The sequence below is a fragment of the Bufo gargarizans genome, chromosome 3 (genome assembly GCF_014858855.1).
Source record: "Bufo gargarizans isolate SCDJY-AF-19 chromosome 3, ASM1485885v1, whole genome shotgun sequence".
NCBI lineage: Eukaryota > Metazoa > Chordata > Amphibia > Anura > Bufonidae > Bufo > Bufo gargarizans.
The window spans coordinates 547,341,622-547,485,800 of record NC_058082.1 but is presented as its reverse complement, the minus strand read 5'-3'; the positions used below and the strand labels follow the sequence as shown (position 1 = coordinate 547,485,800).

The 144,179-nt window shown below is 41.6% G+C and overlaps 2 protein-coding genes and 2 long non-coding RNA genes across 5 annotated transcripts; 3 read left to right on the top strand and 1 right to left on the bottom strand.

Moving 5' to 3' along the window:
* The first annotated feature begins 39,794 nt into the window (after positions 1-39,794).
* On the top strand, positions 39,795-45,132 carry LOC122932743. The gene is made up of 3 exons (XR_006388336.1): positions 39,795-40,686; positions 44,492-44,606; positions 44,738-45,132. It is a non-coding gene; the product is annotated as an uncharacterized LOC122932743 (long non-coding RNA).
* Positions 45,133-46,106: 974 nt separating this feature from the next.
* On the top strand, positions 46,107-58,871 carry LOC122932742. 2 transcript variants are annotated; one of them, XR_006388334.1, is made up of 4 exons: positions 46,107-46,380; positions 47,639-47,706; positions 55,853-55,891; positions 58,177-58,871. It is a non-coding gene; the product is annotated as an uncharacterized LOC122932742 (long non-coding RNA). The 2 variants fall into 2 exon arrangements; XR_006388335.1 differs by lacking the exon at positions 46,107-46,380 and adding an exon at positions 46,483-47,334.
* A 3,593-nt stretch (positions 58,872-62,464) lies between these two features.
* Positions 62,465-100,291, bottom strand: LOC122931783 (gastrula zinc finger protein XlCGF8.2DB-like). The gene is made up of 4 exons (XM_044285842.1): positions 100,148-100,291; positions 95,694-96,138; positions 95,217-95,408; positions 62,465-62,523 (listed from the first exon to the last, which is right to left on the bottom strand). Exons 1-4 carry the CDS (start codon positions 100,289-100,291, stop codon positions 62,465-62,467), a joined length of 840 nt encoding a protein of 279 aa, XP_044141777.1.
* A 20,057-nt stretch (positions 100,292-120,348) lies between these two features.
* LOC122931781 (gastrula zinc finger protein XlCGF17.1-like) lies at positions 120,349-121,602 on the top strand. Its single transcript, XM_044285841.1, has 2 exons — positions 120,349-120,416; positions 120,558-121,602. Exons 1-2 carry the CDS (start codon positions 120,349-120,351, stop codon positions 121,600-121,602), a joined length of 1,113 nt encoding a protein of 370 aa, XP_044141776.1.
* The last annotated feature ends 22,577 nt before the right edge of the window (positions 121,603-144,179 follow it).

Here is a 144,179-nt window from a genome sequence, read left to right as displayed (position 1 = left end):
AGAGATGTCCCCTTCCTGTCATACTCAGTCCCAGGACAGTGCAGCGGTCCCATTCTGTGCGCAGGGGTCTCAGTCGCCGTCAGCCCCTTCTGAGCAGGAGCCCATGCAGCTGGGGTTGATTGCTTCTGACAATAGAAGATTCAGCTCGCATGGGAGGGTTTGTTTTTGTTGTGGAGGTATAAATCATCTGGCAAATATTTGTCCCTCTAGGAGATTCAGGCAGTTTTCTGGGAGTAATAAAGAAACAAACAGGAAAAAATCTTTTAAAAATGTTCCGTCTGTTACTATTGGCAGGGTTGAGGCGGAAATTGAAGGTTTTCCGTTTGCTTGTAGTTCCCGTTTTGTCCTGCCGGCTAGGGTGGCGCTAGAGAGCAAGAACATTTTTTGTGAGATTTTTGTAGATAGTGGAGCAGCGGTCAATCTCATTGATAATCAATTTGCGATAACTCATGGTTTCCAGGTGCGCACTTTGGGAAAGGATATTCCGGTTTTTGCTATCGATTCCGCTCCACTTTCTCAGAAATCATTAAAGGGCATAGTTCACAATATCCGTTTAATTGTGAGTGATGCTCATGTTGAGGATGTGTCATGTTTCGTCCTTAGCGGTTTGCCTACCCCTCTGGTGTTGGGGCTGCCCTGGCTCACTAAGCATAACCCCACCATTGATTGGCAAGCGAGGCAAATAAATGGTTGGAGTGACTTTTGCAGAGAGAATTGCCTCATGACATCTGTTTCTGAGGTTGCTACTAAGACTGTACCATCTTTTCTCTCTGAATTTTCGGATGTCTTCTCTGAGAGTGGAGTTCAGGATTTGCCCCCGCACAGGGAGTACGATTGCCCTATTAATCTCATCCCAGACGCCAAGCTGCCTAAATCTCGTTTATACAATCTTTCCCAACCTGAGAGGATCGCTATGCGTGCTTATATCTCTGAGAGTCTGAGAAAAGGACACATACGACCCTCGAAGTCACCTGTTGCCGCTGGTTTTTTCTTTGTTAAGAAAAAAGATGGTTCTTTAAGACCTTGTCTGGATTTCAGGGAGCTGAACAGTATTACAATTCGTGACCCTTATCCGCTTCCTCTGATTCCGGACCTGTTTAACCAGGTTGTTGGGGCTAAAGTCTTTTCCAAATTAGATCTAAGAGGGGCATACAACCTGGTCAGGGTCAGAGAAGGGGACGAATGGAAGACGGCCTTCAATACCCCTGAGGGCCATTTTGAAAATTTGGTTATGCCTTTTGGTTTGATGAATGCCCCAGCCGTTTTTCAGCATTTTGTGAACAGCATTTTTTATCATTTGATGGGAAAATTTGTATTGGTGTATTTGGATGACATTTTGATTTTTTCTCCCGATTTCAAAACTCATAAGGAACATTTACGTCAGGTCTTGCTCATCCTGCGGGAGAATAAATTATATGCGAAACTGGAAAAATGTGTGTTTGCGGTTCCAGAAATTCAATTTCTGGGGTTTCTTCTCTCCGCTTCTGGTTTTCGCATGGACCCCGAGAAGGTCCGCGCTGTGCTTGAGTGGGAGCTTCCTGAGAATCAGAAGGCGCTGATGCGTTTTTTGGGCTTTGCCAATTATTACAGGAAGTTCATTTTGAATTACTCTTCTATTGTTAAACCACTCACTGATATGACCAGAAAGGGGGTAGATTTTTCTTCTTGGTCAGTAGAGGCGCGTAAGGCTTTTTCTGATATCAAGGAGAGTTTTGCTTCCGCTCCCATCTTGGTGCAACCTGATGTTTCTTTACCCTTCATAGTTGAGGTTGATGCTTCTGAGGTGGGTGTGGGGGCGGTCTTGTCTCAGGGTTCCTCTCCTGCCAATTGGCGACCGTGTGCCTTTTTCTCAAGAAAACTCTCCTCCGCAGAGAGAAATTACGATGTGGGAGATAGGGAATTGTTGGCCATCAAGTTGGCTTTTGAGGAATGGCGCCATTGGCTAGAGGGAGCCAGACACCCTATTACCGTATTTACTGACCATAAAAATCTGGCCTACTTGGAGTCAGCCAAGCGTCTGAACCCGAGACAGGCCAGATGGTCTTTGTTCTTTTCTAGGTTTAATTTTGTTGTCACGTTCCGCCCTGGAGTTAAGAATGTGAAGGCAGATGCCCTGTCACGTTGTTTTCCGGGAGGCGGGAATTTTGAAGACCCGGGTCCCATTTTGGCTGAAGGTGTGGTGGTCTCTGCTCTTTTTCCTGAATTGGAGGCAGAGGTGCAGGCAGCCCAGTCAGAGGCTCCTGATCTTTGTCCTCCTGGGAGGTTGTTTGTGCCTCTCGCTTTAAGACACAAGATTTTTAAAGAACACCACGATACGGTCCTTGCTGGGCACCCGGGGGTAAGAGCCACACTGGATCTCATCGCTCGGAGATTCTGGTGGCCTGCGCTTCGTAAGTCGGTTGAGGGTTTTGTGGCAGCCTGCGAGACTTGCGCTCGTGCCAAAGTCCCTCATTCACGGCCATCAGGTCCTCTCCTTCCCTTACCCATTCCTTCCCGTCCTTGGACACATCTGTCCATGGACTTCATAACGGACCTGCCTCGTTCCTCGGGGAAGACTGTGATTCTGGTGGTGGTGGACCGTTTTAGCAAAATGGTGCATTTCATCCCTTTTCCTGGTTTGCCCAATGCTAAGACGCTGGCGCAGGCATTTATTGATCACATTGTCAAATTGCACGGTATTCCTTCAGACATAGTCTCTGATAGGGGCACGCAGTTTGTTTCCAGATTCTGGAAGGCTTTCTGTTCTCGCTTGGGGGTTCGGTTGTCATTCTCTTCTGCTTTCCACCCGCAGTCGAATGGCCAGACAGAGCGCGTCAATCAGAATCTGGAGACATATCTGCGCTGTTTTGTGGCGGAGAATCAAGAGGATTGGTGTTCTTTTTTGTCCCTTGCTGAGTTTGCTTTAAATAACCGTCGTCAGGAGTCCTCTGATAAGTCACCATTTTTTGGTGCATATGGGTTTCATCCGCAGTTTGGGACTTTCTCGGGAGAGGGGTCTTCTGGTTTACCTGATGAGGACAGATTCTCCTCGTCTTTGTCATCTATTTGGCAAAAGATTCAGGATAATCTAAAGAGCATGAGTGAGAGATATAAGCGTGTGGCAGATAAGAGACGTGTGCTTGGTCCGGACCTGAATGTTGGTGATCTGGTGTGGTTGTCTACCAAGAATATCAAATTGAAGGTTCCCTCCTGGAAGTTGGGTCCTAGGTTTATTGGGCCTTACAAAATCCTGTCTGTCATCAATCCTGTTGCATACCGTCTTGATCTTCCTCAGACTTGGAAGATCCATAATGTTTTTCATAAGTCCTTATTGAAACCTTATGTTCAACCCATTGTACCCTCGCCTTTGCCTCCTCCTCCGATTATGGTTGATGGGAATCTTGAATTTCAGGTCTCTAGGATTGTGGATTCTCGTCTTGTCCGCGGTTCTCTTCAGTACCTTGTTCATTGGGAGGGGTATGTCTGAGGATGTGGGTCCCAGTGACGGACATTAAGGCCTCTCGTCTCATCAGGGCTTTCCATAGGTCCCATCCTGAGAAGGTGGGTTCTGAGTGTCCGGAGTCCACTCGTAGAGGGAGGGGTACTGTCACAACCAGACAGCTGAGAAGCTCTGACAGAGGCCTTTCAGAACCTCCTCCTTGAGTTCTCTTGTTGTGCTGTTCAGTTGCTCATCTCGTTAGCCTCTCTCAGCTGTCAATGTGTTGGACTAATTGCTTCCCTTTAAATTCCTCCCCAGAATGCTTTTCTGGGCGGCTTATACTTCTTCCTGGAGTGTGTGTGCATGCTGGTCTTGTTCTCCTGTCTGCTACAAAGCTAAGTGTTTGAACATTTATCTGTTATTTTCTGTTTGCTGGATCCCAGGTGACCCTGACTCCCTCCGTATCTTGTGTAGGGAGCCGGTGGTCGTGTCCCCTCACTATTGTAGGGTGCTCAGGGATTATATAGTCAAGGTACGTGGATATGCAAACTTCCACCATTCGGATCTTTGCATAGGCTGAGCAGCGAGGGAAAGTGCCAGGTCTTCTGCAGGGGTCTCCCTTTTGTTCCTTAGCTTTTGGATCCAGCGAGTCATTTATGCTTGTTGCTTTGCCTTGTTCCCTGTACACCGTCCGTGACAGTGTCCTGTCAGCTCCAGCATGGAGTCTGAACTGGAATAATCTAGAACTGCCATACCTCCTTCTGGTAGCAAGCAGGACTCGCCCACTTCTGCCTAAAAGTGGGGAGAATGGAATAGAGAGTTCCATTCTGTCCAAGATAGCTCTGTCAGAAACACTGACACCTGCTGGTAAACCAGGCATATTACATGTATAACAGTTGCATAACAATATTATAGATGCACATTGTGGTGAACCTGGAACAGAATTACAAAGATGACATTTATGTTAGACCATTAAAGACAGTAGCAGGGTGCGGGAGTGGTGTGATGCTTCGAGATCTCAGGAATACGAAGAAATCGCAAATGCATCCTGTTTTTAAATTACAAAAATCACAAGAGCCGTCTCATTTACACAAAGAGTTAAAACTTTCAGTTACAGCTCACAGAGGTAAATTCGCAAATCCTTGCCAAAGATTCTTCCTGACCCCATGCATTTACACATCCATCAATCTGATATTATCTTGACAAAACCCCTTAAAAGTGCCCTGTCTCTAGTCTGAATGGCCCCAGCACGGCAGGGGTCCAAACACCCTAAGCCTGGTCAGAAACTTCAGAAGAGAATGACAGATCCTTATCATGCAGTTGGTTGGTACAAGAAGGAAGGTGACCTTAAAGTCACCTCTAATCCATAGATATATTTTTTCAATATTTTCTTTATATTTCATGGGTTAGGAAAATACGGAATGAACAATCTCTTCAGAGGTTGTTCAGGTCATTCCAACACACCATCCAGGGAATCCGCAAGCAAATTGGAAATTCACGCTTTGAGATATAAGTCTGTGAAGGTTCTCATTTATCCAGGTCATGGTATATATCTATAAAGAATAAATCAAGGCAACTGGACGTACTGTAGATTTCTTGAAAACGTTTCACTCGTTCTTCCAACGAGCTTTCTCAATTCTGAGTGATTGTACAGAAATTCTGGGAATAAATATGTAACTGAATCCACATCTGGTAATTATACCCAGCATTGGGTCAAAGGTGTTGATTTCATTATCCTAATTGGAGTCAGTAGGTGATAAAGACTTCCCAGAAAAAGGTGTCAAGACATCATTATATGTGGCAGACAATAGATGTCTAACCCCCCCACCTCTATTCAAGCTTGACTTCTCCATTTTTACGTAGATGGCCTCCTTCACGCCTCGTTTGTACCAATTTATTCTTTACAGATATATTTGAGATATAAGGGTTCTCAGACACACTGTATTGTCTTCCAGTCATATTTGGTATCAGATGATTCGTAAAGTTCTGCTGATTATAAATATGATCTTTATTTCTTGATTTGACTTACGGGCACTGAGAAACTGGCAAAGAAACGATGCTGCCAGATTTTCTCTATCTGGGACAAGAATGGCCCCCTGTTCCAATTACACAAGGCTGGACTTGTGCGTGTCATAGCCACTCCCAGCTCCAGAGTGGGTAAAACACAGTGATCCACTCAGGTCCTGGTCCTTCATCTGCCATCTGAAGTCGAATAACATCATGACCGCCGGACACAGGCACCTTGGATCTTGGATTATTCCTTGCAAAGACTTTTCCTGGACTCTACCACGGTAATTCTAAACTTACAGACATTCTTTTCCCTTTTATCTCTTACTTAATTCTATCCAACCAATCTGTTCGACTGGCAGGTATATTTATACGTCAGTTTTAATGTATATTTCAGTGTATCGTTTTTATAATAAAACTAACAATATAAATATAATCGTTACAGTTTTGCCCTTGTTACCTGACTATCTGGTCTATGCTAAGAGCTCTGTCCTCAGAAGAGACATACTACCGCATTGTCCTATTTTTATAAATTGTTGATTTATTAGCTAGGTTGCAAATAACAGTTTCTTCCCTTTAGGAAAAGCTAGCCGGGGTCTCTTCGCCCCGATTCAATACGAAGAGTGGTGGCAGCAAATGTATTTGATTTCCAGTGCGAAATATGTAATTTTATTTTACCGATTGTACATACAGTCACGATTGTATTATGTATGGGCAGGCACACCACTAATCTTAAACGTTTACTGTACTCACAGTTGATTTGCCTCCAGAAGTCTCTAGTGGATGTGACTTGTATGGCTACTGTGGCATTGTACGACGGGATTGGCGGGTGGTTGTCACAAGTGATAACACCACTCTGGGGTGTTACAGATGCTATCTTGGAGTACCTCAATGAAAAAAAGCAAAATAACGCCATCAGCATGGTTTCATGAGGGATCACTCATGTCAAACTAATTTAATCAGTTTCTATGTGGAGGTAAGTTTTAGACTTGACTGTGACAAATCAATTGATGTATATCTTGACTTCTCCAAAGCATTTGATACTGTGCCACATAAAAGGTTAGCATTAGCGATGATCAAGCACCAAAGTATTCAGGTGTTTGGCCCGAAAACACATTGCTATATTCGTGTGCTCGGCCGAGCACCAGAGTATAATGGAAGTCAATTGGAGACAACCAGGCACCCCCTGCTCTGAAGAGGGAAGGCTGCCTGGTCTATTGTAAAAAGTCAGAAAGTGACAGAAACACCACCGAAATGGATCGGGAACAGCATGGGGACGATGTCTGGATGCATCTTAGACTCCCAAGTCGCTGCTGAGAACCATGTTGTCCGAGTTGTACGCCACTTTTACAGACTGATAAAAATACACACAACCCCCCCCCCTGGGCGTGGGTAGCACCTGTGCCATCCCAGGGTACGACTCACTCTCGGCCTCCACAACATTCACCCAGTATGCAATCAGGGAAATGTAGCTTCCCTGGCCACCAGCACTTGTCCATGTGTCCATGGTTAAGTGGACCTTCCCAGTAACTGCGTTAATCAGGGCACAGGTGATGTTCTGGCACACATGCTGGTGTAAGGCAGGCACGGCACACCGTGAAAAATAGTGGCGGCTGGGGTCTGTGTACCGAGGAACGGCCGCCAACATCAGACTGAGGAAGGCCTAAGTGTCCACAAGCCTAAATGGCAACATTTCAAGGGCCAGTAATTTTGAAAGTTGCACATTTAGTGCTATGGCCTGTGGGTGGGTATTTGCGTTTGCGTCCAAATGACTGTGTTATGGACATTTGGATGCTGCGCTGGGACAGGGAAGTGGATGTTGTTCCTAATGGTTCATGTGAAGGTCCGGGTGCAAGGCGAGGGGCATCCGGGCCTGTGCCTTTGACAGGGGGTTGGCCAGCAGTGCATTACACAGGGAAAGAGGAGGCAGTGGTGTGACCCGCAGACCCAGATTGTGGACCCAGGAGTTCGGCCCACCTATTAAGTTGCTTGGATGCCATGTGGTGGATCATGCTGCTGGTGGTGTGGTTGCTAGTGTTCACGCCCCGGCTCATTTTGGTACGGCACAGGTTGCAAACTATCATTCTTTGTCATCTGCACTTTCCTCAAAAAAGCACCATACAAGGTAGATTTATGAATGGGGGTGCTCGGTGTAACGGTTGCAGGCCTGTTTGGTGTGGGCCGACTTCTCACTTTTGCAACCCCACTGCCTCTCTTCCAGCCTGTTGTGGTGCTGCAGATCCCTCCCCCTCTGTACTGCTGTCCTCGCTCGGCTTTTCACCTTCCCTTTTAGGGACCTCATCAACCACTACCTCCTCTTCCACTTCCTGACTCAGCTCATCCTCCTGACTTGACATAATCACAACCTCAGTGATTGGTAACTGTGTCTCATCATCATTCACCTCGTGAACGGATGATTGCCGTTCACCACCGTCATCTTCTTGAGACTGTGAAGGCTCAAGAGGTTGGGAATCAGGGCACGATATCTCAGGTCCCTCTTCATGTGTGCTGGGCGTGAGGACCAAATGTAATAGTGGCGCTGGAGAGAGCTCCTCGGAATATTCGAGTGTGGGATCACTCGTTTGGCAAGCCTCTGTAATGGTGGGAGGAAGGATGATCAGAGAGAGTATTCGGCTGACCAGACTCTTGACTACAGAGACTGCAGATTAGTTAAATTTTCCCTAAAGAAACAGTTTTCGGATGGTGTAATGTACAGTCGTGGCCAAAAGTTTTGAGAATGACACAAATATTAGTTTTCACAAAGTTTGCTGCTAAACTGCTTTAAGATCTTTGTTTCAGTTGTTTCTGTGATGTAGTGAAATATAATTAGACGCACTTCATACGTTTCAAAGGCTTTTATCGACAATTACATGACATTTATGAAAAGAGTCAGTATTTGCAGTGTTGGCCCTTCTTTTTCAAGACCTCTGCAATTCGACTGGGCATGCTCTCAATCAACTTCTGGGCCAATTCCTGACTGATAGCAACCCATTCTTTCATAATCACTTCTTGGAGTTTGTCAGAATTAGTGGGTTTTTGTTTGTCCACCCACCTCTTGAGGATTGACCACAAGTTCTCAATGGGATTAAGATCTGGGGAGTTTCCAGGCCATGCCTTTTTCCTGTTGCCCCAAACAATCGGAAAGAGGCTTCATCGGAGAATATGACTTTCCCCCAGTCCTCAGCAGTCCATTCACCATATTTTCTGCAGAAGATCAAGAGCAAGCTCTGCACTGGTGGCACTCCGCCCACAGCTGAATCCTCTTTAGGAGATGATCCTGGCGCTTGCTGGACTTTCCTGGAAGTCCTAAAGCCTTCTTAACAAGAATTGAACCTCTTTCCTTGAAGCTCTTGATGATCCTATAAATTGTTGATTGAGGTGCAATCTTAGTAGCTACAATATCCTTGCCTGTGAAGCCATTTTTATGCAACGCAATGATGGCTGCACGTGTTTCTTTGCAGGTCACCATGGTTAACAATGGAAGAACAATGATTTCAAGCATCACCCTCCTTTTAACAGGTCAAGTCTGCGATTTTAACCCAATCAGCCTGACATAATGATCTCCAGCCTTGTGCTCGTCAACATTCTCACCTGAGTTAACAAGACGATTACTGAAATGATCTCAGCAGGTCCTTTAAGGACAGCAATGAAATGCAGTGGAAAGATTTTTGGGGATTAAGTTAATTTTCATGGCAAAGAAGGACTATGCAATTCATCTGATCACTCTTCATAACATTCTGGAGTATATGCAAATTGTTATTATAAAAACGAATATTGTAATATGTAATTCTCAAAACTTTTGGCCACGACTGTATATGTCACAGAAAGCCACACACTATGGACACTAGATTAGGCCCAGATTTTTTGAATTTGCAATACAAACTCAGTTTTCGGATGCAGGACAGTATATGTCACAGAAACACACAGCATATGGACACTATATTAGGCCCAGATTCGTTAAATTTGCACTAAAGAAACAGTTTTCGGATGGCGTTCTATATATGTCACAGAAAGCCACACACTATGGACACTAGATTAGGCCCAGATTTTTGGAATTTGCAATACAAACTCAGTTTTTGGATGCAGGACAGAAACACACAGAATATGGACACTATATTAGGCCCAGATAATTAAAATTTATGCTAAAGAAACAGTTTTTGGTTGGAGTACTGTATATGTCACATATGTGTATTACGCTCACACAGTACAGAGACAGTAGATGAGGACTGGCCCCTGATTATTTAAATTTACGCTCAAGAAACTGTTTTCGGATGGCGTACTGTATATGTCACTGAACACCAAAGAATATGGACACTATATTAGGCCCAGATAATTTAAATTTATGCTAAAGAAACAGTTTTTGGTTGGAGTACTGTATATGTCACAGATGTGTATTACGCTCACACAGTACAGAGACAGTAGATGAGGACTGGCCCCTGATTATTTAAATTTACGCTAAAGAAACTGTTTTCGGATGGCGTACTGTATATGTCATTAAACACCACAGAATAGGGACACTATTTTAGGCCCAGATTATTGGAATCTGCGGTACAGACAATGTTTTCTGATGTACAGACTCTTTCTGATGAACAATTAAATTGCTGCCACCACACACAATAGTCCTTAAAAGGACTTTTGGGTCTTTGAAACGTTATTCACTGGAATAAATTGCGATCACAGTCTCTCTACACTATCCTGTCCCTTCCTAAGTGCAGCTCTCCCTGACTCGCAATGAGACAAACCCGGGTCATAGGGTGCCATATAGCACCTGATGATGTGTTCCAGACAACCAATCACTGTAATGCCAGCAGCCAACATGGCTACTGACATTACAGTGATAGCAGTACTTACCTGCACGTTTATTGGCTGCTTAGCAGCCGCAAAACGTGCGGGAAGGAGACTCGAGCATGGCGCTCGAGCACATGAGGTACTCGGCTGAGTACCGCCATGTGCCGAGTATAGCGATGCTCGAGCCAAACAGGTATTCAGCCGAGCATGCTCGCTCAACACTAGTTAGTATATAAAATGACAATGCTTGGACTGGGAGAAAATGTCTGTATGTGGGTAAGTAACTGGCTGATGGATAGAAAACAGAGGGTGGTTATTAATGGTACACACTCAGATTGGGTCATTGTCAGTAGCGGGGTACCACAGGGGTCAGTATTGGGCCCTATTCTCTTCAATATATTTATAAATGACCTTGTAGAAGGCTAGCACAGTAAAATATACATTTTTGCAGATGACACTACTGTAAACTGTGTAAAGTTATTAACACAGAAGAGGACAGCATACTGCTACAGAGGGATCTGGATAGATTGGAGGTTTGGGCAGAGAAGTGGCTGATGAGGTTTAACACTGACAAATGTAAGGTTATGCAAATGGATAGAGAGTGAAGTTGTTGAAAATTTGATTTGGCTGCTTCGCCAAATTTGACAAAAAAAATCAGCTTTGTGCCGAATTACTTCGTCACGAAGCATATTTCTTTGTAACTAGTGGGTGCAATGACAGGGAGCAGCGATTGCGCCGTTCCCGTTATTGTACCCCTCAGATGCCACGATCATACATGATTGCGGCATCTGATGTAAAAGACAGTGAAAAAACAAACAAAAAAATAATACCTGATCCCTTTTCTCGCGACGGGCCACCTGCCGCCATCTTGCTTGAAGATCCTGGCCGAAATACTGCACGGCCCGAGATGATGTCATATGTAGCAGCACGGGATTTCGGATGGGTTCTTCAATCAAGATGGTGGCGGGCGGCCTATCACAAGCAAGTGTTTTTTCTGCATAAGTGACAGAAGATTTGCAGGAAGAGCTAGAGGGCGATGAGGAAGACCAGGCAGATGACCCCGACACACCGTGGCAGTATGCAGTTGTCTAGGCTTTTTAACATTGATGACTAGAGATGAGTGAAGTTCATCAAAGTTCAATTCGGCTGTTTCACAGAATTTTACCCAAAAATCAGCTTTGTGACGAATTGTGTCGCTCCTCGTCATTGTAGCCCTCAGATGCCACGTTCATACATATACTTGCCTGATCCATTTGCTCGCGACGTGCCACCCGCTGCCATCTTGATTGAAGGTCTAGTGCGAAATCCCGTTTGGGGCCCCAATGACGTCATTACGCCGGCCAGCACGGTGATGTCATATGTTGCCGTGCATAGGATTTCGGCTGAATCCAATGAAGATGGCGGCGGGCAGCCGATCATGAGTAAATGGATCAGATAAGTATAATGTTTTTGTTTTTTTTTGGAACATGAGCGCAGACCCCCCCCCAGTCAGATCTTTGTGAGGATGAGCGATCGCGCAGCGGCCAACTGACTACATAGGATGTCTCAACAGTAATTGAGCTGATCCTCCCTCTCAGCGGGTGGGAAAAAGGCCCCCATTTTATAGTGGTAGCAAAAGTCTAACATGGTGTGGAGCCAGTAGTCATCCCTCTGCAAAATTGTGATAATACAGCTATCATTATACAAACAACTCAGCAAGTATCTGGCCATAAGCGCAAGGGATTTGGATGGGCTCCATGCCTCCATCTCCACTGAATACTGCCACGGTATGTCAGGGTCATCTGCCTGGTCTTCCTCATACTGTGACGCCCAGTCACAGGATGAGGAAGACCAGGCAGATGACCCTGACATACCGTGGCAGTACTCCTCATGCGGTTGCCACCTTACCACTCTGTGACTTGGCCATTATTTTGACTCCTTATGTGCATGCCACCTCACCACTCTGTGACTTGGCCATTATGTTGACTCCTCATGCGGTTGCCACACTCCCCACACTGTAACTGATCCACTGTGTTGACTTTCATACGGTTGCCACCTCACGACTTTGTGACTCACTACTATGTTGACTCCTCATGCGGTTTCCACCTCCCCACTCTGTGAATGACTACTGTGTTGATTCCCCATGTGGTTGCCACCCTCCCCACTTTGTGTTTGGGCCATTATGTTTACTCCTCTTGCGGTTGCAACCCTCCCTATTCTGGGACTGGGCCACTAGTATCTCTCTTTGGCATTGTTGATATCATGATTTATTTTACCCTTTTTCTGATCTGTCAGAAGGACAGAAACATGAAAAACACAACGGATCCTGTTATTGGAGCATCCATAAGGCCTGTATCATGTGGTCATTTGCATCACAATACGCTCATGATTTGGAAGCCAAAAGCAGAAGTGGGTACCAAACACAGAAGACATACAAATATTCCAATCATGTGTCATTTCTGTTTTGGATCCACTCCTGTTTTTTTTGGCCTTTGCAATACTGAATTTTGGTATCTCTTTTTTTTAGTCTAACCAGACTGTTTATTACTCTGTAATTTCTCTAGCGCCGTTCTATGGAAACAGTAGGTTTAAAGAGCACACCAAATGCTTGAAATAACTTCTTTATTAACTTCAACTTTTCTTCATATATAACACTGTCGCCTCCGCAGCAGATAGTCCATGTACAAAACACGTATTGCATAAAGTATCACAAAATGGCGGTATGCATAAGATGGTTGTTCAACTACTGTTCAATCTTGTCATTCAACATAAAATGGTGGATATATTTCTCTTTTGAGTATCTGTACTCTCACTTTAAGTTATTTAAGCACTTTATGATCTCTCAGAGAGGTATATCTGAGATTTAACAGTTCTACTGGCTAAACTGGGTTTGCAGTTTGCAGTAACTATTTGCAGATTGGTTGAGTATGATCTGGTATGGTTGTATGCAATTTGGATTGCAATATGGAAATTTAATTTGGATTGTGAACTTTTGTAGTTTGCAATTGTAGCTTGCAATTTGTATGGAATCTGGTTTGTATGCTTGCAATTTGTATTTGGCATCTGGTTTGTATGCTTGCAATTTGGTGGATCTGTTAAGTAAACACATATATCTAGTTAAGTATACCGTTCTAATCACAATAATAACAATATGAACATTATAAACCTGTACTAAATCCCTATTTTGGCCTCTTGTTCCCATAAGAACACAGCTCTCAGTGGAGTGAATGTCTCTTCAGCTCCTGTCTCTGGTGAATTGTCCTGCGGGACAATAAATTATATGCGAAACTGGAAAAATGTGTGTTTGCGGTTCCAGAAATTCAATTTCTGGGGTTTCTTCTCTCCGCTTCTGGTTTTCGCATGGACCCCGAGAAGGTCCGCGCTGTGCTTGAGTGGGAGCTTCCTGAGAATCAGAAGGCGCTGTTGCGTTTTTTGGGCTTTGCCAATTATTACAGGAAGTTCATTTTGAATTACTCTTCTATTGTTAAACCACTCACTGATATGACCAGAAAGGGGGTAGATTTTTCTTCTTGGTCAGTAGAGGCGCGTAAGGCTTTTTCTGATATCAAGGAGAGTTTTGCTTCCGCTCCCATCTTGGTGCAACCTGATGTTTCTTTACCCTTCATAGTTGAGGTTGATGCTTCTGAGGTGGGTGTGGGGGCGGTCTTGTCTCAGGGTTCCTCTCCTGCCAATTGGCGACCGTGTGCCTTTTTCTCAAGAAAACTCTCCTCCGCAGAGAGAAATTACGATGTGGGAGATAGGGAATTGTTGGCCATCAAGTTGGCTTTTGAGGAATGGCGCCATTGGCTAGAGGGAGCCAGACACCCTATTACCGTATTTACTGACCATAAAAATCTGGCCTACTTGGAGTCAGCCAAGCGTCTGAACCCGAGACAGGCCAGATGGTCTTTGTTCTTTTCTAGGTTTAATTTTGTTGTCACGTTCCGCCCTGGAGTTAAGAATGTGAAGGCAGATGCCCTGTCACGTTGTTTTCCTGGAGGCGGGAATTTTGAAGACCCGGGTCCCATTTTGGCTGAAGGTGTGGTGGTCTCTGCTCTTTTTCCTGAATTGGAGGCAGAGGTGCAGGCAGCCCAGTCAGAGGCTCCTGATCTTTGTCCTCCTGGGAGGTTGTTTGTGCCTCTCGCTTTAAGACACAAGATTTTTAAAGAACATCACAATACGGTCCTTGCTGGGCACCCGGGGGTAAGAGCCACACTGGATCTCATCGCTCGGAGATTCTGGTGGCCTGCGCTTCGTAAGTCGGTTGAGGGTTTTGTGGCAGCCTGCGAGACTTGCGCTCGTGCCAAAGTCCCTCATTCACGGCCATCAGGTCCTCTCCTTCCCTTACCCATTCCTTCCCGTCCTTGGACACATCTGTCCATGGACTTCATAACGGACCTGCCTCGTTCCTCGGGGAAGACTGTGATTCTGGTGGTGGTGGACCGTTTTAGCAAAATGGTGCATTTCATCCCTTTTCCTGGTTTGCCCAATGCTAAGACGCTGGCGCAGGCATTTATTGATCACATTGTCAAATTGCACGGTATTCCTTCAGACATAGTCTCTGATAGGGGCACGCAGTTTGTTTCCAGATTCTGGAAGGCTTTCTGTTCTCGCTTGGGGGTTCGGTTGTCATTCTCTTCTGCTTTCCACCCGCAGTCGAATGGCCAGACAGAGCGCGTCAATCAGAATCTGGAGATATATCTGCGCTGTTTTGTGGCGGAGAATCAAGAGGATTGGTGTTCTTTTTTGTCCCTTGCTGAGTTTGCTTTAACCACTTCAGCCCCGCTAGGTGAAACCCCCTTCATGACCAGAGCACTTTTTACACTTCGGCACTACACTACTTTCACCGTTTATCGCTCGGTCATGCAACTTACCACCCAAATGAATTTTACCTCCTTTTCTTCTCACTAATAGAGCTTTCATTTGGTGGTATTTCATTGCTGCTGGCATTTTTACTTTTTTTGTTATTAATCAAAATGTAACGATTTTTTTGCAAAAAAATGACATTTTTCACTTTCAGCCGTAAAATTTTGCAAAAAAAACGACATCCATATATAAATTTTTCGCCAAATTTATTGTTCTACATGTCTTTGATAAAAAAAAAATGTTTGGGCAAAAAAAAAATGGTTTGGGTAAAAGTTATAGCATTTACAAACTATGGTACAAAAATGTGAATTTCCGCTTTTTGAAACAGCTCTGACTTTCTGAGCACCTGTCATGATTCCTGAGGTTCTACAATGCCCAAACAGTAGAAAAACCCCACAAATGACCCCATTTCGGAAAGTAGACACCCTAAGGTATTCGCTGATGGGCATAGTGAGTTCATAGAACTTTTTATTTTTTGTCACAAGTTAGCGGAAAATGATGATGATTTTATTTTTTTATTTTTTCTTACAAAGTCTCATATTCCACTAACTTGCGACAAAAAATAAAAAATTCTAGGAACTCACCATGCCCCTCACAGAATACCTTGGGGTGTCTTCTTTCCAAAATGGGGTCACTTGTGGGGTAGTTATACTGCCCTGGCAATTTAGGGGCCCAAATGTGTGAGAAGAACTTTGCAATCAAAATGTGTAAAAAATGACCGGTGAAATCCAAAAGGTGCACTTTGGAATATGCGCCCCTTTGCCCACCTTGGCAGCAAAAAAGTGTGACACATCTGGTATCGCCGTACTCAGGAGAAGTTGGGGAATGTGTTTTGGGGTGTCATTTTACATATACCCATGCTGGGTGAGAAAAATATCTTGGTCAAATGCCAACTTTGTATAAAAAAATGGGAAAAGTTGTCTTTTGCCAAGATATTTCTCTCATCCAGCATGGTTATATGTAAAATGACACCCCAAAACACATTCCCCAACTTCTCCTGAGTACGGCGATACCAGATGTGTGACACTTTTTTGCAGCCAAGGTGGGCAAAGGGGCACATATTCCAAAGTGCACCTTTCAGATTTTGCAGGCCATTTTTTACACATTTTGATTGCAAGGTACTTCTCACACATTTGGGCCCCTAAATTGCCAGGGCAGTATAACTACGCCACAAGTGACCCCATTTTGGAAAGAAGACACCCCAAGGTATTCCGTGAGGGGCATGGCGAGTTCCTAGAGTTTTGTATTTTTTGTCACAAGTTAGCGGAAAATGATGATTTTTTTTTCTTTCTCTTTTTTCCTTACAAAGTCTCATATTCCACTAACTTGCGACAAAAAATAAAAAATTCTAGGAACTCGCCATGCCCCTCACGGAATACCTTGGGGTGTCTTCTTTCCAAAATGGGGTCACTTGTGGCGTAGTTATACTGCCCTGGCAATTTAGGGGCCCATATGTGTGAGAAGTACTTTGCAATCAAAATCTGTAAAAAATGACCGGTGAAATCCGAAAGGTGCACTTTGGAATATGTGCCCCTTTGCCCACCTTGGCATCAAAAAAGTGTCACACATCTGGTATCGCCGTACTCAGGAGAAGTTGGGGAATGTGATTTGGGGTGTCATTTTACATATACCCATGCTGGGTGAGAGAAATATCTTGGCAAAAGACAACTTTTCCCATTTTTTTATACAAAGTTGGCATTTGACCAAGATATTTTTCTCACCCAGCATGGGTATATGTAAAATGACACCCCAAAACACATTGCCCAACTTCTCCTGAGTACGGCGATACCAGATGTGTCACACTTTTTTGCTGCCAAGGTGGGCAAAGGGGCACATATTCCAAAGTGCACCTTTCGGATTTTGCAGGGCATTTTTTACACATTTTGATTGCAAAGTTCTTCTCACACATTTGGGCCCCTAAATTGCCAGGGCAGTATAACTACCCCACAAGTGACCCCATTTTGGAAAGAAGACACCCCAAGGTATTCCGTGAGGGGCACTGGCGAGTTCCTAGAATTTTTTATTTTTTGTCGCAAGTTAGTGGAATATGAGACTTTGTAAGGAAAAAAGAAAAAAAAAGAAAAATCATCATTTTCCGCTAAATTGTGACAAAAAATAAAAAATTCTAGGAACTCGCCGTGCCCCCCACGGAATACCTTGGGGTGTCTTCTTTCCAAAATGGGGTCACTTGTGGCGTAGTTATACTGCCCTGGCAATTTAGGGGCCCAAATGTGTAAGAAGTACCTTGCAATCAAAATGTGTAAAAAATGGCCTGCGAAATCCGAAAGGTGCCCCTTTGCCCACCTTGGCTGCAAAAAAGTGTCACACATGTGGTATCGCCGTACTCAGGAGAAGTTGGGCAATGTGTTTTGGGGGGTCATTTTACATATACCCATGCTGGGTGAGAGAAATATCTTGGCAAAAGACAACTTTTCCCATTTTTTTATACAAAGTTGGCATTTGACCAAGATATTTCTCTCACCCAGCATGGGTATATGTAAAATGACACCCCAAAACACATTCCCCAACTTCTCCTGAGTACGGCGATACCAGATGTGTGACACTTTTTTGCAGCCTAGATGCGCAAAGGGGCCCAAATTCCTTTTAGGAGGGCATTTTTAGACATTTGGATCCCAGACTTCTTCTCACACTTTCGGGCCCCTAAAAAGCCAGGGCAGTATAAATACCCCACATGTGACCCCACTTTGGAAAGAAGACACCCCAAGGTATTCAATGAGGGGCATGGCGAGTTCCTAGAATTTTTTATTTTTTTGCATAAGTTAGCGGATATTGATTTTTTTTTGTTTTTTTCTCACAAAGTCTCACTTTCCGCTAACTTAGGACAAAAATTTCAATCTTTCATGGACTCAATATGCCCCTCACGGAATACCTTGGGGTGTCTTCTTTCCGAAATGGGGTCACATGTGGGGTATTTATACTGCCCTGGCTTTTTAGGGGCCCTAAAGCGTGAGAAGAAGTCTGGAATATAAATGTCTAAAAATGTTTACGCATTTGGATTCCGTGAGGGGTATGGTGCGTCCATGTGAGATTTTATTTTTTGACACAAGTTAGTGGAATATGAGACTTTGTAAGAAAAAACAAAAACAAAAACAAACAAAAAATTTCCGCTAACTTGTGCCAAAAAAAATGTCTGAATGGAGCCTTACCAGGGGGGGGGGTGATCAATGACAGGGGGGTGATCAATGACAGGGGGGTGATCAATGACAGGGGGGTGATCACCCATATAGACTCCCTGATCACCCCCCTGTCATTGATCACCCCCCCTGTAAGGCTCCATTCAGACATCCGCATGATTTTTTACGGATCCATGGATACATGGATCGGATCCACAGAACGCATGCGGACGTCTGAATGGAGCCTTACAGGGGGGTTATCAATGACAGGGGGTGATCAGGGTAATCAGGGTGATCACCCCCCTGTCACTGATCACCCCCCCTGTAAGGCTCCATTCAGACATCCGCATGATTTTTTACGGATCCATGGATACATGGATCGGATCCACAAAACGCATGCGGACGTCTGAATGGAGCCTTACAGGGGGGTTATCAATGACAGGGGGTGATCAGGGTAATCACCCCCCTGTCACTGATCACCCCCCCTGTAAGGCTCCATTCAGACATCCGCATGATTTTTACGGATCCATGGATACATGGATCGGATCCACAAAACGCATGCGGACGTCTGAATGGAGCCTTACAGGGGGGTTATCAATGACAGGGGGTGATCAGGGTAATCAGGGTGATCACCCCCCTGTCACTGATCACCCCCCCTGTAAGGCTCCATTCAGACATCCGCATGATTTTTTACGGATCCATGGATACATGGATCGGATCCACAAAACGCATGCGGACGTCTGAATGGAGCCTTACAGGGGGGTTATCAATGACAGGGGGTGATCAGGGTAATCAGGGTGATCACCCCCCTGTCACTGATCACCCCCCCTGTAAGGCTCCATTCAGACGTCCGCATGATTTTTACGGATCCATGGATACATGGATCGGATCCGTAAAAATCATGCGGACGTCTGAATGGAGCCTTACAGGGGGGTTATCAATGACAGGGGGTGATCAGGGTAATCACCCCCCTGTCACTGATCACCCCCCCTGTAAGGCTCCATTCAGACGTCCGCATGATTTTTTACGGATCCATGGATACATGGATCGGATCCACAAAACGCATGCGGACGTCTGAATGGAGCCTTACAGGGGGGTTATCAATGACAGGGGGTGATCAGGGTAATCAGGGTGATCACCCCCCTGTCACTGATCACCCCCCCTGTAAGGCTCCATTCAGACGTCCGCATTATTTTTACGGATCCATGGATACATGGATCGGATCCGTAAAAATCATGCATACGTCTGAATGGAGCCTTACAGGGGGGTGATCAATGACAGGGGGTGATCAGGGAGTGTATATGGGTGATCACCCGCCTGTCATTGATCACCCCCCTGTAAGGCTCCATTCAGACGTCCGTATGCTTTTTGCGGATCCGATCCATGTATCCGTGGATCCGTAAAAATCATACGGACGTCTAAACGGAGCCTGACAGGGGGGTGATCAATGACAGGGCGGTGATCAATGACAGGGGGGTGACCAGGGAGTTTATATGGGGTGATCATGGGTGATCAGGGGTTTATAAGGGGTTAATAAGTGACGGGGGGGGGTGTAGTGTAGTGTAGTGTGGTGTTTGGTGGGACTGTACTGACCTACCTGAGTCCTCTGGTGGTCGATCCTAACAAAAGGGACCACCAGAGGACCAGGTAGGAGGTATATTAGACGCTGTTATGAAAACAGCGTCTAATATACCTGTTAGGGGTTAAAAAATTCGGATCTCCAGCCTGCCAGCGAACGATCGCCGCTGGCAGGCTGGAGATCCACTCGCTTACCTTCCGTTCCTGTGAGCGCGCGCGCCTGTGCGCGCGCGTTCACAGGAAATCTCGCGTCTCGCGAGAAGACGCGTATATGCGTCCAGGAGGAATAAAGCAACCACCTCCCGGACGCATATACGCGTACAGCGGTCGGGAGGTGGTTAAATAACCATCGTCAGGAGTCCTCTGATAAGTCACCATTTTTTGGTGCATATGGGTTTCATCCGCAGTTTGGGACTTTCTCGGGAGAGGGGTCTTCTGGTTTACCTGATGAGGACAGATTCTCCTCGTCTTTGTCATCTATTTGGCAAAAGATTCAGGATAATCTAAAGAGCATGAGTGAGAGATATAAGCGTGTGGCAGATAAGAGACGTGTGCTTGGTCCGGACCTGAATGTTGGTGATCTGGTGTGGTTGTCTACCAAGAATATCAAATTGAAGGTTCCCTCCTGGAAGTTGGGTCCTAGGTTTATTGGGCCTTACAAAATCCTGTCTGTCATCAATCCTGTTGCCAACCGTCTTGATCTTCCTCAGACTTGGAAGATCCATAATGTTTTTCATAAGTCCTTATTGAAACCTTATGTTCAACCCATTGTACCCTCGCCTTTGCCTCCTCCTCCGATTATGGTTGATGGGAATCTTGAATTTCAGGTCTCAAGGATTGTGGATTCTCGTCTTGTCCGCGGTTCTCTTCAGTACCTTGTTCATTGGGAGGGGTATGTGGGTCCCAGTGACGGACATTAAGGCCTCTCGTCTCATCAGGGCTTTCCATAGGTCCCATCCTGAGAAGGTGGGTTCTGAGTGTCCGGAGTCCACTCGTAGAGGGAGGGGTACTGTCACAACCAGACAGCTGAGAAGCTCTGACAGAGGCCTTTCAGAACCTCCTCCTTGAGTTCTCTTGTTATGCTGTTCAGTTGCTCATCTCGTTAGCCTCTCTCAGCTGTCAAGTGTTGGACTAATTGCTTCCCTTTAAATTCCTCCCCAGAATGCTTTTCTGGGCGGCTTATACTTCTTCCTGGAGTGTGTGTGCATGCTGGTCTTGTTCTCCTGTCTGCTACAAAGCTAAGTGTTTGAACATTTATCTGTTATTTTCTGTTTGCTGGATCCCAGGTGACCCTGACTCCCTCCGTATCTTGTGTAGGGAGCCGGTGGTCGTGTCCCCTCACTATTGTAGGGTGCTCAGGGATTATATAGTCAAGGTACGTGGATATGCAAACTTCCACCATTCGGATCTTTGCATAGGCTGAGCAGCGAGGGAAAGTGCCAGGTCTTCTGCAGGGGTCTCCCTTTTGTTCCTTAGCTTTTGGATCCAGCGAGTCATTTATGCTTGTTGCTTTGCCTTGTTCCCTGTACACCGTCCGTGACAGTGTCCTGTCAGCTCCAGCATGGAGTCTGAACTGGAATAATCTAGAACTGCCATACCTCCTTCTGGTAGCAAGCAGGACTCGCCCACTTCTGCCTAAAAGGGGGGAGAATGGAATAGAGAGTTCCATTCTGTCCAAGATAGCTCTGTCAGAAACACTGACACCTGCTGGTAAACCAGGCATATTACATGTATAACAGTTGCATAACAATATTATAGATGCACATTGTGGTGAACCTGGAACAGAATTACAAAGATGACATTTATGTTAGACTATTAAAGACAGTAGCAGGGTGCGGGAGTGGTGTGATGCTTCGAGATCTCAGGAATACGAAGAAATCGCAAATGCATCCTGTTTTTAAATTACAAAAATCACAAGAGCCGTCTCATTTACACAAAGAGTTAAAACTTTCAGTTACAGCTCACAGAGGTAAATTCGCAAATCCTTGCCAAAGATTCTTCCTGACCCCATGCATTTACACATCCATCAATCTGATATTATCTTGACAAAACCCCTTAAAAGTGCCCTGTCTCTAGTCTGAATGGCCCCAGCACGGCAGGGGTCCAAACACCCTAAGCCTGGTCAGAAACTTCAGAAGAGAATGACAGATCCTTATCATGCAGTTGGTTGGTACAAGAAGGAAGGTGACCTTAAAGTCACCTCTAATCCATAGATATATTTTTTCAATATTTTCTTTATATTTCATGGGTTAGGAAAATACGGAATGAACAATCTCTTCAGAGGTTGTTCAGGTCATTCCAACACACCATCCAGGGAATCCGCAAGCAAATTGGAAATTCACGCTTTGAGATATAAGTCTGTGAAGGTTCTCATTTATCCAGGTCATGGTATATATCTATAAAGAATAAATCAAGGCAACTGGACGTACTGTAGATTTCTTGAAAACGTTTCACTCGTTCTTCCAACGAGCTTTCTCAATTCTGAGTGATTGTACAGAAATTCTGGGAATAAATATGTAACTGAATCCACATCTGGTAATTATACCCAGCATTGGGTCAAAGGTGTTGATTTCATTATCCTAATTGGAGTCAGTAGGTGATAAAGACTTCCCAGAAAAAGGTGTCAAGACATCATTATATGTGGCAGACAATAGATGTCTAACCCCCCCACCTCTATTCAAGCTTGACTTCTCCATTTTTACGTAGATGGCCTCCTTCACGCCTCGTTTGTACCAATTTATTCTTTACAGATATATTTGAGATATAAGGGTTCTCAGACACACTGTATTGTCTTCCAGTCATATTTGGTATCAGATGATTCGTAAAGTTCTGCTGATTATAAATATGATCTTTATTTCTTGATTTGACTTACGGGCACTGAGAAACTGGCAAAGAAACGATGCTGCCAGATTTTCTCTATCTGGGACAAGAATGGCCCCCTGTTCCAATTACACAAGGCTGGACTTGTGCGTGTCATAGCCACTCCCAGCTCCAGAGTGGGTAAAACACAGTGATCCACTCAGGTCCTGGTCCTTCATCTGCCATCTGAAGTCGAATAACATCATGACCGCCGGACACGGGCACCTTGGATCTTGGATTATTCCTTGCAAAGACTTTTCCTGGACTCTACCACGGTAATTCTGAACTTACAGACATTCTTTTCCCTTTTATCTCTTACTTAATTCTATCCAACCAATCTGTTCGACTGGCAGGTATATTTATACGTCAGTTTTAATGTATATTTCAGTGTATCGTTTTTATAATAAAACTAACAATATAAATATAATCGTTACAGTTTTGCCCTTGTTACCTGACTATCTGGTCTATGCTAAGAGCTCTGTCCTCAGAAGAGACATACTACCGCATTGTCCTATTTTTATAAATTGTTGATTTATTAGCTAGGTTGCAAATAACAGTTTCTTCCCTTTAGGAAAAGCTAGCCGGGGTCTCTTCGCCCCGATTCAATACGAAGAGTGGTGGCAGCAAATGTATTTGATTTCCAGTGCGAAATATGTAATTTTATTTTACCGATTGTACATACAGTCACGATTGTATTATGTATGGGCAGGCACACCACTAATCTTAAACGTTTACTGTACTCACAGTTGATTTGCCTCCAGAAGTCTCTAGTGGATGTGACTTGTATGGCTACTGTGGCATTGTACGACGGGATTGGCGGGTGGTTGTCACAAGTGATAACACCACTCTGGGGTGTTACAGATGCTATCTTGGAGTACCTCAATGAAAAAAAGCAAAATAACGCCATCAGCATGGTTTCATGAGGGATCACTCATGTCAAACTAATTTAATCAGTTTCTATGTGGAGGTAAGTTTTAGACTTGACTGTGACAAATCAATTGATGTATATCTTGACTTCTCCAAAGCATTTGATACTGTGCCACATAAAAGGTTAGCATTAGCGATGATCAAGCACCAAAGTATTCAGGTGTTTGGCCCGAAAACACATTGCTATATTCGTGTGCTCGGCCGAGCACCAGAGTATAATGGAAGTCAATTGGAGACAACCAGGCACCCCCTGCTCTGAAGAGGGAAGGCTGCCTGGTCTATTGTAAAAAGTCAGAAAGTGACAGAAACACCACCGAAATGGATCGGGAACAGCATGGGGACGATGTCTGGATGCATCTTAGACTCCCAAGTCGCTGCTGAGAACCATGTTGTCCGAGTTGTACGCCACTTTTACAGACTGATAAAAATACACACAACCCCCCCCCCCTGGGCGTGGGTAGCACCTGTGCCATCCCAGGGTACGACTCACTCTCGGCCTCCACAACATTCACCCAGTATGCAATCAGGGAAATGTAGCTTCCCTGGCCACCAGCACTTGTCCATGTGTCCATGGTTAAGTGGACCTTCCCAGTAACTGCGTTAATCAGGGCACAGGTGATGTTCTGGCACACATGCTGGTGTAAGGCAGGCACGGCACACCGTGAAAAATAGTGGCGGCTGGGGTCTGTGTACCGAGGAACGGCCGCCAACATCAGACTGAGGAAGGCCTAAGTGTCCACAAGCCTAAATGGCAACATTTCAAGGGCCAGTAATTTTGAAAGTTGCACATTTAGTGCTATGGCCTGTGGGTGGGTATTTGCGTTTGCGTCCAAATGACTGTGTTATGGACATTTAGATGCTGCGCTGGGACAGGGAAGTAAATGTTGTTCCTAATGGTTCATGTGAAGGTCCGGGTGCAAGGCGAGGGGCATCCGGGCCTGTGCCTTTGACAGGGGGTTGGCCAGCAGTGCATTACACAGGGAAAGAGGAGGCAGTGGTGTGACCCGCAGACCCAGATTGTGGACCCAGGAGTTCGGCCCACCTATTAAGTTGCTTGGATGCCATGTGGTGGATCATGCTGCTGGTGGTGTGGTTGCTAGTGTTCACGCCCCGGCTCATTTTGGTACGGCACAGGTTGCAAACTATCATTCTTTGTCATCTGCACTTTCCTCAAAAAAGCACCATACAAGGTAGATTTATGCATGGGGGTGCTCGGTGTAACGGTTGCAGGCCTGTTTGGTGTGGGCCGACTTCTCACTTTTGCAACCCCACTGCCTCTCTTCCAGCCTGTTGTGGTGCTGCAGATCCCTCCCCCTCTGTACTGCTGTCCTCGCTCGGCTTTTCACCTTCCCTTTTAGGGACCTCATCAACCACTACCTCCTCTTCCACTTCCTGACTCAGCTCATCCTCCTGACTTGACATAATCACAACCTCAGTGATTGGTAACTGTGTCTCATCATCATTCACCTCGTGAACGGATGATTGCCGTTCACCACCGTCATCTTCTTGAGACTGTGAAGGCTCAAGAGGTTGGGAATCAGGGCACGATATCTCAGGTCCCTCTTCACGTGTGCTGGGCGTGAGGACCAAATGTAATAGTGGCGCTGGAGAGAGCTCCTCGGAATATCCGAGTGTGGGATCACTCGTTTGGCAAGCCTCTGTAATGGTGGGAGGAAGGATGATCAGAGAGAGTATTCGGCTGACCAGACTCTTGACTACAGAGACTGCAGATTAGTTAAATTTTCCCTAAAGAAACAGTTTTCGGATGGTGTAATGTACAGTCGTGGCCAAAAGTTTTGAGAATGACACAAATATTAGTTTTCACAAAGTTTGCTGCTAAACTGCTTTAAGATCTTTGTTTCAGTTGTTTCTGTGATGTAGTGAAATATAATTAGACGCACTTCATACGTTTCAAAGGCTTTTATCGACAATTACATGACATTTATGAAAAGAGTCAGTATTTGCAGTGTTGGCCCTTCTTTTTCAAGACCTCTGCAATTCGACTGGGCATGCTCTCAATCAACTTCTGGGCCAATTCCTGACTGATAGCAACCCATTCTTTCATAATCACTTCTTGGAGTTTGTCAGAATTAGTGGGTTTTTGTTTGTCCACCCACCTCTTGAGGATTGACCACAAGTTCTCAATGGGATTAAGATCTGGGGAGTTTCCAGGCCATGCCTTTTTCCTGTTGCCCCAAACAATCGGAAAGAGGCTTCATCGGAGAATATGACTTTCCCCCAGTCCTCAGCAGTCCATTCACCATATTTTCTGCAGAAGATCAAGAGCAAGCTCTGCACTGGTGGCACTCCGCCCACAGCTAAATCCTCTTTAGGAGATGATCCTGGCGCTTGCTGGACTTTCCTGGAAGTCCTAAAGCCTTCTTAACAAGAATTGAACCTCTTTCCTTGAAGTTCTTGATGATCCTATAAATTGTTGATTGAGGTGCAATCTTAGTAGCTACAATATCCTTGCCTGTGAAGCCATTTTTATGCAACGCAATGATGGCTGCACGTGTTTCTTTGCAGGTCACCATGGTTAACAATGGAAGAACAATGATTTCAAGCATCACCCTCCTTTTAACAGGTCAAGTCTGCGATTTTAACCCAATCAGCCTGATATAATGATCTCCAGCCTTGTGCTCGTCAACATTCTCACCTGAGTTAACAAGACGATTACTGAAATGATCTCAGCAGGTCCTTTAAGGACAGCAATGAAATGCAGTGGAAAGATTTTTGGGGATTAAGTTAATTTTCATGGCAAAGAAGGACTATGCAATTCATCTGATCACTCTTCATAACATTCTGGAGTATATGCAAATTGTTATTATAAAAACGAATATTGTAATATGTAATTCTCAAAATTTTTGGCCACGACTGTATATGTCACAGAAAGCCACACACTATGGACACTAGATTAGGCCCAGATTTTTTGAATTTGCAATACAAACTCAGTTTTCGGATGCAGGACAGTATATGTCACAGAAACACACAGCATATGGACACTATATTAGGCCCAGATTCGTTAAATTTGCACTAAAGAAACAGTTTTCGGATGGCGTTCTATATATGTCACAGAAAGCCACACACTATGGACACTAGATTAGGCCCAGATTTTTGGAATTTGCAATACAAACTCAGTTTTTGGATGCAGGACAGAAACACACAGAATATGGACACTATATTAGGCCCAGATAATTTAAATTTATGCTAAAGAAACAGTTTTTGGTTGGAGTACTGTATATGTCACAGATGTGTATTACGCTCACACAGTACAGAGACAGTAGATGAGGACTGGCCCCTGATTATTTAAATTTACGCTAAAGAAACTGTTTTCGGATGGCGTACTGTATATGTCATTAAACACCACAGAATATGGACACTATTTTAGGCCCAGATTATTGGAATCTGCGGTACAGACAATGTTTTCTGATGTACAGACTCTTTCTGATGAACAATTAAATTGCTGCCACCACACACAATAGTCCTTAAAAGGACTTTTGGGTCTTTGAAACGTTATTCACTGGAATACATTGCGATCACAGTCTCTCTACACTATCCTGTCCCTTCCTAAGTGCAGCTCTCCCTGACTCGCAATGAGACAAACCCGGGTCATAGGGTGCCATATAGCACCTGATGATGTGTTCCAGACAACCAATCACTGTAATGCCAGCAGCCAACATGGCTACTGACATTACAGTGATAGCAGTACTTACCTGCACGTTTATTGGCTGCTTAGCAGCCGCAAAACGTGCGGGAAGGAGACTCGAGCATGGCGCTCGAGCACATGAGGTACTCGGCTGAGTACCGCCATGTGCCGAGTATAGCGATGCTCGAGCCAAACAGGTATTCAGCCGAGCATGCTCGCTCAACACTAGTTAGTATATAAAATGACAATGCTTGGACTGGGAGAAAATGTCTGTATGTGGGTAAGTAACTGGCTGATGGATAGAAAACAGAGGGTGGTTATTAATGGTACACACTCAGATTGGGTCATTGTCAGTAGCGGGGTACCACAGGGGTCAGTATTGGGCCCTATTCTCTTCAATATATTTATAAATGACCTTGTAGAAGGCTAGCACAGTAAAATATACATTTTTGCAGATGACACTACTGTAAACTGTGTAAAGTTATTAACACAGAAGAGGACAGCATACTGCTACAGAGGGATCTGGATAGATTGGAGGTTTGGGCAGAGAAGTGGCTGATGAGGTTTAACACTGACAAATGTAAGGTTATGCAAATGGATAGAGAGTGAAGTTGTTGAAAATTTGATTTGGCTGCTTCGCCAAATTTGACAAAAAAAATCAGCTTTGTGCCGAATTACTTCGTCACGAAGCATATTTCTTTGTAACTAGTGGGTGCAATGACAGGGAGCAGCGATTGCGCCGTTCCCATTATTGTACCCCTCAGATGCCACGATCATACATGATTGCGGCATCTGATGTAAAAGACAGTGAAAAAACAAACAAAAAAATAATACCTGATCCCTTTTCTCGCGACGGGCCACCTGCCGCCATCTTGCTTGAAGATCCTGGCCGAAATACTGCACGGCCCGAGATGATGTCATATGTAGCAGCACGGGATTTCGGATGGGTTCTTCAATCAAGATGGTGGCGGGCGGCCTATCACAAGCAAGTGTTTTTTCTGCATAAGTGACAGAAGATTTGCAGGAAGAGCTAGAGGGCGATGAGGAAGACCAGGCAGATGACCCCGACACACCGTGGCAGTATGCAGTTGTCTAGGCTTTTTAACATTGATGACTAGAGATGAGTGAAGTTCATCAAAGTTCAATTCGGCTGTTTCACAGAATTTTACCCAAAAATCAGCTTTGTGACGAATTGTGTCGCTCCTCGTCATTGTAGCCCTCAGATGCCACGTTCATACATATACTTGCCTGATCCATTTGCTCGCGACGTGCCACCCGCTGCTATCTTGATTGAAGGTCTAGTGCGAAATCCCGTTTGGGGCCCCAATGACGTCATTACGCCGGCCAGCACGGTGATGTCATATGTTGCCGTGCATAGGATTTCGGCTGAATCCAATGAAGATGGCGGCGGGCAGCCGATCATGAGTAAATGGATCAGATAAGTATAATGTTTTTGGTTTTTTTTTACACTATTTCAAGTTAAATCGATAAAGCATGAGGAAATTCTGCTGATGGAGCTCTTTCTGCTCCTGCCCCTCCTCATTCCTTTCCAGCAGTCATGGCAGTGGAACATGAGCGCAGAGGCCCCCCCCCAGTCAGATCTTTGTGAGGATGAGCGATGGCGCAGCGGCCAACTGACTACATAGGATGTCTCAACAGTAATTGAGCTCATCCTCCCTCTCAGCGGGTGGGAAAAAGGCCCCCATTTTATAGTGGGGGCCTTTTATAGCAAAAGTCTAACATGGTGTGGAGCCAGTAGTCATCCCTCTGCAAAATTGTGATAATACAGCTATCATTATACAAACAACTCAGCAAGTATCTGGCCATAAGCGCAAGGGATTTGGATGGGCTCCATGCCTCCATCTCCACTGAATACTGCCACGGTATGTCAGGGTCATCTGCCTGGTCTTCCTCATACTGTGACGCCCAGTCACAGGATGAGGAAGACCAGGCAGATGACCCTGACATACCGTGGCAGTACTCCTCATGCGGTTGCCACCTTACCACTCTGTGACTTGGCCATTATTTTGACTCCTTATGTGCATGCCACCTCACCACTCTGTGACTTGGCCATTATGTTGACTCCTCATGCGGTTGCCACACTCCCCACACTGTAACTGATCCACTGTGTTGACTTTCATACGGTTGCCACCTCACGACTTTGTGACTCACTACTATGTTGACTCCTCATGCGGTTTCCACCTCCCCACTCTGTGAATGACTACTGTGTTGATTCCCCATGTGGTTGCCACCCTCCCCACTTTGTGTTTGGGCCATTATGTTTACTCCTCTTGCGGTTGCAACCCTCCCTATTCTGGGACTGGGCCACTAGTATCTCTCTTTGGCATTGTTGATATCATGATTTATTTTACCCTTTTTCTGATCTGTCAGAAGGACAGAAACATGAAAAACACAACGGATCCTGTTATTGGAGCATCCATAAGGCCTGTATCATGTGGTCATTTGCATCACAATACGCTCATGATTTGGAAGCCAAAAGCAGAAGTGGGTACCAAACACAGAAGACATACAAATATTCCAATCATGTGTCATTTCTGTTTTGGATCCACTCCTGTTTTTTTTGGCCTTTGCAATACTGAATTTTGGTATCTCTTTTTTTTAGTCTAACCAGACTGTCTATTACTCTGTAATTTCTCTAGCGCCGTTCTATGGAAACAGTAGGTTTAAAGAGCACACCAAATGCTTGAAATAACTTCTTTATTAACTTCAACTTTTCTTCATATATAACACTGTCGCCTCCGCAGCAGATAGTCCATGTACAAAACACGTATTGCATAAAGTATCACAAAATGGCGGTATGCATAAGATGGTTGTTCAACTACTGTTCAATCTTGTCATTCAACATAAAATGGTGGATATATTTCTCTTTTGAGTATCTGTACTCTCACTTTAAGTTATTTAAGCACTTTATGATCTCTCAGAGAGGTATATCTGAGATTTAACAGTTCTACTGGCTAAACTGGGTTTGCAGTTTGCAGTAACTATTTGCAGATTGGTTGAGTATGATCTGGTATGGTTGTATGCAATTTGGATTGCAATATGGAAATTTAATTTGGATTGTGAACTTTTGTAGTTTGCAATTGTAGCTTGCAATTTGTATGGAATCTGGTTTGTATGCTTGCAATTTGGTGGATCTGTTAAGTAAACACATATATCTAGATAAGTATACCGTTCTAATCACAATAATAACAATATGAACATTATAAACCTGTACTAAATCCCTATTTTGGCCTCTTGTTCCCATAAGAACACAGCTCTCAGTGGAGTGAATGTCTCTTCAGCTCCTGTCTCTGGTGAATAATGATTCTAGCATCTCCTGCTAGGGGAATTCCCAGACAGGCCGTGTGTGAGGCTGGCTGTGATTGGTGAAAACTCTTGCTGTGTAAGAAGCTGGCTGTGATTGATCTAGCTATATCAAAAAGAGGCTGGGCACTCGCTATACCTGGAGTAAGTGGTACTTTATTCAATAACTATAAAACCACAATAAAGATAATTGCAATAAATACATATGTAGAAATTGGTCTGGCCAGACTGATAATAGTGGTGATAATAAATGATAAATAAATATTAAATAATAAATAAATAAATATAATTGGAATAAAAAATATATAGGTTCCCCAGTAGAACCTGATCTGTGATGAACTGATGGAAGGATTCGGCACAAATATATTCTGACTGCAATCTAACTTTAGATCCAATAATCGCATGTGCTTATTTCTTACATACAATTTTCTTGCATTTTCATAATTATAGCAATGTTCGCAAAAATATTCGCATACAGTTTTGTGTGTTTCCACGATTGTTAATGTTCACAAATATGTTCGGATGCACTTCTATAAATGTCCACCATCAATATTTAGAAATTTTTCAGAACCGTATCGTTCAATTGGAATATCGATTTGTAATGTTCGAATTAAACTAAACAATCGACTTGACACCCGACACAGTTATTTTGATTATCCTCTATATAGTGTATCTACTCACAAGCCAGGTCGATTATGGGCGGAATCCGGTGAATGCACCGTGGCGTCCCGCGTGGTAGTTGCACCAGGCCCCCCACTCCTGCTTACTCGAGAGTTTCACTAGAGGTATGTGGTATCGAAGAATGTTGGTTTCTACTGTGATGTCGAAGGCGTCCCGATTGTGATGTTCTTTATTATCATCCACTTTTAGCGAATGTGAATGTATCTCACTGGCGCCAGTGACTTCTTTACCTATTTCCGGTTCTTAGGATGACACAAACTTTAAGATCTAATTGCGATTTTTCTACCCAGAGTAAACGTTGCTGTAGATTACGGTGGTCTTTATATTTTACAGGAGGATCCAAAACCGAACACGTTTCGGGGCTCTAGGTGGAACTTTTCTTCTCCTGATGAAGGGGACTCATTCTGTGCCCTGAAACGCGTAGAGCTCTCTGTTCCTGCTGTTTTATAAATAAAAGGAATTTGCAAGAAGTACCGAGTTTAGAACTGCCACCTCTTCCTAAGACCATTGAAGCGATCCAGGATTGGGAGGAAACTTTTTTGGGTGTCTTGAGCTTTATCCCTCAAAATTTCCTCCCTGTGAAGTGAGTGGAGAATACTATTATTTATTTGATTTTATCAAGTATATGCAATTTTATTAATTATATACTGTTTTATCCGCTTATATACATAGGCCCTTACGGGTCCAAAACCTGGTAGTACCAGTTTATACCTGCACTTTCTGATCTCTGTGCAAGACATCCACTCAGGAACTGAGGGTTTAGGGTTTTATTTCGTTTTACTGCTATTACCACGATCCAGTAAACAAAGAACTGGTCCTAATACCTATAGACTTCCAGTGCAACGTTTAATTCTTATCACTGATCCGCACGGGTTGAATATATATACCTCATAAATATGGCTATTGTCTCCTTTCCCTTTTGACTGGCGCCGAACATTGTGGTTTCTTCAGCCTACTTTTTTCTTCTATACCCCATGTATGTGTTGAACTTGTTCACACCATTGACCACATCTGTCTGCCTATCAAATACCTGACTTTACTCTTTGACCTACTTCATCCTATTCTTACCTCCTCTGGCGCCCTGCAACTAATTATATAGACTCCTTGGATTTGGTCCCAAGTAAGTCTTGTGATTAACCCTCTACATTTTTTTCTCTTATACCTGTACCACTGAGGAAGCCTCTTTTTGATATATTTAGCTTTTTATAGATTGGGTGAATCTGTTGGCTGAGAGCACCCGTCCAGGAAGTGCTACCTATATTGATTATTCAAATCCATTTTTTCTGTGATTGATCTAGTCTTCTGCCCAGCAACAACAGATTAACACTATGCTTTCTGTTGTTTCTGCTGTGTCACTGAGCTTACCTTACATTACAAAATGAATCTTAAATACATATTATCTTTTTCTGCTTCTGTGAACACAAAATATAACAGTTATATGACAACCAAATAAAATGTCACAGCAAATAACTCTGCTTTTGTCTTTGACACGTAAACATAAGAACTATATTAAGGTAACTAGCAGGTTTAGCTGTATACACATATAAGCTATACTAGCAACTTAGGACAGGTCCTAGCTGGCCAGCTACAGACCATGTAAAGGAAGAAGCTCAAAAGACAGGACCTGATTTTTGGAGTTGTTCCTCTGACGAATGAGAAGAAGGGAAAAATAGCCAGCGACTTCAACACAAACTTACTGCTGACACCCTCTCTACTCTGTCAGAGGGACACTACTTCTGTCAGCGTGTAATAGAACAGGTTTTGTAGAAATCTATGTGGAATCAGCTGACAACGGTGTAAAAGGAGTGCGCTCTTTCACGCTATAGTAGAATCTTGGGCTGCTGCACGGTTCTTTATACCTGGCGCTAACATTGACCTGTAAGGCTGAGTTCACACTTGAGTTATTTGGTCAGTTTTTGGCCCCATAACTGACCAAATAAGTGAAGTGTGAAGTGATACTAAGAGCGACGCCTCAAAAAGCCTTCACTTTCAATCTTTTTTGTCCAGATATTGCCCCATATCACTTCTTCCCTTTGCCTCAAAGCTACTTGAGCAACATGTCCATTCTGAACTGTCCTCTCACTTCTCCTCCTGCTGCCTGCTTGACTAGCTACAATCTGGATTCCGACCCCACCACTCAACTGAGACTGCCCTTACCAAAGTCACCAATGACCTACTAACAGCCAAAACAAAAAAAAATATGACTCTGTCCTCCTTCTCCTTGACCTGTCCTCTGCCTTTGACACCATTGACCACTCTCTTCTGTTACAAACCCTCATCTCTTGGCATCACTGACCTGGCCCTCTCCTGGATCACATCTTACCTCACAAACCGGATGTTTAGTGTCTCCCACTCTCACACCACCTCCTTGTCTCATTCCCTCAAGGCTCTGTCCTAGGACCCCTGCTCTTCTCTATCTACACTTTTGGCCTGGGACAGCTTATAGAGTCCCATGGCTTTCAGTATCACTTTTATGCTGACAACACAAAAATCTACCTCTCTGGTCCAGACATCACTACCTTACTATCCAGAATCCCACAATGCCTATCTTCCATATCCTCCTTCTCCTCTCGCTTTCTAAAACTTAACATGGATAAAACAGAATTCATCATCTTTCCCACATCTTGCTCATCCTCTCCAACAGACCTATCTATCACGATCAATGAATGCACACTTACCCCGGTCAACCAAGTCTGCTGTCTTGGAGTGACCTTGGATTCTGGCCTCTCCTTCCGACCACACATCCAAGCCCTTTCCACCACTTGCCGCCTTCAATTCAAAAACATCTCCCGCATCTGATCTTTCTTCAACTTTGAGTCTGCGAAAATGCTTGTACATGCCCTCATCGTCTCCCGCCTAGACTATTGCAACATTCTCCTCTGTGGCCTTCCATCCAGCACTCTCGCACCCCTCTAATCTATCCTCAACTCTTCTGCCCGACTAATCCACCTCTCACCCTGTTACCCCTCTGCCAATTCCTTCTCTGGCTCCCCATTGCCAAGCAAATTCAGTTCAAAATACTAACAAATACATACAAGGCCGTCCACAACCTGTCCCCTCCCTACATCTCTGAGCTACTCTCCTGATACATCCCCACACACAACCTCTGATCCTCACAAGACCTCCTTCTCTCCTCTCCTCTTATCACCTCTTCCCACAATCACCTCCAAGATTTCTCCCGTGCATCCCCCATACTCTAGAACTTGCTAGCCCAACATATCAGACTCTCACCGACAGTGGAATCCTTCAAATTAAACCTAAAAACCCACCTCTTCAGACAAGCCTACAACCAGTGACCCTGCTGCCTCTATACCGCCATGACCAACTCAACCCGCACCTACTGTGTCCTTCTCCCATACCTTGTAGATTGTAAGCCTCGCGGGCATGGCCCTCTTCTGTACCAGTTTGTAACTTGTCTTGTTTATGATTAGTGCAATTGTCTATATTATGTATGTGCACCGCTTATCATATGTACAGCGCTATGGAATGAATGGCACTTTAATAATAAATAATAATAATAATCTGCATGTCATACGGACTCACAGTATTATTTCACTACCATAGAAGACCCCCTATGTGTGTTACTGCAAGGCTCAGTGTTCTACCCCACTATAAAGGCTCTTTGCAGCCAGGAAATAGCTGTTTTTTAAAGGGAATCTGTCACCTATTTTGACCATATAAAACCGTTAACATAGCAATGTGCAATAAAGTACCTTCTTACCTACATGTGTCTTCTTTCTTTTATTCAACTTTTCATTCTTATAAAAAAGTGATTTTTCTGATATGCAAATGAAGTCTCAAGGTGCCCAGAGGGGCGTTATTACTCTGCTCTAGTGCCCAGCAACGCCCCCCTGCAGTGCCCAGCTGGCCTCCTAAGAAATAAATGTCCTCCCGCATACTTGCCGAACGGTGCCCCCCCCCCCCCCCTCCCCACTACGTCATTTAATTTATTCACTGCACGCACCGGCTTTATATGGTCAAAATAGGTGACAGATTCCCTTTAACATACATTGTCGCAAATAAATACTGATGGAATAGAATTTTTTTAATATTTGCTCATTTCTAATTGTTATATAAATTCTGGAAGAAACAATATCTAACATTCAGAGATTAGATACAAATAGATGTTGCGGGCATTAGGCTGATTATAGAACAAGCCTATCTATTACTGTCATATAGAAATACAAGGTACATGGGGCAGAGAGCAAAATTAGTGTCAGTTTTGTCAGTTGCGTATCATTTTGGTGCATTTTTTGCTGTGATTTTTGTATCTATATTTTTTCATCTGCACAATGTATCATTTTGTGTAAGATGTTCTTGTGGTGCATGCGGTCCGCCCCGGCAAACTCCATTGTATGCATTTTTTGCTGGGGATTGCCGTTGTCTGCGGACCGCATACGGAGGAATTGCTCACCCGGTTATAGACACGCTACAGTGTCTGGGTTTGGAGCATTTTCACCCGTTTAGGCCACTTTTTTCTGTGAGTTTTTGTTCTATAATCAGACTAATGCCCGCAACATCTATTTGTATCTAATCTCTGAATGTTAGATATATATACCAAATTTTTCACCCTATAAGACGCACCTAGGTTTTTGGGGAGGAAAATAATAAAAAAAAAATTGAACCAAAAGGTGTGCTTTTGGTGGTTTTGGAACTAATGGTGGTCTGTGGGTGGCACTATTACTGGGGTTCTGTGAAGGACACTGTTATGGGGGGAACTGTGGATGACGGACACTGTTATGGGGGGATCTGTGGATGACGGACGCTGTTATGGGGGGATCTGTGGATGACGGACACTGTTATGGGGGGATCTGTGGATGACGGACACTGTTATGGGGCGATCTGTGGATGACGGACACTGTTATGGGGGGGATCTGTGGATGACGGACACTGTTATGGGGGGGGATTTGTGGATGACGGACACTGTTATGGGGGGGATCTGTGGATGACGGACACTGTTATGGGGGGGATCTGTGGATGACGGACACTGTTATGGGGGGATCTGTGGATGACGGACAGTGTTATGGGGTGATCTGTGGATGACGGACACTGTTATGGGGTGATCTGTGGATGACGGACACTGTTATGGGGGGAACTGTGGATGACGGACACTGTTATGGGGGGATCTGTGGATGACGGACGCTGTTATGGGGGGGATCTGTGGATGAAGGACACTGTTATGGGGGGATCTGTGGATGACGGACACTGTTATGGGGGGATCTGTGGATGACGGACACTGTTATGGGGGGATCTGTGGATGACGGACACTGTTATGGGGGGATCTGTGGATGACAGACACTGTTACAGGGGGGGGATCTGTGGATGGCACTGTTACAGGGGGGATCTGTGGATGGCACTGTTACAGGGGTGATCTGTGGATGACGGACACTGTTATGGGGTGATCTGTGGATGACGGACACTGTTATGGGGGGAACTGTGGATGACGGACACTGTTAAGGGGGGATCTGTGGATGACGGACGCTGTTATGGGGGGGATCTGTGGATGAAGGACACTGTTATGGGGGGGATCTGTGGATGACAGACACTGTTATGGGGGGATCTGTGGATGACGGACACTGTTATGGGGGGATCTGTGGATGACGGACACTGTTATGGGGGGGATCTGTGGATGACAGACACTGTTACAGGGGGGGGATCTGTGGATGGCACTGTTACAGGGGGGATCTGTGGATGGCACTGTTACAGGGGGATCTGTGGCTTGCACTGTTACAGGGGGGATCTGTGGATGGCACTGTTACAGGGGGGATCTGTGGCTGGCACTGTTATATATGTGCCATCCACAGACACCCCACCCCATAACAGTGCCATCCACAGCCCCCCAGCCCATAACGGTGGCATCCACAGACCCCCCCCCTTAACTGTGCCATCCACGGATCAGCCCCCCCCCTGCCGCCGCCCCCCCAGTATTCAAATATAAAATGTCTTATTCAATTAAAATGTATTAGATATGCCCCCTCACTCCTAAATTCCTAATAATACCTTACATCCTATTCCTAGGTTCTGTAATGCCGGCAGGCCGGGCGGGCGGCCGGCGCGTCCCTCACTGACATCACTTGCCTACGCCGCCTGCTTCATTCATAAAGTAGGCGGCGCAGGCACGTGACATCAAGGAGTTACGCTGCCGCCCGCCCGGCCTGCATTACAGAACCTAGGAATAGGATGTAAGGTACTATTAGGAATTTAGGAGTGAGGGGGCATATCTAATACATTTTAATTGAATAAGACATTTAATATTAGTATACCGGAGCGGCGGGGCTATAGTACACTGACTGCACTGCCCCGCTTCTATTCCCGGCCCCCAGCTCCTCCTCCCAGCTCTCTCTACATAGCATCCAGCGATGTTAAATTGTCAGCATTCGCCCCATAAGACACAGGGGCATTTCCCCCCCATTTTTTGGGGGGGAAAAGTGCGTCTTATGGGGCGAAAAATACTGTAATCTATTTTTGGTTATGTAATTTATATAACATATAATCATATATACGTGTGATATGTGTTACTAACACTCAAGTGGATTATGTTCATGTTATCATTTTTCTGTGCATGCTGTCATAACAAATGTATAGGTTTTTCCTCCCACTTTTTGCACTTTCTCTTATTTTTTCATCTCCCTTTTTTTCCCCTCCCTTTTTATATCAATTGATTCCAATTCTCTACATCTATACCCCCCCTTTGTGTACACTTACACACATACACCTACACACTGCTGACCACTATTATATACACACACATCCACATCCTAATAAGTACATAACACTCACTATTTCAGCATTATATACAGGCCACACCTCCATTTTATTCTCCATTTAATCTATAGACATTTCCTTTCTTTCTCCCCTACATATAATATTAGTGGAACATTTCCCCCCTTCACCACAAGATGGCAGTGTGTGACCATAACATTGTGTATTCTCCTCCTACTGGAGGACGCACGTGACGTGCCCCTACTGCCAGAACTACGCTGGATTCCGAGTGAAACAACACGCATGCGCTCTGCACGTGTGACCTCATCACGCTGTGCACTGCAGCGCCGCCCACATGCTGCACGTCCTTCCCTCCCTCACAGATCAGTGCAGGTAAGCGCCTCATGGATGCCTGCCCTCCTCCTTTAGATGCTACTTGTGGTTTCTGCCCCATGTCCTGTCTATACAGACTGTCACCTCTATTTCACCAACTGCCCCCCCAGTAATTATCCAAACCAAAGGGTGTGTGGCTTAACATTGTGTCAAAATGTGGCTCCCAGTATTAAGTGCCCCACATTAGTGCTCCCCAGTAATAGCAATGCCTCTATTAATGCCCCCCAGAATGCATAATGCCCTCTCATTAGTACTCCCAGTAATAGTAATACCCCCCATTAGTGCCCTCAGTAATAATAATGCCCCCTAGTAATAGTAATGCCCCCATTAGTGCCCTCAGTAATAGTAATGCCCCCCCATTAGTGCCCCCTAGTAATAGTAATGCCCCCCTAGTAATAGTATTGCCCCCCATTAGTGCCCCCTAGTAATAGTAATGCCCCCATAAGTGCCCCCTAGTAATAGTAATGACCCCATTAGTGCCCCCTAGTAATAGTAATGCCCCCATTAGTGCCCCCTAGTAATAGTAATGCCCCCATTAGTGCCCCCCTAGTAATAGTATTGCCCCCTAGTAATAGTAATGCCCCTAGTAATGCCCCATAAGTGCCCCCTAGTAATAGTAATGCCCCATTAGTGCCTCCTAGTAATAGTAAAGCCCCCATTAGTGCCCCCTAGTAATAGTAATGTCCCCATAAGTGTCCCCTAGTAATAGTAATACCCCCATTAGTGCCCCCCTAGTAATAGTATTGCCCCCATTAGTGCCCCCTAGTAATAGTAATGCCCCCCATTAGTGCCCCCCTAGTAATAGTATTGCCCCCCCATTAGTGCCCCCTAGTAATAGTAATGCCCCTAGTAATGCCCCATAAGTGCCCCCTAGGAATAGTAATGCCCCCATTAGTGCCTCCTAGTAATAGTAATACCCCCATTAGTGCCCCCCTAGTAATAGTATTGCCCCCATTAGTGCCCCCCTAGTAAAAGTATTGCCCCCATTAGTGCCCCCTAGTAATAGTAATGCCCCCTAGTAATAGTAATGCCCCCATAAGTGCCCCCTAGTAATAGTAATGCCCCCATTAGTGCCCCCTAGTAATAGTAATGCCCCATTAGTGCCCCCTAGTAATAGTAATGCCCCCATAAGTGTCCCCTAGTAATAGTAATGCCCCCATTAGTGCTCCCCAGTAATAGTAATGCCCCCATTAGTGCTCCCCAGTAATACTAATGCCCCCATTAGTGCCCCCAGAATGCATAATGCCCCCATTAGTGCACCCAGTAATATTAATGCCTCCATTACTGCCACCCAATATTAATAATGCCCCCATCTCTGCTTGTGTAAAAGAAGAAAAAAAGCTCACCTCCTCCACTTAATGGCTGGAAGCTCAGGACAGGACCAGTGCTCCAGCGTGATGTGGCCCTGACCTGAGCTTCCAGCCATCAAATGGTGGAGGTGAGTTTTTTTATTTTCTTAAGACTGGTGTGGGGCGGGGGTTAAAGGCTGTATGATCCCTCATCATAGGTGCACATTGTCAGAAAGGGCACACTGGTATCTCAGCTCCGGCCTCTCTGTGCAGCAGTCCCCGGAGCGCATTGACTTTTATCTCAGCTCCGGCCTCTCTGTGCAGCAGCCCCCGGAGCGCATTGACTTTTATCTCAGCTCCGGCCTCTCTGTGCAGCAGCCCCCGGAGCGCATTGACTTTTATCTCAGCTCCGGCCTCTCTGTGCAGCAGTCCCCGGAGCGCATTGACTTTTATCTCAGCTCCGGCCTCTCTGTGCAGCAGCCCCCGGAGCGCATTGACTTTTATCTCAGCTCCGGCCTCTCTGTGCAGCAGCCCCCGGAGCGCATTGACTTTTATCTCAGCTCCGGCCTCTCTGCGCCGGCAGCCTCCGGAGCGCATTGACTATTATCTCAGCCCCGGCCTCCTCATCGCAGCAACCCCCGGAGCGCATTGACTTTTATCTCAGCCCCGGCCTCCTCATCGCAGCAGCCCCCGAGAGCATTGACTTTTATCTCCACTCCGGCCTCTCTGTGCAGCAGCCCCCGGAGTGCAGCGACTGTTATCTCAGCCCCGGCCTCTCTGCGCAGCAGCCTCCGGACACATTGACTTTTATCTCGGTTGATCTTCAGCCTGATTGTCTCAGGTGAGGAGGCTCTCCCTCCTCTCTATAAAGGTAAACTCAACAGTGTTACTGAAACAGTCACGAGTAAGGGCTGAGATTGAATTGCGCCCGAAACATGTAGACTCTGCTTTTTGTACCTGGATTTTATTGAATATCGAATAAAGCCTTTTTGGATTACCACAACCTGGACAAAACCTCTTTTTCCATATTTTCGTCATTTCTCCTGATTCGGGTGAAGGAGTTGTTCCGTGCTATAACAGTGGAATCCTTGGCAGGTGAGAGCTGTTCAAATCTTTGATTTTTTCACACTATTAAAACATTGTATAAAAAATTGAAAAAAATACATTGAAAAAATAAAAATGGAGGTAATAGTAGGCAATAAAAATGAGGGTAAGGTGACCCTATGTAGGTGATCTCGGCTTTGTGGCAAATGTTTAGGAGTGACTGAAAATGCTGATGAACTGTAGCTGGCAGTTGATAATGTTCTACAGCATCGCAGGATATAGCTGTTGGTGTATAGTGCTTTCCTGGATACTTTGTTGCAGTTACTGTTAGTAGTCAGAGTCTCCTCCCGATAGGTTTATTCCGTAGACCAGGCATGTCCAAAGTCCGGCCAGGAGTAAAGTGGCCCCCCAGAGGTTTTATTGAATCGTTGGTATTCCAGCCCCCGGCCCCTCTCACCAGTCACCGCCAGCTCACCGGGAGCCCACAGCTTACAGGAAGAGGCTGCATCAGCAAAGGCCAAATCTCGCGGCGACGTCCGAGATCACGCAAGATTTGGTCTTTGCCTTCACAAAGAAGGAAAGCCGAGATCTCACAACGTCCGAGATCTCGCGGGATTTGGGCTCAGGGAGAAGGAAAGCCCAAATCGCAGATGTCACGAGATCTCGGACATCGAAAGATCTCGGCTTTTCTTCTCTGTAGTAAGGCCAGAATATATATGTCTTACAGAATAGGTAGGATTCTCTTTGTTTTACATTGTAAATTATGGGAACTATCTTATAAATGTCTACACTATGAGGCCCATATCCAAAGAGTTCTCCTCACAGTCTAGATTGCACCCTTCTCAGGTTGGCCTCTCTGATTAGGTCAGTTACATAAATGGCTAGGCCAGGCCTGCTCCCCCGCTCCCCACTACACTTTACCATGGCTACCAGGACTTTAGCGTCCCGGCAGCCATGGTAACCATTCAGAAAAAGCTAAACGTTGGATCCGGCAATGCGCCGAAACGACGTTTAGCTTTAGGCCGGACCGGATCAATGCCTTTCAATGGGCATTAATTCCGGATCCGGCCTTGCGGCAAGTGTTCAGGATTTTTGGCCGGAGCAAAAAGCGCAGCATGCTGCGGTATTTTCTCTGGACAAAAAACGTTCCGGTCCTGAACTGAAGACATCCTGACATCCTCATTCTCTCCATTCAGAATGCATTAGGATAAAACTGATCAGGATTCTTCCGGCATAGAGCCCCGACGACGGAACTCTATGCCGGAAGAAAAGAACGCAGGTGTGAAAGAGCCCTAACTGCACATACACTATCTCACTCTGACTGAATGGCCAGGAGGATGGCAGCAAATCCCCAATACAGTTCAACCTCAACCTTGTTGCATAGTTTTCTACACAGAACCTATAAGAGAGAAAAGGAAACATGTCTTAGCTCTAGCAGCACACACAGCACAAGGCATGTATGTTACATTGCAGCTTTTCTCTGCAAGTACATGCAAACAGTACAAAAAAACAGTATAAAAACAGAATATATTAAGCGGGTTGTGCAGGCAGTATATGGTATATTGATGACTTATCCTCAGGATAGGTCATTAATATCTGATTGGTGGGGTCCCACACCTGGAACCCCCGCTGTTAGGCAGTTTGAAGAGGAGGCAACGCTCCATGCCAGCTCTGCTTCCTCTTCATTATACTGCATGTTGTCTCCATTGCAGCGGTGAAGGAAAGAGTACTTGTAATTACACTGGGCCTCCAAAACTTTCAAGACGATGGGCAGTGTAATGAAGGGGCTGACTCCTTGGAATCCCACTGATCAGATATTGATGACCTATCCTGACAATAGGTCATCAATATATACTGCCTGGACAACCCCTTTTAAGATTTGTTTAACATCACACATTTTAAACTCTTTGTTCTCTAGAAGTATCCTAGTGGGACACTACAAGACACCACAGCTTACAGGAAGAGGCTGCATCAGCAAAGGCCAAATCTCGCGGCGACGTCCGAGATCACGCGAGATTTGGTCTTTGCCTTTACAGAGAAGGAAAGCCGAGATTTGTCTCGGGATTTGGGCTCAGGGGGAAGGAAAGCCCAAATCTCAGATGTCACGAGATCTCTGACGTCACGAGATCTCAGACATCGCGAGATCTCGGCTTTTCTTCTCTGTAGTAAGGCCAGAATATCGGTCTTTAAGTTCATCCCCTGTATCTCAGCTCAGATTTTTTGGGGAAGCCAGGGTCACAGAGTTGTGGGTGGCTGATTCATTTACCCACCGTTTTAGTCACACTTTTCATACATCACGTGCCCTTCTCTTTGTTTATAGGAGTTTTCCTGTTCTTTTATATTGGTGGCCTATCCTTGTACCTCCAATGTTGGAAGCAAATGGGAGCAGTGCTACAGCATTTTTACTAGTTCCAACCACTACACAGGAGAAAGAGCTCTGAATTTCCAGCACCATCTGCAGCTATAAAAAGTACTGGAAAACCCTTTTAAAGTGTTGCTGGATTTTTTAAAATATTTTTATATGTCCCAGCGACATATGAAAGGTTTTCATTAGTGGGGGTCTGAGTGCCCCCACTGATCACTATAACAGGAGAGTGAGGCACTCACATTAAGTTGCAGTTTGTTGAGGTCTCCTACCTCCACGGTCACATTACCCCCAGAGGACATTTATACAGTGTGAAAAAATGTATTAAAACATTTCTGGCTGCGTTCTAGCGCTGAGTTCCAGGTCCAAACATCATAATCAAAGTCATCACCAATTAACGTTGCCTTTCCTTCTCCCTGCGCCTCCACACTTACAGCCACAAGGCCAGGGCGACCATAAGGGCTATTGAGCCTATTTGAGTCTATTGAGGAAAAAAAACACACACTTGCAGGCTGGGCTGTGAACTAAAGCAGAAAAGGGGGCATAATCCGAATCAGTGGTAGCAAGCTGTCATACCCTTCATTAACCCCTCACTGTACGTCACTGGGCTAGAATCTGATTGTGCTCCTAGTACTCTCTACAAATAACTTCTTATCTGGCCAATTTTTATAATGGCAACTACAAATAAGAAACGAAAAGTTGACAGTGAGGGACGCCGCTTCTAGGACAGGTGGAAAGTGGAATATTTTTTCACTGAAATACGGAATCACTGTGTTTGTCTAATATGCCAAGAGACTGTGGCTGTTAATAAGGAATTTAATGTCAAGAGACACTACCAGTCGAGACACAGCACATCCGACAAGCTAACAGGGCGCGACCGCAGTGACAAGGTGAAGCAACTTGAAGCTGTTTTAATGTCACAACAGCGATTTTTTACAAGAGCCCTTGACGCTGGGTTCACACCTAGGCGTTTCTCAGACGCGCGTTTCTATGCGCGTTTTTGTCGCGCGTTTTATGCGCGTTTTTTTTAATAGTGAACGCGTGTTTGACGCGCGTTTGGGTGATTGACAGCAGTGTTGTCCAAAGAGTCTATGGCCCAAACGCGCGTCAAACGCGCCAAAAAAAGCTCCTGTACTTGTTTGAGCGTCGGGCGTTTTACAGCGCGATCGTACGCGCTGTAAAACGCCCAGGTGTGAACCCTTCCCATAGGGAATCATTGGTTCTTGCCTATTGTGCGTTTTACAGCGCGTGGGAACGCGCTGTAAAACGCTCAGGTGTGAACCCAGCGTGAGTCAAATGAAAATGCCACAAGGGCTAGCTATGAGGTAACAACGTTAATTGCTAAAAATTGCAAATATTTTGCTGAGGGTGACTTTATTAAAGAATGCGTTATGAAAATGGTGCAGAATATCTGTCCCGAGAAGAAGTCAGAGTTTTCCAACATTTGCCTGGCTCGTAACACTGTGTAACAGATTTATTTGTTTCTGTTAGTTCTGCCATAGATTACATGAAACTGCCTTGGAACAAAGTTACTGGGATAATTACTGATGGGGCACCTGCCATGGCTGGTGAACGAAGTGGATTATCAACCCTAATCTGTAACAAGGTGATCAAAGAAGGAGGCAAAGCTATTAAACTGCATTGTATTATTCATCAACAAGTTCTCTGTGCTAAACATCTCAAATATGACCATGTTATGAAACCGGTGCTAAAGACCATTAATTTTATTCGCTCTAGAGCCCTGTGCCACCGCCAGTTTAAACAGTTTCTACTGGATATCCAGGCTGAATACGAAGATGTTTTATATCATAACGATGTAAGATGGCTCAGTCGAGGGTCTGCACTGCAGCATTTCTACTCTCTCAGCAAAGAAATTGGAGAATTCTTGGAAACAAAGGGACAACCGATGCGAGAACTATCTGATCCTATTTGGCTGGCTGATTTAGGGTTTCTAGTCGACATAACAAAGCATCTGAATGTACTGAACACGAGTCTTCAGGGCAAAGATGCAGCGGTGAACCAGCTTTATTCACACCTCAAAGCCTTTGGAACAAAGCTGCAACTTTTCCAGAAGCATTTGTCACAAACACCGCCCAATACCATTCATTTTTCAGTGTTGCAGGAAATAATTAACAGTTTTCCACAGGATATCAGTGTGCAAACTAGCAGGTATGCAGCAGACATCGTATCTCTTGCTGGGGAGTTTAGACGGCGCTTTCAAGATTTTGCAGCTATTGAAAAGGAGATCACCCTTTTCTCCTCTCCATTCTCTGTTGACCCCGACAATGCTCCAGATCAGCTGCAGCTCGAGCTCATTGACCTGCATTGTGACAGTGAGTTACGCAGTCGGCACCAACAGCTCTCTCTTGTGAAATTTTACAGCCAACTGGATAAGAGCCGTTTTAAAGAGATTCGAACATTGGCGAAGAAAATGCTGAGCTTGTTTGGCTCAACATATTTGTGTGAGAAGACATTCTCTGTTATGAACCTTAACAAGAATCGCATGCGGACAAGACTAAGTAACTCTCACTTGCGTGATATTTTGCGCATCAAAACCACAGCCTTTGAACCAGATCTAGCCTATCTGCTGCAGTCCAGATCTCAGTTTCACCCTTCACATTAGTGCAGCAAGATTTTTTTCAGTTGAAATGAATACATTGTAAAATCTCAGTTAAAGGGAACCTTTCATCAACTTTATGCTAATCTCACTGAGGGCAACATAAATTAGTGACAGAAATGCTGATGTCAGCGGTGTGCCCCTCATGAGCGAAAAGTAAGTAGTTGCTGAGAACCAGCATCATAATCATTGCAGCCCAGGCCTTGAAAAGAGTCAAATCTACCTGAGAAGAGTCCTGGTTATTCATAATCTCCTGCTCTCCCTGTCCATCTGCTGATGACTGACAGTTCTCTCCTAGACAAAAAGGGAACTTGGTAGAAGACGGTCAGTCATCAGCAGGCGGGCGGGGGAGCAGGAATCTATGACTAACCAGGACTCTTCTCAGGTGGCCGGGACTCTTTTCCAGGCCCAGTCTGCAATGATTGTGATGTTGGTTCTTGGCAACCACTTACTTTTAACTTATAAATGACAGACCGCTGAAATCAACTCACCTGTCTCTACTTTATTCTGCCTTTAGTATAGTATGGGCGGAATAAAGTTGATAACAGGTTCCCTTCAATGTCAGTTGGTCAATGAGTTATAAATATGTTTGAACATATGAGTATACTTGGTGTTATGTTCCAGTTCACATTTTTGGAATTTAAAAGTTAACAGACAACCTTGTAATGTACTGTTTCTGACATTTCTGCCTCCTGTTTTTTATATTGAAGGCACAGTGATTTAACACCTGTTTAGATTTGTCATCCAAGTCACAAAATAAAAGGTATGCCGTTTGCAATAAAATTTGCATAAAATAGTTAATTTGCATGTAATTTTAATGGTTCAAGAATGTTGGGCAAAATGGTCGGCCCTCGCACATGTTCACTTTATCAAATCTGGCCCTCCTCGAAAAAAGTTTGGACACCCCTGCCGTAGACAGTTACACAGTAGGGTAAAAGGTACTGCGGTCTAGAGCAGATGGAGCTAGCCGGCCATGGGTGAGAAAATCAACAGAATTCACAGACCATCGTGTTGTACAAAAAGGCTAGTGTGTACTGTAGATTACAGGCCCACGTGTATGGCGTTGAATGAGCGCCGGTATTGGGCAGGCTTCTGGCGTTCTCGGGCAAGTGGGTGCTCCTGGGAGATCCTACTTGGTTGGAAGCGCCTCCAAGACAATGCCAATTTCCCAACTATTAAGAATTGGCCTAAATTTCCACACTTATCAAGTCCTTTACTCTTTCACACAGGCGCCATTTATTTTGCCCTCTATTGACGGAATCTCATTCCTGATTTTTGATTGTGGATGCGTCATTCAGTTTCACTTTTTCTCTAACTGTTTTCTATTTTCAACTTTGGCCATGAAATATGTTACTCATATATATTTACCCACATTTAGAGAGATTTTATTTCTTTGCTCCTGCACACCAGCACTTGGTATCTGTTTACTGCGCTTGAGGTAACTTCAACATTAATATTGTTTCATTGCAATCCTCCTGTACTCCAGCGCATTATTTCTGACAGGTGCGGAGGTTCCCTTGAATCAAATGCCACTTTTATTGTTTTTCCCTTAGCGCTTTAGCATTTGATATATGCTTAAAACTTGATAATCTATGGCGCATGTCCGTTCTTTTATCATTGGGATTTTCCCACGGGAATTTCTGCCTTTAGTGCATCATCCCGAACATGCATAGAGGTCTTTCCTACACGCCGAATACCACAATTACAGACATGTGCAGTAAGTGATCTCTCTCTTCCTGTTTGTTAATTAGCTCTTTATTTTTGGGTTACATAATAGATGCCATTTCATCTTCCTTCTTTACCCCTAAGGAAGCTGCATGTGAGGTCTGTGATATGCATTGGCTCTTTTCACACAGTGCTTCTAATCATTAGATATTCTCGGAGGTTGTATGTATGCCTATTCATTTATCTATTATTTATATATGTACATTATGCACTTTACTTTATTTATGAATTAGTGTTCATTTTTTGGGGATACAGAATGTTTTATGTGATTTTGACTGCTTCATATTGCTTTTTAGGTGCACAGTTTTGCAAATCTTGACATATTCCGGAATTGTGATCTCCTAAGAATTTTTCAACCTTTAAGGTCAGTGCATGCCGTCGGTGGTTTCCTTGTTTTTTTTATTATGCTTAGGGACACCCCGGTATCTTATACTGTTTTAATTGTTTTTAATTATGTTGGTCCAATACAACTTAAACCGATTTAGAATTCTACCCATGGTGTGCCACTTACGTTGCTGCAAACTCTTTTTTTAGTTTCATTACATTTGATTGTATTCATACCCTTGGCTGATATGTTTTTGTGGTGCACGTTTAATTTTTGTATTTTACTCCTAATCCCTTGCGATGTTATGTGTGGGGAGCACAATCACCATCTGAATGACTGGAGTAGTGGTCATTGTGAGGCTAATGTCCAGGTGAGGATCTCTGACTCTTGTTGTGTGGACAATCACATGTCTCTGTGAATGTGGTAGACGATACACAAGGCGCGGCCTCATCTACACATTCTTGCTTGGCAATGTTTATATGATTTTTCAAATCTTTTATTTGCATTTGTTTTGTAAGGACACTTTTTTTTCTATCTACATTTTGAAAGAGATAACAAAACAGTGATTCCATCATCGTTATGCCATTAGTTACATAATAACTAGATTTTTTGGGTCAGTTCAATTACAAAAATACCAAACATACATTTTTTGTTACTTTTTTTAAATTTTGGAACATTAAAAAAAATTACATCTTTTTTTTGCATCCTTGTCTTTAACGGCCATAACATTTTAACTTTTTTACAAATCCAGCTGCATGGAAGCTTGTTTCTCTGGGACACATTACTGTTTCCATTGGTACTTCTTTGGGGGTACATGCAACTTTTTGATTGCTTTTTTATTTCATTTTGCGGGTTATGAGTTTTGTGATGTGCAATCATGTTATAGTATGGATTATTAGATATGTGATTTTAAATACATACATTATTTTTCATGTTGTTACATAAATATATTTAAATTATAAAGATGTTTAATTTTTAATTGTTCCTGGGGGAGCCCTGTGGCGTCCATGCTAGGCTTTATTGAACGTTTAAATAACAATACGTTTTTAATTATTTTACCTACAATAGCCACCCATATGAAATTCAGTTTCTGGTTCCCTGATTGGAGATTCTGGTCATTATCGGGATATTACCAAGTTGTCGAAAACCTACAGCATGTGACACTATTTTGGCCGCAAGCATCTGCCATCCCAATCACCCAATTCGCAGCATCCCGACAGGGGAGTACAACAGGGCGTTACGTGTCTGTTTAGACATCAAGGATTTTCACAAGGAATATGTCATCATTCATAATCGCCTCAAATAAGCAGGCTATCCCATTTGGTCTCTCAATTGTGTCAAAAATATTGCGATCACCAAAAATAGAGACTCTTTACTCAGAGATGGCACTGTCACAAAAAAATCCCCATCAAAAAAATGCAACACTACTAATCGTAATTCTGATTTAGTTACTTTTTCTACCAATTATTCTTTAGAATATGATCAGATTGTTCATCTCCTTAAAAAATATTAAGCCAAACGGGCCGTTACACTAGGTAATACTTTAGCTCCCTCCATGTATGCGTCTCATTGGCAAAAATGCAGAACATTGGCTCACATGCAAAGGCCTATATAATGTGGTCACAACAGATGTAATACATGTAAATACATCAAACCCTGTAAGGGCTCTTTCACACGAGCAGATGCCGTGCGGGTAATCCACTGCATGAAAGGAAAAAGAGCCAAGCCCTGTTACGGATAGCAAAGACACAGAACATTAACATGATTGATAATTCTCAGCGCCTCTCTGTGATCTTTTTACTACAAAATCACAGTGAGATAAAGTTGTCACTGTGATTTTGTAGCAAAAATGTCACAGAGAGGCACGGAGCATTATCAATCATGTTAGTGCTCTGTGTCTCTGCTGTCCGAAACAGGGCTTGGCTCGCTTTCACACAGCAGATTACCCGTATGGCATCCGCTCGTGTGAAAGAGCCCTAAGGCCTCTTTCACACGAGCGTGGTGGATTGGCTCCGTATGCGTTCAGGGTGCATTCTGTGAAGCTTGCACCATTTTGCAAGCAAGTTCAGTCAGTTTTGTCTACAATTGCAGTCTGTTTTTTTTTTGCATGGGTGCAATGCGTTATGATGCATTTTTCATGCGCGTGATAAAAAACGGAAGGTTTACAAACAACATCTCTTAGCAACCATCAGTGAAAAACACGTTGCATCCTCACTTGCTTGCAGATGCCATGTGTTTTTCACGGAAGCCCCATTTACTTCTATGGGGCCAGAGCTGCGTGAAAAATGCAGAATGTAGAACATGCTATATAGAAAGCAAAATATAGAACATAGAGCATTGCAAAGTATAGTATAGCCATCGGCCCCACTCGATCTTCAAGATCCAAGTGGGACTTAATAAAAAAGTAAAAAAAAAAAATGTAAATTAAAAATAAACAATTGCCTTTTCCTATATCTTCTCATTTATAAGAGATTAAAAAATGAAAAAATAAACTACACATAATTGGTATTGCCACGTTCATAATGACCTGATCTATAAAATGATCATGGTACTGTTTCTGCGTGGTAAATGCCGTACAAAATAAAAATTTATAACAATGGTGGAATTGCTGGGGTTTTTTTGCCTCGCAAAACAATTGAATATAAAGTTATCAAAAAGTCATATGCATCCCAAAAACAATAGCAATAAAAACTACAGCCCATTAAGCAAAAAATAAGCCCTCATACAACTATGTTGACAGAAAAATAAATAAGGTATGGTTCTTAGATTTTGGTGATGCAAAAAAACTGTTTAACAAAAAGGGATTTTATGAAATAAAAGTTATAGAACATTAAAATAAACAATCCAAATGTGGTGTCGCCATAACCCTATCAACCGACAGAATAAAATTATTATATCAAATATACCACATGGAGAACCCTCCCCCCCCCCAAAAAAAACACTGACAGAAATGCAATTTTTGCCCACGTTCACCTCCTAAAAAATGGATTAACAAGCTGTCAAAAAGTCAAATGGACCCCAAAATTGTACCAGTAAAAAATTACAGCCAGTCCTGCAAAAAAAAAAAGTTTCACAAAGCTACATTGACGGAAAAAATCTAACAATTAGGGGTCTTTGATTTGATGATGCAAAAAAATAAAAAAGAATAATAAAAGGTGATTTTATGATATAAAAGTGATATACCATGTATAAAACAATATACATTTGGTATCACCATTATCATATCAACCCATAGAATAAAAGTATCTTACCGAATATACCACACAGAAAACCCCATAAAAAATAAAATAAAAAAAAACACTAGCAAAATTGCAATATTAGCCCACTTCACCTCATAAAAATGAAATTAAAAGCAATCAAAATGGTACTATTAGAAACTACAGCCCATCCAGCAAAAAATTAGCCCCAATACAGCTCAGTCAACTATGAAATAAAAATGTTATGGCCCTTAAAATCTATTTCAGCAAATTCCATGTTAGAAAATGCAAATGCCTCTCCTTTGCTTTTGAATTCTGCCATCTGCTCATACAGCAGTTAATGACCACATATGGGGTGTTGCCATATTCAGGAGAAAATTGGTAACAAATTATGGGGTGAATTTGTTCCTGTAAAAAATTTGGCCTTAAGTGATTTTTTCTTGCAAACAATATAATTTTTCATTTTCATAGCCAAGTGTTTCTAAATATTATGAAACGCCTCTGAGGTAAAACTGGTCAGTAAACCCCTCAATTAGTTAATTTAGGGGTGTAGTTTCCAAAATGGGGTCACTTTTTGGGAGTTTCTACTGTAGGGTGCCCTACTGTGCCTTCAAATATGACATGACACCCAAAAGCCGTTCCAGCAAAATCTGCCCTCCAAAAAACATATGTTGCTCCTTTCCTTCTGAACCCTGCCATGTTCCCATATAGCTTTTTACAAACATAAATGGGGTGTTTATGTAAACTGCAGAATCAGTGTAATAAATTTTGAGGTTTGTTTTGCTGTTAACCCTTGCTATGTTATAGGAAAATTTGGATTTAAATTAAAATCTGCACAAAACAAAAAAATAATTTCACCTCAATTTTCCTGTAAAATTAAAATCTGCACAGAACTAAAAAATAATTTCACCTCAATTTTCCTTTAATTTTTGTGGAACACCTAAAGGATTAACAGTTTATAAAACCAGTTTTTAATAAATTTAGGAATGTAGTTTCTAAAATGAGGTCATTTATGGGTGGTTTCTATTATATAAGCACCTCAAAGTCACTCCAAAACTGAATTGGTACTTGAAAAAGGTCGGTTTTGAAAATGTTATAGGACATTTGAAAATTGCTTCTTAAATTATAATTCAAATGTAATTTTCAAAATGATGCCTACATAAAGAAGACATATAGGGAATCTTAAGTAAAAACTATCTAATGAGGTATCACTATCTGCCTTTAAGGCGTAGAATTTCAAATTTAGAAAATTATTATTTTTTCCAAATTTTCTGTAAATTTTACAGTTTTTATAACATAAAGGTAAAACATACCGACCTAAATTTACCACTAACATGAAGTACAATTTGTCACGAGAAAATTTTCTCAGAATGGCTTGGATAAGTAAAAGCGTTCCAAAGTTAATAGCACATAAAGTGACATATATCAGATTTGCAAAATAAGACCTGGTCATGAAGATGAAAAATGGCTTGGTCTTGAATGGGTTAAGACCGATATATCATACCTATTTTGATAACCTTATTCACACTGCATTTTGCCTTATTTTTAAGTGCACTATCTGCAATATGTGTCTGTACTGGGCTTGGTATATTATATAACTCTCTTTTATTAAGATGTTTGCATTCCAGCTCCTATTCCTTTCACACCAGATTTTCTGTCTTACTGCTTTTCCAGCCTGACTGTCAGTATATATATTTTTAGCATGTTATATGTCTTGTATGCTGTGAGGAAGGGCTTGTATGCCTGATTAATGTCTATCTGAATAAATGCATACACATTTGTCTGAATTTCTATAGATCAAATAAGAGCAATGATCAGAAATGATTTACTTCCTTAAGTTCATTAATTGTTATAAGGCATCAAACATTTTATAGACTTAAGACAATAAATGGACTCAATTGTGTAAGTATCAGCTAATGAAGGAATAATCACAGTCGGGAGAAAACCAAGCAGATGACCTGAAGAGGTTTTGGTTCTCAGAACTGGAGATGACACAGATATGTGAGAATCCAGTGAAGACAACCTGAACGTGTATCATGGTGATGGCCACAAGTGAATTACAGAACATATAGTGTGGACCCGGTAGTGATGGTGTCATATACAAAAAATATATCTGTCATAGAGCAGCAGAAAATGCTAGCAGAATGCTTGGGTGTATAGGGAGAGGAATTACCAGTAGAAAGAGGGAGGTGCTCATGCCGCTCTACAGAGCACTAGTGAGACCTCATTTGGAGTATTGTGCGCAGTACTGGAGACCATATCTCCAGAAGGATATTGATACTTTAGAGAGAATTCAGAGAAGAGCTACTAAACTAGTACATGGATTGCTAGGATAAAACTTACCAGGAAAGATTAAATGACCTTAACATGTATAGCTTGGAAGAAAGACGAGACAGAGGGGATATGAGAGAACTGCTAAATACATAAAGGGAATCAACAAGGTAAAAGAGGAGAGAATATTTAAAAGAAGAAAAACTACTACAAGAGGACATAGTTTTAAATTAGAGGGGCAAAGGGTTAAAAGTAATATCAGGAAGTATTACTTCACTGAGAGAGTAGTAGATGCATGGAATAGCCTTCCTGCAGAAGTGGTAGCTGCAAATACAGTGGAGGAGTTTAAGCATGCATGGGATAGGCATAAGGCCATCCTTCATATAAGATAGAGCCAGGGACTATTCATAGTATTCAGTATATTGGGCAGACTAGATGGGCCAAATGGTTCTTATCTGCCGACACATTCTATGTTTCTATCTATGTTTCTATATGATATTTATAAATTGAACGTTTGAGCAAACAGGAAATATAGAAATGTCTGTGATTGTAATAATTAACACAAGTATTACTTCACAGATCTTGACAATATGCTAATAGTTGTCTGGTAATTGTATGATTTCAAGCCTAAAAACAAAAACAAAAAAAATTGTCAAAGAGGATTCATCCTGTGTCATTCACCCTCCAGATGAAATCTGTAAGAAATAAGTATATTTGAATAACAGAAGTCTTATAATCTGCTATACTGGATATAATATGGAGTATTTCATATGTGAATTATAGATGGAGAGTCGTGTGGTTGTAGGTCTTGATGGAACGTATCAGGGTGTAAAATGCTCATGGTATACACTGATTATCACATGAAAAGGTCTTGGAGAATCACAGGAAACTCTTACAGATGCTAAATAGGAGTGTGAACAATAGGTCTCTACCCTGCAAATACAATGTGTAAATGAAGAGCCATCTCAGGAGGCCAGAAAATGCTAAACTGGAGAAGGTGGCACCATTATTCTGCCATTGTATATGGTAATGATGGAAGTCAGATCTGATCATCATAGGTTTCATTGATAATGAAGGTGGGACTGGGCATCTCCTGGGGGAAGAGGAGGAGCAGATAGCTATAGCCACCAAAGGGGTATAAAAGACCCAAACATAGCTCAGAAAGCTGGAATTTACCAAGGAATTTACTTGAATCACTGACTTGCTGAGGAGAAGACACTTGCTGAAGATAAAGTCCTGAGTGTGTGGAGGGTCATTTGTCTGGTAAGTATCACCGAACTGATTGTAAATGGAAGGAATTGTAAGATATTGTAATCTGTGCTGTGTATAAGGGCAATGTGTCTCTGTATTGTCTCTTGTGTATATCTCCATTTAGATTTTCATATATATGAGTCTCATCATAACTGGACACTGATTTTCCAACTTTTACAATACACATTTTCTACACTTCTTCTTGTATTTCATTTTTTGCACTGAACCTTTAGAATCAGACTCAGTAAAAGGGAGGAAATTCTTACAATGGGATTAACTAAAAAGATTTCAGTTTGTTTTTCAATTGAGTGGTACAGTTTATAGGTCTGCTTATAAAAATGTTGTACTACACAATGGCAATATTAAAATGTACAAATAATTTCCAGTCGACATCCACTTAAATCTTTGCCTTTCATAAATAGGCAAAAGATCCAAAAAGGTTCAAACTGATCAATAGGATGCGATAATTCATATATTAAGTCCAATACATATATAGAAGTGGCATTCATAGATAAATAAAAAGGAATATGATGCGTTCAAAACCAATCTATGTGGTGCGATAATTCATATATTAAGTCCAATATATACATATAAACTAGTATAAAATAATAGTAGTGTCACTCTTTCATCATTTGCTGTATAAAAAATGCTGTAGTATGAGGTTCTGTAAAATAAGATCTGTCCATTCATACACCTGGTGTATAAGAAAGAAGGATCCTTTTTCAATTGTAAGTGCCTTCCTTTTCTTGCAGATATGCATGAATATAGATATATATATATATATATATATGTTTCCACTCACTTTATAGTTGCTTCAACGTCTACACCAGAGGCATCCCTCGTGGTGTAGATACACTCACCCACCCTCGTATTGATGTGAGGCCTGTGTGTGTCGGCTCTCTGTGTAGCGGTCGTGTTCCTTCGGTCCAGTGGTAAAACTGTCTTCTCTTGTGTCGTGACTCTTGTGTCGGAGCTTGTGATTCTCTTTCTGTCACGTGATGCCTCGGGTGGGTGTTGAATAAAGCGTGAGAGGAAATCTTTTTAGTTTGTCCTGCAATCCTTTTTTAGATATTGCAATTAGATGGACAATGTGAACGGGTAATGGTGGGTAATAACTAGTAACTAGAGACCGCAACTACCCACCATTACCCGTTCACATTGCCCATTTTGAACTCATCATATTCCTTTTTATTTATCTATAAATGACACTTCTATATATGTATTGGATTTAATATATGAATAATCACATCCTATTGATCAGTTTGAACCTTTTTGGATTTTTTACCTATTTATAAAAGGCAAAGATTTATGTGGACGTCGACTGGACATTTTTTGTACATTTTAATATTGCCATTGTGGAGTATACCATTTTTATAAATAAGCAAATATATATTTATAAGTTGTTTTTTTTTGTCTTATGTGTGAAATAATCTGTACTTAACTCTCCTATATCATTTTCTCTATAGATATCGTTATCTGCTCCCCTAACTAAAGATATAATACAGGTCAGTACATATAACACATATTGTAGACAGTACATAGTGTAGATGATGGTGGAGCACAAAACATTTCTTTTGATGTTATTTTGTGCTCTTATGACTTCTATAAATGACTTCTTGAGGTCATGTCCTATTTGGGGGCAATCTTCTAATGTGTAATTATATAATAAGGAGATGAAGGGTATATAGTAGAAATGAACAGAAAAAAAGATGTTACTCTCGTATATTACATGGTTGCTGTGTTTCTGCAGATTTTCTAGTAAATTGTATCAGTTGATTTCCATATGTTGACTTCTGTAAGACTCAGTGGAATTTGATATTTTTTACACTGACTGTACATCACTTTACAACTATTAGTTTTAACATTTTAATTAGTTTCCATCAGTTCCTTTGGGATATGTACAATATGATATAACATGTGTAAAATGCTGTACAAATCTAATTATACACTACTTTAGATGACCCACTAAACCCAGGAGGTCAAATTAATATACACACTCTTTAAAATGTATATGGAGGGCTTGGACCTGTGGGCTCAGTATTCGTATTTGCTGATTAATCAGAGGGACATTCTCTCATAGATATCATGGACTTCTCTGTATTTAATTGTGTAATGACACTTCAGTGCCTGTAGGTGTCAGCCGACACCAGGCACACGCCGTACTTGGTAATAGTGTTACGTCCTCCACTATGTATCTATTGTTGTGTCCCTCACTGCTAATTACACAGTTGCTATATTGATTTCGTCTTTCTAATCTGGCCCTCACACAGGTTCGGCGTCTGCAGATCACCTCTCCCTAGTCCATCCTCAGCCCTACCATAATATTAAATGTAATATTTTAACAAGGATGGTAGGGCTGAGGATGGACTAGGGAGAGGCGATCTGCAGCCGCCGAACCTGTTTGAGGGCCAGATTAGAAAGACAAAATCAATATAGCAACTGTGTAATTAGCAGTGAGGGACACAACAATAGAAACAGGAATTATAGTCAGCAGACTATTGGAATACAGATCTAATTACACCCAGGAATCGGCTTATTGTAAAAACAAAAATTCAGAATGAAGGTTAATGATATTAGGGAGAGTTTTCAGTCCTTAAGGCATAATGTGGTCCATGTTTCAGTCCCCAAGGGGTTATTGGGATGTAAGTACCAGTTAGGGATTATTTAATACGTTAATGTGATTTGGGGTCCACATGTCAGTTTTTTACAGAATTTTTGCATTGACTACATCGTACGTATTGAAAACACACCACAGAGCATCATCATAGCCTTGAAAGCACATGGTGACTGATTGTGTCTTAGATATATGTAGGGTGCTTTAGAGGTCAGGTTTAACTTATCAAATTAAGTAATCATTTTGTAGGGGGATTATAGAGGAGAACTTTAACCACTACAGGACCGCCATACGCAGGATTGTGTCCTGGCGGCGGCCCTGTTATTCCTCCTGGACGCGCCATCTCGCGAGACGCGAGATTTCCTGTGAACGCGAGCACACAGGCGCGGCAGGTAAATGAGTGGATCTACAGCCTGCCAGCGGTGATCGTTCGCTGGCAAGCTGTAGATGCAATTTTTTTTTTAACCCCTAAAAGGTATATTAGACGCTGTTTTGATAACAACGTCTAATATACCTGCTATCTGGTCCTCTGGTGGTCCATTTTGCTTGGATCGACCACCAGATGACACATGCAGCTCTGTAAAGTAGCACCAAACACCACTACACCCCCCTGTCACTTATTAACCCCTTATTAACCCCTGATCGCCCCATATAGACTCCCTGATCACCCCCCTGTCATTGATCACCCCCTGTACGGCTCCATTCAGACGTCCGTATGTGTTTTGTGGATCCGCAAAACACGGACACCGCGGATCCGCAAAACACAGACACCGGCAATGTGCTTTCCGCATTTTGCGGATCCACACATTGCCAGAACTATATAGAAAATGCCTTTTATTGTCCGCAATTGCGGACAAGAATAGGACATGTTCTATAGGCTCTACAAAAAGGCTCTATATAAAAATAAATAGAGGAACATAAGTCCCTGAATGTGACATACAAGGAGAGAAAATCTCTATACAAGACCATTCAAGACGAGGTGTGTAATGACCCGGTGTAGCATGGAGCTCTTATCTATGTGTATGACTGATAAAATGTGGAGCTTAGTCTGAGGATGTCAGCAGTGATAAGTGTGGGGAAGCAGGTTACATATATTTATGTATTTGTATCATTAATTAATTAGTAGGAAGGAAAATAAGGACCTTTTATCTTATAAATCTTTTCTTCTTTCTCCAGGTGAGGACAGCATAAGAGGCTACTAGAAATATATTTTCTCTTCCTCTTATGAAGTAGAAGATAATCAAGTGCGACTTGTTAGTAATAGAACTAAAAACAGACTGGGTGAAATGTCTGCAAGATCTGAATATAGTAAACTTTTTGAAAGGACATTTCAGGAAACTCAACAAAATGAAAGGTTATTTAAATGTCCAGAATGTGAGAAATCATTTACTACAAAAGCATATTTTGTTGAACATCAGAGAATTCACACAGGAGTTAAGCCATATTCGTGTCCGGAATGTGAGAAATGTTTTACTTCAAAATTACAATTGGTGAGACATCAGAGAATTCACACAGGAGAGAAGCCATATTCATGTCCTGAATGTGAGAAATGTTTTAGTCAAAAATCATGTCTTGTTGTGCATCAGAGAATTCACACAGGAGAGAAGCCATTTACATGTCCTGAATGTGAGAAATGTTTTAGTCAAAAATCATATCTTGTTGTGCATCTGAGAATTCACACAGGAGAGAAGCCATTTTCATGTCCTGAATGTACAAAGTACTTTAGTCGGAAATCACATCTTGATGGACATCAGAGAATTCACACAGTAGAAAAGCCATTTTCATGTCCTGAATGTAAGAAGTGTTTTAGTCAGAAATCAGTTCTTGTCCGACATCAGAGAATTCACATGGAAGAGAAACCATTTTCATGTACTGAATGTGAGAAATGTTTTAGTCAGAAATATCATCTTATTCAACATCAGAGAATTCACACAGAAGAAAAACCATTTTCATGTCCTGAATGTAAGAAGTGTTTTAGTCAGAAATCAGGTCTTGTCCGACATCAGAGAATTCACATGGAAGAGAAACCATTTTCATGTACTGAATGTGAGAAATGTTTTAGTGAGAAATATCATCTTATTCGACATCAGAGAATTCACACAGAAGAAAAACAATTTTTATGTCCTGAATGTGAGATAGGTTTTAGTCAGAAATCACATCTTATTCGACATCAGAGAATTCACATAGCTAATTTTATGTCCTAAATGTGAGAAGTGTTTGTCATAAATCAGATCTTGTCAAACATCAGAGAATTCACACAGAAGAGAAGCCATTTTCATGTCCTGAATGTGAAAGGTGTTTTAGTCAAATATCAAATCTTATTCGACATCAGAGAATTCACACAGAAGAGAAACCATTTTCATGTCCTGAATGTGAGAAGTGTTTTAGTCAATAATCGGATCTTGTCCGACATCAGAGAATTCACACAGAAGAGAAGCCATTTTCATGTCCTAGATGTAAGAAGTGCTTTAGTCAGAAATCATATCTTGTTGGACAACAGAGAATTCACACAGGAGAGAAGCCATTTTCATGTTCTGAATGTGAGAAGTGTTTTTTCCAGAAGTCAGGTTTTGTTAAACATCTGAGACTTCACACATGGGAAAAGACATTTAAATGTCCTAAATGTGATAAGAGTTTCAGTCAGAAAACAAATCTTGTAGAACATCAGAAAATTCACAAAGGAGAGAAGCCATTTTCATGTCCAGAATGTAACAAATGTTTTATTCAAAAATAAAGAAGCCATTTTCATGTCCAGAATGTAACAAATGTTTTATTCAAAAATAAATTCTTGTTAAACATCAGAAAACTCACACAGAAGAGAAACCATATTTATGTCCTGAATGTAAGAAGTGTTTAGCAATAAAACAGATCTTGTCCGACATCAGAGAATTCACACAATAGAAAAGCCATTTTCATGTCCTGAATGTGAATAGTGTTTTAGTCTAATATCAAATCTTATTCGACATCAGAGAATTCACATAGGAGATCTGTTCATACAGCAGTTAATGACCACATATGGGGTGTTGCCATATTCATGAGAAAATGGGTAACAAATTATGGGGTGAATTTATTCCTGAAATCCCTTGTTAAAGTAAAAAATTTGGCCTTAAGCATTTTTCTTTCTTGCAAACAATATAATTTTTCATTTTCATAGCCAAGTGTTTCTAAATATTATGAAATGCCTCTGAGGTAAAACTGGTCAGTAAACCCCTCAATTAGTTATTTAAGGGGTGTAGTTTCCAAAATTGGGTCGCTTTTTGGGAGTTTCTACTGTAGGGTGCCCTACTGTGCCTTCAAATATGACATGACACCCAAAAGCCGTTCCAGCAAAATCTGCCCTCCAAAAACCATATGTTGCTCCTTTCCTTCTGAACCCTGCCATGTTCCCATATAGCTTTTTACAAACATAAATGGGGTATTTGTGTAAACTGCAGAATCAGTGTAATAAATTTTGAGGTTTGTTTTGCTGTTAACCCTTGCTATGTTATAGGAAAATTTGGATTAAAATTAAAATCTGCACAGAACTAAAAATTTTAAATTTCACCTCAATTTTCCTTTATTTTTTGTGGAACACCTAAAGGATTAACATAGTTTATAAAACCAGTTTTGAATAATTTTAGGAATGTAGTTTCTAAAATGAGGTCATTTATGGGTGGTTTCTATTATATAAGCACCTCAAAGTCACTCCAGAACTGAATTGGTCCTTGAAAAGGGTCGGTTTTGAAAATTTTATAGGACACTTGAAAATTGCTTCTTAAATTATAATTAAAATGTAATTTTCAAAATGATGCCAACATAAAGAAGACATATAGGGAATCTTAAGTAAAAACTATCTAATGAGGTATCACTATCTGCCTTTAAGGCGTAGAATTTCAAATTTAGAAAATTATTATTTTTTCCAAATTTTCTGTAAATTTTACAGTTTTTATAACATAAAGGTAAAACATACCGACCTAAATTTACCACTAACATGAAGTACAATTTGTCACGAGAAAATTTTCTCAGAATGGCTTGGATAAGTAAAAGCGTTCCAAAGTTAATAGCACATAAAGTGACATATATCAGATTTGCAAAATAAGACCTGGTCATGAAGATAAAAAATGGCTTGGTCTTGAATGGGTTAAGACCGATATACCTATTTTGATAACCTTATTCACACTGCATTTTGCCTTCTTTTTAAGTGCACTATATGCAATATGTGTCTGTACTGGGCTTGGTATATTATATAACTCTTTTATTAAGATGTTTGCATTCCAGCTCCTATTCCTTTCACACCAGATTTTCTGTCTTACTGCTTTTCCAGCCTGCCTGTCAGTATATATATTTTTAGCATGTTATATGTCTTGCTGTGAGGAAGGGCTTGTATGCCTGATTAATATCTATCTAAATAAATACATACACATTTGTCTGAATTTCTATAGATCAAATAAGAGCAATGATCAGAAATGATTTACTTCCTTAAGTTCATTAATTGTTATTAGGCATCAAACATTTTATAGACTTAAGACAATAAATGGACTCAATTGTGTAAGTATCAGCTAATGAAGGAATAATCACAGTCAGGAGAAAACCAAGCAGATGACCTGAAGAGGTTTTGGTTCTCAGAACTGGAGATGACACAGATATGTGAGAATCTAGTGAAGACAACCTGAACGTGTATCATGGTGATGGCCACAAGTGAATTACAGAACATATAGTGTGGACCCAGTAGTGATGGTGTAATATACAAAAAATATATCTGTCATAGAGCAGCAGAAAATGCTAGCAGAATGCTTGGGTGTATAGGGAGAGGAATTACCAGTAGAAAGAGGGAGGTGCTCATGCCGCTCTACAGAGCACTAGTGAGACCTCATTTGGAGTATTGTGCTCAGTACTGGAGACCATATCTCCAGAAGGATATTGATACTTTGGAGAGAGTTCAGAGAAGAGCTACTAAACTGGTACATGGATTGCAGGATAAAACTTACCAGGAAAGATTAAAGGACCTTAACACGTATAGCTTGGAAGAAAGACGAGACAGAAGGGATATGAGAGAACTGCTAAATACATAAAGGGAATCAACAAGGTAAAAGAGGAGAGAATATTTAAAAGAAGAAAAACTACTACAAGAGGACATAGTTTTAAATTAGAGGGGCAAAGGTTTAAAAGTAATATCAGGAAGTATTACTTTACTGAGAGAGTAGTGGATGCATGGAATAGCCTTCCTGCAGAAGTGGTAGCTGCAAATACAGTGGAGGAGTTTAAGCATGCATGGGATAGGCATAAGGCCATCCTTCATATTAAGATAGGGCCAGGGGCTATTCATAATATTCAGTATATTGGGCAGACTAGATGGGCCAAATGGTTCTTATCTGCCGACACATTCCATGTTTCTCTCTATGTTTCTATATGATATTTATAAATTGAACGTTTGAGCAAACAGGAAATATAGAAATGTCTGTGATTGTAATAATTAACACAAGTATTACTTCACAGATCTTGACAATATGCTAATAGATGTCTGGTAATTGTATGATTTAAAGCCTAAAAACAAAAACAAAAAAAATGGTCAAAGAGGATTCATCCTGTGTCATTCACCCTCTAGATGAAATCTGTAAGAAATAAGTATATTTGAATAACAGAAGTCTTATAATCTGCTATACTGGATATAATATGGAGTATTTCATATATGTGAATTATAGATGGAGAGTCGTGTGGTTGTAGGTCTTGATGGAAAGTATCAGGGTGAAAAATGCTCATGGTTTACACTGATTATCACATGAAAAGGTCTTGGAGAATCACAGAAAATTCTTACAGATGCTAAATAGGAGTGTGAACAATAGGTCTCTACCCTGCAAATACAATGTGTAAATGAAGAACCATCTTAGGAGGCCAGAAAATGCTAAACTGGAGAAGGTGGCACCATTATTCTGCCATTGTATATGGTAATGATGGAAGCCAGATCTGATCATCAAAGGTTTCATTGATAATGAAGGTGGGACTGAGCATCTCCTGGGGGAAGAGGAGGAGCAGATAGCTATAGCCACCAAAGGGGTATAAAATATTGTCAAAGAGGTATAAAAGACCCAAGCATAGCTCAGAAAGCTGGAATTTAACAAGGGAATTTACTGGAATCACTGGCTTGCTGAGGAGAAGACACTTGCTGAAGATAAAGTCCTGAGTGTGTGGAGGGTCATTTGTCTGGTAAGTATCACTGAACTGACTGTAAATGGAAAGAATTGTAAGATATTGTAATCTGTGCTGTGTATAAGGGCAATGTGTCTCTGTATTGTCTCTTGTGTATATCTCCATGTAGATTTTCATATATAAGTCCCATCATAACTGGACACTGATTTTCCACCTTTTACAATACACATTTTCTACACTTCTTCTTGTATTTCATTTTTTGCACTGAACCTTTAGAATCAGACTCGGTAAAAGGGAGGAAATTCTTACAATGGGAATAACTAAAAAGATTTCAGTTTGTTTTTCAATTCAGTGGTACAGTTTATAGGTCTGCTTATAAAAATGTTGTACTCCACAATGGCAATATTAAAATGTACAAATAATTTCCAGTCGATGTCCACTTAAATCTTTGCCTTTCATAAATAGGCCAAAAAGTTTCAAACTGATCAATAGGATGCGATAATTCATATATTTACCACCTCCCGACCGCCTAACGCACCGATGCGTCCGGGAGGTGGTTGATTTGTTCCTCCTGGACGCATCGGCGCGTCATCTTGCGAGACGCGAGATTACGTCACAGCCGGCCCGCGCATGCGCATCGCGGGCCGGCATTTCGCAGCAGAGTATTTCGTCAGCAGCCTGCCGGCCACGATCATTGGCTGGCAGGTTGCTGATTTTTAAAAAATCCAATCAGCAGCCATTTAACCCATCATATTAGTAAATATGATGGGGTTATATGGCTGCTGTGCTCCTCTGCTCCTTCTTTTGGTCGGTTGGTTCCAGCAGAGGAGCACACATCACTGTGAGTACCCACTACACCACACTTAGCCCCCAGATCACCCCTATTAACCCTTTGATCACCCCTTTGATCGCCCCTGTCAATCACTAGTGAAAGGAAAAAAGTGATCAGTGCAAACTGTCACTTTTTTTTTCCACTGGTATTGACCGTTAGGTTTCAGTATAGTTTAGACCCCTTGGTTAGGTAGTTTAGGGATCGGTTAGCGCCCAGCCCACCGCACCGCAGTCCGTTATTCGCTGATTAGCGTATCGCTAATCAGCATTTGTACTTTTATAGTATCTGGAAGTGATCAAAACTGATCACGGTCAGATCTATAATTGTATTAGTGTCACTTTAGTTCTCCCTCCACCCAAAACGCAGTGTTTGCCCGATCAGGCCTGATCGGTCGCCCACACGTGCGTTCGCCCACGCCCGCCCCACCGCAGTGACAAAAAAAAATTTTTTTTGATCGCTGCACATTCACTTTACACGCACTGCGGCGATAAAAAAATCTGTTTTGATATTTTTTATCAACCGCAGCAGCCTCCGGTACTTCGCTAGCCTCTCCTTTGTAAGACAGGCTTGATTTTTTTTTCTTGGGTAGTCTCAGGGAATACCCCTAAATTTAGTTGCCCACATGTCAAACAGGGGGTATTCCTCTGAAGAGGCCTACAGGCTTCTGACCCAGTCGGATGAGGAGTGGGAACCCTCATCTGATGAATCCAGCGGGTCAGAATACGAACCTGTAGAAAGCAGTGGCTCTCTGACCCAAAGTTCGGACGAGGAGGCTGAGGTCCCTGATAGCAGCAGGCGTACCCGGCCCCGTGTCGCTAGACCGCAGGTTGCGCAGGATCCGCTTCAAGGGCAGCAGAGTGGGGCTGGTGCTGTCGGATTACGTGGTGAGGCATACACCAGCAGCCCAGCCCTTCCTGGACCTAGTACCAGCACTGCCGTAGAACATGGTGAAGTAGCGAGCACCAGAAGGGCAGTTGAAGCTGGTACGGTGGCACGTGCAGTAGTGACCCCGTCGCAGCCACCGCAAAGACGTGCCCGTAGAGCCCCTAGAATCCCAGAGGTGCTGGCAAACCCTGATTGGCAGTCCCCAACTTCAGCCGCACCTGTAGTTCCCCCTTTCACAGCCCAGTCTGGAGTTCGGGTTGAGACAGCTCAGATCGGTTCGGCCCTGGGATTTTTTGAGCTGTTCTTGACTGCGGAGCTCTTAGACTTAGTTGTGGCAGAGACAAACCGGTATGCCACACAATTTATAACCGCTAACCCGGGAAGCTTTTATGCCCAGCCTTTCCGGTGGAAACCAGTCCAAGTTTCCGAAATTAAAACTTTTCTGGGCCTCCTCCTCAACATGGGCCTGACAAAAAAGCATGAATTGCGGTCATATTGGTCCACGAACCCGATTCATCACATGCCCATGTTCTCTGCTGCTATGTCCAGGACACGATTTGAGACCATCCTGCGTTTCCTGCACTTTAGTGACAACACCGCCTCCCGTCCCAGAGGCCACCCTGCTTTTGACCGGCTCCATATTCCAAAGTGCACCTTTCGGATTTCACCGGTTATTTTTTACAGATTTTGATTGCAAAGTACTTCTCACACATATGGGCCCCTAAATTGCCAGGGCAGTATAACTACGCCACAAGTGACCCCATTTTGGAAAGAAGACACCCCAAGGTATTCTGTGAGGGGCATGGTGAGTTCCTAGAATTTTTTATTTTTTGTCGCAAGTTAGTGGAATATGAGACTTTGTAAGAAAAAAATAAAAATAAAAAATCATCATCATTTTCCGCTAACTTGTGACAAAAAATAAAAAGTTCTATGAACTCACTATGCCCATCAGCGAATACCTTAGGGTGTCTACTTTCCGAAATGGGGTCATTTGTGGGGATTTTCTACTGTTTGGGCATTGTAGAACCTCAGGAACCGTGACAGGTGCTCAGAAAATCAGAGCTGTTTCAAAAAGCGGAAATTCGCATTTTTGTACCATAGTTTGTAAACGCTATAACTTTTACCCAAACCATTTTTTTTTTTTTGCCCAAACATTTTTTTTTTATCAAAGACATGTAGAACAATAAATTTGGTGAAAAATTTATATATGGATGTCGTTTTTTTTTGCAAAATTTTACAGCTGAAAGTGAAAAATGTCTTTTTCTTGCAAAAAAATCGTTACATTTTGATTAATAACAAAAAAAGTAAAAATGTCAGCAGCAATAAAATACCACCAAATGAAAGCTCCATTAGTGAGAAGAAAAGGAGGTAAAATTCATTTGGGTGGTAAGTTGCATGACCGAGCGATAAACGGTGAAAGGAGTGTAGTGCCGAAGTGTAAAAAGTGCTCTGGTCATGAAGGGGGTTTTAGCTAGCGGGGCTGAAGTGGTTAAATCCAATACATATATATAGAAGTGTCATTCATAGATAAATAAAAAGGAATATGATGCATTCAAAACCAATCTATGTGGTGCGATAATTCATATATTAGTTCCAATATATATATAAAAACTAGTAAAAAATAATAGTGTCACTCTTTCATCATTTGCTGTATTAAAAATGCTGTAGTATGAGGTACTGTAAAATAAGATCTGTCCATTCATACACTTGGCATATAAGAAAGAAGGATCCTTTTTCAATTGTAAGTGTCTACCTTTTCTTGCAGATATGCATGAGTATAGATATATATATATATGTTTCCACTCACTTTATAGTTGCTTCAACATCTACAGCAGAGGCGTCCCTCGTGGTGTAGATACACTCACCCACCCTCGTATTGATGTGAGGCCTGTGTGTGTGTCGGCTCTCTGTGTAGCGGTCGTGTTCCTTTGGTCCCGTGGTGAAACTGGCGTCTCTTGTGTCGTGACTCTTGTGTCGGAGCACGTGATGCCTCGGGTGGGTGTTGAATAAAGCGTGAGAGGAAATCTTTTTAGTTTGTCCTGCAATCCTTTTTTAGATATTGCAATTAGATGGACAATGTGAACGGGTAATGGTGGGTAGTAACTAGTAACTAGAGACCGCAACTACCCACCATTACCCGTTCACATTGTCCATTTTGAACTCATCATATTCCTTTTTATTTATATATAAATGACACTTATATATATGTATTGGATTTAATATATGAATAATCGAATCCTATTGATCAGTTTGAACCTTTTTGGATTTTTTACCTATTTATGAAAGGCAAAGATTTATATGGACGTCGACTGGACATTATTTGTACATTTTAATATTGTGGAGTACAACATTTTTTTAAATAAGCAAATATATATTTTTGTTTTTTTTTGTCTTATGTGTGAAATAATTATTAATTTTAACTGATCTTTTTGTATCCAATTGGTTTTAGAAGTGATTTATGATTTTTGAACCATAATTTATTACTGGGTGAGTCATTTTTAAACTAAGCACCCCTACCATAGTTAAATGAGATAGTAGATACAAACTATATACTAATTTTGTGAAAGAGTTTTACTGACAGGGCTAAAATTCTGTAATTAACTCTCCTATATAATTTTCCCTATAGATATCGTTATCTGCTCCCCTAACTAGAGATATAATACAGGTCAGTACATAACACATATTAGGGACAGTACATAGTGTAGATGATGGTGGAGCACAAAACATTGCCTTTTGATGTTATTTTGTGCTCTTATGACTTCTATAAATGACTTCTTGAGATCATGTCCTATTTGGGGGCAATCTTCTAATGTGTAATATAATAAGGAGATGAAGGGTATATAGTAGAAATTAACTGAAAAAAAGGATGTTACTCACGTATATTACATGGTTGCTGTGTTTCTGCAGATTTTCTAGTAAATTGTATCAGTTGATTTCCATATGTTGACTTCTGTAAGACTCAGAGGAATTTGATATTTTTTACACTGACTGTGCATTACTTTACAACTATTAGTTTTAACATTTTAATTAGTTTCCATCAGATCCTTTGGGATTTGTACAATATGATATCAAATGTGTAAAATGCTGTACAGATCTAATTACACCCAGGAATCAGCTTATTGTAAAAACAGAAATTCAGAATGAAGGGTAATGTTATTAGGGAGAGTTTAGTCCTTAAGGCATAATGTGGTCCATGTTTCAGTCCCCAAGGGGTTATTGGGGTGTAAGTACCTGTTAGGGATTATTTAATACGTTAATGTGATTTGGGGTCCACATGTCCGTTTTTTATTGAATTTTTGCATTGCCTACATCATGTGTATTGAAAACACACCACAGAGCATCATCATAGCCTTGAAAGCACATGGTGACTGATTGGTGATAGATACATGTAGGGTGCTTTAGAGGTCCGGATTAACTTATCATATTAAGTAATCATTTTGTAGGGGGATTATAGAGGAGAACTTTAACCACTACAGGACCGCCGTACGCAGGATTGCGTCCTGGCGGCGGCCCTGTTATCCCGCCTGGACACGCCGGGGCGTCATCTCGCGAGACGCAAGATTTCCTCTGAACGCACGCACACAGGCGCGCACCTTCACAGGATCGGCAGGTAAACAAGTGGATCTTCAGCCTACCAGCGGCGATCGTTCGCTGGCAGGCTGTAGATGCGATTTTTTTTTTAACCCCTAAAAGGTATATTAGATGCTGTTTTGATAACAGTGTCTAATATACCTGCTACCTGGTCCTCTGGTGGTCCCTTTTGCTTGGATTGACCACCAGAGGATACAGGCAGCTCTGTAAAGAAGCACCAAACACCACTACACTACACCCCCCTGTCACTTATTAACCCCTGATCACCCCATATAGACTCCCTGATCACCCCCCTGTCATTGATCACCCCCCTGTAAGGCTCCATTCAGACGTCCGTATGTGTTTTGCGGATCCAGACACCACGGATCCGGACACCGCGGATCCGCAAAACACGGACACCTATATAGAAAATGCCTTTTATTGTCCGCAATTGCAGACAAGAATCGGACATGTTCTATAGGCTCTACAAAAAGCGCAGTGTTCGCCCGATCAGGCCTGATCTTGTGCGCACACTTGCGTTCAGTCCGCCCCACCGCAGTGATAGAATTTTTTTTTTCTGCAAAAACACCGTAAAATCGCTGCAGCGCTATAAATAGATCACTTTTGAGGGGCATGGCGAGTACATAGAAGATTTTAATTTTTTTTTGGCACAAGTTAGCGGAAATTGATTTTTTTTGTTTTTTTGCTTTTTCTTACAAAGTCTCATATTCCACTAACTTGTGACAAAAAATAAAAGCTCACATGAACTCACCATACCCCTCACGGAATCCAAATGCGTAAATTTTTTTTGACATTTATATTCCAGACTTCTTCTCACGCTTTAGGGCCCCTAAAATGCCAGGGCAGTATAAATACCCCAAATATGACCCCATTTTGGAAAGTAGACACCCCAAGGTATACGCTGAGGGGCATATTGAGTCCATGAAAGATTGAACTTTTTGTCACAAGTTAGCGGAAAGGGAGACTTTGTGAGGAAAAAAAAAAAAAAAAAACAACAATTTCCGCTAACTTGTGCCAACAAAAAAAAAACTTCTATGAACTCGCCATGCACCTCATGGAATACCTTGGGGGGGCTTCTTTCCAAAATGGGGTATTTATACTGCCCTGGCATTTTAGGGGCCCTAAAGCGAGAGAAGAAGTCTGGAATCCAAATGTCTAAAAATGCCCTCCTAAAAGGAATTTGGGCCTCTTTGCGCACCTAGGCTGCACAAAAGTGTCACACATGTGGTATCGCTGTACTCAGAAGAAGTAGGGCAATGTGTTTTGGGGTGTCTTTTTACATATACCCATGCTGGGTGAGAGAAATATTTCTCTATAATGACAACTTTGTATAAAAAAAATGGGAAAAGTTGTCTTTTAGAGAGATATTTCTCTCACCCAGCATGGGTATATGTAAAAACACACGCCAAAACACATTGCCCTACTTCTCCTGAGTAATGCGATACCACATGTGTGACACTTTTTTGCAGCCTAGGTGGGCAAAGGGGCCCAAATTCTTAAAAGCACCTTTAGGGTACATGCACACGTTCAGGATTCATGTGCGGAGAATCCGCACTGAAATCCGCAGGTGTTCACAGGCAAATCCGTGCGGTCAATCGGCATTAATTGGTGCGGATTTGCATGCGGATTTGCATGCGGATTTTTTCAACATCTCTCTAGAACAAAAATACACCCTTTTTTAACATCATTTCCTGTGACATCATTTGAGAATCGGATTTAAGAATTACTGTACGTTGAAATCGTGATGCGATTAATTTAACACGAAATAATCGCATGGCGATTTCAACTTAAGCACTGTTATGTTCCATATTCGTTAATTCTAGCCTACTATGGAATATAGCAGTGCTAAGTAGAAATCGCCATGCGATTATTTCGTGTTATATTAATCGCATCGCGATTTCAACGTTTCAAATCCGACAGTACATTCTAGTATATGGAGACGTTCCCATGGTGATGGGGACGCTCCATTAGTACTGCTATATTCCATATTCGGCGAATATGGAATATAGCAGTACTAAGTTTAAATCGCCATGCGATTATTTTGTGTTAAATTAATCGCATCGCGATTTCAACGTACAGTAATTCTCAAATCCGACAGTACATTCTAGTATATGGAGACGTATATTGCGTCTCCATATACTATATGTAGTATATTGCTTCCTTCTCTTGCTGCAATGAACAGACACAAAATGGTGGCTGATTCCCCTTCCTATTACATACATGCGGATTTTGATGCGGATCCGCATCAAAATCCGCACTGTGTGCGTGTACCATCCGGATTTTAGCCTCTCCATTGAAGTGAATGGAGAAAATCCGCAAGATATCCGGACAGGAAAAAAAAAATTAATTGACATGTCGCGGATTTTAAAATCCGCACGCAGAAAAATCTGCATCGTGTGCATTGAGAATTTCAAATTCTCATAGAATACAATGGACATGACCTACGGTGCGGATTTACCGCACGCAAATCCGCGCGGAAAATCCGCACGCAATCCTGATCGTGTGCAGGGGGCCTTAGGATTTCACAGGGCATTTTTTACACATTTGGATTTCAAACTACTTCTCACACCCCACAAGTGACCCCATTTTGGAAAGAAGACACCCCAAGGTATTTGGGAATGGGCATAGTGAGTTCATGGAAGTATTAATTTTTTGTCACAAGTTAGTGGAATATGAGACTTTGTTAGGAAAAAAAAAATCATTTTCCGCTAACTTGTGACAAAAAATAAAAACTTCTATGAACTCACTATGCCTATCAGCGAATAACTTAGGGTGTCTTCTTTCTGAAATGGGGTCATTTGTGGGGTTTTTCTACTGTCTGGGCATTGTAGAACCTCAGGAAACAAGACAGGTGCTCAGAAAGTCAGAGCTGCTTCAAAATGCGGAAATTCACATTTTTGTATCATAGTTTGTAAACGCTATAACTTTTGCGCAAACCAATAAATATACACTTATTGCATTTTTTTATCAAAGACATGTAGAACAATAAATTTAGAGAAAAAATTATATAGAAATGTAGTTTTTTTTTTAACATTTTACAACTGACAATGAAAAATGTCATTTTTTTTGCAAAAATTTCTTTAAATTTCAATTAATTTAGGATTGTCACAAAAATATACTTGGGTATGTGGGTGTATAGTAAATGTAATAAAAGTTTAATAATCAATAGTGTTGCCAGTTTATAAACTACCAGCACCTCCCTGATAGACAGAGAGACAGGATTGTCTGGTTTTAGATTTATTAAATAAGTAAACTCCTAAAAAGATGAAAAATAAGCTCACAAGGGACTGATAAAAATCTAATCAAGTTCTGTATCATTATAATAGCCCGGGATAATGCTACATAGTATATGGGCCAAAGTATAAAGTTCATAAAGAAATAATATTACAGTGCAAAAAAAAAAACTTAATATCAACACAGTGGTATAGATTAGTCTGCAGGATTAATAGCCAACCAAAGTGCTAAAGAGGTAAAGCACAAAAATAAATAGAGGAACATAAGTCCCTGAATGTGACATCCAAGGAGTCTCAATACAAGACTATTCAAGAAGAGGTGTGTATTGACCTGGTGTAGCATGGAGCTCTTATCTATGTGTATGACTGATAAAATGTGGAGCTTTGATGGGGGATGTCAGCAGTGATAAGTGTGAGGAAGCAGGTTACATATATTTATGTATTTGTAGCATTAATTAATTAGAAGAAAGGAAAATAAGGACCTTTTATCTCATAAATCTTTTCTTCTTCCTCCAGGTGAGGACAGCATAAAAGGCTACTAGAAATATATTTTCTCTTCCTCTTATGAATTAGAAGATAATCAAGTGCGACTTGTTAGTAATAGAACTAAAAACAGACTGGGTAAAATGTCTGCAAGATCTGAATATAGCTCAATAAATATATAAATGTCGCACTAGGGCACTGAAACCACACCAGGTGCTCCTGTAAATTGAGACCACTCTCTCAATACAGCAAATAATATAAAATGGATAAACAGGGCACTCACGGATAGCCGAGACCAAGTATTAGAAGCAATTATTAGCTTTTATTACTACAACAAATAAAGTCAATAAAACAATGTGGCACAATAATAATAGATAAAACAATGTATCACAAAAAACAGTATCGTAGGTGAGCTGTAGATAGGATATATTATAGTCTATTGACCAGCTGAAAAATGTTCAATGATGCGATCTAATATATCTCCAGTCCAATGACGTTGCATCCGAAAATGCTATCAATGAATCATTGACTGCAGTGTTTCAATTGAGAATGGCGGCGTCACGCCGAAGCAATAAGGTAGCGGCGTCCCGCTCCTGAATAGCTTGCAAAGAAAGATAATCCGTTACCTTTACATCGACCTGTAGTTCGTCCGGAAATGTCACTTTAAGCCTTCAGATGTTTTGTTCCCAGAATATGCCTTTTGTTGTATTTTAGCACTATTCCATCAGGATATTGAATTCGGCTCGTTTTTTTCCGTTACGGTCGGTTAGTTGGTAACTCCAATATTTCAGTACAGCAATGGGGTGTAGCACCAGACGCGTTTCGGGGTCCAAACCCCTTCCCACTGAGGAAGGGGTTTGGACCCCGAAACGCGTCTGGTGCTACACCCCATTGCTGTACTGAAATATTGGAGTTACCAACTAACCGACCGTAACGGAAAAAAACGAGCCGAATTCAATATCCTGATGGAATAGTGCTAAAATACAACAAAAGGCATATTCTGGGAACAAAACATCTGAAGGCTTAAAGTGACATTTCCGGACGAACTACAGGTCGATGTAAAGGTAACGGATTATCTTTCTTTGCAAGCTATTCAGGAGCGGGACGCCGCTACCTTATTGCTTCGGCGTGACGCCGCCATTCTCAATTGAAACACTGCAGTCAATGATTCATTGATAGCATTTTCGGATGCAACGTCATTGGACTGGAGATATATTAGATCGCATCATTGAACATTTTTCAGCTGGTCAATAGACTATAATATATCCTATCTACAGCTCACCTACAGACGTGGACAAAATTGTTGGTACCCTTTGGTCAATGAAAGAAAAAGTCACAATGGTCACAGAAATAACTTTAATCTGACAAAAGTAATAATAAATTAAAATTCTATAAATGTTAACCAATGAAAGTCAGACATTGTTTTTCAACCATGCTTCAACAGAATTATGTAAAAAAATAAACTCATGAAACAGGCATGGACAAAAATGATGGTACCCCTAACTTAATATTTTGTTGCGCAACCTTTTGAGGCAATCACTGCAATCAAACGCTTCCTGTAACTGTCAATGAGACATCTGCACCTCTCAGCAGGTATTTTGGCCCACTCCTCATGAGCAAACTGCTCCAGTTGTGTCCGGTTTGAAGGGTGCCTTTTCCAGACTGCATGTTTCAGCTCCTTCCAAAGATGCTCAATAGGATTGAGGTCAGGGCTCATAGAAGGCCACTTTAGAATAGTCCAATTTTTTCCTCTTAGCCATTCTTGGGTGTTTTTAGCGGTGTGTTTTGGGTCATTGTCCTGTTGCAAGACCCATGACCTGCGACTGAGACCAAGCTTTCTGACACTGGCTAGTACATTTCTCTCTAGAATTCCTTGATAGTCTTGAGATTTCATTGTACCCTGCACAGATTCAAGACACCCTGTGCCAGACGCAGCAAAGCAGCCCCAGAACATAACAGAGCCTCCTCCATGTTTCACAGTAGGGACAGTGTTCTTTTCTTGATATGCTTCATTTTTTCGTCTGTGAACATACAGCTGATGTGCCTTGGCAAAAACTTCGATTTTTGTCTCATCTGTCCACAGGACATTCTCCCAGAAGCTTTGTGGCTTGTCAACATGTAGTTTGGCATATTCCAGTCTTGCTTTTTTATGATTCGTTTTCAACAATGGTGTCCTCCTTGGTCGTCTCCCATGTAGTCCACTTTGGCTCAAACAACGACGGATGGTGCGATCTGACACTGATGTTCCTTGAGCATGAAGTTCACCTTGAATCTCTTTAGAAGTCTTTCTAGGCTCTTTTGTTACCATTCGGATTATCCGTCTCTTAGATTTGTCATCAATTTTCCTCCTGCGGCCACGTCCAGGGAGGTTGGCTACAGTCCCATGGATCTTAAACTTATGAATAATATGTGCAACTGTACTCACAGGAACATCTAGTTGCTTGGAGATGGTCTTATAGCCTTTACCTTTAACATGCTTGTCTATAATTTTCTTTCTGATCTCTTGAGACAGCTCTTTCCTTTGCTTCCTCTGGTCCATGTCGAGTGTGGTACACACCATATCACCAAACAACACAGTGATTACCTGGAGCCATATATATAGGCCCAATGGCTGATTACAAGGTTGTAGACACCTGTGATGCTAATTAGTGGACACACCTTGAATTAACATGTCCCTTTGGTCACATTATGTTCTGTGTTTTCTAGGGGTACCATCATTTTTGTCCATGCCTGTTTCATGAGTTTATTTTTTTACATAATTCTGTTGAAGCATGGTTGAAAAACAATGTCTGACTTTCATTGGTTAACATTTATAGAATTTTAATTTATTATTACTTTTGTCAGATTAAAGTTATTTCTGTGACCATTGTGACTTTTTCTTTCATTGACCAAAGGGTACCAACAATTTTGTCCACGTCTGTACGATACTGTTTTTTGTGATACATTGTTTTATCTATTATTATTGTGCCACATTGTGCTACATTGTTTTATTGACTTTATTTGTTGTAGTAATAAAAGCTAATAATTGCTTCTAATACTTGGTCTCGGCTATCCGTGAGTGCCCTGTTTATCCATTTTATAAGATCTGAATATAGTAAACTTTTTGAAAAGACATTTCAGGAAACTCAACAAGGTGAAAGGTTATTTAAATGTCCAGAATGTGAGAAATCATTTATTACAAAAGCATATTTTGTTGAACATCAGAGAATTCACACAGGAGTGAAGCCATATTCATGTTCGGAATGTGAGAAATGTTTTACTTCAAAATTACAACTGGTGAGACATCAGAGAATTCACACAGGAGAGAAGCCATATTCGTGTCCTGAATGTGAAAAGTGTTTTAGTCAGAAGTCAGATCTTGTCCGACATCAGAGAATTCACACAGGAGAGAAGCCATTTTCATGTCCTGAATGTGAGAAATGTTTTAGTCGAAAATCATATCTTGTTGTGCATCAGAGATTTCACACAGGAGAGAAGCCATTTTCATGTCCTAAATGTACGAAGTACTTTAGTCTGAAATCACATCTTGTTGGACATAAGAGAATTCACACAGTAGAAAAGCCATTTCCATGTCCTGAATGTGAGAAGTGTTTTAGTCAGAAATCATATCTTGTCCGACATCAGAGAATTCACACAGAAGAGAAACCATTTTCATGTCCTGAATGTGAGAAATGTTTTAGTCAGAAATATCATCTTATTCGACATCAGAGAATTCACACAGAAGAGAAACCATTTTCATGTCCTGAATGTGAGAAATGTTTTAGTCAGAAATATCATCTTATTCGACATCAGAGAATTCACACACAAGAGAAACCATTTTTATGACCTGAATGTGAAAAGTGTTTTAGTCAATAATCAGATCTTGTCCGACATCAGAGAATTCACACAGAAGAGAAGCCATTTTTATGTCCTGGATGTGAGAAGTGTTTTATTCAGAAGTCAGGTTTTGTGAGCCTTCACACAGGGGAAAAGACATTTAAATGTACTAAATGTGATAAGAGTTTCACTCAGAAAACAAATCTTGTAGAACATCAGAAAATTCACACAGGAGAGAAGCCATTTTCATGTCCAGAATGTAACAAATGTTTAATTCAAAAATAAATTCTTGTTAAACATCAGAAAACTCACACAGAAGAGAAACCATATTTATGTCCTGAATGTAAGAAGTGTTTTAGTCATAAAACAGATCTTGTCCGACATCAGAGAATTCACACAGTAGAAAAGCCATTTTCATGTCCTGAATGTGAATCTTATTCAACATCAGAGAATTCACACAGGAGAGAAACCGTTTGCATGAATAGAATGTAGGACATTTTTTACTCATAAATCACATCTTTTGAAACATTTAAAAATTCACATGAGGAAGGAACCATTTGTATGCATAGTATGAGGAAAAAGTGTCATAAAATTTGATATTGTAGTACATTAAAAATCTGACAAGTCAAAAGTCATTGTATTGTTCAGAATCTATGAATTATGAAATGTGTGGAGCTCCATTGTAGTATTTGTTACCTTATGATCTGTTCTTTCTTTTTTCTGTCAATCTTCCTTTATAATAAATTTTAAAATAAGTTAATACTGTCAGAGTAATGTCTCTTTGTGTCTGTTCACAAAAAACAATATAAACCAAAGATTGAATTTTAAGAGAGCTCTGCTGTAAAAGTCCTTTAATTTATTTAAACTAAAACAATAGTTGGGTGGTTACAGTACAATGTAATATGACAGTTCCATAGCAATTTTAACTCTTTCAGGACCAGGTGATTTTTGTTTTAAAATTTAAGTTTTTTGCTCCCAACTCCATGTTTATTTTCCCATTCACATAGCCTTTTGGGGACTTTTTATTTTTTTTAGGACAAGTTTTACTTTCTAATGGCATGATTTTTATTGCACACAAAATGGGAATCTGGAAGAAATTCTATTTTTTTTAATCAATAAATATTTTATTTTCTTCAATAATAATGACAAAACATTTAAACAAAGCGGGAAAAAAACACACAAAAAGGACTTATACACATAAAAGAGATATTACTATCGTTTTAACATCATCACAGACCGGGCATTAAATCCAGCTCTGTAAACTCAAGCCTAATACCTTTAATCCCAAATATTCCCCCCCTTCCCTTGGCTGCTGTCGCTGATAGCCCGAACCCCATATTCCCCCCTCGTACCCGTCCACGTACACCACCGAACAAAGCGAGTGAGTCAGTCTACCTCGTTTCTACAAGACAGAGGGATATTGCATACCTTGCCTTCTCCGCCTCTCAACCTCCTGATACAGCTTTATTTGGGACATAATCCGTCTCAACTCCTCAAATGCAGGAGATATGTGGGAATCCCATCTTTTGAACCAGAACCTTTTCTATGAAGCAGCCCTTCACCCAGATAAGTTGATGTATGGAAGAATTATGTTTTTTTGGTATATAGGAACCCAAAATCATGGAAATCATATCCGGTACACAAGATTCGGGGAAATCCCCCTGAAGTGCTGTAAATACCTGCTCCTAAAACCGCTTTATCACGCTACATTCCCATAAAAGATGGATATATCCAGCATTGGGGCTGCCACATTTTTGACAAAAAAATTCACGACCTCTGTTATTAGCAAACTTAGCCTGCATTTGCGTTGTATAATATAACCTATGCAAAATTTTAAACTGGATTAATCTATAACTGGTTGCAGATGCTACCTTTTTCGTATTTTGTAAAATCTGTGGCCAGGGTAGGGGGGGGAAGTTTTCAGTTCCTGCTCCCATTTAGGTATACTTTTAAAGGCAATCACTGTGGACAGTGAAACTCGCATTTTCAAATAAATCTGTGCCATTTTAATCTTTTTCCCTAAGTGAAAAAAAACAATCAAAAAATGAATGTTGTTGAGTAATCATATTTGTTTTATTAAGTGTAGTTTTGTATGCATGTTTTAAACGTGCGTACATAAATTGGTCTAAAAACAAGATATTTGTGAAATTGAAGTCCCCTAAGACTTTAAAACGATCTGCGACAAACAGATGTGCCACTCTAGTGATACCCCTACGACTCCAATAAGTGTGATCGGTTATTTTAAAAAATTCTGGTTAAGTTCTGATTCTCCCACAACGGGGTAAAATGAAGCACATGTGACACCTGCAAAGTCGTTTTTAATATATCCCATACCCTCTGCAGAGTTCTCTGAGTTAAACAACTAGTGTCCAAATCTCCAAACTGTGCTGTTTCTAAGTGCGTAAAAATATTATCAAGTGACCTACTAGTTACCCTAATTAAAAATTGCCCAAATGCATTCTCTATAAAATTACAGCATCTTTGTAGCTGCACAGAAAAAAAAAATACCCTTGAAAGAAAGGAAGTGATAATCCCCCTTCTGACTCGGCCAGCCACAAATACCTCTGCTTTATACGAACCCTCTTCCTCCCCCAAATTAGGTCGTTTACAGTTCGGGTTCGCTCAACCCTAAATATGATGTTATACTCATCAATTTCATAGCAATTTTAACCTCTTCAGGACCAGGTGATTTTTGATTTTTGTTTTTTGCTCCCTGCTCCATGTTTATTTTTTCATTAACATTTTTTGGGGAAGGACAAGTTGTACTTTCTAATGGCATCATTTTTATTGCACACAAAGTGGGAAGGTGGAAGAAATTCTAGTTTACCTACATGGTAAAACTGATCTGTTCATCTTATTCTATGGGATAGCACAATTACAGAAATATCACATTTGTATAGATCCACTTCATTTTCAGACACCTTCAAAAATCCATTGCATTGAGTAAGTTGACCAACCTTGAAAATATACAAAAGAAACAGATTATCCTGCGCTTGATAAAATAACTTCTTAATTACATTTTAAGGTGATCCTGACATTACAATTCACTTTTGAAACCAACTTAGACCTATCACCATGCCATTCCTGCCCACATTCCCCCAGCAACAGAGACATATCCAAATGCTAGGTGGAAATCAAAATGAGCAATGCTATAACATGATTTTGGTCATAAATCAGAAAATCATATAAGTAAGATCCCAAATAAAATGAATATAATGAATCAATTTCTTAATTGAAATCAGTCAAAAACCTTGTATCCAAGCACAGGATCTAATATACTTCTCGATTAAATACATTTTTGTATAATCCACTAATTGGTTTTTATATGTTCTGAATGTGAGAAGAGTTTTAGTCTGAAAACAATCTTGTAGAACATCAGAAAATTCACACAGGAGAGAAGCTATTTTCATGCTCAGAATGTGATAAGTGTTTTAGTCAGAAATCACATCCACTCGTTAGTTTTCTTCTCGTCTTTTCATCAATTTTGGAGGGACGTCCAGTTCTTGGTACTGTCACTGTTGTGCCATATTTTCTCCACTTGATGATTACTGTCTTCACTGTGTTCCATGGTATATCTAATGCCTTGGAAATTCTTTTGTACCCTTCTCCTGACTGATACCTTTTAACAATGAGATCCCTCTGATGCTTTGGAAGCTCTCTGTGGACCATGGCTTTTGCTGTGGGATGCGACAAAAAAATTTTCAGGAAAGACCAACTAGAGCAGCTGAACTTTATTTGGGGTAAATCAGAGGCACTGTAAATGATGGAAAGTGTATGCTGACTCCTATTTAACATGATTTTGAATGTGATTGCTTAATTCTGAACACAGATACATCCCCAGTTATAAGAGGGTGTGCACACCTATGCAACCACAATATTTTTGTTTTTGTTTTTTGTTTTCTTCTCTCCACCTGAAAGGTTTCAGTTTGTTTTTCAATTGAGTGGTACAGTTTATAGGTCTGCTTATAAAAATGTTGTGCTCCATAATGGCAATATTAAAATGTACAAATAATTTCCAGCCGACGTCCACTTAAATCTTTGCCTTTCATAAATAGGCAAAAAATCTAAAAAGGTTCAAACTGATCAATAGGATGCGATAATTCATATATTAAATCCAATACATATATAGAAGTGTCATTCATAGATAAATAAAAAGGAATATAATGAGTTCAAAACCAATCTATGTGGTGCGATAATTCATATATTAGGTCCAATATATACATATAAACTGTATAAAAAATGCTGTAGTATGCGGTACTATAAAATAAGATCTGTCCATTCATACACTTGGCGTATAAGAGAGAAGGATCCTTTTTCAATTGTAAGTGCCTTCCTTTTCTTGCAGATATACAGTACAGACCAAAAGTTTTGACACACCTTATTATTCAAAGAGTTTTCTTTATTTTCATGACTATGAAAATTGTAGATTCACACTGAAGGCATCAAAACTATGAATTAACAGATGTGGAATTATATACATAACAAAAAAGTGTGAAACAACTGAAAATGTAATATTCTAGGTTCTTCAAAGTAGCCACCTTTTGCTTTGATTACTGCTTTGCACACTCTTGGCATTCTCTTGATGAGCTTCAAGAGGTAGGCACCTGAAATGGTCTTCCAACAGTCTTGAAGGAGTTCCCAGAGATGCTTAGCACTTGTTGGCCCTTTTGCGGTCCAGCTCACCCCAAACCATCTCAATTGGGTTCAGGTCCGGTGACTGTGGAGGCCAAGTCATCTGGCACAGCACCCCATCACTCTCCTTCATGGTCAAATAGCCCTTACACAGCCTGGAGGTGTGTTTGGGGTCATTGTCCTGTTGAAAAATAAATGATGGTCCAACTAAACGCAAACTGGATGGAATAGCATGCCGCTGCAAGATGCTGTGGTAGCCATACTGGTTCAGTATGCCTTCAATTTTGAATAAATCCCCAACAGTGTCACCAGCAAAGCACCCCCACACCTCCTCCTCCATGCTTCACGCTGGGAACCAGGCATGTAGAGTCCATCCGTTCACCTTTTCTGCGTCGCACAAAGACACAGTGGTTGGAAAAAAATATCTCAAATTTGGACCCATCAGAACAAAGCACAGATTTCCACTGGTATAATGTCCATTCCTTGTGTTCTTTATCCCAAACAAGTCTCTTCTGCTTGTTGCCTGTCCTTAGCAGTGGTTTCCTAGCAGATATTCTACCATGAAGGCCTAATTCACACAGTCTCCTCTTAACAGTTGTTCTAGAGATGTGTCTGCTGCTAGAACTCTGTGTGGCATTGACCTGGTCTCTAATCTGAGCTGCTGTTAACCTGCGATTTCTTAGGCTGGTGACTCGGATGAACTTATCCTCCGCAGCAGAGGTGACTCTTGGTCTTCTATTCCTGGGCGGTCCGCATGTGAGCCAGTTTCTTTGTAGCGCTTGATGGTTTTTGTGATTGCACTTGGGGACACTTTCAAAGTTTTCCCAATTTTTCAGACTGACTGACCTTCATTTCTTAAAGTAATGATGGCTACTCGTTTTTCTTTACTTAGCTGCTTTTTTCTTGCCATAATACAAATTCTAACAGTCTATTCAGTAGGACTATCAGCTGTGTATCCACCTGACTTCTCCACAACGCAACTGATTGTCCCAACCCCATTTCTAAGGCAAAAAATGCCACTTATTAAACCTGACAGGGCACACCTGTGAAGTGAAAACCATTTCAGGTGACTACCTCTTGAAGCTCATCAAGAGAATGCCAAGAGAGTGCAAAGCAGTAATCAAAGCAAAAGGTGGCTACTTTGAAGAACCTAGAATATGACATATTTTCAGTTGTTTCACACCTTTTTGTTATGTATATAATTCCACATCTGTTAATTCATAGTTTTGATGCCTTCAGTGTGAATCTACAATTTTCATAGTCATGAAAATAAAGAAAACTCTTTGAATGAGAAGGTGTGTCCAAACTTTTGGTCTGTACTGTATATATATATATATATATATATATAATATTACCCATAGTATATAATGCTCCTCCATCCCCCCAGTTGTGCCAGATGCCCCCAGATCCCCCTTCCAGTTGACCCCACCAGCACTGCGGACATTTAGTATAAAAAAATAAATAAAAAAACCCCCACCTCACTCCCGTTCCCCTTGAGGACCTCGGCCGTACATGTACGGCGGAAGTCCAGTCTCTAAACATGGCCTCCGGGTTTCTGCTATTTTAAATTGCAGAGACCCACGGCACATGTATGCGATAAGCCATAAGGCTGATCGCATACATTTTCCGTTTCAGATGCCGTGGTCAAATGTGGACACAGCATCAGAGCAATAGGGCTGAGATCAGTGAACCTGATACATTTATCTAAAAGACCAAAGCCTTAAGAAGGCTTCAGAGTCTATTAGATGAATATACCAATACAGGCCACTAGGTGGCAGCACTGTATTGTTATATTGAAAGTTAAGTGTTCAATGTTGGCTATATAGGCATCAATGAATACAATGGGCAATCTAATGATTACCAGTTATAGTCACCCAGGGTGACTCAAGAAAAGTAAAAAAAAAAAGTAAAAAAAAGTTTTTACAAATATAAAAAAATTAAAATATATAAAAGTTCTAATCACTTTCCTTAAAATAAAAATACTCAACCAATAAAAAATAAACATCATGGGCATCACCGCCTGCCCATACAATGTCGATAAAATTAAAATATAACAATATTAATGGCATACGGCAAATGGCGTAACGGGAAAAAAAAAAAAACAGCCAATTTGCAATTTTTTGTCACTTCAACTCCCCAATAATTTTTTTTTAATAAAAAGTGATCAAAAAGTCTGGCACGTTTCAAATTGGAATCACTAAAAAGTACAGATCGCTCCGCAAAAAAATGAGCTCTCAAACAGCCCTGTACGCATAGCTACAAAAAAGTTATAGGGGTCAGAATATGGTGATGACATTTTTTTTTTCTCAAAGGTTTTAAAAAAAAATCAGTATTAAAACGCAAGAAAAATTATACAAGTGTTTTATAGTTGTAACTGTACTGACCTGGAGAATGAAGACAACAGGTCAATTTTACCGTATAATGTAAGGTGTAAATTTTTTTTTAATAAGAACCTTTGTCAGAATTGATTTTTTTCCAAATTATACCCCATTTGTAATTTTTCACTTTCCACTACATGGTATACAACTGTAAATGGCACCATTAAAAAGTACAACTTATCCCGCAAAAATTAAGCCCTCATAAGGCTATGTGAACAGAAAAATATAAATGTTAGGACTATGGGAAGACGGGGAAGAGAAAAACAAAAAAGCGCAAAAATTGAAAATCTCAGGGTCCTCTGAGGGTTAAAGGGCTGTGACATTACAGGGGATGGCTATCTGCTGATTGGCTGGCTGCATGGCATTATGGGTCATATCGCGTTCCCGGGCTTCTTACTTTCACTTTGTAACACATGATTTACCTAGTTTGTAGCTTCTATTTTAATACATTACATTTAAAAGCTATGTTGAAATTGTTTGCAAGGATATTGCCTATTTGTTATTTCTACAACATTTGAACTAACTAAGCCTTGGTCTGAGAATCCTTCATGCAATACTTTACCTTTTGAAAATTCTTTAACCCTGGACCATTAACAAATGTTTTTTTAATAGAGTTTTGTGAGTTTTTTTGAGTTTATTTGGAAAACATAAATACTTCTGGACAGTTGGGTTCCTCATCTTCTTTTTGTCTTTCCATCCTAATTCCCCTATGCATTTATCTAACCTCCTTGTCTTATATTCTTGTCTCGAGTGACATCTCCCTAGGATATCTGAGTTTTTTTGGGGGGTTCTGCATTTTCATTTTTCTTCCCTATCTTCTTGAGCTATAAGTTTTTTATTTTTAAGTTCACATATCCATGTTGTACTTTCTAATGCCACCATTTAATATGGCATACAATGTAATGGGAAGCGAGAAAAAAATTCCAAATGGGGTGGAATTGGAAAACAAATGCAATTCCTCCACTGTTTTACGGTTTTTGTCCTTACAGCGTTCCCTTTGCAGCAAAACTGACTTGTTTTCTTAATTATGTGGGTCAGTATGATTAAAAAGACACCACATATGTACAGGTCCTTCTAAAAAAATTTGCATATTGTGATAAAGTTCATTATTTTCTGTAATGCACTGATAAACATTAGACTTTCATAAATTTTAGATTCATTACACACAACTGAAGTAGTTCAAGCCTTTTATTGTTTTAGTATTGATGATTTTGGCATACAGCTCATGAAAACCCAAAATTCCTATCTAAAAAAATTAGCATATCATGAAAAGGTTCTCTGAACGAGCTATTAACCTAATCATCTGAATCAACTAATTAACTCTAAACACCTGCAAAAGATTCCTGAGGCTTTTAAAAACTTCCAGCCTGGTTCATTACTCAAAACAGCAATCATGGGTAAGACTGCCGACCTGACTGCTGTCCAGAAGGCCATCATTGACACCCTCAAGCAAGAGGGTAAGACACAGAAAGAAATTTCTGAACGAATAGGCTGTTCCCAGAGTGCTGTATCAAGGCACCTCAGTGGGAAGTCTGTGGGAAGGAAAAAGTGTGGCAGAAAACGCTGCACAACGAGAAGAGGTGACCGGACCCTGAGGAAGATTGTGGAGAAGGACCGATTCCAGACCTTGGGAAACCTGCGGAAGCAGTGGACTGAGTCTGGAGTTGAAACATCCAGAGCCACCGTGTACAGGCGTGTGCAGGAAATGGGCTACAGGTGCCGCATTCCCCATGTCAAGCCACTTTTGAACCAGAAACAGCGGTAGAAGCGCCTGACCTGGGCTACAGAGAAGCAGCACTGGACTGGTGCTCAGTGGTCCAAAGTACTTTTTTCGGATGAAAGCAAATTTGGCATGTCATTCTGAAATCAAGGTGCCAGAGTCTGGAGGAAGACTGGGGAGAGGGAAATGCCAAAATGCCTGAAGTCCGGTGTCAAGTACCCACAGTCAGTGATGGTCGGGGGTGCCATGTCAGCTGCTGGTGTTGGTCCACTGTGTTTTATCAAGGGCAGGGTCAATGCAGCTAGCTATCAGGAGATTTTGGAGCACTTCATGCTTCCATCTGCTGAAAAGCTTAATGGAGATGAAGATTTCATTTTTCAACACGACCTGGCACCTGCTCAGAGTGCCAAAACCACTGGTAAATGGTTCACTGACCATGGTATTACTGTGCTCAATTGGCCTGCCAACTCTCCTGACCAGAACCCCATAGAGAATCTGTGGGATATTGGGAAGAGAAAGTTGAGAGACGCAAGACCCAACACTCTGGATGAGCTTAAGGCCGCTATCGAAGCATCCTGGGCCTCCATAACACCTCAGCAGTGCCACAGGCTGATTGCCTCCATGCCACGCCGCATTAAAGCAGTCATTTCTGCAAAAGGATTCCCGACCAAGTATTGAGTGCATAACTGAACATAATTATTTGAAGGTTGACTTTTTTTGTATTAAAAAACACTTTTCTTTTATTGGTCGGATGAAATATGCTAATTTTTTTAGATAGGAATGTTGGGTTTTCATGAGCTGTATGCCAAAATCATCAATATTAAAACAATGAAAGGCTTGAACTACTTCAGTTGTGTGTAATGAATCTAAAATATATGAAAGTCTAATGTTTATCAGTACATTACAGAAAATAATGAACTTTATCACAATATGCAATTTTTTTTAGAAGGACCTGTATGTGTTTTTTTATGACTAAATGGTGTAAAAATAGTTTAAAAACTAAAAAAAATAACTTATTTTATAGTTATATCTACTGAGCTGTGTGGGGGTTCATTTTTGCAGGACAATCTGTTGTTTTTATTGATACCATTTTGAAGTGTGTTAGACTTTCTTATCTATTTTTATTACTTTTTTGGGGGTAAGAGAAGAGATGAAAAAATGGTGAATCAGCAATTTTGACCCTTTTTTCCATTACACCATTTGCCGTATTGGAAAAATATTTAAATATTTATAATGATATATACAGTGCATTGCAAAAGTATTCACCCCCTTGACTTTTTTGGGATTTTGTTACATTACAGCCTTAAGTGTTTTGTTAATGTGAATTTTATGTGACCACAATGAAACATGGTGGTGGCAGCATCATGCTGTAGGGAGGTTTTTTTTAGCAGCCGGGACTAGGAAACTGGTCAGAGTCAAGGGAAAGATGGATGGTGCTTCTTGAGCAAAACCTGTACCACTCTGTCGTGATCTGAAGCTAGGACGGAGATTCAAGCTTCCAGCAGGCAATGACCCAAAACACACTGCTAAAGCAACACTAGAGTGGTTAAGGGGAAACATGTAAATGTGTTGGATTGGCCTAGTCAAAGCCCAGATCTCAATCCAATAGAAAATATGTGGTCAGTCTTAAAGATTGAAGGAGCTGGAGCAGTTTTGCAAGGAGGAATGGAAAAACATTGCAGTGGTAAGATGTGGCAAGCTCATAGATAGGGATGAGCGAACCCGAACTGTATAGTTCGGGTTCGTACCGAATTTTGGGGTGTCCGTGACACGGACCCGAACCCGGACATTTTCGTAAAAGTCTGGGTTCGGTTTCGGTGTTCGTCGCTTTCTTGGCGCTTTTTGAAAGGCCGTCACAGCCTACTATTGGCATGGCTGTGATTGGCCAGAGCACCATGTGACCCAGCCTCTATTTAAGCTGGAGTGACGTAGCGCCGCACGTCACTCTGCTCTGATCAGCATAGGGAGAGGTTGCAGCCGCGACGTTAGGGCGAGATTAGGCAGTGATTAACTCCTCCAAAAGACTTCATTCAGAGATCGATCTGCAGCTGTGGATGATTGAAATGCTGCTATTGAATTGCTCACTGTTTTTAGGCTGCCCAGAGCGTTTTTCAGTCACTTTTTTCTGGGGTGATCGGCGGTTATTTTGTGTCTTGTGGTGTGCCAGCACAAGCTGCCACCAAGTGCATTTAACCCTCAATGGTGTGGTTGTTTTTTGGCTAAATCCTACATCAGGGTGAAGCTGTCACACAAAGTGCATTTAACCAGCAATAGTCTGGTTATTTTTTGGCCATATACTACATCAGGGGCAAGCTGAGCCTTTCACCAAGTGCATTTAACCCTCAATGGTGTGGTTGTTTTTTGGCTAAATCCTACATCAGGGTGAAGCTGTCACACAAAGTGCATTTAACCAGCAATAGTCTGTTTATTTTTTGGCCATATACTAAATCAGGGGCAAGCTGTCACCAAGTGCATTTAACCCTCAATGGTGTGGTTGTTTTTTGGCTAAATCCTACATCAGGGTCAAGCTGTCACACCAAGTGCATTTAACCAGCAATAGTCTGGTTATTTTTTGGCCATATACTACATCAGGGGCAAGCTGTCACCAAGTGCATTTAACCCTCAATGGTGTGGTTGTTTTTTGGCTAAATCCTACATCAGGGTCAAGCTGTCACACCAAGTGCATTTAACCAGCAATAGTCTGGTTATTTTTTGGCCATATACTACATCAGGGGCAAGCTGCGCCTGTCACCAAGTGCATTTAACCCTCAATATTGTGGTTGGTCAAGCTGTCACACCAAGTGCATTTAATCATCAATAGTGTGGTTATTTTTTGGCCATATCCCAGTCTAATTCTGTCAGTAAATGTATACCTGTCACCCAGCGCCTAAATACTAGGCCTCAAATTTATATCCAGCTAAATCTGTCGTTACTGGTGTGGCTGGTCAAGTTATTTAGTGTCCGTCAAAGCACAGTTTTTGTTCTGGGTTGAAATACAATTCCCAATTTAGCAATTTCCTAATTTAGTGGTTTCTGCTGTATCAGGCCTACTTTAAATTTATCCCTAAAAGGGTATATCAGATTCAAGGTGCACATAGGGTCATTCTGAAAAACTTCACACACACGCTACTGTGCATTTCCAAGTCTAATTCTGTCAGTAAACCTATACCTGTCACCCAGCGCCTAAATACTAGGCCTCAAATTTATATCCAGCTAAATCTGTCGTTACTGGTGTGGCTGGTCAAGTTATTTAGTGTCCGTCAAAGCACAGTTTTTGTTCTGGGTTGAAATACAATTCCCAATTTAGCAATTTCCTAATTTAGTGGTTTCTGCTGTATCAGGCCTACTTTAAATTTATCCCTAAAAGGGTATATCAGATTCAAGGTGCACATAGGGTCATTCTGAATAACTTCACACACACGCTACTGTGCATTTCCAAGTCTAATTCTGTCAGTAAACCTATACCTGTCACCCAGCGTCTAAATACTAGGCCTCAAATTTATATCCAGCTAAATCTGTCGTTACTGGTGTGGCTGGTCAAGTTATTTAGTGTCCGTCAAAGCACAGTTTTTGTTCTGGGTTGAAATACAATTCCCAACATTCTTTGCCTTCTGTTGCCACCTCCTCCTTCTCGGCTTCCTCCTCCTCTTCTTCCACCTGCTCATCCAGTCAGCCACACACCTTCACCACCAACTTCAGCACAGCCCGGCGTAAACGTCAGCAGGCCATTCTGAAACTCATATATTTGGGGGACAGGCCCCACACCGCACAGGAGTTGTGGCGGGGTATAGAACAACAGACCGACGAGTGGTTGCTGCCGGTGAGCCTCAAGCCCGGCCTGGTGGTGTGTGATAATGGGCGAAACCTCGTTGCAGCTCTGGGACTAGCCGGTTTGACGCACATCCCTTGCTTGGCGCATGTGCTGAATTTGGTGGTGCAGAAGTTCATTCACAACTACCCCGACATGTCAGAACTGCTGCATAAAGTGCGGGCCGTCTGTTCGCGCTTCCGGCGTTCACATCCTGCCGCTGCTCGCCTGTCTGCGCTACAGCGTAACTTCGGCCTTCCCGCTCACCGCCTCTTATGCGACGTGCCCACCAGGTGGAACTCCACCTTGCACATGCTGGACAGACTGTGCGAGCAGCAGCAGGCCATAGTGGAGTTTCAGCTGCAGCACGCACGGGTCAGTCGCACTACGGAACAGTACCACTACACCACCAATGACTGGGCCCTTCATGCGAGACCTGTGTGCCCTGTTGGGCTGTTTCGAGTACTCCACCAACATGGCCAGTGGCGATGACGCCGTTATCAGCGTTACAATACCACTTCTATGTCTCCTTGAGAAAACACTTAGGGCGATGATGGAAGAGGAGGTGGCCCAGGAGGAGGAGGAGGAGGAAGAGGGGTCATTTTTAGCACTTTCAGGCCAGTCTCTTCGAAGTGACTCAGAGGGAGGTTTTTTGCAACAGCAGAGGCCAGGTACAAATGTGGCCAGCCAGGGCCCACTACTGGAGGACGAGGATGAGGATGAGGTGGAGGAGGATGAGGATGAAGCACGGTCACAGCGGGGTGGCACCCAACGCAGCTCGGGCCCATCACTGGTGCGTGGCTGGGGGGAAATGCAGGACGATGACGATACGCCTCCCACAGAGGACAGCTTGTCCTTACCTCTGGGCAGCCTGGCACACATGAGCGACTACATGCTGCAGTGCCTGCGCAACGACAGCAGAGTTGCCCACATTTTAACGTGTGCGGACTACTGGGTTGCCACCCTGCTGGATCCACGCTACAAAGACAATGTGCCCACCTTACTTCCTTCACTGGAGCGTAATAGGAAGATGCGCGAGTACAAGCGCACGTTGGTAGACGCGCTACTGAGAGCATTCCCAAATGTCACAGGGGAACAAGTGGAAGCCCAAGGGCAAGGCAGAGGAGGAGCAAGAGGTCGCCAAGGCAGCTGTGTCACGGCCAGCTCCTCTGAGGGCAGGGTTAGCATGGCAGAGATGTGGAAAAGTTTTGTCAACACGCCACAGCTAACTGCACCACCACCTAATACGCAACGTGTTAGCAGGAGGCAACATTTCACTAACATGGTGGAACAGTACGTGTGCACACCCCTCCACGTACTGACTGATGGTTCGGCCCCATTCAACTTCTGGGTCTCCAAATTGTCCACGTGGCCAGAGCTAGCCTTTTATGCCTTGGAGGTGCTGGCCTGCCCGGCGGCCAGCGTTTTGTCTGAACGTGTATTCAGCACGGCAGGAGGCGTCATTACAGACAAACGCAGCCGCCTGTCTACAGCCAATGTGGACAAGCTGACGTTCATAAAAATGAACCAGGCATGGATCCCACAGGACCTGTCCATCCCTTGTGCAGATTAGACATTAACTACCTCCCCTTAACCATATACAGGGAGTGCAGAATTAGTAGGCAAATGAGTATTTTGACCACATCATCCTCTTTATGCATGTTGTCTTACTCCAAGCTGTATAGGCTCGAAAGCCTACTACCAATTAAGCATATTAGGTGATGTGCATCTCTGTAATGAGAAGGGGTGTGGTCTAATGACATCAACACCCTATATCAGGTGTGCATAATTATTAGGCAACTTCCTTTCCTTTGGCAAAATGGGTCAAAAGAAGGACTTGACAGGCTCAGAAAAGGCAAAAATAGTGAGATATCTTGCAGAGGGATGCAGCACTCTTAAAATTACAAAGCTTCTGAAGCGTGATCATCGAACAATCAAGCGTTTCATTCAAAATAGTCAACAGGGTCGCAAGAAGCGCGTGGAAAAACCAAGGCGCAAAATAACTGCCCATGAACTGAGAAAAGTCAAGCGTGCAGCTGCCAAGATGCCACTTGCCACCAGTTTGGCCATATTTCAGAGCTGCAACATCACTGGAGTGCCCAAAAGCACAAGGTGTGCAATACTCAGAGACATGGCCAAGGTAAGAAAGGCTGAAAGACGACCACCACTGAACAAGACACACAAGCTGAAACGTCAAGACTGGGCCAAGAAATATCTCAAGACTGATTTTTCTAAGGTTTTATGGACTGATGAAATGAGAGTGAGTCTTGATGGGCCAGATGGATGGGCCCGTGGCTGGATTGGTAAAGGGCAGAGAGCTCCAGTCCGACTCAGACGCCAGCAAGGTGGAGGTGGAGTACTGGTTTGGGCTGGTATCATCAAAGATGAGCTTGTGGGGCCTTTTTGGGTTGAGGATGGAGTCAAGCTCAACTCCCAGTCCTACTGGCAGTTTCTGGAAGACACCTTCTTCAAGCAGTGGTACAGGAAGAAGTCTGCATCCTTCAAGAAAAACATGATTTTCATGCAGGACAATGCTCCATCACACGCGTCCAAGTACTCCACAGCGTGGCTTGCAAGAAAGGGTATAAAAGAAGAAAATCTAATGACATGGCCTCCTTGTTCACCTGATCTGAACCCTATTGAAAACCTGTGGTCCATCATCAAATGTGAGATTTACAAGGAGGGAAAACAGTACACCTCTCTGAACAGTGTCTGGGAGGCTGTGGTTGCTGCTGCACGCAATGTTGATGGTGAACAGATCAAAACACTGACAGAATCCATGGATGGCAGGCTTTTGAGTGTCCTTGCAAAGAAAGGTGGCTATATTGGTCACTGATTTGTTTTTGTTTTGTTTTTGAATGTCAGAAATGTATATTTGTGAATGTTGAGATGTTATATTGGTTTCACTGGTAAAAATAAATAATTGAAATGGGTATATATTTGTTTTTTGTTAAGTTGCCTAATAATTATGCACAGTAATAGTCACCTGCACACACAGATATCCCCCTAAAATAGCTAAAACTAAAAACAAACTAAAAACTACTTCCAAAAATATTCAGCTTTGATATTAATGAGTTTTTTGGGTTCATTGAGAACATGGTTGTTGTTCAATAATAAAATTAATCCTCAAAAATACAACTTGCCTAATAATTCTGCACTCCCTGTATTATTGTACTCCAGGTCACTTCTTCATTCAATCCTCTTTTTATTTTCATTTTACCATTATATTGCGGGGCAACCCAAAGTTGAATGAACATCTCCTCTGTCTGGGTGCCGGGGCCTAAATATATGCTAATGGACTGTTCCAATGTTGGGTGACGTGAAGCCTGATTCTCTGCTATGACATGCAGACTGATTCTCTGCTGACATGAAGCCAGATTCTCTGTTACGGGACCTCTCTCCTCTGCCTGGGTGCTGGGCCTAAATATATGCCAATGGACTGTTCCAATGTTGGGTGACGTGAAGCCTGATTCTCTGCTATGACATGCAGACTGATTCTCTGCTGACATGAAGCCAGATTCTCTGTTACGGGACCTCTCTCCTCTGGCTGGGTGCCTGGGCCTAAATATATGACAATTGACTGTTACAGTGGTGGCTGACGTGAAGCCTGATTCTCTGCTATGACATGCAGACTGATTCTCTGCTGACATGAAGCCAGATTCTCTGTTACGGGACCTCTCTCCTCTGCCTGGGTGCTGGGCCTAAATATATGCCAATGGACTGTTCCAATGTTGGGTGACGTGAAGCCTGATTCTCTGCTATGACATGCAGACTGATTCTCTGCTGACATGAAGCCAGATTCTCTGTTACGGGACCTCTCTCCTCTGCCTGGGTGCTGGGCCTAAATATATGACAATGGACTGTTGCATTGGTGGCTGACGTGAAGCCTGATTCTCTGCTATGACATGCAGACTGATTCTCTGCTGACATGAAGCCAGATTCTCTGTTACGGGACCTCTCTCCTCTGCCTGGGTGCTGGGCCTAAATATATGCCAATGGACTGTCGCAGTGGTGGCTGACGTGAAGCCTGATTCTCTTCTATGACATGCAGACTGATTCTCTGCTGACATGAAGACAGATTCTCTGTTACAGGACCTCTCTCCTCTGGCTGGGTACCTGGGCCTAAATATATGCCAATGGACTGTTGCAGTGGTGGCTGACGTGAAGCCTGATTCTCTTCTATGACATGCAGACTGATTCTCTGCTGACATGAAGCCAGATTCTCTGTTACGGGACCTCTCTCCTCTGCCTGGGTGCCTGGGCCTAAATATATGCCAATGGACTGTTGCAGTGGTGGCTGACGTGAAGCCTGATTCTCTGCTATGGGACCTCTCTCCAATTGATATTGGTTAATTTTTATTTATTTTATTTTTATTTTTATTTATGTCCCTATCCACATTTGTTTGCAGGGGATTTACCTACATGTTGCTGCCTTTTGCAGCCTTCTAGCTCTTTCCTGGGCTGTTTTACAGCCTTTTTAGTGCCGAAAAGTTCGGGTCCCCATTGACTTCAATGGGGTTCGGGTTCGGGACGAAGTTCGGATCGGGTACGGATCCCGAACCCGAACATTTCCGGGAAGTTCGGCCGAAGTTCTCGAACCCGAACATCCAGGTGTCCGCTCAACTCTACTCATAGAGACTCCAAAGTGACTTGGAGCTTTAATTGCCGCAAAAGGTGGCTCTAAAAAGTATTGACTTTAGGGGGGTGAATAGTTCTGCACATTGACTTTTTTATGTTATTTTGTGCTATTTGTTTGCTTCACAATAAAAAAAAACATCTTTAACGTTTTGGGCATGTTCTGTAAATTAAATGATGCAAATCCTCAAACAATCCATGTTAATTCCAGTTTGTGAGGCACCAAAATACAAAAAAAGTCAAGGGAGCTAAATACTTTTGCAAGGCACTGTTTAATAGTACAGGCATTTTCGTATGCGGTGATGCCCATGATGTTTATATTTTTTGCATGCTGCAGTTTTATTCCGGCCTCTTCTCGGCATGTTTGCCGTGCTGCGGCCGAACCGTCGGCCTACCCCCATTATAGTGAATGGGGCCGGAGCAGACTTCCGGCAGCACGGTGGACTAGCGGTAGTACGGATCCGGCAAGCTGTTCCCCTGCCGGAACAGCCTGTCTGAAAAGGCTATCACAAGTGTGGAAGTAGCCTAAGAGAAGCAATAAAAAAAATGGGAAATTGGCCATTTTGACTCTCTTTTCCATTATGGCATTCGCCATATTGGAAAAATGTTTTAATATTTTATTCGTATGGGCCTTTTCGGTCGTGGTGATACCCATGATGTAAATGTTTTATTATGATTTAAAGCTTTATATTTTTATTTTTTTAAATATTTTTTTAAGTGTTTTACTCTTTATGTAATGATTTTGAAGTTTGTATTTGAGCGTACAAAATCTATTTTTTTTTATTTTTACCTTTCAACAATTATGGATTTTTTAAATGCATTTATTACTGACTATTGCTAATTTCTTATGCAAATGATGAGAGCAGAATTGTTAATTTCTTAAGCATACTTCTGGGTTTTCGAGCTTTTACATACTGTGATCACAGAGGATGTCTCTTGTATAAAGAATAAAATTGATCACTGCATTACTACAAACAGAATAGAACAGAAAAGAAGGGAATATAAAGAAAACAATCATGCTGCTCACTATCTTATAGTAAAGCAATTCAAGAAGGTATATATGAAGGTAAGTCTTATTATATTAATCTAACATAGAATCATTTTGACATACAGCTCATTCAGTACAAACCCAGTTGAATTTAGCCATATATAGTCACTCAATATAGTAATAATTGCTGTTGGCATTATAGCCAGTGCTGTCAACTTTCTTTGTGAAACAGCACCACACCTGTCCATGGTGCTGATTTTGGTGTAAAGAAGCCATTTATCTAATCCTGGAAAACACCTTATATATCAGAAGACATCCTTAGTCAAAAGGTCCTACAATGAAGTTCCACACCATTAATACTTGAGGTAATCTGAATATTTTATTGGAGTGTCACCTTAGTGAGTTACAAGTCCTGATATTTATCTATTTTTCCCTTAGACTTTACACCCATGTAGATTCTCCCTCGTGAACACTCAGATATTCCACAAGATGTGATTTATGCTTAAAACATTTTTTGTACTCTGTATATGGAATTTGAATTCTCTCTTGTGTGAATTCTCTGATGTTTCAAAAACGTAGGGGGTCATTTATGTCCAGATATATGTGACTTCTTCCCCTCTTACGCCAGGTCTAAAAATGTGGGCGGGAAAGGGAGCGGGACGGTAGACCTGTCTCATTCATCATTTTCTACACCTGGTTTAGGCATAGAAAACGGTCTAAATATAAGATAGCATGGAAGCTGTCTTACATTTAGAATTGGTGATACATGCGATTGGCGATCTACTGCCATCTATAGGTGCTATTAAGACCAGCATCTAAAATGTCGGTCTTAATAATTGTGCCCCTTAAAGTTTCAATAAAACACTTGTCATCTCTGCTTTGCCACAATACTTGATTTTTAGCTATAATGATTTCCCAGATTTTGTACATGATTTTTAATTCTCTCTATTGTGAGTTTTCATAGGTCCATAGGAATTGTGGTTAAAACACTTCTGCATTGTGCACTTAAATATGTTCTCTGGTGTCGCACAAGACTAGATTTCTCACTAAAGCATTTCCCACATTCAGGACATAAAAACCTCTTCTCACCTGTGTGAATTCTAAGATGTGCATCAAGGTTAGATTTTTTAGTAAAGCATTTCTCACATTCTGAACATGAATATGGCTTCTCCCCAGTGTGAATTCTCAGATGTATCTCAAGCTGTTCTTTAGACCTAAACCACTTCTCACATTCAGGACATGAAAATGGCTTCTCTCCTGTGTGTGTTCTTAGATGTTTCACTAGACCTGATTTATTTCTAAAACATTTTGCACATTCTGGACATGAATTTGGCTTCTCTCCTGTGTGAATTCTTAGATGTTTTACAAAACTGGAGTTATCACTAAACAATTTCTCACATTCAGGACACGAATATGGCTTCTCTCCTGTGTGAATTCTTTGATGTTTCACAAGACTTGATTTTTCAGCCAAACGCTTCCCACATTCCAGACATGAAAATTGCTTCTTTCCTGTGTGAATTGTCTGGTGTCTCACAAGATTTGATTTTTCAGTGAAACACTTCTTACATTCAGGACATGAAAATTTCTTCTCTCCTTTGTGAATTCTCAGATGTTTATTAAGGTTTGATTTGGTACTAAAACACTTCTTACAATCTGAACATAAATATGGCTTCACCCCTGTGTGAATTCTCAGATGGATCTCAAGATTATGTTTTTGCTTGAAACACTTTCCACATTCAGGACATGAAAATATATTCTCTCCTGTTTCCATTCCCTGATGCTTCTCAAGGTGATTTTTCTCAAGGCTTGATTTCACAGCAAAAGATCTCTTGCATTCTGACCTTGATATTAGACTTTTATCTTTGTGACTTTGCTTGTCCATAATAGGATTATACTTGTTTTCATAATCTTTTCCATATTCAGAACTTGCATGCATTTCAGACAGTCTATGTCCAGTTCTATTATTGACAAACTGTGGTTGATTATCTTCTACAGCAGAAGAAGTCTTTATCTGAAAAAAAATAATAATAATTATAACATAAAGGATTCTCAGTTAGGTTTTATTTGCACTTTATATGTAAAACTATATTTCAGTGACATAGGGTCAACCATACTTATTAAAATAAATCTGCAAAAGTAAGAAATACTAGTCAAAAAAAGTTAACTGCACTGATTAAAAGAACTGTCACCAGATTCTGTTTAACACATTAAACTATCAGGATAAAGTGCCAGTTAGGAGTCTCTAAGTGCATAGAAACCAGAATTTTTCTCTTTTAGGTCTCATGCACTCATCTATATTTTCCATCTGTGTGCAATATTGAGCATAAGACATGGACTGATTCATTTCTATGGGTTGGCAAAAAGATGGACAACACAAAGATTTCATCTGTGTTCTGTCCGCATCTGTGTCCCTGTTATGCAAATTATAGAGCATGTCCTTTTGTGGTCCGCATTGCAATAGCCTTTTCTATTGATGGGAGTTAGAAAATGATGGAATGCACATGAAAGGTACACATATTTTGGACATATGAGATTTGCAGATTGAAACAGACAATATAGTCATGTGCATGAGGTCTTCAGTACAGATGTAGCCATTATAATTTTAACTGGCTTAATGTGTTAATGCAGCAAAAACACATTACAGTGATACATCCAACTGTGTTCATCCTGGTGTGTCATGTGTAAAACTAACACTGGTTACATTTATATTTAAGGGGTTGTGTTATTTGAGACATCTTTATGTTACACCATCATGATATGTCTGCCAAGCACCATAGAAAACAGCAGAGTATGGTGGGGAAGGTTGTGACCATCCAGACATTTAGAAATTCAGTATACATGACAACCATTCAGATAAACTGGCACCAATGTAATATATGGATGGCTCAGGCCTTACAGAGTGAGAGCAGCATTGGCAGCAAATACCCAGCACTGGTTTACTATCCCCAAATATCCATAAACTCTTTTTAAAAGAGTAAATATTTAGTTAACACATAATTGTTGAAATTATTTTCTTGAGCCATGTTCATGACCTTTCATTTATCAACATTAAACTTAATTTGCAATTTCTATGCCTAAGGCTCCCATATCTCCAAGTTTGCCATCACTGAACCACTAGGAAAAAGTTATATCCATCGTAGCAATTTCCTCCCTCGTAGTGGGTCTGATTCTAAGGTTAAGTGCAAGAAATATAGAAAATGTGTATTGTAAAAGGTGGAAAATCAGTGTCCATTTATGATTGGACTTATATGGAGATATACACGGAGACATACGCAAGAAAAATTACAGACAGAGACACACTGTCCTTATACATAGCACAGATCACAATATCTTATAATTACTTCCACTTACAATCAGTTCAGTGACACTTACCAGACATGGACCCTCCACACACTCAGGACTTGATCTCCAGTCAGTGTCTTCTTCTCAGCAAGTCAGTGATTCAACTAAATTCCCTTGGGGAATTCCAGCTTTATAATCAATAAAACCTTTCATCATCAGATCTGTCTTCCCTCATTACAATATGTACTAAAAGAATAATGGTGCCACCTCCTCATAAACCAGTTTAGCATTTTCTGGCCTCCTGAGATGGTCCTTCATTTACACATTGTATTTGCAGGGTAGAGACCTATTGTTCACACTCCTATTTAGCATCTGTAAGAGATTCCTGGGATACTCCGAGACCTTTTCATGCGAGAATCAGTGTAAACAATGAGCATTTTACATCCTGATTAAATGCATTCCATCTAGACCTACAACCACATGACTCCCCATCTATTATTCACAAATATGAAATACTCCATATTACATCCAATGTAACAGATTATCATGCTGAAACCCTTAATTACTGGGTAGAGTGAATACACTTGAAGTGCTAGATCATTGACCACATAAGTACTCATGTATGAAATCATGGCAGCATATCCATATGTAGTATAAAATATTTTTATTGAACAAAGAAGTGAAGGATAAAAAACACTTAAATTGTTCACATACAATTAAATAAAAAAATATGCCGAGGAGGAGCATCAGGAGCAATAGACGAAGGAAAGAAATGATAGCTTCCTTCTGCTTCAAATTCTGCCGACATATCCTGCATACTGTCAAGATTTGATTACCACTATTCAGGGTCTTAAAGACTTTACAGATGTTAGCTCCCAAACCCCCTGCATTTATTTATTTTCAAAATGACAGAGAACAATATAAATATACTAATATTGGTTTCACTCTTCATCCCTGATGACCAATCAATAATATTTATTATGAACCTATATGGATGTATTAATAGTATTGTTAATGATTGATTCTATTTCCAAATAATTTCATATTTTTTTCTTAACTGTGGGTAGGTGAATTCTCCTTCCTCACAATAGTCATTGATTGCTAATTAGTTCTTTATGTTAGGCAGAAGTTAAGGTTTGTGTGGGCAGATATTCATTTCCTTTGATAGTGAGATATGGAGTTACACAAGTATCTTATATCTATCTCTATTATGTCTTGTTACTATTGAGAATGGGCCTAAATTTACGGTATTTCCACACTTATCAAGTCCTTTACTGTTTCACACAGGAGCCATTTATTTTGCCCTCTTTTGACGGAATCTCATTCCTGATTTTTGATTGTGCATGCGTCATTCAGTTTCACTTTTTCTCTAACTCTTTTCTTTTTTTAACTTTGGCCATGAAATATGTTACTCATAGATTTACCTATATTTAGAGATATTTTATTTCTTTGCTCCTGCGCCACAGCACTTGGTATCTGTTTACTGCGCTTGTGGTAACTTTAACATTAACATTGTTTCATTACATTCCTCCTGTACCCCAGTGCATCATTTCTGCCAGGTGCGGAGGTTCCATTGAATCAAATGCAGCTTCTATTGTTTTTCCCTTAGCGCTTCAGCATTTGATATATGCTTAAAACTTGATCATCTATGGCGCATGTCCGTCTTTTCATCACTGGGATTTTCCCACGAGAACTCCTTTCTGCCTTTAGCGCATCATCCTGAACATGCATAGAGGTTTTTCCTACACGCCGAATACCGCCATTACAGACTTGTGCAGTAAGTGATCTCTCTACCTGTTTGTTAATTAGCTCTTTATTTTTGGGTTACATAATGGATGCCATTTCATCTTCCTTCTTTACCCCTGAGGAAGCTGTATGTGAGGGCTGTGATATGTATTGGCTCTTTTCACACAGAGCTTCTAATCATCATATGTTCTTGGAGGTTGTATGTATGCCTATTCATTTATCTATTCTTTATATATGTACATTATGCACTTTACTTCATGTGATGTCACAGTTATGAATTAGTGCTCATTTATTGCTTTTTAGGTGCACAGTCTTGCAAATCTTGACATATTCATGAATTGCGACCTCCTAAGATGTTTAATCTATTAAGGTCAGTGCGTCCAGTCACAGCCACAAGTGCATTACGGTGGACTAACATGAGGTGAGCATGAATGCGGGTGCACGCAGATGACGAGCGCACCTCCCTCCCGAATGGTGAACGCCCAATCCAGCATGTGAGACGCCGCCGCTGTGGATGACTGACCCGCGACTTTTGAATGTGAATCCTGCGGTGGATTGCTGTTGAAGTGGCCGTCTGCCTGTTCCATTTGCTAAGAGTGGAGTATCTGTGTAGCTGGACCCTAGCTAAATGGTTTATGTCCTAGATGGAGATTGGGGCTGGAACACAGGTGAAGCCTGGTGGTGTTTGGTGGAAGGCTGTTGCTCCGGTCTAAAGGTTTGCTGTCCTCCCCCTCCCTTATGAGATTGGGAGTCGGGTGATAAGTGCAGCGTATGGAGTGCGGCGGGATAGAGATCCGGACCTGGATACCCCCCTATACCGAGGTGTGACAAAGCTGGTGCAAGGGGGGGGGGGTGAGGGGAGTGGATGTCGTCATTTAACGGCTCTAAAGCTTTAACATGGCAGATGATTGTTGACCCCCCCTCCCCCCTGAAGTATATGCATAGAAGACAAGGCTGTACCTCGGAGTTGGAGGGAGAGGGGCTAATGCTACCGATGGTGATACAGTAAGTGGAAACCGGCAGAGTAACGTTATATTAACTGGATCAAGGATCCGCCTTTGTGAATCCTCCTTCCCCAAAACAGGTTGGACATCAGCCTGGTATTCTAAAAAACTGGGATATTTGTTGGAGTCCATGGGTATGAGGAATAATCTAAACACTAACTACCGATTTTATGTAATTCCCCTGCAAGTTCAGTTAAGGACATATTTACTTTTTTATGACTAGAAGATTACAATCCTTGGAGTTATCTCTCTCCCTGTCCCTTCAGGCCGGCCTTTGTTTGTTGGCATTGCTGCTTGCTGGTAACGGAACACGTAGTAGATAGGAAGGTTCTGGACTGGCCCCTAACTCCAAACTTTCCTTTATTCTACTCTCTATACATTATTGCAGTTCCTGACTTGCCTAATAATAGTACTGGGACAAGTTTGACCCCCTCAATTGTACGAGCTGAATTGATTGAAAATCAGGAATATTGCTTGGCGATTGTTAAGCTGGGAGTGGCTTGACTGCTTTTGGAGCAGGTATATAATCTGGTGCTAGGCGAAAGTCGAGTTGCCGTTGATGAACTACTGGAGAACTGCTTTATGAATTATTCATTATTTATGTACACTGAATTGTTCTCTCTTGCTCTTTACTAAATTCATTAATTGGTTGATTGTACTAGAAGAGGGGGGGAGGGAAAAAAGAGGAAAGGGAAAAAAAAGAAGAGATAGGAAGGGGAAAGAGAGAAAAAGAGGGGGAAAAAGGGAAAATGGAAAGAAAAAAAATGAAAAAAAAATGTAGAAATGTCTAGACAGGGGACAGGTAAAAAGTGGAGAACCCAACCAGACTGAAATACCTCGATATCTCCTATGTTTAGGAGAACAGAAATATCAAAACAACAATTATTGATTAACACAAGTGGACAGATCAGTCCCCCTAGGAGAAAGAAGGATGATATATCCCAAATTTCTGAGGGGGATCTGACTTGTTTTATAGAGAAATTTAATATGAGACCACCGGTTGGTGAATTCCAGTCTGGAGGGACCGGTAACAATCAGTTAAAAGAGGCGGAGAGAATTATCCCTGCCCAGGAGGAGCAGGGGCCAAGTCTGCAGGATATATTTCAAGAAATAAAAAAATGTAACCTGGCAATACAGGATCTCTCTCTCCAGACTGGAAATATCAAGGAAACAGTGGGACTCCTTAGGACAGACTAACAAAAATAAAAAGACAGGCTGGTAGAAGTAGAAAAGAGAACGCCTGATGCTGAGGACCTGCTACAGACAATAGTTAAAGAAAAAAGTGTATTAAAGAAGGAAAATAGAGAACTATTGGATTTGAAAAATAGGTCCAGGAGGTCCAACATGAGATGTTTGGGGTTTCCGGAGGGCGTGGAAGGACGTGACCCTTGTGGTTTTATACAAACCTGGTTAATGGAGCAATTGGGTCAGGATATTTCAGATTATAAAAATTTTATAGAGCGAGTTCATAGATTGTCGGCAAGGCTGCCCCCTCCGGGTACAAGACCACGACCAATCATAATTAACTTTTTATCGGTTAGAGGTAATAGGCAGGTCAAGAATTAAGTGCAAATTAGAATATGCAGGTACAGCAATAATGTTATTCTCTGATTATGCAAAAGAGAAAGTAAGAAAAAGAAGTCAATTTATTGACATAAAAAAATAATGCTGCGCTTAAAAAATGTAAAGTACTCAATGATGTTTCCATCATTAAAGAAATGATAAAAACTTGAGGAAATAGGGCTGGGGCCTAGTCGGGAGGGAGCAATGCAAGAGAGAGGGCCAGGTTCAGATGTTATCCTGGGCCATACAGAGTTAGGGAGGGGTCTGTAACCTGTTGCGGCGTTTAATCCTGGGTAGGAGGTAAAAGGGGGAAATGTATTAATTCATAAAAAAAAATTTGCTTTTGCTTCTCCTTTTCCCCCCTTCTCTGCTCCCCCTGGTGTCGTATATTCCCCCCCCCCCCGGGTTCTTATTGATAGATGGGAAATTATAGCCGCCATAATGAGTCTGGATGAGACTAATCTCATGGAATATTAGGGGATTCAGTAGGGGAATAAAGAGAGTCACGGTTTTTGATTCAATACATAGGATTCTTCCCGCCATAGTCTGCTTACAAGAAACACATCTGACAGGCGAGACGATAACAGGGCTTGATAGGCCATGGGTACAATATGCTTTTCACTAGTTTTTTTCATCATATGCGAGAGGAGTGAGTATATTGATCCATCAAAATATAGACAATAAAATAGTAAATACAGCTATAGATGAGGAAAGCCGATATGTCTTTATGGATCGTATATTGGAAGGTGGACCATGGATAATAGCTAATGTATATATACCCTCCCCCCCTTTTAGATCAGATGTTCTATTAAAAATAAATGAGTTTGTGCTCAAGGTGGGAGACAAGCCACTCCTAGTTATGGGATATTTTAATAATGCAATGGATGGTTAAATGGACAGATGTAGATTAAATAATCCCCAATTAATACTGGGTCAAAACTAAGAGATATTACAACAGAACTGGTCTGGATCGATATTTGGAGGGCGATGTACCAAAGCTAAAAATATATTCATGTTTTTCAAAACACATAGGAGTTTATCACAAATTGCTTTAGTTTTTACCGATAATAAAGTTGCACAGGATATCGAACAGGTTAAGTATGGAAGACTAGGGATTTCGAATCACAAATCAATTATTATAAATATAAAAACACACCAAAAAAATAGAGGGATAATTATAAGTATAGGATGGATTAATATAATGGGTATTCACAACAAGATATTAAAAGAGATTAGAGAATATTTTGAGATAAATGAGGGGTCAACTGAAAATAATATGGTATGGGATGCCGCAAAGGCTTTTATAAGAGGGATTATCAACAAATACACCATAATATATATGAAGAACATAAGGAAAAAAAATGATGGATTTAGAAAGTGAGGTGGAAAAATCTGAAAAAAATATATATTGACGACCCCATTGTCCAAAATTATAAGGAGTGGACAGATAAAGTGGCCAAATTGGAAACAGATTTGCTTCTAATGGTGGAACAACAGTAAGAGAACTATGTAAGGGACAATTTCATATATGCACATATACCCTATAACAAGTTGGCCGCTTTGGTAGTAACTCATACAAAAAATAATAAATACATTCATTGCCTAATAGTTAAATCTGGCCATAAAATTATGTAACAATCGGCTAAAATAGTTCTCCTCAGGGAATACTTTGAAGATATGTACAGTAGTGAGATAAATAAGAGTGAGGTGGAATTACAACAGTTTTTAGGTAAAATTACTATTACCATGTTAACTGCCGATCAAAGAGAAAGCCTAGAAGCCCCTATAGATTCGGTAAAAGTGGAGGCAATATTGTCAAGGATAACTAAGAACAAGACCCCAGGAATAGATGGGATTCCATTTGAAATCTATGCACAATATAAAGAGTTATTAATTCGAAACTCCTTACAATGTGGACCGCTTCGCGTGAATTAGGAAAACTCCCACATTCGGTGAGAGAAGCTTTAATAACACTTATTTTAAAACCAGGGAAAGATTCAAAACTTCCCGATACATACCGTCCTATTTCATTAATAAACACAGATAATAAAATATTAGCAAGGGTCCTAGGAAATAGACTTGGGAGTGTAGTTCCTGGGATTATTTATAAGGATCAGTCGGGTTTTATGTCAGGTAAAACTACAACTGATAATATAATGAGATACTTTATGGGCACCCAGTTGGAACCCACAAACCGTGGAGAACGTATGATTGTAACTATAGACGTATCTAAAGCCTTTGATACGATAGAATGGCCCTTCCTATTTGCTACATTGATGAGAATGGGATTTGGAGATAATTTTATAGATTGGGTCAAGTTAATATACACTGAAGCCTCTGCAAGGGTAATATTAAATGGTGAGTATTTGGATAAAATATATATTGGTAGGGGGGTTAGGCAGGGTGTCCCCTATCCCCTCTGCTATTTGCCATAGCTATGGAACCCTTAGCTGACTTGATTAGACAAAATAAAGAAATTGTGGGTGAAGGCAAATGTGACTCCATGTTGTCTTCTCTATGATGTACAGAATTGTTATAATATCTCACCTACGCACTTCACATCCCCCCCCCCCCCCCCCCGTGAGTTAGGTTCACTTATCTGTCTCAGGACAGATTCTGGGAATCTCCCAGAAATAGAACAAATGTTCTAATTCACTCGGGGTCATTCGGCCCAACTGCGCACATTGTTATATGTGACATATTACATACCCATGTTCCGGTAATATCTGTATGGGCGTCAATGTTTATCATTTTATGATTGGTTTAACGCTGTTGTTGTGCAAACTTTTCTGCTGCCTATATGAGGCCAAGCAATAGCATAATAAAATTTGAGTGTTTCTCAGTGACTGCCTGTGTGTGTGTCTGTTATTGCCAACTGAGAAACATCTCTCCTGACGTCAGTGTCTCAAACCAAGGTTGTCGTAGAGGTCCAGAAAGGTCCAAATCCTTTCAGTGGGTTTCAGGTTTAGGGCCCAAAGGGTGAAGGGTGGACTATCAGTTCCCGATTTGGATCTTTATTTTATTGCTGGACAGATTAAAAATATGATAATGTGGAGTAAGTCACACAGCTACAAGAGTAAGATAGCAGGGATTAATAAAAACTTGGAAAATTGCTGTATTTTTCAACAGGTTAATAAACTACACTTATTTGAGTTGTGGATTAAATCCTTGAATAGGGTAAAGGAACTGTGGTCCCAGAAGTGACTACACTCAGATATGCTCCTATGGGATAATATTCATCTAAAGGGAATTAAAATGAATAGAACAAAAAGTCTGATGGAAATATGGAATTTTTTAACTGGGCCAGATATGGAAAGAGGGAGATATAATTACTTATCAAGACCTTAAAATGAATATTTATTTGGAAATAAAGATTTATATATATTTTTTTTCAATTGAAACACGTTGTAGGAGCAGAGATTAAAAAAAAGGAACGCAAATTGTCCCCCTCCCACCACCCTTAGCTTATATCACTAAGCTAGTTGCAGGGAAGGAATTGGTTTCCTAGATATATGGAGGCTTACTTCATCAGAAGACAAAAAAAAGAACGGTTACTACTCTAAATCTTAGATGGCAAGAGGTATTAAATCTTCAACTGAAGAATTTTGGGAAAAGGCTATACGGTCAAAAAATAGTGTGTCAAAAAATTTATCTTATAGAATTATGCAATTTAACATACTATATTGTCTATACTACTCCCCCAAGATATTAATGAAATGTTATAAAACCAAATAATTTAGCTGTAAAAAATTGTCATGGTCTTACCTCCTTGCTGTTCTCCTTCGTTTGACATGTGCTGGCGGCCATCTTGGTTTCTGGGTTTCTTGTAGCCTCCCACCCTGCGGCTCCTCCTTCCCACTGGGAGGAGCTGGATGCCTAGCTCATATATATAGGAGGTCTGTGGCTTCAGTTCCCTGCTTGGTCCTCCTGTGCTCACATGCTTCTAAGACTGCTGCTGCTTCTGGTTCCTGATCCTGGCTTCGTCTGACTACCCTGCTGATTCCTGATCCTGGCTTCGTCTGACTACCCTGTTGGTTCCTGATCCTGGCTTCATCTGACTACCCTTCTGGTTCCTGATCTCTGGTTTTGCAAGACCCTGCTTCGGTTTAGCCATCCGTTTGGACTTTTGCCTTACAGCTTTATTTTCAATAAAGCCTTCTTATTTCCACTCATCTCTTGTTGTACGTCTGGTTCATGGTTCCATGACATTAGGACCAAGCCATGAATTCTGACGGTACAGGGCCATCCTCGCTACCTACGCTGGTTGCCAGACTTGATCAGCAGGATCACCTGTTGGGTCGGTTCGCTGTGGCGTTGCAAACCCTGCTTGAACGCACGGCTCATTTAGCTTCCGTTGCCGATGGGTCGGTTGTCGCTCCTGGGCCCGCTCCTACTGCCGCTCCGGTTGTTGCGCCAGAGTCTACCCCGACACCTGTTGCTGCGCCTGCGGTGTTTCGGGGTATGACCGGTTCTGCCCCCCTTCCACAGCGCTTTGGGGGAGAGCCAACTCAGTGCCGAGGTTTCCTTAACCAGGTGGGCATTTACTTCGAGTTGCTGCCACATGCCTTTCCTACTGAGAGATCAAAGGTGGGCTTCTTGATCTCGCTGCTCTCGGACAAGGTCTTGGCCTGGGCCAGCCCTTTATGGGAGAACAACAATCCGGTGGTTGCCGAGTTTTCCGGTTTTGTTGCTTCTCTTCGGAAGGTATTCGATGTGCCGGCTCGTGCTGCCTCTGCTGCGAAGCTCCTTATGTCCATCAGACAGGGTTCACGATCCGTAGCTGAATACGCCATTGAGTTTCGTACCCTGGCAGCAGAGGTGGGCTGGAATAATGAGGCTCTGGTCGCTGCTTTCTCTCATGGTCTCTCGGATGCCTTGAAGGATGAGGTTGCAGCTAAGGACCTACCAGTGGAGCTCGAGTCTCTTATTTCTTTCCTGATTTTGATTGACACCAGACTCAGGGAGAGACCTTCCTTTCAGGAGAGCCTGCGGAGGCCTTCTAACAGATTGGCGCCTACGTTTGCTGTCCCACCCGTGCCTCCCTCTCCTCCCACGCCTCCTGGGGATGACTTGTCTGGGGGTGAACCCATGCAGCTGGGGTTTGCTCGCCTGTCCGAGGGGGAGAGGGTACTCCGGAGACGCGAGGGCCGATGCATGTACTGTGGTCTCGGTGGGCATTTTCGGTTGGCATGCCCAAACCGTCCGGGAAACGCTCGCACCTGAGATCCTGTCGGGGGCAGATCTTGGGTGGAGTCTCCTCGTCCCCGGTTTCCCGTGTTGACAAACCACTGATTACTGTTGTCCTCTCCTGGGTCGGGGGCTCGGTGACGACCCAGGCGTTGGTGGACTCTGGTGCTGGTGGTTTGTTCATTGATAGTGTGTTCGCTGCCGCCAATTCCATTCCTCTGCAGCCTCGAGGTTCCCCACTGGCTCTTGAGGCGATAGACGGCAGACCCCTTCTGCCGCCACACGTGACTCATGAGACCCTTCCAGTGGGGATGGCCATTGGTGCCGTTCACAGAGAGTCGGTCTGTCTCCAGGTTATTTCGTCTCCACACTACTCGGTGGTCTTGGGGTACCCCTGGCTCCAGAAGCATAATCCGACTTTCGATTGGAAATCGGCCGAGATCCTCTCGTGGTCACCGCAGTGTGGGGCTAGTTGCATCCATGGGCCTGTCAAGTTGCTGTGTACTTCCTCGGACTCTCTGTTGCCTCCTGAATACGAGGAGTACCGGGATGTATTCGATAAGGTGCGTGCGGTTGCCCTACCTCCGCACCGCCCATACGATTGTGCCATAGAGTTACAATCTGGTGCCGTTCCTCCTCGTGGCAAAGTCTATCCACTGTCGGTAGCGGAGAATGAGGCCATGGAGGAGTACGTGAGGGAGGCGCTTTCACGCGGACACATTCGCAAATCCTCGTCCCCGGCAGGGGCTGGATTTTTCTTTGTGAAAAAGAAGGGCGGTGAGTTGAGGCCTTGCATCGATTACAGGGGTCTCAATCGCATCACGATCAAGAACGCTTACCCGATACCCTTGATTTCCGAGCTGTTCGATCGCCTCAAAGGGGCCACGGTCTTTACCAAACTCGACCTGAGGGCGGCATATAACCTGGTAAGGATCAAGGCGGGCGATGAGTGGAAGACCGCGTTTAACACCAGGACCGGTCATTATGAATCCTTGGTTATGCCCTTTGGGTTGTGCAATGCGCCCGCAGTCTTCCAGGAATTCATCAACGATGTTTTCCGTGACCTGTTGCAGCAGTGTGTGGTGGTCTATTTGGATGACATCTTGGTATATTCTGAATCCATGGAGGCCCACATTCTGGATGTCAGACGAGTGTTGCAACGGTTACGAGAGAACAAGCTGTTCGGTAAGCTTGAGAAATGCGAATTTCACCGATCCCAGGTAACCTTCTTAGGTTACATCATTTCCGCTGAGGGGTTCTCCATGGATCCTGAGAAGGTTTCGGCTGTCTTACAGTGGCCCCAGCCCAGTGGTCTTCGTGCCCTGCAGCGCTTTTTGGGCTTCGCCAATTATTATCGGAAGTTCATCAGGGACTTTTCCATGCTAGCCAAGCCTCTCACGGATCTGACCAGGAAGGGCAGTAATCCCCAGGTCTGGCCGCCCGAGGCCATCCGAGCTTTTGAGGCTCTAAAGTCCGCCTTTGTGTCGGCTCCGATTCTGTCGCATCCCAACCCTGGGTTGCCGTTTGTCCTCGAGGTGGACGCGTCTGAGACGGGAGTAGGCGCCCTCCTGTCTCAGCGTAGAACACCAGAGGGTCCTCTGCTTCCTTGTGGGTTTTACTCCCGGAAACTGTCTTCCGCGGAGTGCAACTATCAGATTGGTGACAGGGAGTTATTGGCCATCGTGCAGGCCCTTAAAGAATGGAGGCACTTGCTCGAGGGCTCGGTGGTTCCGGTTCTCATCCTGACGGACCACAAGAATCTGACCTACCTCTCTGAGGCCAAGAGATTGACACCACATCAGGCCAGATGGGCTCTGTTCTTGTCACGTTTTAATTACGTGGTCTCCTACCTACCCGGTTCCAAGAACATCAGAGCGGATGCCTTATCACGGCAGTACTCCGAGCTGTCCGGGGAGGAGTCGATTCCGACTTCGGTCATACCTCCGAATCAGATCCTGGCCGCCATTCGCACCAGCCTGACCTCTCCCCTGGGTGAGCAGATTTTGGCGGCTCAATCTGGTGCTCCCTCTGGGAGACCCAACGGCAGGTGTTTTGTGCCTGAGGAGTTGCGCACTCGGTTGTTGCGAACCTACCATAACTCCAAGGCCGCGGGGCATCCTGGAAAGAATCAGCTGTCCTGGGCTGTTTCACGTCTGTTCTGGTGGCCTTCTCTACGTTCCGACATCGCCGCATATGTAGCGGCATGCTCCGTTTGTGCCCAGAGTAAGTCCCCTCGGCACCTTCCGTTGGGCCTTTTGCAACCCATAGCCACCGGGGAGCGTCCATGGTCACACCTGGGGATGGATTTCATTGTGGACCTCCCTGCATCCCGAGGCCATACGGTCATTCTCATGATAGTGGATCGGTTTTCCAAAATGTGCCACTGTGTACCTCTCAAGAAGTTACTCTGCACAAGAGTTGGCCTCGATTTTTGCCAGGGAGGTCTTCCGGTTGCACGGTTTGCCCAAGGAGATTGTGTCGGATCGGGGGAGTCAGTTTGTGTCCAGGTTCTGGCGCGCCTTTTGCTCCCAGTTGGGGATTCATCTCTCTTTCTCATCAGCCTACCACCCTCAGTCCAATGGGGCCGCAGAACGATCCAATCAGGCCTTGGAGCAATTCCTTCGTTGCTATGTCTCCGATCACCAAGACAATTGGGTTGACCTCCTGCCTTGGGCTGAGTTTGCCAGGAACACGGCGGTGAACTCTTCCTCTGGGACGTCTCCCTTCATGGCCAATTATGGGTTCCAACCTGCCGTGTTACCGGAGGTATTCTCTCCCCAGGATATTCCGGCTGTGGAGGATCACCTTTCCGTCCTACGTGCTTCTTGGGTACAGATCCAGAGGTCCCTTGAGGTCTCTGCGCAGCGCCAGAGACTCCAGGCTGATCGCAGACGAGCGCCCGCTCCTTCCTACCAGGTCGGAGACCGCGTATGGTTGTCCACCCGCAACCTCAACCTTCGAGTGCCCACTCCCAAGCTGGCGCCTCGCTTTGTTGGTCCCTTCCGAGTGCTTCGCAGGGTAAACCCGGTAGCCTATGCCCTTGCGCTTCCTCCTGGCATGCGGATCTCCAACGTGTTTCATGTCTCCCTCTTGAAGCCACTGGTGTGTAATCGTTTCACTTCCTCGATTCCTCGGCCTCGTCCGGTCCAAGTGGGCAATCGTGAGGAGTATGAGGTGAGCAATATCCTGGACTCACGCCTGGTCCGCGGCCGGGTGCAGTTTTTGGTCCATTGGCGTGGTTATGGTCCAGAGGAGCGTTCCTGGGTTCCCTCCGCAGATGTCCATGCTCCTGCCTTGCTCCGAGCCTTCCACGCACGCTTCCCTCAGAAACCGTTCCTTACTCCGCGGAGGAGGGGCCCTTGAGGGGGAGGTACTGTCATGGTCTTACCTCCTTGCTGTTCTCCTTCGTTTGACATGTGCTGGCGGCCATCTTGGTTTCTGGGTTTCTTGTAGCCTCCCACCCTGCGGCTCCTCCTTCCCACTGGGAGGAGCTGGATGCCTAGCTCATATATATAGGAGGTCTGTGGCTTCAGTTCCCTGCTTGGTCCTCCTGTGCTCACATGCTTCTAAGACTGCTGCTGCTTCTGGTTCCTGATCCTGGCTTCGTCTGACTACCCTGCTGATTCCTGATCCTGGCTTCGTCTGACTACCCTGTTGGTTCCTGATCCTGGCTTCATCTGACTACCCTTCTGGTTCCTGATCTCTGGTTTCGCAAGACCCTGCTTCGGTTTAGCCATCCGTTTGGACTTTTGCCTTACAGCTTTATTTTCAATAAAGCCTTCTTATTTCCACTCATCTCTTGTTGTACGTCTGGTTCATGGTTCCATGACAAAAATGTGGGGAAGAGGAAGTAGATGATGTCCATATACTTTGGACATTTATAAAAATTCAGCAATTTTGGAGGATGGTGAATGAAAAAATAGAGAGGTACCATTTGGTTAAAGTTCCGACCCGCCTTGTGGTATGTGTTTTGGGAGTGATGGACAATATAGATATTGTTCTAGATCGAGAAGTAGCATCCAAACTTCTATTTTTTGCAAGAAAATGTATTGTAGCACATTGGGGAGCCATAACAACACCAACAGTTAATGAATAGGAGAATTTGACTAGACTCTCGCTTGTCAGAGAGGAATTTCACTTGGCATCAATCAAGAAAAAATATATATTTGCTAAAAAATGGCAGAAGTGGCTAAAATAGCGGGCTTGGCTGGTGGTGGACTCGGGGGGTGGGGGGGTTGGATATGCGGTGGGTGCGGGTGGGGGGAGGAGCGAGAGAGGCAAGGATGAAATAATAATTTTTTTATTTTTTGGGTTCACCTAAACAGGGAAGGCACAACGTGGTATGCAACTGTGTATTGATGTTTACTGTTTATATTGTAATGAATAAGAAAATGGGAAAAAGATAACGTTTGATATATCTGTATTAAATAAGTACTAATAAAGATTAATTAAAAATAAAAAAAATAAAAAGTCAGTGCATGCCGTGGTTTCCTTGTATTTTATTATGCTTAGGGACACCCCAGTATCTTATACTGTTTTAATTGTTTTAAATTATGTTGGTCCAATACAGCTTATACCGATTTAGAATTCTATTCATGGTGTGCAACTTACATAGCAGTGTTAGCACTCCTGCTGTTAACTCAAATTTCTTAACTCATCTTATTATCTTGAGACAAAAGCCATTGAAAAGCAATTGAAGGTGTTTGCTTAGATTAGATAACCAAACTCAGAAATCTCAGAAAAAAGGAGTGCTAACCATGTTACATCCGTACTTTGGTGCGAACTCTTTTTTTTTGTTTCATTACATTTGGCTATTATGTTTTTGTGGTGCCTATTTTAGTAAAATTGAATCCAAAAATTGTGAATTGGCCATTTTTTTTCTTCATTACGTCGTTCACCATGCAGGCATTTTGGGACGTGGTGAAACAAATGATCTTTATTATTTTTTGCTTATTTTTATTTGCAAAATGTGAAAATTGAGCTGGATTTACATTTTAATATGTTTTTTTTATATATAAAAAAAAAAAAGATTCAAAGGGGTGAATAAAGCCAGGAAATGAAACAATATGGACAATTACAATACATGACTAAGTGCCTTGTATTAAACTTGTCTACATGATAAATGTAATTTGCTTAAGTAAGACAACCCCTTTAACACTTATTTTGCACCACAAGTCACCATGGCATCCGAAGGGTTAAAAGTTCATGATCGATGTTACCACCATTCACACACTCTGCCACTGGGTGCCACTTGGTGGCTATAGTGCCCACTAAGTACCTCAGTGGCTGTCAATTTTTTAGACCCAAACTTCTCCTTACATAGATGATGTCTGTCGGGAAGTGGTTAAACCCAACAAACATTGATTGATTGAGGGTTTTAATTCCACTTTTGGAGCATTTTAGGTGCCTCAAAAAATCGAGACTCAAATTTGTATAACCAAAAAATATCAATAAAGACGATTATAAGCAAATTTCATACCCCCCAAAAAAAATACAACCAAAAGAATGTACAAAATGCAGTAGTGCACAGTCAGATGGGATTACTTGCACGTTTCATTTTTGTATTTTACCCCTATACCCTTGCAATGTTATGTGTGGGGGGGAGCACAATCACCATCTGAATGACTTGAGTAGTTGTCACTGTGAGGCTAATGTCCAGATGAGGATCTCTCACTATTGCTATGTGGACAATCACACGTCCCTGTGAATGTGGTAGACAATACACAAGGCGCGGCCTCATCTACACATTCTTGCTTGGATATGTTTTTATTATTTTTCTAATCTTTTATTTGCATTTGTTTTGTAGGCAGGGATGCAAAAAAAATGTATTACATACATTATTTTTTATTTTGTTACATAAATATATTTAAATCATAAGGATGGTTGATTGCTAATTGTTCCTGGGGGAGCCCTGTGGCGTTCCTTTCACGAGCGGATGCCGTGCGGGTAATCAGCTGTGTGAAATGAAATAGAGCCAAGCCCTATTCTGGACAGTAGAGACACGGAGCATTAACATGATTGATAATTCTCTGTGCCTCTCTGTGATCTTTTTACTACAAAATCACAGTGAGATAAAGTTGTCACTGTGATTTTGTAGCAAAAATGTCACAGAGAGGTACGGAGCATTATCAATCATGTTAGTGCTCTGTGTCTCTGCTGTCCGGAACAGGGTTTGGCTCGCTTTCACACAGCAGATTACCTGCATTGGCATCCGGTCGTGTGAAAGAGCCCTAAGGCCTCTTTAACACTAGCATGGCGGATTTGCTCCGGATGCTTTCAGGGTGCATTCAGTAAAAATTCATAATGACCTGATCTATAAAATGATCATGGTACTAATTCTGCGTTGTAAACACCGTACAAAATAAAAAGAGATTTTATTATATAAAAGTTATAGAACATGAAAAAAAAAAAATACATATTTGGTGTCGCCATAACCCTATCAACCCACAGAATAAAATTATCATATCAAATATACCACATGGAGAACCCCCCCAAAAAAAACACATTGACATAAATGCAATTTTTGCCACTGCACCTCCTAAAAAAATGGAATAAAAAGCGCTCAAAAAGTCATATAGACCCCAAAATTGTACAAGTAAAAATTACAGCTTGTCCTGCAAAAAAAAAAAAAGTCTCACAAAGCTACATTTATGGAAAAATCTAAAAGTTACGGGTCTTTGATTCGATGATGCAAAAAAAAGTTGAATGAAAGGTGATTTTATGATCTAAACGTGGTATACCATAAATAAAACAATATAAATTTGTTATCACCATAACCGTATTAACCCATAGAATAAAAGTATCTTATCGAATATACCACATGGAGAACCCCATAAAAAAATAAAATAAAAAAAACACTGGCAGAATTCCAATATTAGCCCACTTTACCTCATAAACATTTAATAAAAAGCAATCAAAAAGTCATATGCAGCCCAAAATGTTACTATTAGAAACTATAGCCAATCTAGCATAAAATGAGCCCCCACACAGCTCAATCAACAATAGAATAAAAATGTTATGGCCCTTAAAATCTATTTTAGCAAATTCCATGTTAGAAAATGCAGATGCCACTCCTTTCCTTTTGAATTCTGCCGTCTGCTCATAGAGCAATTAATGACCACATATGGGGTGTTGCCATATTCAGGAGAAAATGGGTAACAAATTATGGGGTGAATTTGCTCCTGTTATCCCTTGTTAAAGTGAAAAATTTGGCCTTAAGGGATTTTTTCTTGTAAAAAATAAAAATTTTCATATTCATAGCCAAGAGTTTCTAAATATTATGAAAAATGCCTCTGACGTAAAAGTGGTCAGTAAACCACTCAATGAGTTATTTTAGGGGTGTAGTTTCCAAAATGGGGTCACTTTTCGGGAGTTTCTACTGTAGGGTGCCCTAGTGTGCCTTCAAATATGATATGACACCCAAAACCATTCCAGCAAAATCTGCCCTCCAAAAACCATTTTGCTCCTTTCTTTCTGAACCCTGCCATGTTCCCATACAGCTGTTTATGAACATAAATGGGGTGTTTGTGTAAACTGCAGAATCAGGGTAATAAATATAAATATTGATGTATGTTTTGCTGTTATCCCTTCCTATGTGATAGGAAAAATTGGATTCAAATTAAAATCTGCACAAAACTAAAATTGTAAATTTCCTTTAATTTATGTGGAACACCTAAAGGATTAACATAGCTTATAAAACCAGTTTTGAATAATTTTCCTAAGATGAGGTAATTTATGGGTGGTTTCTATTATATAAGGACCTCAAAGTTAATCCAGAACTAAATTGGTCCTTAAAAAGGTCGGTTTTGAAAATTTTATAGCAAAATTGAAAATTGCTTCTTAAATTATAAGCCTTTTAACGTCCTAAAAAAATCTAATGTAATTTTCAAAATGATGCCAACATAAAGTAGACATATAGGGAATCTTAAGTAAAAACTGACTAATGAGCGATCACTATCTTCCTTTAAGGCGTAGAAATTAAAATTTTTAAAATTCAATTTGTTTCAAAATTTTCTGTAAATTTGGGATTTTTGTTATAATATAAAGGTAAAACATATCAACCCAAATTTACCACTAACATGAAGTACAATGTGTCACGAGAAAACATCTCAGAATGGCTTAGATAAGTAAAAGCGTTCCAAAGTTAATAGCACATAAAGTGACACAAAATTAGACATGGTCGCGAAGATTAAAATTAGCTTGGTCTTGACAGGGTTAAGACTGATATGTCATACCTATATTGATGTCCTTAATAACATGTATTTTGCTTTCTTTTTAAGTGCACACTCTGCAATATGTGTCTGCACTGGGCTTGGTATATTATTTTACTCTTTTATTAAGATGTTTCCATTCCAGATCCTATTCCATCTATAGATCACATAAGAGCAATGATCAGAAATTATTTACTTACTTAAGTTCGTCAATTGCTATGAAACATCAAACATTTTATAGACTTAAGACCGAGAAATTGACTCAGTTGTGTAAGTTTCAGCTAATGAAAGAATAATCACAGTTAGGAGAAAACCAAGCAGATGGCCATAGGTTTATGTTCTCAGAACAGGAGATGAAGACACAGATATGTGAGAATCCAGTGAGGACAACCTGAACTTGTATCATGGTGATGGCCACAAGTGAATTACAGAACATATAGTGTGGACCCGGTAGTGATGGTGTCATATATAAAAAAATATGACATGATATTTATAAATTGAACGATTGAGCAACAGGAAATATAGAAATGTCTGTGAATGTGATAATTAACACAATTATTTATTCACAGATCATGACAATATGCTAATGGTTGTCTGGTAATTGTATGATTTAAAGCCTAAAAAATATATATATATATATATATATATATATCAAAGAGGATTCATCCTGTGTCATTCAGCCTCCAGATAAAATCTGTAAGAAATAAGTACATTTGAATAACAGAAGTCTTATAATCTAACATACTGGATATAATATGGAGTATTTCATATATGTGAATTATAGATTGAGTGTCATTTAGTTGTAGGTCTCGGTGGAAAGTATCTCACCAGGCTGTAAAATGCTCATTGTTTACACTGATTCTCACATGAAAAGGTCTCGGAGTATCCCAGGAATCTCTTACAGATGCTAAATAGGAGTGTGAACAATAGGTCTCTATCCTGCAAATACAATGTGCAAATGAAGGACCATCTCAGGAGCCAGAAAATGCTAAACTGGTTGATGAGGAGATGGCACCATTATTCTTCCATTGTATATGGTAATGAGGGAAGCCAGATCTGATAATCAAAAGTTTCATTGTTTATGACGGTGGGACTGAGCATCTCCTGGGGGAAGAGGAGGAGCAGATAGCTATAGCCACCAAAGGGATATAAAATACCCAAACATGGCTCAGAAAGCTGGAATTTACCAAGTGAATTTACTTGAATCACTGACTTGCTAAGGAGAAGACACTGACTGGAGATAAAGTCCTGAGTGTGTGGAGGGTCCATGTCTGGTAAGTATCACTGAACTGACTGTAAATGGAAGGAATTATAATTATAAGATCTTGTAACCTGTGCTGTGTATAAGGGCAATGTGTCTCTGTCTGTAATGTCTCTTGTGTATGTCTCCATGTAGATCTCCATATAACTCCCATCATAACTGGACACTGATTTTCCACCTTTTACAATACAGATGTTCTACACTTCTTCTTGTATTTCATTTCTTGCCCTGAACCTTAGAACCAGACCCAGTAAGAGGGAGGGAATTCTTACAATGGGAATAACTCTTTCCTGGAGGTTCAGTGATGGCAGCAGTGACTGGTGATTGTCCGCACAGTAGCGTGTAACTAATTGTACACGCAGTGTCCAGACATGTACATACCTGTACGTACATACATAGTACATACCTGTAACTGTGCACGAAACATGGACAATCACCGATCCTGACTGCCATCGCTGGACAGAAACAAGATAATTTTGTGAAAGAGTTTTACTGACAGGGCTAAAAATCTCTAATTAACTCTCTCATATAATTTTCTCTATAGATATAGTTATCTGCTCCCTTAACTAGAGATATAATACAGGTCAGTACATATAACACATATTGTAGACAGTACATAGTGTAGATGATGGTGGAGCACAAAACATTGCCTTTTGATGTTATTTTGTGCTCTCATGACTTCTATAAATTACTTCTTGAAATCATGTCCTATTTGGGGCAGTCTTCTCATGTCTAATTATATAATATGGAGGTAAAAGGTATATAGTAGAAATAAACAGAAAAAAGGATGTTACTCACGTATATTACATTGCTGCTGTGTTTTTGCTGATTTTCATTTCTAGTAAATTGGATCAGTTTATGTCCATATGTTGACTTCTGTAAGATATTTGATATTTTTTATCATCTCAGCCTTTTCAGAGTAGACATACACTGATTGTACAATACTTTACTACTATTCGTTTTAACATTTCAATTAGTTTCCATCAGATCCTTTGGGATTTGTACAATATGATATAAAATGTGTAAAATGCTGTACAGATCTAATTACACCCAGGAATCAGCTTATTGTAAAAACACAAATTCAGAATGAAGGTTTATGTTATTAGGGAGAGTTCAGTCCTTAAGGCATAATGTGGTCCATGTTTCAGTCCCCAAGGGGTTATTGGGGTGTAAGTACCAGTTAGGGATTATTCAATACAGACAATACTGTTCTCTATAAGGTAATGAAAACAGTGGAGGGTAATATAGTATTACAGGGACATTTGGTCTCTTGTGAGGAGAAATTTCAAGTAAAGTTTCATGCATAGAAATGAAAGGATAAACAATTTGGTAAAGAATAAAATTCTCCCATTATATGTTATATAGCAAATATATTATAGGATTGTCACAAATCGACTTGGGTATGTGGGTGCATAGTAAATGTATCATTCATTAGTGATACATGTTTAGAGTAATCAGAAGTTTTAATTATCAATAGTGTTGCCAGTTTATGAACTTCCAGCACCTCCCTGATAGACAGAGAGACAGGATTCAGGGCCACATGGACCATCAATCAAAACAGATAAAAGTTGATAAAAATAAGACGCCAAACAATAAATTAAAATACTAAAAATCAGCGGCAATAAATATGATTAGGACCAATATGTATATAAAAAATCAATAAATACGAGTCAGCAACAATATTCAAGCAGCAATGAAAAATATATGAGTTAGCAGCAATATATCAGCAGCAATGGAATAGCAGCATAAATAGCAATAGATCAGCAGCGATCCTATGTGTAACAAGATAGAAGAACCAGCAGCATCAAAGTCATAGTATAAAAAATTATAGTATAAAAATCATAGTAAAAAAATGAATGTCCAGCAGTGGCTATGGTGCAATGTCCACCTATGTTTCAACCGTGCTCATCTGTTTAAATGATGAATAAATAAACAAATATAATTCTTCAATATGTATGTCTCTATTCCATACTTTCGTCCAGAGATATTATATATTGCACAATTTAAATGCACTTTACCACTCCACGCCGGATGTGGCTTCTCCGGGATATTTCTTCCTTTTCGGCCTGCTAGGACCTACGCGGCGTCCCACGTGATCCAGCCGTCCTCTCATGGAGTCCCACGTGTCGGCAGTAGGAAGCAGGGCGTGTTTTCTGGGTCCTAAAACTCATCCTTTATATCGGAAGTATATGGTTTTAAATTTTAATAATTCTTAATAGCTCCTATATTCGAGCCTCATTCGTGGAGTGTAAATTCGTTTGCTGTCTTTCTTTCCCAAACGTGTTTCGGGGCCAACAAAACACCCCTTCCTCAGTGGTAGACAGCAAATACGATAATGTTCTTTTTATAGGATCAGCATTCTTTCCCCTCAGATGATTTAGAAAATGGGTGATCCTCAAAATCTGGATTTGCAATCCAGCTACTGGCCGTCTGCTCACAATATCACCCCCATTTACTTCTGTCTTTCATTCATATATCTTTTATATTGTTACTTTTTTATTTTACATACAATATCCTGATTATATTAAAAAAACGTTTTTGGTGCGTTATACATGCGTTAGTCAGACAAATTCATGTGACACCTCTCTTTTTATCTTTCTGATTCTTATGCTGTAAAATTTTCTGTCTATATTCCCAAATCTCCATATTTCCATATCTCCCAGATCTCCATATAATCGTGTCGATTTTCTTATTATTTTATTTTCAAAATTCGATTCAAAACTATATAATATCTGGTCATTTTATGCATCATATATAAAAACTCGATCTAAAACTCTAATATTCGTATTTCTAAAATCCCTTAAAGCCATCATATTCTTTATTCCATTAAAATGTTGTTTTGCCACTAAAACTGCACCTGTTATTGGTATGTTATCCATGCGTTATTTAAAAAAAAACTGTATTCTAAAAGACTGTATAATCTGTATATCTCCTTTATTTAAATGGTATATCTATACAGATCATTGGATGAGACGTAAATGTGGGGAGCAGTCCACTGGAAAGGAGAAATCGGGGTGCTGATATACAGCCAGACTCCCGATGTCTCGTCACAAGTGGACTGCCACCCCACCTACAGGAACCCAAATATCTCAATTTGCATTTAATCCTCTTCACATAACACTATCAAATTTAAAGATCCTTTTAGACTCCACTCTTGACATATGTGCTATATAGTTGCCACCCCTCCAGGTTTTTTTTACCCCCCCCCACACATTACTTTAATTTTTTATATCTCCACGGGCTGTGGGTGAGCCAGAGGGGTGCGCACCTATTTCAACTTTACTTCGGTGGGTGAGCCGCTTGCAGCTTTTCTTGTTTGTAGAGAGACAGGATTGTCCAGTTTTAGATTTATTAAATAAGTAATCTCTTAAAAAATTGCTAAATAAACTCACAAGTGACTGATAAAATCGAATCAAGTTCTGTATCATGGTAATAGCCCGGGATAATGCTACATAGCATATGTGCCATATAATAAAGTTCATAAAAAAATAATATTACAGTGCAAGAAAAAAACCTTTATATAAACACAATGGTATAGACTGGTCTGCAGGATTAATAGCCAACCAAAGTGCTAAAGAGGTAAAGCGCAAAAAATAAATAGAGGAACATAAGTCCCTGAATTTGACATCAAAGGAGTCTCAATAGAAGACTATTCAAGAAGAGGTGTGTAATGACCTGGTGTAGCATGGAGCTCTTATCTATGTGTATGACTGATAAAATGCGGAGCTTTGTCGGGGTATGTCAGCACTGATAAGTGTGAGGAAGCAGGTTACCTATATTTATGTATTTGTAGCATTATTAATTAGTAGAAAGGAAAATAAGGACCTTTTATCTCATAAATATTTTCTTCTTTCTCCAGGTGAGGACAGGATAAGAGGCTACTAGAATTTTTTTTCTCTTCCTCTTATGAAGTAGAAGATAATCAAGTGCGACTTGTCAGTAATAGAACTAAAAACAGACTGGGTGAAATGTCTGCAAGATCTGAATATAGTAAACTTTTTGAAAAGACATTTAAAGAAACTCAACAATGTGAAAGGTTATTTAAATGTCCAGAATGTGAGAAATCATTTATTACAAAAGCATATTTTGTTGAACATCAGAGAATTCACACAGGAGTGAAGCCATATTCATGTTCGGAATGTGAGAAATGTTTTACTTCAAAATTACAACTGGTGAGACATCAGAGAATTCACACAGGAGAGAAGCCATATTCGTGTCCTGAATGTGAAAAGTGTTTTAGTCAAATGTCAGGTCTTGTTCAACATCTGAGACAACACACAGGGGAGAAGTCATTTTCATGTCCTGAATGTGAGAAGTGTTTTATTCAGAAATCCCATCTTATTCGACATCAGATAATTCACACAGGAGAGAAGCCATTTTCATGTACTGAATGTGAGAAGTGTTTTAGTCAGAAATCATATCTTGTTGAACATCAGAGAATTCACACTGGAGAGAAGCCATTTTCATGTTCTAAATGTAAGAAGTGCTTTTGTCAGAAATCAAATCTTGTTCAGCATCAGAGAATTCACACAGTAGAAAAGCTAATTTCATGTCCTAAATGTGAGAAGTGTTTTACTCAGAAATCAGATCTTGTCCAACATCAGAGAATTCACACAGAAGAGAAGCCATTTTCATGTCCTGAATGTGAAAGGTGTTTTAGTCAAATATCAAATCTTATTCGACATCAGAGAATTCACACAGAAGAGAAACCATTTTCATGTCCTGACTGTGAGAAGTGTTTTAGTCAGAAATCAGTTCTTGTCCGACATCAGAGAATTCACACAGAAGAGAAGCCATTTTCATGTCCTGAATGTAAGAAGTGCTTTAGTCAGAAATCGTATCTTGTTGGACATCAGAGAATTCACACAGGAGAGAAGCCATTTTCATGTCCTGAATGTGAGAAGTGTTTTATGCAGAAGTCAGGTTTTGTTAAACATCTAAGAGTTCACACAGGAGAGAAACCATATTTATGTCCTGAATGTGAGAAGTGTTTTAGAGTGAAATCACATCTTAAACAACATCAGAGAATTCACACAGGAGAGAAGCCATTTTCATGTCCTGAATGTGAGAAGTGTTTTAGTCGGAAATCTCATTTTATACGACATCTAAGAATTCACACAAAAGAGAAGCCATTTTCATGCCCTGAATCTAAAAAGTGTTTTAGTCAGAAATTAGATCTTGTTGGACATCAGAGAATTTTTTCTCATCAGGGATCCTTTTGAACCCGGGAAATTAATACTTATTAGATTCAATAGCTTAAGGCTAATAAATTCCCGTTTGTGGTCAGAATTAAAATGTAATATATATATATTTTTTTTAAAGGCTGGGCTCTGTGACTGGGTAACTTCACCAAGTCCTTCTCACTCTCCAATTGGAGTATTATATTTTAGAGTGTACCCATATGGGGATAACCATAGGGATATTGCAGCATATCCCCTAGGTTACAATGTAAATGCTGCCTAATTAGGATTCGCTATCGCAGCAACCGTTTACCCATATATATTGTCTGTCAATGTTAGGGGATAAATAAGATGTTATTTTAAGATTCCTCAGCATTCTGTCTGCATGCCCCTTTGCTAAGGTAGATCTTGACTAGATATCCCTATACTTTGTTGTTGAGAGGAGCTATTGTCTGGTTCCTGCGATTCTATCCTAGGATTGTACCTATCCGTTCTACTCTTCCCCTATGAGTGCGTTATCCTGTCGCCTGTGTCTGCATACTGTATGCCTGCAGAGCACACAGATGCTGACACATCACAGCACAGCTATACTATTTAAAAACTAAATTGCAGCTCCCCCGACATGTTTCGCCACAACTGTGGCATCCTCAGGAGAAATGGAGCTACTATCAACACGAGTGTGACTTGAGGCAGGATTTTTAACTACTATGGGTGGGAATTTTAGCTGTATAATTTTAGGTATATTGATTGATATGTACTTTAACAGCATACTTGAATAAATATATTGATTTATTTAACCCTCCATGTGCAACTAAGTGTAGGTGTGCCCTACTATTTTTTTACTTTTAACTGCACTAATTTTAGAAGATTGGGTGAATCTTCTCAGTAGGTGCACCCATACATTTCCTGATCAGTAGGTGAGCCCTCTCTAACACTTATAAAGGCAAAGAGTGTCCATGTCTCCTTGTCAACTGGGACAGAAAAAAATGCATTCTTTAAATCAATAAAAGAGAAACCCTGCATGGACAGGAATAGCCAATAGCAGAGATTGCACGTCTGGAACCACAGGGGCTATGGGTATGATCTGTGCAGATCCTGGACAAACCTAAAGGTATTATCAGCCTTTCTCACTAGGTTGATAGGTGTATTATAGGGGGTATTGCCTCTAGGAATTCCATAAACATAGACTCAATCCCCTTTTCTGGGGATAGTGGGTACTGTTTAATATAAACAGGTGCAGCGCCGGGCTTAAGCATTGCCTTACATGGTGTACAAGAGATAAGGCCAACATCTTGGTCAGTATTTGCCCAAACCTCAGGAGGAATCGGATTAAGTAGCGGATCCTGAGGTTGGCATTCCAAATATAAAAAACAATTACCGTTTGGTAAATGAATGGGCATAACTGAGGATGTGACATGTAGGTGACCCGTCTTGTTAATCCCCAACTGCAACCTTAACAGAACAAACAAATCTCTCCCTAATAAATTCACAGGACAATTTGGAATGATCCTAAAACTGTGTGAACATTGACTGGTGCTTGTATGGATGTTGGATTGAGAGGGGGGGAGTTTTATAAGGTCTGGTCAGTATCCCATTAATTTTCACAGAGGGCTCAGCATTCTCTCTTGCACCACTATAATAATCATCACATATAGTACTACTAGTAGCACCAGAATCCACAAGAAAAGGGAGAGGACATCCCTCTATGGTTAACACAATTAGTGGTGATTTCTTATAGTGGTTTGTGATTAGAGTGAATGCTGGGATACTGTCCCCCGGGTATCCTCATTGTGATGTCTGCTGCCCCCAGGCTACAGGAAAACAAGGGGTATTATTCTGGGGCTGGGGCTGAGGCTGTGGCAGTGGGGGGGGGGAGATCTCGGATCTGAGCTTGTGGATATGGTTGGGAGCCTTGAGCTTGGGTATTATTAGGGCATGTTGCCTGAGTGGGTAAGGGCATCGACTGATCCAGTGCTCAGTCTTACCACAATTAAAGCAACCTGCAGGGCGATTTCTATTATTCCCCCCTTTCCCAGAGCATGCCCCTCTACCTCTTCTTCTGCAACTTCCCCTGTTGGGCTGATTCAAGAGACAATTCCTATCCTGAGTTTGGTAATGGGCCTCTTTAGGTCTTACTATTTCAAAACAACCTGCCGCATCTTTCTCCATTAACTTATTTTGGAATTGATCTTTATTAAGACTAGGCCATTTGGAGATCATTTGTTTAACAGTAAGCTGGAGATGTGGTTGTAGATTGGTAAGGAAAGTCTGAATAAGCATAGAATGCATATTATCCTGAATACTCATTCCTGCCTCCAGAGTCCAAACTTCATTAAACCTCTTCCAAAAGTCTATAACAGACTCTCTTGATTTTTGTTTACAGGCTACAGCAGTCGGCAACAAGGACCTAGTCTGAAAACATCTCTCCATTTCACACTTAATTTCTTCCCACATTGTGTCTATGCCTGCCTCAGTATTAAATTTATAATTTCCAGCTGGCGTATTCGGGGCTCTACAGTGTCTACAGAGGGGACCTTACTCCAATCCCAGGGGGAATTGTGCCCAACTATCCTATCTATTATAAGGCGCAAATCCTCCTGAGTCAGACATCTCCCTTTACAAGCTCTCTTCAAATAGTGATATGTCCCAGATGAAGATAAGGAGGGTTTAGGGCAGTTTTTAACAATCTTATTGATATCATCTACTTCAATAGGTTTCTATAACAAGGTGTCCCCTACAGTCATAAAAGGGTACTGTTCCTCAAGGGCACTGTCCTCATCAGGATGAGGTATATGTTCAGGTTTGGGAAAAAAAATTGTGATCTAAGGCGCATGGGAGATATGACATCCCCATCACCAACAGCACCAGTCGCTGGATCCTGACCACTCTGATCAGGCATAGGTTGGGGCAACTGCAGAGGTGGCTGCAGGAGCTGGGGAGCTGTAGGTGGTTGGATGTTGGTAGCAGTATATCCAGCCAGTAAATCTAAGTCATCTTTTGAAAGGGATGGATATATCTGTGGGATATTTCCTAAATAGTGAGGAGGGGGCTTCTGAAGTGAACCCCTTGTCAATTATTTTTCTAACTCATATTTCTTTTTATATCCCTTCTGGTTCTCTACCTTCTGTTTCTTAACCTTTTTATTTAGTCTGTCATACCAATATGGTGCATGAGTAAGTAAATTTTCCCCTCCCAACTTCATATACTGCATGTCCCACTGGGGATCTGGACCATAATATGGGTAAGCTTCAGTGTCACCCAAACATAACCCTTTTACGATGTTTATATGGAAGGTGTCCTTAGCCCCTTCCCTAGGGAACAAATTTATACTCTTCATCCCCTCTGTCCATCCTGCCATATTATCCACCCAGGGAGTAACTAAATAATAATCAGTCCCACAGACTCGGGCTACATAATCCTTACATGTTTCTCCTAAATACGGAGGGGGTGGAGAGACCTTTTCTTGCTTTGCACCCATTTCTTATAACTTAATTGAGATGGAGGCAAGGTAGAACTCTCCCCAGGACTAGCTGTACTGAACCGTAAAGGCTCAGACAATTCCTGTCAACTGGGTAGAGAGGACTTATGTCTATGCTCAACTTCCTTCTCAACTGTATGTTAGTATTATCCCTTAAAATCGTCACTTGCATTCACCAGTTTCTGGGTTAGCGGGTTTCCCCTCGCCAGAGTGGTGGGACGTCTTATGGTTCTCCAGGACACACACAATAAAGTTAGTACAGTTTTCACGGTATCATAAAAAAAAAACATTTTGTGGTAGATACTACATTTGCGGCCTTTGCTGCATCTCCCTCCGGAGAACGTGCATGCACCCCATCAGCGGATGACGGTACATGCTGCACCCTCTTTCGAAGGTGTGCGCCATGCGAGGAGCCATTGTGGTCATACTGTCATGGCTGAGGATGGGGAAAACCCTCAGCCGTGCGATGCCAGAAGATGGATGGTCGATGCAAGGCCAGGACAGGGATTAGGTCACCTCCTATCAATCCCTAATTCTGACCCTGTCTCCTAGCCGTATGAGCCGACCCTGATGGTAGGTGGGCTCATACTCCGGAACCTGATATTCAGGGTGGCCCTGGACTAGGAGCTGGGTAAGACTACCTGTTCCTCCTAGATACGGACGAACAGGAGTCTCACTGGCCAAGCTATATAAAGAAAGGGGAAACATAAACAGACATATGGCAATAGCAGGTAAGTGAAACTAGTACTACACCTACCTGACACAGACACACAACCTGGAACCCATGTACAAGTGCTGCTGTCCACAACAGAAAGGACACACCACACATCACACGGGAACCCAGGAAACCATAAGCTGCAATAAATAAAGAGACCAAAACAACATCTTCACAACACCATACATGAACCTATGACCACAAGGGTGGCCGCCACTGGCAGATGGTATAACACAGGAGGCTGACTCCAGCTAGCCATGGCTGAAGTACCCCTCCGACTACTGATCTTAACTGAGGCTTTATAGCCCATGTAGCCACACCCACACACAGACACACTAGGACACACACTAGGAAGGAAGTTAACCCTTCCAACACAAGGCAAGGGAAGACGGCCACTTAAAGGGGAAGTACACACATAAACACACACCTCACCTGCTGCCGCGGGCAACGGAATGCGTGGCAACCATGTCCTGGGTATCAGCCAGAAGGCCGAGACACTGCCACCACATGCAAACAACACCAAACGTAGTCACGGGCAAGTGAAGGAAAATTTCACTACGCACACCATAGGCCGTGACGCCAATACAACCAGTCAATACTGCTGTTATATTGTTGGTTGACAAATTAAAACATTTTGTGACCATGATGTAATTGTAAAAAAATTGCCTGTCACACTGTTGTGTGACCTCAAGAAATTATTTCTCTTTATGACACCGGCACTGTCTTACTGTCAGTGAACTTAATTGTCACCTGACATAAACCATCTTTCAGTTTTGTGGGTGAACGCAAAGAATGAGGAGAGCATCAAATAAAGGATTTGGCCCTGGTTGTGGTGCTGCTGGTGTTGGTGGAGCTCCTGTTGCAGGGAGAGGATGTGGTCGATCTGTGCCAGCTACACACACAAATGAAACACCTTCCTCAGGTGCGAGTAGGCGACAGAACCTTCAGCGTTATTTGGTAGGGCCGAATGCGGCTCTATGAACGGTGAGGCCAGAACAAGTACAGGCGACAGTAGATTTGGTTGCTGACAGTGCCACCAGTTCCTTCACATTGTCTCCTTCCCAGTCCCTTGCTGAAAGATCAGAGTTGGCACCTGGAGCCCATGGCCATCAGTCTTTCACCTCACCCCCTTGCAAATCAGCCAAGCAGTCTGAGCCCCAAGTCATGCAGCAGTCTATTCTGCTTTTTGATGGCTCTGCTAGCAGGGTTTCCCAGGGCCATCCACATAGCCCTGCCCCAGAAGTGGAAGAGATGGCCAACCACTTATGTTTCAGGATGAGTACATGGGAGGACCACCACAGCACATCTTGGATTTTTATGAAACACAGGTGCCAACTGCTATGGCTTTCTGCAGTGTGCAGACCAACAAGGAGGGCAGGAGTGAAGACTGGGTGGAAGATGATGTTGAGGATGATGAGGTCCTCGACCCCACATGGAATCAAAGGTAAAGCGAGTGACCTGTGTAGTTCGGAGGAAGAGGCGTTGGTCACACAGAGCCTCCAGCACAGCAAAAGAGGGAGCAGGGTGCAAAAGCCATCCCCTAGACAGTACGCCTGCTACTGCCCACCGCACCAAGGGACCGAGCACACCAAAGCCAGCTCCAAGGAGGTCCCGTGGCAGTTCTGCAGACAATGTGCTGATGACAAGACATGAGTGGTTTGCACACTGTGCAATCAGAGCCTGAAGTGAGGCATAAACATTCTATACCTGAGCACAACCTGCATGACCAGGCATCTAAGTGCAAAGCACGAGCTAAAGTGGAGTAGACACCTGTAAAACAAAGAAAGTTCTCTGGCTCCTCCTGCTTCCTCTTCTGCTGCAGTCTCGGCTTCTTCAGCCCCCTCTGGAGTGACAGTGGCACCTGCCACCCCGCAAACAGAGGATGTGCCAGCAACGCCACCACCTGGGTCACCAAGCATCTCCACAATGTCCCATGGAAGCGTTCAGCTGTCTATCTCCCAAACACTAGAGTGAAAGAGGAAGTACCCCTGTACCCACCCATGATCCCTGCCCCTGAATGTCAGCATTTCTAAATTCCTGGCCTTTGAAATGCTGTCATTCCGTCTGGTGGAGACAGATATTTTTAAAAAACCTTATGGCGGTGACTGTCCCACAGTCGTTCCCAGCTGCCACTAATTTTCCTGACGAGCAATTCCTTCTCTGCACAACCAAGTGGGGAACAAAATCAGGTGTGCACTGCGCAACGCCATCTGTGGCAAGGTCCACCTAACTACGGATACGGTCAGGGACGTTATATCTCCCTAACTGCACACTGGGTAAATGCAGTGGCGGCTGGGCCTGAAGCAGATAGCAGTTTGGCGCATGTCCTTCCACCACCGAGGATTGCAGGGCTCTTCAGTTTGCCTCCTGTTGCTTCCTCCTCCTACTCTGCTTCCTCATCATCTACCAACTCCTCATCCTGTCAGCGTAACACCTTCACCACCAACTTCAGCACAGCCAGGGGTAAACGACAGCAGGCAGTATTGAAAATTATCTGTGTGGGGGACAAACTGCACACCGTGCAGGAGCTGTGGACGGGCATGGAACAACAGACCGATGAGTGGTTGGTGCCAGTGAGCCTCAAGCCCAGCATGGTAGTGTGCGATAATGGGCGAAATCCCGTAGCAGCTCTGGGCCTAGCTAGCTTGACGCACATCCCTTGCCTGGCGCATGTGCTGAATTTGGTGGTGCAGAGGTTCCTGAAATTTTACCCCGATATGTCAGAGCTGCTGCAGAAAGTGCAGGCCTTCATTGTTCTCACCTGCTGCTGTTCTCCTGTCAGCACTGCAGCATAACTTCGGCCTTCCCGCTCACTGCCTCATAGGCGACGTGCCCACAAGAAGGAACTCCACCTTTCACATGCTGACCAGACTGGTGTGAGCAGCAGCAGGCGATAGTGGAGTTTCAGCTGCAGCACGCATGGGTGAGTCGCTCTGCGGAACAGCACCACTTCACCACCAATGAGTGGGCCTCCATGCGAGACCTGTGTGCCTTGTTGCGCTGTTTCGAGTACTCCACCAACATGGCCAGTGCCGATGGTGCCGTTCTCAGCGTTACTATTCCACTTCTATGCCTCCTTGAAAAAAACGCTTTGGGCGATGATGGAAGAGCATGTGGCACAGGAGGAGGAGGAGGAAGAGGGGTCTTTTACAAGGGTTTCAAGCCAGTCATTCACAAGTGGCTCTGAGAGTGGGTTCCTGCACCAACATACGCCAGGTACACAATTGTCCAGCCAGAGCACAGTTCCGGAGGATGACGAGGAGGAGGAGGAACCATGTTCATAGCAGGGTGGCACCCAAGCCAGCTCATGGCCATCACTGGTGCGTGGATGGGGGATACAGAGGACACAGACAATACACCTCCCACAGAAGACAGCTTGTTGTTGCCTCTGGGCAGCCTGGCACACATGAGCGATTACATGCTGCAGTGTCTCCTTAATGACCGCCAAGTTGGCCACATTCTAATTTTTGCTGATTACTGGGTGGCCACGCTGCTGAATACCCGTTACAAGGACAATGTACCGTCCTTAATTCCGTCACTGGAACGTTATTGTAAGATGCACGAGTACAAGCACACGCTGGTAGATGCGCTGCTGATGGCATTCCAACCTGACAGCTGAGGCACCGCCAGCACCTCAGAAGGCAGGGTTAGCATGGCCGAAATGTGGAACAGCTTTGTCAGCACACCACAACAACCAGCACCACCAGCTGATATGGAACATCTTAGCAGGAGGCAGCATTTCAGCAACATGGTGGAGCAGTATGTGCGCACATGCCTACACGTACTGACTAATGGGTCTGCCCCCTTCAACTTCTGGGTCTCCAAATTGGGCACATGGCCTGAGCTTGCCCATTACACCTTGGAGGTGCTGGCCTGCCCTGCAGCCAGTGTATTGACTGAACGTGTGTTTGGCATGGCAGGTGCCATTATCACAGACAAGCGCAGCCGCCTGTCCAGAGCCAATGTGGACAAGCTCACGTTTATTAAAATTAACCACTCATGGATCCCACAGGACTTGTCCGTACCTTGTGCAGAATAGACATGTATACCGACACTAACCAGCCATTGTTATACTGCAGCGCACTTTTTTTTATATTATGTTTTGGGGTGTACCCTAATTTAAACAACAACAAAATAAAAAAAATACAAATAAAAACCAACAACCAGTGTTGGCTACCTCCTCCTCCTCCACCGCCACTTCCACCTACACCGCCACCTCCACCACCTCCTCAACCTCCTACTCCATATGGACCTCCACCTCCTAGATCAAGATTATTATTTTTTATTTTTATGTATTTTATGTTATTTTAAGTCATTTCACTAATTCTCGTCTGATACATTGTTGGGTGACATTCCCAAACTTTTGGCTGTGATATACCCCTGCTCTACATAGCGGACAGGGAAATACATTTCACTAATTCGTCTGTTACATTGTTGAGTGACATTCACCAATTTTTGGGTGTGATAAACCCCTGCTCTACATCATTGTGGACAAGGAAATACATTTCACTAATTCATCTGTTACATTGTTGGCTGACATTCATACATTTTTGTCTGTGATATACCCCTGCTCTACCTAGTGGACAGGGAAATACATTTCACTAATTCGTCTGTTACATTGTTGGGTGACATTTACCAATTTTTGGGTGTAAAATACCCCTGCTCTACATAGTGAACAGTAAAATACATTTCACAAATGCATCTGTTACATTGTTGGCTGACATTCACCAATTTTTGGCTGTGATATACCCCTGCTCTACATAGTGGACAGGGAAATAAATTTCACAAATGCGTCTGTTACATTGTTGGGTCACAAATTCTTATCTTTTGCGCTAGAAAGTACATTTGCGGACTACACTGCATTTAGGACAGTACGAATGGTGAGGTCATAACAAGTACAGGCAATAGTAGATTGGGTGGCTGACAGTGCCAGTTTCTTCACATTGTCTCCCACCCAGTCCCTTGCTGAAAGATCAGAGTTGGCACCTACAGCCCATGGCCATCTGTCTTTCCACTCACCCCCTTGCAAATCAGGCAAGCAGTCTGAGCGCCAAGTCTTGCAGCAGTCTCTTATGCTTTTTGATGACTCTACTGGCAGGGTTTCTGTGGGACATCCAAATAGCCCTGCCCCAGAAGTGGAAGAGATTGAGAGCACTGATGCCCAACCCCTTATGTTTCAGGATGAGGACATGGGAAGACCACTGCAGCACGTCTCTGATGATGACGAAATATAGGTGCCAACTGCTGCCGTTTTCTGCAGTGTGCAGACCGACAAGGAGGGCAGGGGTAAAGATTTGGTGGAAGATGATGTTGAGGATGATTAGGTACTAGACCCCACATGGAATCAAGGTCATGCGAGTGACGTGTGCAGTTTGGAGGAAGAGACGGTGGTCACACAGAGACCCCAGCACAGCAAAAGCGGGATCAGGGTGCAAAAGCGTCTGTTACATTCTTGGGTGACATTTTACCATTTTTGCCATGAATAAACCTCTGCTCTGCATAGGTGACAGGGACCTAAATTTCTAAAATTCATCTGTTACATTCTTAGGTGATATTTTACCATTTTTGCTGTATACAAACCCTTACTTTGCACATGTGACAAACAAGGACCTCATTTTTGTAAAATTGTATTTTTAATTGGTGGGTGACATGAACCCAGTTTTGCCGTGAATAAACCCCTGCTCTGCATAGTTGACAAGGACCAAAATTTTTTAAAATCGTCTGTTCCATTGGTGGGTGACATTAACCCATTTTTGCTGTTGAAATCCCCTGCTCTGCATAGGTGACAAGGACTTAAATTTCAAAAAATTGTCTTTAATTGATAACTTGTACTACATTTCCGTCCGATCACATTTCAGCCATTGACCTCCCTTGGATGTGGTATCCCTTTCTCACGCTCCCTCTCCGGCATAGAACCCTGATTTCCCTTTACACATGATCACCATTGTAGGCGCATAAAAGAACATCGAAAGTTGATAGAGAAGATATCAAATTGGATCGTGGATGTCACAGGGACGTGCGATTCGGCAGAAGTTATCTAGAGTCAACAAAGCGGCAGCACGGCCTCTCCTGTCTAACGTTTTCTAATCCAAAATACCGCAGTGACATTCCCTGTAATTTTTTATTAATCATTCCAGTAGAAGGGCATCTTAAAAGTCCTCTATTGTTATTTATCATCACTACCTTCCCGAGTCAGGAGTGGGTAATTGCCGAGCGCCCCCTCCTTTACTTGGATGCTTCCGCTTGAATAACTTGTCCCACATTTCTGCTCCATCACATTTCAGCCATTAAACTCCCTTGGATGTGGTATCCCTTTCTCAGGCTCTCACTCCAGCATGGAACCCTGGTTCCCCGTTACCCGTGATCACCATGGTAGGCACATAAAAGAACATCGAAAGTTGATAGGGAAGATATCCAATTGGATCGTGGACGTGACAGGGACGTGCGACATGGTCGAGCAGTATGTGTGCACATGTCTACAAGTACTGACTGAAGGGTCTGCGCCCTTCAACTTCTGGGTCTCCAAATTGGGCACATGGCCTGAGCTTGTCCCTTACGCCTTGGAGGTGCTGGCCTGCCCTGCAGCCAGTGAATTGTCTGAACATTTGTTTAGCATGGCAGGAGGGGTTATCACAAACAAGCGCAGTCGCCTGTCCACAGCCAATGTTCAAAATGAACCAGGCAGGGATCCCATTAGACTTGTCCGTACCTTGTGCAGAATAGACATGTATATCGGCTTCACCCAGCCATTGTTGTACTCCAGTGCACTTTCTCTTTGTTTTATTTTTTATATTTCCCAATGTTTTGGGGTCTACCCAAATTTGAACAAAAATAAATAAATAAATAATAAAATAAAAAAACAAAAACCACCGTCTCCTCAACCCCCTACTAGATATTTTTTATTTTTACATATTTTGTTATTTGAAGTCATTTCCCTATCCACATTTGTTTGCAGAGCACTTGCCGTGCTCTTAACCACATTTGGCTGCCTTTTGCAGCCCACTAGCCCCTTCTATGACTTTTTTAGAGCCATTTTGGTGCTCCAAAGTTCGGGTCTCCATTGACTTCAATGGGGTTTGGGTTCAGGTTCGGGGTAGAGTTCGGGTCCCGAACTCAAACTTTTTTGTGAAGTTCGGCCGAACCCATCGAACCCGAACCCCTCAACTCTACACGATACCCAAAAGTCTTACGAGCAAAATCTGCCCTCCAAAATTCATATGTTGCTCTTTTCCTTCTGAACCCTGCCGTGTTCCAATACTGCTGTTTATGAACATAATTGGGGTGTTTTTGTAAACTGCAGAATCAGGGTAATTAATATTAAAGTTCGTTTTGCTGTTAACAATTGCTGATTTATAGGAAAAATTGGACTAAAATAAAAAATCTGCACATTTCACCTCAATTTTCCTTTAATTTTTGTTAACATAGTCTGTAAAACCAGTGTTAAAAAATTGGAGGAATGTAGTTTCTAAAATGAGGTAATTTATGGGTGGTTTCTATTATATAAGGACCTCAAAGTGACTTCAGAACTGAATTGTTCTTTGAAAAAGTCAGTTTTGAATTTTTTTTAGAATATTAAAAAATTGCTTCTTAAATTCTAAGCCTTTTAATCTACAAAAAAAATCTATTGTAATTTTCAAAATAATGCCAACATAAACTAGAAATATATGGAATCTTAAGTAAATACTATCCAATGAGGTATCACTATCTGCCTTTAAGACGTAGAAATTTAAATTTAGACAATTAACATTTTTTCAAAATTTTCAGTAAATTTGGGATTTTTTATAATATAAAGTTAAAACATATTGATCCAAATCTACCACTAACATGACGTACAATGTGTCATAAGAAAACAGTCTCAGAATGGCTTGGATAAGTAAAAGCATTCCAAAGTTAATAGCACATAAAGTGACACATGTCAGATTATGTGTCCAATATGTCATACCTATATTGATGACCTTATCCACACTGTATTTTGCCTTATTATTAAGTGCACACTCTGCAATATGTATCTGTACTGGGCTTGGTATATTATATTACCGTATTTTTCGCCCAATAAGACGCACCGGCCCATAAGACGCACCTAGGTTTTTGAGGAGGAAAATCAGAAAAAATATATTTTGAACCAAATGGTGTGCTTTTGGTGGGTTTTGAACTAATTGTGGTCTGTGGATGACACTGTTATGGGGGATCTGTGGATGGTGCACTGTTATGGGGGATCTGTGGGTGACACACTGTTATGGGGATCTGTGGGTGACGCACTGTTATGGGGGGATCTGTGGATGACACTGTTATGGGGGATCTGTGGATGGTGCACTGTTATGGGGGATCTGTGGGTGACACACTGTTATGGGGATCTGTGGGTGACGCACTGTTATGGGGGATGTGTGGGTGACACTTATGGGGGGAACTGTGGGTGACACTTATGGGGTGATCTGTGGGTGACACTTATGGGGGGATCTGTGGGTGACACTTATGGGGGATCTGTGGGTGACACTTATGGGGGATCTGTGGGTGACACTTATGGGGGATCTGTGGGTGACACTTATGGGGGATCTGTGGGTGGCTCTTATTGGGGTCTCTGGATGGCACTGTTATGGGGATCTGTGTATGACAGTTATGGGGGGATCTGTGGATGACACATATATAGCATCTTATGCTATGTGTCATCCACAGATCCCCTCCATAAGTGTCACTGTAGTGAATGACCCTCAATACAGGGGGTGGGGGTCGCTTCTGCTTTTATAATGACAGCGGGGCCCGTGCACTGACTGTATTCTACTACACGGGCCCCGCTCACTGTATAATCATATCGCTAATAGTTAATTGTTATGTATATACCGCAATCGCATAATCAGCGCCTGTATACTTACAAGCGCTCGGTAGGTAGCAGAGAGGAGGGAGCAGGCAGGCTGGGAGGACGGTCGCTGGCAGCGTGAGTCCTACGTCATGCGCCCACGCCGCCTGCTTCATTCATAAAGTGGGCGGCGCAGGCGCATGACGTCCTCCCGGCCTGCCTCCTCCCTCCTCTCTCCTCTCTGCTACCTACCGAGCGCTTGTAAGTATACAGGCGCTGATTATGCGATTGCGGTATATACATAACAATTAACTATTAGAGATATGATTATACAGTGAGCGGGGCCCGTGTTGTAGAATACAGTTACTGCACGGGCCCCGCTGTCATTATAAAAGCAGACGCCGGCCCCCAGCCCCTCCTCCCTCACAGCTGATACACCCGCCGTGCGGCATCGCGGCGGGTGTATCATTGAAAATTCAGCAAAATCAGCAGCATTCGCCCCATAAGACGCACTGCTACTTTCCCCCCACTTTTGGGGGGGGGGGGAAAGTGCGTCTTATAGGGTGAAAAATACGGTACTCATTTATTAAGATGTTTCCAATCCAGCTCCTATTCCATCCACACCAGATTTTCGGTCTTACTGCTTTTCCAGCCTGCCAGTATATATATTTTTAGCATGTTCTATGTCTTGTATGCTGTGAGGAAGGGCTTGTATGCCTTAAACGCATAAGCGGCAGTGGTTTTAATATTTTTCTAGTATGTTCTGAGTTAATAAAGGAATTAGTATTTATTTAGTTGCCAGATCTATCCGCGTTTTCCCTGCAATAACAGAAACATCCTATAATAAAAGAATGATATAATAAGAAACTTATTGTCTGGATTTTTATTTTATATTTTTGGGCTCTGTTATGTTTTATTTTCCCTTCTTTACGTGTTGATGAATGTCTATCTCAATAAATACATACACATTTGTCTGAATTTTTATAGATCACATAAGAGCAATGATCAGAAAATATGTACTTCATTAAGTTCATCAATTGTTATGAAGGATCAAACATTTTATAGACTTAAGACTGAGAAATGGACTGAATGGTGTAAGTATCAGATAATTAAGGAATAATCACAGTCAGGAGAAAACCAAGCAGATGACCAGAAATGGACATGAAGAAGACATCTAGAGGCAATCTAGATATTTGAGAGGCAAGTGAGGACAGGCGGCACTTGTATCATCGTGATGGCCACAAGTGAATTACAGAGCAGAAAGTGTGGACCTGGTAATGATGGTGTCATATATAATAAATATTATATGACATTTATAAATTGAATGGATGAGCAAGCAGAAAATATAGAAATATATGTGAATGTGATAATTAACACAAATATTACTTCATATATCTTGACAATATGCTAATGGTTGTCTGGTAATTGTATGAATTCATCAAAGAGGATTTATCCTGTGTCATTTACCCTCCAGATTAAATCTGTAAGAAATAAGGACATTTGATTAACAGAAGTCTTATAATCTTTTATACTGGATATAATAAGGAGTATATGAATTATAGATGGAGAGTCATGTGGTTGTAGGTCTGGATGGAATGTATCTCATCAGGATGTAAAATGCTTATTGTTTACACTGATTCTCACATGAAAAGGTCTCGGAGTATCCCAGGAATCCCTTACAGATGCTAAATAGGAGTGTGAACAATAGGTCTCTACCCTGCAAATACAATGTGTAAATGATGGACCATCTCAGGAGGCTAGAAAATGGTAAACTGGTTTATGAGGCGGTGGCACCATTATTCTTTTAGTACATATTGTAATGAGGGAAGCCAGATCTGATGATGAAAGGTTTTATTGATTATGAAGGTGGGACTGGGCGTCTCCTGGGGAAGAGGAGGAGCAGATAGCTATAGCCACCAAAGGGGTATAAAAGACCCAAGCATGGCTCAGAAAGCTGGAATTCACCAAGGTAATTTACTTGGATGACTGACTTACTGAGGAGAAGACACTTGCTGGAGATAAAGTCCTGAGAGTGTGGAGGGTCCCTGTCTGGTAAATATCACTGAACTGACTTTTAGTGGAAGGGATTATAAGATATTGTAATATGTGCTGTGTATAAGGACAATGTGTCTCTGTAATGTCTCCTGTGTATGTCTCCATGTAGATCTCCATATAACTCCCATCATAACTGGACCCTGATTTTCCACCTTTTACAATACACATTTTCTACACTTCTTCGTGTATTTCATTTCTTGCCCTGAACCTTAGAATCAGACCCAGTAAGAGGGAGGGGATTCTCACAACAGGAATAACTCTTTCCTGGAGGTCCAGTGATGGCAGCAGTGACTGGTGATTGTCCGCACAGTAGTGTGTAAGTGATTGTACACGCAGTGTCCATACATGTAATAGTACATACCTGTAACTAAGCAGGGAACACGGACAATCGCCGATCCCGACTGTTATCACTGGAACATACCAGCATATTTTAGACAGTGCATACTGTATAGGATGGAGAAACACTAAAGATTGCTTTTTATGTTATTTTGTGCCCTCATAACAGCCATAAATTATTTCTTAAGATCATGTTTTACTTGGGTGCAGTAATAATGTCTAATTATGTTATCAGGAGATAAAGGGTATACAGTAGTACTACAATAAAAAGTGTTGCTTCTGGCCATTATTATTACTACTATTATTTTTAAGAGTTTAATTAGTTTCCATCAGATCCCTTGGCACTTGTACAATGTGATACAAATTGTGTATAAAATGCTATACAGATCTAACTACACTCAGAAATCAGCTTGTAGTGAAAACACAAATTCAGAATGAAGGTTGATGGTATTAGGGAGAGTCCAGTCCTAAAAGTATAATGTGGCCAAGGTTTTAGTCCCCAGGAAATTATTGGGGTGTATGTACCAGTTTTAAAGGGTATTTGGATTACTAAAAACTGTAATAGGATTTGGGGTTGATATGCCAGTTTTTCCTGGATTTTTGCAGTGTACAGGATGTGAATCCATAACACACTTCAGCGTATCATCATAGCCTTGAAAGCATATGGTGACTGACTGTGTCTTAGATACATTTATGGTGCTATAGAGGTCAGCTTTAAGTTATATTTGTTAATACATTAAGTATTGACTTTATAGGGAGCTTATAGGGAAGTATTTTAAAATTTGCAGATGATACTGTTCTCTATAAAGTAATTAATATAGTGGAGGGTAATATAGTATTACAGGGGCATTTGGACTCTTGGGAGGAACATTTTCAAGTAAAATGTCATGCATATAGATAAAAGGATATAGAATTCGGTCAAAAAACAAATTCTACCATTGCATGTCATAAAGAAAATACATAACAAGATTGTCACCAAAATTGACTTGGTTATGTTGGTGTACAGTACATTTATTATTAGTGATCAATGCCAGGAGGCAGTTGACAGGACTGCTTATAAACTAGCGTACCCTTGTTGTTCATGTATTACCTATATGCCAGTTAATATCTGCTCTGCTCAGACCCCAATGTGAATGACCCTCAGACCTCAGATAAGAGCCCCATGCCTCCTCTAAGCCCCCATATGCCTCTCATCAGCCCCATGCCTCTTATCAGACCCCAGAGGCCTCTCATCAGCCCCCAGATGCCTCTCATTAGCCCCCCATACCTGTTATAAGTCCCCATATGCTTCTCATCAGCCGCCATATGCCTCTTATCAGCCATCATGCCTCTCATCAGCCCTCATGCCTACCATCACCCCATGCTTATTATCAACCACCATTGTCTCATATTAGCCCCCAGCCTCATGTATGAAGCCCCCAGTCTCATGTATGCAGCCCACATGTCAAAGAGCACATAAAATAAAATAAAAACACTTACCTCAACTGCTCCTCGCCTCCAGCGGTCCTCCTGCTATTCCTAACACCGGCTGTGCTGTGAACCGACGTGCACAGTGTGAGGTCACAGAGTTCCCTCACGCTGTGCACAGCCATAGCACAGCCAACAGCCGAGGACTAGGAAGCAGTCAGTACAGAGCCTTCACCTCTTCTCAGTCCTCCAGTACTAAAGAGCGCTCTTTGGAAGTGCTCATAATTCACCCCATAAGACAAATGGGCATTCCCCCCACCCCACTTTTGGGGGGAAAATGCATACTGTGGGGTAAAAAATATGATACATCTCCATGCTTTCTTAAAATCTTACTATATGAGCAATCAGAAGGCATGAAAAAGGTCTGTGGAGTTAGAATGTTTGCTGCTTATAATCTGATTTACCTCTTAAAACACGAGAAACCAATAGAAATGTATTGAAAATGAGTTTAGAAAGTGCAGAAGTTTCAATTATCAATATGTTACCAGCACCTCCCTGATAGACAGAGAGCAAAGATTGTCTGGTTTTAGATTTATTAAATAAGTAATCTCATTAAAAAACATTCAAATATAAATTTACATGGGACTAATAATTTCTAAACAAGGTTCATATCAAGGTACTAGCCCTGGATAGTGCTACATAGTATATGGGCCAAAGTGTAAAGTTCATAACAAAATAATATTACAGTGGGAAAAAAAAAACTTTATGTGAACGCAATGTTATAGATTTGTCTTCAGGATTAATAATCAACCAAAGTGCTAAAGAGGTAAAGTGCAAAAATAAGTAGAGGAACATAAGTCCATGAAAGTGACATTTAATGAGAGAAAATCTCCATACAAGACCATTCAAGAAAAGATGTGTAATGACCTGGTATAGTATTGAGCTCTTATATATGTGTATGACTGATAAAATGTGGAGCTTAGTCAGAGGATATCAGCAGTGATAAGTGTGGGGAAGCAGGTTACATATATTTATATATAGCATTAATGTAGCATTAATTAATTAGTAGCAAGGAAAATAAGGACCTTTGATCTTATAAATATGTTCTTCTTTCCCTAGATGAGGACTGGATAAGAGGCTGCCAGAGATATATTTTCTCTTCCTCTTATGAAGTAGAAAATAATCAAGTACAACAATAATTGAACTGCACTCAGACTGGGTGAAATGTCGACAAGGTCTCATTGTAGGAAACCTTTTGAAAATAAATCTAAGAAAACTCAACAAGGTGAAAGGTCATTTAAATGTCCAGAATTTGAGAAATCATTTATTCGAAAAGCATATCTTGTTGAACATCAGAGAATTCACACAGGAGAGAAGTCATATTCATGTCCTGAATGTGAAAAGTGTTTTATTCAGAAATCAGGTTTTGATAAACATCTGAGACTTCACACAGGGGAAGAGCCATTTATATATCCTGAATGTGAGAAGAATTTCAGTCTGAAAACAAATCTCGTAGAACATCTGAAAATTCACACAGGAGAGAAGCCATTTGCATGTCCTGAATGTAACAAATGTTTTAGTCAAAAATCAATTCTTGTTAAACATCAGAAAACTCACACAGAAGATAAATCATATTTATGTCCTGAATGTGAGAAGTGTTTTAGTCTGAAATCACATTTTATACGACATCAGAGAACTCATACAGGAGAGAAGCCATTTTCATGTCCTGAATGTGAAAAATGTTTTAGTCAGAAATCACATCTTATACGACATAAGAGAAGTCACACAGGAGAGAAGCCATTTTCATGTCCTGAATGTAAGAAGTGCTTTAGTCAAAAATCACATCTTGTTGAACATCAGAGAATTCACACAGTAGAAAAGCCATTTTCATGTCCTGAATGTGAGAAGTGTTTTAGTCAGAAATCAGATCTTGTCCGACATCAAAGAATTCACACAGAAGAGAAGCCATTTTCATGTCCTGAATGTGAGAAGTGTTTTAGTCAAATATCAAATCTTATTCGACATCAAAGAATTCACACAGAAGAGAAACCATTTCCATGTCCTGAATGTGAGAAGTGTTTTAGTCACAAATCATATCTTATACGACATCAGAGAATTCACACAGGAGAGAAGCCATTTTCATGTCCTGAATGTAACACCTGTTTTAGTCAGAAATCACATCTTGTTGGACATCAGAGAATTCACACAGTAGAAAAGCCATTTTCATGTCCTGAATGTGAGAAGTGTTTTAGTCAGAAATCAGATCTTGTCCGACATCAGAGAATTCACACAGAAGAGAAGCCATTTTCATGTCCTGAATGTGAGAAGTGTTTTAGTCAAATATCAAATCTTATTCGACATCAGAGAATTCACACAGGAGAGAAGCCGTTTGCATGTATAGAATGTGAGAAATGTTTTACTCATAAATCAGATCTTTTGAAACATTTAAAAATTCACATGAGGAAGGAAGAATTTGTATGCATAGTATGAGGAAACAGTAGCATAAAATTGGATATTGTAGCATGACAAGTCAGAAGTCATTGTAATGTTCAGATTCTATGAATTATGGAAGGCGTGTAGCTCCACTGTAGGATTTGTTACCTTATTATATGTTCTTTCTTTTTTCTGTCAATCTTCATTTGTAATAAATTTTTAAATAAGTGACTACTGTCAGAGTAATGTCTCTTTGTGTCTGTTCGCAAAAAAAAAACAATATAAACCAAATATTTGATTTTAAGAGAGCTCTGCTGGAAATTCCCTTTAATTTATTTGAACTAAAACAATAGTTGGATGGTTACAGTATAATGAAATATGACGTTATATATAGTTGAAATTTCTAATGACATCATTTTTTTTGCACACAAAGTGGGAAGGTGGAAGAAATTCTAGTTTACCTACATGGTAAAACTGATCTATTCATCTTATTCTATTGGACAGCACAATTACAGAGATATCACATATGTATAGTTCCACTTCATTTTTAGAAACCTTCAAAAATCCATTGCATAGAGTCATTTGACCAGCCTTGAAAATATTCAAAATAAACAGATTCTCCTGTGCTTGATAAAATAACTTATTAATTACATTTTTAATGCAGTCTATTCCACTTGCACATTTTAAGGTGATGCTGAGATTACAATTCACTTTTAAAACCAACTTAGACCTATCTCCGTACCATTCCTGCCCACATCCCCCCCCCCCCCCAGCAACAGAGACATATCCAAAAGCTTGGTGGAAATCAAAGTGAGCGATGCTACAACATGATTTTGGTCATAAATTAGAAAATCGTATAAGTAAGATTGCAAATAAAATGAATATAATGAATCAATTTCTTAATTGAAATCAGTCAAAAACCTTGTATCCAAGCACAGGACCTAATATGCTTCCCAATTAAATACATTTTTGTATAATCCACTTATTGGTTTTTATATATTCTGAATGTGAGAAGAGTTTTAGTCTGAAAACAAATCTTGTAGAACATCAGAAAATTCACAAAGGAGAGAAGCCATTTTCTTGCTCAGAATGGAATAAGTGTTTTAGTCAGAAATGACATCCACTCATTAGTTTTTTGAATAAAATAAATAAATGTCTGATATCTGTTCTGATATTCTTGTTTTTAGTTTCCTGGTTGTACATTGTACATATGATTTATTGCAAATAGTTCTATCAATTTTATAAACTACAGGATTGTTGTCACAATGAATAAAACCTTTAATGTCATAAACTACATAAAAAAAGCCTGTTGTTATGCCAGGTTTTTTGAGTGCTTGGCTACCTAAAGAAATGTGACTTTAATACATTTCTAAAGTCTTCTTGTCTAGCTACACATTTAACTCCCTTTTTAAAATTTTTTGCTAAGATGTCATCCTTAGTAGTGATGAGCGGGAGGTGCCATATTCGATTTAGACGAAATTCGCGAATATTCGCTAGAATATTCGTCTCATATTCGTTGAAATCGAATATTCGTCATTATTCTAGTTATCACGATTAATATGCGATTCAAATAATCGCGTATTGCGATTTTAACTTAAGGCAACTTTCCTATTGGTTTGATATCTAGAATTAGCGAAGTTGAGGAATATGACGAATGTATTCGTCATATTCCTCAAAACGAAGATAACAAACTATTCTCTATCTTCGTTTTAGCTCCATATTCGTCAACTTCGCTAATTCTAGCAATCAAATAGGAAGGTTGACTACAGAGACAGCTAAGTTTAATTCGCTATGCAATTATATTACTTTGCCTTTTTTTTATAAATAGAATAATTATAATAATTATCAAGTATTATATTTATTCTATTTATTTTAAATAAAGAAAAGTAATATAATCGCATAGAGAATTAAACTTAGCTGTCTCTATAGTCAACTTTCCTATTTGATTGCTAGAATTAGCGAAGTTGACAAATATGGAGCTAAAACGAAGATGGAGAATATTTTGTTATATTCGTTTTGAGGAATATGACGAATACATTTGTCATATTACTCATCTTCGCTAATTCTACCAAGCCAACCATAGTAAACAAGGTCTAAGTTGAAATCACAATGAGATTACTTCAAGTTATATTAATCGCATTACGATTTCAACTTAGAACTGTGTTTCTAATGGGTCAGCTTGCTAGAATTAACGAAGTTAATGAATATGGACTATAGCAGCTCTAAGTTGAAATCGCAATGCGATTACTTCAAGTTATAATAATCGCATTACGATTTCAACTTAATTCTCACATCCGACAGTACATTCTAGTATGGAGACGTTCCCAAGGTGATGGGGACGCTCCATGAGCTCTGAAGTTGGCAGAAGCGGCAACGGGCACTGACTGGAGCAGCCAGGAAGCCAGGAATCCTCAGAACAGGTAAGAACTACTTTTGGAAGCGGGAAAGAAATAACAATAACAACAACAATAAAAACATAAAAAAATAAATAAAAAAAATAGAAAATAACGAATTTATAGCGCTATATTCTAAATATTTGTGAATTAGCGAAGTGCCGATATTCGCGCTCAACACTAATCCTTAGTAGGGATGAGAGAACCCGAACTGCCACCTTGTGGTTCGTACCGAACATCGCAGGTTCGGGCATCTGAACCGAAACACAGACTTTGCTCCGGAAGTTCAAGTTTGGTGTTTGGATGCAGAAAAAAGCTTGTTGAAAGCCTGCAACACAGCCAATCAACAAGCTTCTAAGCTGTGGGAAGCCATCATAGTCATGCCTAGTATTGGCATGGCTGTGATTGGCTGGAATAGCATGTGACCTGGCTTGTATAAATGCCTGATCATGTGGTGTGTCGCCATTCTGCTCTAACTAGTGTAGGGAGGGGACGCTGCTGCAGTGAGCGACAATGTTAGGCTGTTAATCTGGATGTTAATTCTGTGGGTGACATAAACCCATTTTTTGGGGTGATATAAACCACTTTTGCATCATTGACACGGAAATACAATAGGTAATCTGTCTGTTAATTCTGTAGGTGAAATAAACGTATTTTTGGGGTGAGATACACGTCCTTTATATCTGTGACATGGAAATACAATAGTTTATCTGTCTAGTGATTTTCTCTGTCTAATTATTCTGTGGGCGACATAAATCCATAATTTGGGCTGAGATACACCTCCTTTGCATCCATGACACAGAAATACAGTTAATATAGCTAATCTGTCTGATAATTCTATAGGTGACAAAAATCAATTTTTCGGGAGAGATACACATCTTTTGCATCTGGGACAAGGAAATACAAAAGTAGATCTGTCTGTTAGTTCTGAGATTGATATGTACAGTGGATATGAATAGTCTACACACCCCTGTTAAAATGTCAGGTTTCTGTGATAAAAATGAGACC

Excerpts from the sequence above, each read along its gene's own strand:
- LOC122931781 (XM_044285841.1), top strand. The coding sequence starts at position 120,349 with ATGTCTGCAAGATCTGAATATAGTAAACTTTTTGAAAAGACATTTAAA. Across the intron at positions 120,417-120,557 it reads GAAACTCAACAATGTGAAAG|ACATCAGAGAATTCACACAG; the intron begins GTTATTTAAATG and ends ACAACTGGTGAG.
- LOC122931783 (XM_044285842.1), bottom strand. The coding sequence starts at position 100,291 with ATGGACTCCAACAAATATCCCAGTTTTTTAGAATACCAGGCTGATGTC. Across the intron at positions 96,139-100,147 it reads CACTTACTGTATCACCATCG|ATAAAGACTTCTTCTGCTGT; the intron begins GTAGCATTAGCC and ends ATTTTTTTTCAG. Across the intron at positions 62,524-95,216 it reads ACATCTTAGAATTCACACAG|GCTTTAAATCATACAATTAC; the intron begins GTGAGAAGAGGT and ends TTTTGTTTTTAG.